We start from the raw sequence: 144179 nt of genomic DNA, 5'->3' as shown, positions 1-144179 counted from the left end.
GGCAGCAAGCTCCAGAACTTGATGTACCGCAGCCTGGGAGCAGAGCTAGATCAGCCCCTCCACAAAGATGAAGTTTCAGCAAGGCAAAGCCGGCTCTACCTGCTGTCCTCATCTTTGAGCATGAACCCCTCTTACTCCTCACCCTCGTGGACAAAAATTGACAGAAAATGTGCCCCACTAGATGCCCCCAGGGGCAGTGTCCAGTCTGCTAATGACAGTCCCCATTTCCATCAAGGCTCATCACTGCCACTGGATTCCAAAGAGCATGCTTGGATGGTGAAGGCAGCTGCTGGCACATGGACAAACATATACGCTCTGTTTCGCGAGGAGCCAAGTCTCTTGGATAAGAGAGATTTCATCTCTGGGTATACAGTGCTGCACTGGATTGCCAAGCATGGCGACCACCGTGTGCTCAACACGCTGTGGTATGGGGTCAACAAGGCCGGGATGACGCTGGACGTCAATGTCAAGACAACCTGCGGGTACACGCCCTTACACCTAGCTGCCATGCACAGCCACAAGACGCTGATCTGTCTCCTAGTGCACAAGTATAAAGCCAATGTGGACATAAGAGACAGCAGTGGCAAGAAGCCGTGGCAATACCTTGACAAGAGTGGTCCCCGAGACCTTCTGGAGCTGCTTGGCGCCCCCCAGTGGAAGGAGGCAGACGGTACACTACGGCAGTGTGCCTCAGAGAGGCTGCCAGCACGGGCAGCCATTATTCCTCCTGCAGAGAAGAGGCGAATGTCTATTACAGCCTTCCTCAAGCACTGAACCGACAGGAAATCTATAAAGAATGTGTATCATTGCAGTGGAAGCCAAAAACATCCCAGAAATGTGCAAAACAGGTTTGTGGAAATCAGTGGTGCCTGAAGAAGTGGAAAAATCCAGTTCAAAGTTGCAGAAAAGACAGGTTTTAAAACAAACAGGTTTTCTTAGATAGGGTTGCAGAAAATAAACATTTTAAAATTCCTTCACAAACAAATTTTGTAATGAAGAGGGCAATATTTGTTCCTGCTTACATTCTGAATGACCATACAAAAGAATTTTATCATATTTTACATAAATTCACTTAAGATAAATTTTTGTGTGAAACGATGTTTTTCAAAGAAACAAGCTACTTAAACCACATTAACATAACTGGATTCATTTGTATTTTGAAGTCAGTAGACCTCACAGAGGTTTTATATTATTTAGCCCTCTCACCTGTGCCAAATGATGTGCAAGTGCAATACATCTTGGGTGAAGCTCTCACTCCAGGTAGATAAATATGTTCCTCTCTATTTGCACTGTATTTATGTCTGATATTTGTTGTGAGAATAGAGCTGATGTTGTAGTGTCTGATTAAGGATAGAAGACAAGGTGCTGCAGTGATTGCATTGTCATGTAGTTGGTTTCAGTATTTTTTTTAATGCTAAATGGAATATGAAGGACATACAATAGTTTACACACAAACCACAGCCTTCATGTCCACACCACTTCCTGTTTGATAAAGGAAATCATTATCTAAAGAGTAGCTGGTAAATGAACTGCCTTGTGCCAGAGCATGCCAACACCACAGGGTTGCTCCTAAAAGGACGTTTTTCTTATCTTAAAAAGGAGCACTTTATATGGTGAAAAACTACAGTATTAAAATGATCATTTGCCTTAGGTTTCCTCTAAAATTGTTTCTGGAATATTTTGGCATTGTGAATTTTCACAAATAAATAGAGATGAACTAACAGCTATACTGTCTGAAAATCAGCTATTTAAACCGCCCTATGGATTCCAAAATTCAGAAAAGGTGTGAGAGTGACGTGGGTGCTGGGTACAGCAGAGCCAGCAGTGGGTGATCCTCATCCCGCCTCTCTTGCAGGCTGGCGGAGATCCATGACCTGGCATTGCCACTGTGTCAGGCTCACCCTGGGGATGAATGCCCTGTTGTTCACTTTGCAGGCTTGCACCGAGAGCAGAGGAGTGGAACCTGATGAAGCATGTCAGAGAGAACGTGTCCTTTTGTTCTTCAGGGCTGCAGCCAGGGGGGGGGGGGGGGGGGGGGGGGAGGGTCAAGGAGGATTATGCTGGGAAAGTGGATCCAAACGTAGAATTTACATGTTAATATGTATCTGTAAGGGCTATTCATATATATTTTGTATGACGCTGTGTGTTAAACACTTTGTCTCTGTTTTCAGTGCAGGATGATTTCCTAGAATGTACATGGTTGCATTTGTTTTGGAACAAAGAATGCATATGTGGTCTTCATTAAGTGAGCACAGAATTCTGTGATGAAGGAAGATAAGAGTAACTTAAATTGCGGTTTGGTTCTAGTATTTTTTGAATGTGTTCAATATTACTTTGATCCAGCCGTCAATGATTGTGAATAAAATCATACTTAACACGTTATTTATTCCTCATGAAAAAGGAATTTTGCCAAGCAAATACGGTATGAAATAAAAAAAAGTTAATGAAGGTGCCTGTTCCCAGGCTTCAAAAGTACTAAATCTGTTTTGTTTTTTTAAAATCAGCATAATGGATTTACTATAGTTAAACATGTCATCAGCTACAGTATGAGATAGCAAATGTTCCTCTCTCCAACTGGATAAGGTCACTGAAACGCATTCTCTGCATTTAATTGTACTGTTAAATGCAGTGTACAATATTGGGAGCATGTGTTATGGTGCCAAATCCACCATAAGCATCACATTAATCCACCATCCTCTAAGCAGTGAACAAGTATATTTGCATTTGAATTTTGGTTTTCCAACATCAATATCATGCAGCAGATATTTAAGTATTCTTAAGTATTCTTTTTACAATAATAATTACAATTACAATTAACAATTGACCTGCCTGCCCACTGAGGGATACACAACTGTTAAATTCCAATGTCCAAAAATACACTAACATTATGCAATAAATACACAATAATAACATTACATGGCATGCATGGTTATTATAAAGCTAGATTTCACAGTAGCATTTCATATAAACTAGTCCACATCAGACTAAACCATTCACCTGGCAAACTGGCTTTCTGTAGTAATTAAGGATAATACCTCAACAGGAACACTCTGTTGAACCTGATTAATGCTGTAGCAGTGTACCTTGTGAAATTATTCCGAACATACAGCCACTTCATTTGTCTGAGCAGGCAAAACAACACCTCTTTGTATTTTACAAAAGGAGTATGAAAGCTGCTAAACTTCATGTTAAGCTGCAGATATTGTTTTTCTTGTTGTTGTTGAACCACCGTATATATGGATGGCAAGGTAACAACAAACTTTCATATTCACATAGACAATTAGTAGTAGGGTAGTAGTGAGTTCCAATGCTACTAAACTAATTCCTTTCAACAGTCTCAGTACTTCCTTTTTCAGCCTTGCTGAGGTCTACGTCATGACATCAAGACCATCCACCTTATGAACCGACCAACCATTAGAATGAATGGACAAGTTATTTCCCTTAAGCATCATACAAAATGTTTTGTCCACTTTTTTTAAAAAAAATCAAAAGACCACTTGTATTGCCACATCTTTCATGTGAATATGAAAGTATAAACTATGTGCTTGTGACTCACCTCTATCACAATCCACCAGTATGTTGCGACCCAAATTTTGGGAAGTTGTCTCGGTAAAATAAACACTAGTGGCTGTGCTTGCCTGAAGTAGGTCTCATAAAGCCTTGATGAAAACCTGTCACATTGATATTGAGGATATTAGAAATATTGTAGATAGCTAGATAACTAGAAAAGATGGAGAAATTGGGTAAAGTGACACTGCAAAGCAGTTTCCTTGTCAGTGTTCTGTGACTGATACAGCAAAGTGCTGCTTATAGGATTCAGTAGGCTGATCTATGCAGCTAAACAAAGGCATTCTGCAGCTATGATATGTATACACTAGGCCAAGCACTGGATAATGTCTTTAGAAATAATATTAAGAAGGCTAGCTTGTGTAAATATGGGATTATGAGGGACAAAGCATTATGTAAGTGACATTACACACATGCCCCCCCCCTCCCCCGACCTTTGTATTACATGAGAAAAAAACAAGTTGTTGAAGTCTCCCTTTAAAAATAGATATATTTAATATACCAATGTTTTTCATTATTATATGATTTTTCCTTCAGACATGAATATATAAAAGACATTTTCAACCATTATTATTGGTTACACAAGTCAACAGCTGTCATAAAAGCTGTTGGGAACATATGCCTTTGTGAAGCAATGGAGTAAAATATCGGCAACACCACTTGCCATTAATTCGTAAAACAATTAATGTGGAAATATGCATGCCCTTTAAATAATGTATTTGACTGGGATTGAGATAATGATTTTTTTTTTATGTATAAAAGATGCTCTAAGTAAAACATGAAATTGTCAAATATTAATTGGCCGGTTCATTACGACTAGTTCATAAATTCAGGATTCATTCCACATCATACAGTACAGCACACTGTGGCTCTAGTTACAATTAGATCTGCGCTACAATGTCATATATTGCGCCATTGATACGTTGTGGAATGGCTGACAGGTAGAACCTTCCTGGCACAAGCCATTGAATATTCTGATATTAAATTCTACACACAATGAGCATGGCCAATAAGGGGCTGGTGTTCTTTTTAGGGCAAACAAATCTCTGGAATTCGGGGGGCCCTCTAGGAATTCTTCACATTCCTTTGGCTACCCAGAAAGACAACACATTCTCACAGAGAAACACATATCTTGACATATCTCATTGTTGCAACAAGAGTTTTTTCTTCAATATAATAAACAATTGTATTTAACCTAAATTATGTGGGGCTGACGGTTGTTTCTGAGGTAGTTGAAGCAACTCCTTAACTCATGTGTATGTACTCGTCGCAGGAAAAACTTCAACACGACTCCATGTGAAAGAGATAAAATAAAGGTGTTTATTCCAAACTATGCATGTCACAGAATGTCGAAACATAACTTCTCTAACAAGACAAGGCTAAGGCTAAGTTGTTCCTAATACGAAATGCGACTACGGTAAGAAAACTGTTGCTCTGCAGTCGAAAAATCCCCAAATTCCTCCTTAAAGCCAAACTCAATGAATGTATAAGCGCCAAGCCAAGCTGTCTTAAAGTTACAGTATTCAAAAAATGTTACAAGCATAAATCTAAATGTAAAGAAAGGCATCCTAAGGATATCAATTGTACATTAACGATACAGCTTTTACCTGAGTCGTCTATATGAATATTATGTATTAACAATAACTAATACACCCTTTACTGTTTATGATAATGCTACTGTTCCCTATAAACTCTATACATAATATCACCAACAACACTTAGATATACAATTATCACACACATGTCTAAAGTGCTTTGGCTCCAACATAAATGTTAGAAATGAAAAAAGTTTAGCATACAGTATTTATAACATTTTACACATAAAATATATAATGTGATAATCATCAGGCAATAACACTAGATTGAAAAAAAATACATGAAGCAAAAACAGCCAAGCGAGACACTTTTTTCTAGAATACAGGTGTGAAATGAACTGGTTGTTTTCTTCTCTAATCTGTGTAGATTTTCAAGACATATGACAAAGAAATAACAGGACACAGTGCTGAGAGGCCAATCAGAACAATGACTGACTCTTCCAAATACAACTGTCTGCTGCTCACTCTTGCTGTTAAGAATGATTACAGAAATCATGCCTAAGATGCTAGGGGGATTATCTTTCATGTGATGGTCTTCCATTCAAATATGGGCACATAACCAATTAGTGAAGAGATGTTACTGCACTGAGAAGCAGTATCAATTTTTTTCCAGCAGGTTGCAGAACAACCAGGCCTGTATATTCACAAACAATGCAAAATATGTTGCCTAAAAAATTTGTACAATGTTTGACTGATGTTTGCCACCAAATCACACTTAGTCCTGTAAATCTACAATAAGAAACCTGTAAACCACCTCTTCAGGATGAGCGCTGCTTTTTTTATGCATGGAAGAATATCAAACCTGCTGACAACCAAGACTAATGCAGGTAAAATGAGGTTAAGGCACTTGCCATACAGCCAGCTATCAATGTGTCCTATTAAGAGCAATAACACAGCGACATTCATCATCCATCAGAATAACAAATATCACCATTTTAGAAAAAGCATGCTTGTCCAATGGGTCCAATGGCGAGGTGACAGCTGTGGAGCAAGGAATGGTAGAGGGGATGGAGGAGGGGCTTGTTTTGGAGAAGGGGCCCTTCATATGGGGGCGGTACTTGGGTGGGAGGTTTTTGGCCAGCCAGTGCAGTTGCTCTTCCCCCTGCTTTATGAGTTCATCCAGGAGTCGCTGTCGGATGAGCAGAGCAGGCTTCATGCGCACAAATTGCTGGTACTTGCACAGCTGTCACTCGCTCAGGTACCCGCCTAGGATGTCCAGTACCACGTGCTCTCAATGGTCCACGTTCTCCTTCAGCTCCCGGGCATCCTCCTGCTGGCCGCAGAGCTGCCTCCGCTTCTGCTGCAGGGACTCCTGAAAATGCCACACACACACACACAAACGCACACGTAAACACACACAGGAGTATTAGTCCACTAACTATCTCTCATAACACCACCTTTAAATAAGCTTAACAATGGTGCCTCATACTATCACTTTTGCATACAGCATCTGTACACTTTTACTGTCAGCACCTGTACACACTACATATAACATCATATGAAGTAGATGGCCACCATTTTCCCATTCATATCAATAAATATAACACTGCATAAATCATAAATCTATTCACACCTTTAGGCCGGAAAGTGATGTCAAGCCTACAAATGTGTTCTTGGTGCCACCTAGTGGCTGATAATGTCATTAGGGGCCAAGCACCGAAGGATTGTAATTTTTTTTTTTTTTTTTTTTATTATTATACTTTCTGCCATGTGAGTCTATGGCAGCCCATAGAACCCCTTGGTGGATTTTGATGAAATCTGGCACATTGACAGAGGACAGTCCAAAGTATCCAGGCCTGAAATGTGGGGTCAATGCATCCATCTCTGTAGCGTCAACAACAGGCCAAATTTCAAGGTACATTTTTGCTTATAACTTTAGAACCATTTGTCCTAGGGTTGTGATCTTTTCCCCCTTGAATCCTTGGGTCATCTCAATTCAAATGCATCCATTGGTGTTAAAGTCCGCCATATTGGATTTTCCGTCCTTTTGGATTTTTCAAAAAACCTAGTTTTGCAAACTAGTCCCTTTATTGTTGACCCTATCACCGCCAAATTTGGTAAGTATCATTTACAGAGGGTTCTGACCAAAAATTATTCATAGAATTTTGCTAGGACAAACACTATGGCCGCTGTCATCCAATGAAATTCCATGGTGAAGACACCAAAACAGGAAGTGAGCCATATGTCAGCAATGCTTGGTTGGAGTCATGCCAAACTTGGTATACTTTATTACTTTAACTTTGGTAAACTTGGTATAGAATATTGGGTATCTGGCACCCTGATAGAGCACAGTCCAAGGTATCCAGGCACCAGATTTGGGGTAAATCCATCATTCCCTGTAGCACCACCTACAGGTCAAATTTCAGAGTACATTTTTGCTTATAACTTTTGAACTGTTTGTCCTAAAGTTGTGATCCTTATTTCACCTGAATCCCTGGGTCACCATGAATTGAACAGACTCACTGTATTGGATTGTATTGGATTTTCAAAAAAATAATAATATTTTGAATTTTTCGAAAAACCTACTTTTGCGAACTAGTCCTAGACCGTTGACCGTATAACCATCAAATCTGGCATGACTCATCAAGGGAGGGTTCTGACCAAAAGTTGTCAAAAGAATTGTGATGGGTCAACTGATATAGCCACAGTCATCAAATGAAATCTGATGGTAAGAGATGCCAAAACAGGAAGTGAGTCATATCTCAGCAGTGCTTGCGCTTGCTTCCCCCTGTGTTTTTTTCTATGCTTCCTCGGAGACGTGCCTCCATTGTTGTTGTTTTGGCCAGCATTCCTGAGGATCTCCTCAGGACACATAGGGGTATCCAAACTGAATTGCCAGGTGGGTAAAACTTAATCCAATGTTGGGAAGGGTATCCCGATCGTAAGTAATCAGTGCTGTAAAAGGCGCATAAGAAATTGCAAAAACTATGACAAAAATCAAATAAATGCACAGTCAGACTACAGTGATGGTGACCAAACACAGCAGCGCCATCTTGTTGTGAACCATTTCCTCCTAGAGTTATGGCACAATCCCACTGCTAACACCATTTGTAGCGAAGGGCAAGAGCAGCCACCCCACCTGGCCTTGAACCCAGATCTACAGGGTACCAATCATGCGACTTTGACCGCGACGCCAAAGATCCAGGCTCATTGGTACGGCACTCAGAGTGCATACTCAACCATAGTGACAGAACTCCGTCACACTGCCCTCCCCTTCGGGAAGCATGCCCATGCACCTCACGCACCGAGGCGTCCGGACAAGAGACCACTTGTCGTTTATGTATTTTGTGATTGTTAGTTGTACATCGTTGTGCGTATGCTTAGGTTCTCGTCCATGTGTATTTGTGAGTATTGCTTTTGGTCTTCGTGACACTTCGGTTGGGTGTGGGAAGTAGGGAGTCGATGCCATTTTCTTTTCCATCTCTTTTTTCACGTTGGTTTCGTTAGGAAGGGAGAAAGGGAAGTTTTACTGTATCTTTTGTTTTGAGATTTATTTTGTTAGGTCAGTTAGTTTCCTTCTCTCGTTAGTTAGAGTGTGTTTTGTTTGTTATTTTGGCTTGTCGACTTCTGAGTTTGTGTTCCCTGCTACCCACTTTATTTATGTTATATGTTTTTTTTTGTCTTTAAATGTTAGTGTAATAAATTCTGTTACACGTTTCCCAGTGTTTGCGACTGTGGTCTCCCCTTTTTTCCCTTTTACAGTCTGACCCTAGACCGGGCCGTAACATGTGTAAAGCAAGGACTATAAAGACATGGTTTGATGAGTTTGGTGTGGAAGAACTTGACTGACCCGCACAGAGCCCTGACCTCAACCCCATCCAGCACCTTTGGGATGAACTGGAACGGAGATTGCGAGCCAGGCCTTCTCGTCCAACATCAGTGCCTGACCTCATAAATGCTCTACAGAATGAATGGGCACAAATTCCCACAGAAACACTCCAAAATTTTGTGGAAAGCCTTCCAAGAAGAGTGGAAGCTGTTATAGCTGCAAAAGGGGGACCACCTCCATAATAAAGTATATGTATTTGAATACAATGTCATTACAATGTAATGGTCAGGCGTCCAAATACTTTTGTCCATATAGTGTAGCTATCATGTTCATTTGCTAGGGATACCTAGTTAACATCAGCAATGAGTTGGGTATAACAGGTCAAACAACTTAGCAGGTAACGTTAGTCATAGCTTACCTCCATCTACATAGAGTTCTTCTCGGAATATTTTCTTCGGGGTGGAGGAGATATCTTTTATAAGCAATGCCATTGCCACTCATTTTTGGGCTTTGGCGCTTCATTTTTTTCCCGCAAACTGTGTGAGGTAACGTAATGTGTCATTCAACCAACATTGTTTACAGTATAGTTCCGCGCAAGGTCAACTCAGTGGCAGTTCCAACGATCAATAAATTGGAAAGGTAATGTTACTTGTAATCCTTGTTTTGCATGTAATGTACTCTTCACACGTGAACATAAAGATGGGAATGTTATAGCTGAGTTATTTTGAAGATATATAAAGCCACTGAGATTGAAATCCTTAAAAAAATAAAAAAATAAAAAAATGTTATCAACAACAGCAACAAGTTTCAACAGGTAATAAGTATTGATAACATAATTGCTTAAAGCAACAGCATGAAACAATTTGCCATATTTTGAGGAGGTTTCTATAGGCAAGTAGTTTTGGTATCACCTTCAAATTCATTTTGGTCATGTAAGGGAGATATAAACACCTGTCGTTCCACTAGCCACTCAGGCTATGCACCATGTAGTTCTGTGGTCCGGGACAGACCAGCCCACAAAAAGTAAGAAAAACTTTCACAGCATTACATGGTCAACTATATCGTCAGAAGACACCAGTTAGTGTGCTAGCAGTCTTTTATCAGTGCCAACTGTACTGTTGTGTTAATGACATGAATGTCTGTTTGTGTTTTAGATCCAATCTTTCATGGATCAATTATGGGAGACCAGGAAGTTCGAGCAACTGCAGAGGAATTAAAGCAGGAGAATGACAGACTTCGAAAAGAAAATTACAGACTAAAAGACATGGTCATAAATAGTGTGGTGGAGAATGTGAGACCTAAAGCACTAGTATGCACTAAAGCACTGTTATTAATGAAAGGCATTATATTAAGTACTACAATAATAAGCATTACATGATATTGTTGATTTACTACATAAGCACTACAATTAATAAGCATTTAATGATAGTATTGATTAAAGTGCCGCTATTGGAAAAGCATTAAGTACTATTATTAATATGTTGTGATTCTGTATGATTATGGGTTTGGGTAAGGCCAGGGGTTATTCTAGGTTATAAGTATTTGAAAGCTATTGCAGGACAGTTGATGTCAGGATATGCAACCTTGAAGAAGGAACACTGCCTTCAGCATTGCCCCTCCTTGGACGTCACCCCAGAACCTTTGTGCGCTATGTTGTTGTTTCATAGTCATGCCAGCCTCTCCTATTGGTTCATAGTTTACGCTTATTGTATCTTCTCTCCCTTCACTTCTATTGGTTCCTAGTCTACGCTTATTGTATCTTCTCTCCCTTCTCTATTCCTATTGGTTCACAGTCTACGCTTATTGTATCTTCTCTCCCTTCTCTTCTCCTATTGTTTCATAGTCTATACTTATTGCATCTTCTCTCCCTTCACGTCTATTGGTTCATAGTCTACGCTTATTGTATCTTCTCTCCCTTCACATCTATTGGTTCATAGTTTACGCTTATTGTATCTTCTCTCCCTTCACGTCTATTGGTTCATAGTCTACGCTTATTGTATCTTCTCTCCCTTCTCTTCTCCTATTGGTTCATGGTCTACGCTTATTGTATCTTCTCTCCCTTCTCTTCTCCTATTGGTTCATAGTCTACGCTTATTGTATCTTCTCTCCCTTCACGTCTATTGGTTCATAGTCTACGCTTATTGTATCTTCTCTCCCTTCTCTTCTCCTATTGGTTTACGGTCTACGCTTATTGTATCTTTTTCCTCTGACTCATAGTCATGCCACCTTCGCTTATTGTATCTCCTCCCTTTGACATGCCCCTACAGCATGTCAGCCTGTTTTTGCCCCTTTTAACATATGCAACCCATTTTAGTTTTATATTTTCTTTTATGGGTTATACAGCTAGAAAATAACAGCTGATTGCCTGCATTGGCATAGCTGACATCTACTGACAAATGCTTGCAAACTGTATGTAGATTTACTGCAATTTGTCATAGTTGCCCATCATAGTAGTGCTGAGCTAATGGCCCCCCTTTGCAGGGTTTAGTTCTTCTGGCCCATCTCCTGGGCCGTGTCCAGATGGGGCCTAGTTCTTACATTAACCCTTTGTTTTAAGGCCTAACCTTGTAGCTTATGGCACATAGATATCTGTGTGCCTTCTTACAGTCTGCAGCACCGCTGTCTGGCTAATTGAGTTATTTGACCCTTTTTATTATTTAAACGTGGGCCTGGAAATAATGGTGATATTCCAGGCATATATGCTTAAAAATAAAATGAACTCTGTATTATTTAATTATGTTTAAAAATCATATAGTTGTGGAGTGGAATTAATGGGAAATTTCAGAAGTGTTATGTTTAAGAATAATATACAATTGATGACTATGGTGTTTATGGGATTTTCTAGGCGGGGTAAATGTAACAGTTTAAAAATTAAATAATGGTGTATCAAATGGAAGATGGGATGATCTTGAAGGAGGAGCCTGGGAGGAGTTGGAAGTTGGGGTCTGAGATAGGAGGAGTGAGAAAAGGCATAAAGGATGGATGCAGGAGGAGGGGAGGGCAGAATGCTTGAGGATATGCTTGCGAATGCATTGTAACCTGTTGCTCTGCGGACCAACCTGGTTTGCTGTATATGACTGATCACCATATGAAATAAACCAAAAGCTTAATTACATCAGACTCGGTAAGAACTCTTATTTATTTCCAGAAGGCACCGAAGTGTGGAGGAAGGCCCTTGGTCCCTCTGGCCCAAGCCCGGAGGATAGGCACCACAATAGTAAGCATTACATCTATAAAAATTACAAATACAGTAATAAATCACCATAAGGATGATCTCTGAAATGTGTGTGCATGTATATTTAAAAAACAGTTCTGAAAGTGTTTTTCATTTTTTTTCCAGCCATTCCCCATATTTCTGAAATGCTGCAAAAATTGATAGCTGAACCCAGAGCACCCCAAATGAAGTGAGTATATTCATTGGTTCTTAATTTAGCGGAACATTCATGTGAAATTACGTTCAGTTTTTAAAACTCTGGGTTCATTTAGGTCAATTAAGTCAGTAATTGCATCTTATCTCATCTTTGCGTCTTATAGTGTGTAGTTTACTGATTACATTTTCAATTTAGACCTCTGGGCCATGGGGCGACACAGGAAGAGGCAAGTCAGTGGCAACTAAGGTAGGTGGTCAAACTATTCTTTTGTACAATTTCTTAACACAATAACTGCCAGACGGTTCTGGAACACTGACCCCCTATAGTGCCAAGCCAATATGGCCGCCAACATTCTGAGAAAATGAACCTTAGAAATAAGACAACTTCTGATAAAACAATGTATTTATCTTTTTGCAAAGTCTAACAACTTCAATATGCAAAAGCACATGTATGAAGAGACGTGTGCTTCCAATTCTAGCCACATTATTCCAGTATTATGTGATGTAAAATAGCTGAAAAAGGATATCTCATTTATAAAAGGTATTTTGAACAATGACTAACAGGATGAAGAAGGGGACTACACATAAGTCAAATCATTACAAATATTTGTTTACTGTGCTTGAAAGTATTATTCTTTTATTACAGATGGCTTAAAAAGCACTGGCAGAATGATTAACTTATCAGATAGAAAATATAAGTACTGTCCAAGTGCTAGTAAGTTAGCATGGAGTGAACATTCAGATAATTGTCAGTTATAAAAAGTGACAATGGTATGAATGTAAACATAATAACGTAAATAACATAAATACACTGCAAGTAAACAAAAGTACATATAAATGCAAATTCAGTAGTTATATATTGAAAGAGTAAGTGCAATATACAGTAGTGCATAAATAACTTATGTAAACATCTACAGTTTGTATAATTGTTTGTATAGATTTGTCGAAAAATGAACAATAACTGGAATTAATACTCACAGAGTAAGTGGACTGGGAAATCCGAGAAATTAGATTAGATTGTAAAAATTAAAAATAAATATGACCTATGATCATATGTATAGATTTGTAAAAACAAACAATAGATATAGCTTCTGGCCATTTGTGTAAATTTGTAAAAGTGAACAATAAACAACATCTCATCACTTGTACAGATTTGTAAAAATGAACAACAACCATCCTCTGGTCATTTGTATAGATTTGTAAAAACTATTGTTACAATAATGGCTGAAAAAAACACATTTGATTGAAAAATTTGGTATTATAAACATCATCAACAACATCACCAGTCAACCTATTTTGTGTGTGTGTGAGAGACAGAGAGAGAGATTGAGAATGAGAGTGCGTGTGTGTGTGTGTGTACGCGCACGCATGTGCCTGTATGATGCACACGCGTATGCCTGCAGACTTCATGCTTTCCCTTGCAGGTGATTGAATAGGCCAGCATACAGTTGGAGAAGCCAGGGACAGCAATCTAAAGAGGGAGGATGGACAAAGAAAATGTCATTCTTACTGCAGAGATTACCTTACTATTCAATATATCATCATCCAATACAGAAAACATTACAAACTTTCAAACCAAAATAATTGGAAAAAGTGAAAAACTCACCAATCACTGTTTGTAGACCATCTTGGTGTGGTACAGCTCAAAGCATGTGGTGGGCCACAGGGCAGGTTTGTCTGGGCAGGTTTTGCAGAAGAAAGACGTCTGTTTCCTTCCATTCTTCCAATCACTGGTCCTCTTCCTAGAAGAGCAGACTTTGCAGTCTGGCTTAGATGCCGAGTTCTGCCCCATGAAGTGTCACCCCACCAGACGTTCAGGTACTGCTGCCATGTCAAGTGATGGCACCTGCACATCCCTGGACCTCCCTCTCTGCAAAAGCCCCTCCACCACTTTTTTCCTGAAATCCACAGCATCCAATGCATTGCCACACTCCTGGTACACAATATAAGCATTCACTAATTCCACTTCTTTCACATGGTGATAGAACCGGTGGTACCACTTCACACTGCGGTGTCCATATTCATAGTAGGCGCAGAGTTGGTCTGCTCTGTCCACACCACCCATGTAAATATTATAATCTTACACACAAAGTGGCTTTCTCACAGTCCTAAAAACATTGGGCCCCTTACACTTTGCTTTTGCTTTATGTTCGGTTAAAACCCATGTCTGTATCTACATAAGAAGCTATGCTACGCTCCTAATTTTCATTTATAATTACATATTTTATGTTGATAATTAACACACACTATGATATAATTATTGGCACAAATTATTGATTCATCAGTTCATTCCATTACAAAGTAAAACTGTATTTTTATTGGATAAAATGACTGATCTTTCGTTGCTGATGCATTTATGTCGACTAAAGTCACCCTCGGCACTCTAGAACGTTCATTGTTTGGGCGACTTTAGTCGACAATGGCACTGAGTGGGTTAACCCGTGGATTACTTTTCAACCCCCAAAAGATCAACATTTACGCAAATGGTGATGTGAAATTAAATTTTCCAGACATGTGGACCTCAGCAGGCACAGGGCCTATCTGAGTCAGACCAGTCAAGTTAAGTGTCATTCAAGTGTTTTCAGATTAAAAAATATATTCTGTGTTATTTCAAGAATAAAATGTAAGCATTAACACTAATCCTGAATTTTGATTGACAGCATGACATTCTCATCCAGAATTTGCTGTTATGTAGTGGAATCCATTCTTCCCTCTTTCTGTCTCCTGTGCCACTGGCTGCTAGAAAATCAGACAAAAGCGTCTGCCAAATACCTAACTATAACCATAACCATAGAAAATCCGAAAGCGCATAATGACATAATTACTGTTTTTTCCTATTTTTAAGTTTATGAAATGAAGAGTAACAGTGCATAAACATTTAAAGAAATTCTCATTTTTAAATGTCTGTTTCACTTCAGAAATGAACAAAATACATATTTTGCACAGGGGTTCCCAAACTTTTGCATACAACAGTTTTGTAATAAATTCTACTTTCATGAAGGTTACAATTTTCATTTTTTGATTCAGAGAGGTGTTGATTCAACTGTATGGTCATTTTTAATACAGTCTGTGGTGCTGATGAATTGTATTGTGTTGTACTCAGAAGTGTTTCAATTTTTTTTGTCCACCGCATTTATATCAATGAGGATAGGCTAAATAACAGAAACACCTCTGTATAATGCAGTACAGTTCAACGGCACCACAAACTACAGTCTCCAAAAAGGCCATAGTCAATAATAACTCAAGATTTTACTGTGCAAAAAATGCAAAACAAATTATGCAATTATCTTAAAGGAATTGATCTTACACAAACGAAATGAATTATACAAAAACAACAACTAAATACTGTATTAAAAGAAACCATTTCTTTTGTTAGGTAGTGAGTTACAGCATCAGTATACTGCTTCCATCTTTCACTGTCACGCTTGTACTTTGTACTTTTTGCAAAAGCCCTAGATATGGTTGGTTGGTTGCAGCTAGCTGTTTTCGTAGGGCCAGTTGCCATGAAGATTCGTCGTCTGTCCATCGTTTGCGTGGATTACATAAGAACAAAGCCTGCACACTACTTCAGAAGTGTCTCTTGGCTGTCCTCTTTCGTAAGGCCAAAACCCAAAGTACTGCCAGATGGGCAAAGTGGTACCTTTTTTAGCGCCCATGTTTGTCAACGCCATTATTACATCAGGAAAGACCGGGTGAGTAGGGGCTGTCAATGGGCTCAAATGTGCAAAAAATAGAAATAGCCCCTCCAACCCCTCGATGTCATCATCCATTGCGATGTTTCACTGTATACATCGTCATATGCCAATTTGGTAGACATCGCCCAACTCTACTTAGAAGAGTGTTTCGGGTCTCCAGAGGTTATCGAAAAGTCCCTCTTTGACAGACTGGAGAACTTCCCAAAGGTCAGCAATAAAGACCTTGTGAAGCTAAGATGGCTCAGCGACCTCTTCCAGGATCTTGAATCTGCAAATTTTGAAGGTAATCTGCCCGGTTTGAGCTGTCTGGATACCGCACGTGGTATTACTCCTATTGTGGATAAGCTGCCATAAAACATCCAAGAGAAGTGGATTGCACAGGGCTCCAGATATAAGGAACATCAAGTAACTTTTCCGCCATTCTCATTCTACGATTTCTGCCCATAGGACAGAAGTCTCTCAACAGAAGGACCAGCAAGGCAGTTCAGGCTACAAAATAAAGGATGTGAACAAGCAGTGTCCTCTGCATAAGAAACCACATGCTCTAACACGCTGTATGCAAAGCCTTCCTCAGAGACAACGGTATCTGCTTTAGATGTTGTTGTGCAACTACTCAGGGACGTGCACAGGGGGGTTGCTCAGGTTGCCCGGGCAACTGCCCATATGCCCTTCTCGACTGATGTTGCCCTTCCGAGGGAAAAAAAAAAAATAAAAATAATTAATCCTTCAATGGATACAGAATTTCATGTAGGCCTAGGCCTAGATTTGAAAATGAAAACAAAAAAAATCGCCACTCAAAACATTTTTCATAAAATAAAAGTAGACTCATTCACTTCCATTCGGGCACCGAGTGTGAAAGTCAGAAGGGGGAGGGGGCTCTGTTTACATAGCTGCAGCGCTGCACGCGACCGGCACCTGAGCTTGCATGTCCAAAGAGATTGTCGCGGTTGTCTTGTTAGACGACTGCCTTGACGTTGTCGGAAAAGGTGAGATTGAGATGTATAACAAATTATCACCATCAAGTTTTATGAATTGAATAAATATGTTCATAAATCCAGGTTCAGTTTGCCACATTTAGCCTAAATAATCAGACAGCTAGCTAGCTTGCAGACAAGCAGCCCGTTATTTACATAGGCTGCTAATTTTGTGGTAGGCAAACTAAGCTACATGTCTGCTGATAGTTAGTTTCTAACATTTCGTTTTAGCAAGCAGAATGAATGATGGAAGTAATCCATCACATGAATTCTTTCATTCAAAATGGTTAAATGACTAAATCTTATCACTATTTTGGGTAATGTGTGTTATGTTAAGTGAAGCCGAAATGCCCACTGAAAAGAGGCGGATTCAGGAGAGAGAGAGACAACTCAAGGAGGCAGCAAAGGGGAGCACATCACTGCAGGGTTGGCTACGAAAAAGCCAACCAGCAGGTGAGACAGAGACTTTGCATTGTGATAAAGATGACACTGTGTAGGCTAATTGATTAATTAATCAGCCTCATATTTTAGCCTACTAATGGCAATTTTTCATAATTACATTACATTTAAGACGAGGAGCAGCCACAAGCCTCCAGACATGAGGAAAATGTGGACCAGGAGGAGGCACTTAGGGCAGGTAGGCCTAAGTGCTGATCACCAAATATGAGATGAAAGTACAGGGTTAAAGAGCAGCAAGCTTAATAATTGTAATATATATATATATATATATATATATATATATATATATATATATATATATATATATATATATATATAGGGCATTAAAATAATAATGACAATGGTAATAACAATAATATGTAATTGGACAGATGATGAGCCCAGTGCATCAGCTGCATTCAGAGAGCCAGAGCAAGAGCCAATCCCAGATTAAATCAGGACAGACTGGCAAAACAGAGAAAGGAGAGATGAGCAAGAGGATGAGATGAGGGAGAGGAGAGCATCAGCAAGGGAGGATGTTGAGATGACAAGTTTGGCAGAATCCACAGATTTTGATTTTTTGCTGAGGTTGGCTAATCCCACAGATCCAGCTCATGTACAGAGCAGCAATCTTAAATATGATCAGACCTTCATCACATTTTGCAATTCAGTCGGGCCTATGGTAAAGTTCCCTAAAAATTCAGTTGGGCGCTCTTTTCAAGCTCAGTGGTATAACGATGACCCCTGGCTGGAATATTCTCCGCTGAATGATGCCATGCATTGCTTTAGCTGCAGGAATTTTATGAATGAGGAAAAGTTTCAGAGCAGGACAGGATGGAAGTCTGTAGGGATAAACTTGTGGAGGCAGGCCAAAGCGAAGATCAAGGAGCACCACAGCAGTGAATCACATATGCAAAGCATGATTAGGTGGAATGCCTTTAAAAAAGATACACTGCAGAGGGCTTTTGCAGTAGCTGATTCTCAGATGGAAGCAGCCAAAGAAAGAGAGAGGCAGAAAAACAGAGAGATTATCTTCCGTTTAATGGACATCACATTATATCTGGTAAAACAAGCTTTGGCCTTTAGGGGTAATGAAGAAGGCTTGTCAAGTTCAAACAAAGGAAATTTCCTGAACCTGGTGGATTTGCTTGGCCAATATGACAGAGTACTCGGGCTTCATCTTGACGTAGTCAAGGAAAAACAAGCATCAAACAAAAGGTGCCAGGTGTCTCTCCTATCCAATAGGACTCAGAATGACCTCATAAAAGCACTTAGTGTTTATGTCAAATGAGTCATACAAAAGGAAGTGATAGAAGCATCACAATTTTCTATTTTGCTGGATGTGACCACTGATGTGTCACATATTGAGCAGGTGTCCTTTGTTGTGCAATATGTCCACAACATGACTATGAAGGAACGCTTTGTCCAATTATGTGATGTGGCATCAACAACTGCAGAGGCACTGGAGAATGTAGTGACGAAGTTACCTGAGGAAAACAACTTCAACATTCAAGATGTCTGTGGACAGGGATATGATGGAGCAGCCAATATGAGTGGACGCTACAATGGGCTACAGTCCCGGATTCAGAGACTAAATGAGAGAGCATTGTATGTGCACTGCCATGCACATTGTTTAAATCTGGTTTTAGTTGAGAGTGCAAAATCCAACAAGCACTTTGTGGATTTCTTTACAGTTGTTGAGAGGCTGTACACATTCATTGCCAACTCTACAAAGCGCCATGCTGCATTTGTGGATACTCAAAAAGCCATGAATCCAGACCAACGTGTCCTTGAACTACAGAGGCTTTCAGACACCCGGTGGAGCTGCAGGGAAGATGCTTTAAAGACAATTAGGAAGGTCCTCCCTGCTATCCCACAGTACTTGAGAGGTCTAAGAGAGTGTGACCCCCCCCGATCTGGCTGCAGGAGAGGCTGAAATGCTGTTGAGCAGCATAGATTTTGAATTTCTGCTCTGTCTTGAAATACCAACGCCAGTGTTCATGGAGACATCAGTTGCTTCAAAAGTACTCCAGCAGGATGACCTGGACTTGGCTGCTGCTTACTCTGTGTTGGATGGTGTCCTGAAGCGAGTAGTGGAACTGAGGAGAGACAGCCAGTTCTCACAAATATACAACACTGCCACAACAATTGCAGAGGAAAATGACATAAACATTCCGACAAACATTCCAGGTAGACAAAGAAAAGTCACCGCAAAGCTAAAATACACTTTCAAATCAGCAAGAGAAGATGATGAAGTCCAGACCTTGGAGGAATACTACAGGGGAAGGACATACTATACCTTTCTGGACAGACTGAGACAGGAACTTGAGGGAAGATTTTACGGAGAAGGGAAGACTCAGGACATTGTGATGTCACTGCAGAGACTCACTGACCCAGAGCAGTGGAAGGATAGCACTAGCAGCCAAGGTCTTGATACAGCACATACACTATGTGAATTTTATGGACTTCAGGGGGAAGACACCAACCTTCAAACAGAGTTGAGAGTCTTCCATGCATCGTACAAGTGTCCCAAGAAGACAGTCAAGGCTATGCTTGAAATATTCAAGGAAAACAATGCTCACATCATATTCCCCACACTGTTCAAACTCATTAAAATATATGCCACTCTACCCGTCTCCACTGCCACTCCACTGCACTCTACCCGTCTCCAGTGCTGAAAGGGGCAAGGACTGCCCCTTTCAGCACTTCAGCACTCAGATGGGTCATCATAGGAGAAGTCTGCTTAGAGGCAGCCCACAGGCCCTGTACCATTCATACTTACTGCACCAATGTCCTTCAGAACAAGTGCCCTTCTTTCTTTAGCCCATGTTCCAAACGAGTCAATGTCAAAGAACAATATGGTTTTAAGCCAGTACATCAAGTTTTCCCTTCAACCAACACCCTAGGTCCCCATGAATGCACCTTAGGAAGCACCATCTTTGACACATCAAAGGACGACAAAAAGATTGGACTTCCAGTTGAAGACAGACTGTCTTTGGAAGTCATGGACGAAGAAATGTATATGGATGACAGCAACAGCTGGGTAGCACTGCTGCCATTTAGAGCACCATGCCAACACCTACCTTACAACAGAGACCAGGCCCTTTCATAATTTACCTCCCTTCAACATACATTGGAAAAAAAGGCCTGACATGAAGAACTACTTTATCACCTTCATGCAAATCATCTTCGACTGCAATCACAATGAGCTAGTTCCTCCACTGAAAGATGGACAGGAATGTCGGCATTTATCTACCTTTGGTTTTTACCATTCCCAGAAGACAGGCCAGGTTAGGGTAGTCTTTGACTCCAGTGTGAAGTGGCAAGGTATGTCATTGAATAACATTCTCTTTTGTGGCCCTCACTTAAATAATAGCCTCTTGGGGGTTTTACTGTGAATCAGACGAGAGCTCGTTGCTGTCACTGCAGACATTGAACAAATGTTCCATAGCTTCATCGTAAGAGAGGACCACAGAGATTTCCTCTGTTTCCTCTGGTATAAGGAAATGACCCGAATAAAGACATATGCAAATACTGCATGAAGGTCCATGAATTTGGAAATAGCCCATCCCCTGCGGTGGCCATCTTTGGTCTTAATCGTGCAGCAGCTCATGCTGAAAATGAATATGAGTCTGATGTTAAACAGTTTGTTGAAAGAGAATTCTACGTGGACAATGGACTCCTGTCGAGGCCCACAGCGCATGAAGCCATCAACCTGCTAAAGCGGACACAGGAAATGCTCACCACGTCAAACTTGCAACTGCTCTCTGCACTTTCTCTCCTATCTCTGAGTCTGATGTCTCTAAGCTGCTACTCTCCAACTGACCCACCACCTGCCCCCTAGATCCTATCCCCTCCCATCTCCTACAGGCTCTCTCTCCCACACTCTTGCCTGCACTCACTCACATTATCAACACATCACTCACCACTGGCACCTTCCCCTCCCCATTTAAGCAGGCTAGGGTAACCCCACTACTCAAAAAATCTATGCTTCGCCTCTCCCAGAAAACAGAACAGAAAAGTACAGACCCGTCTCTCTCCTCCCGTTCCTATCTAAAACCCTTGAATGAGCTGTTTTCACCCAAGTCTCTGCTTTTCTCTTCCAGAACGACTTGTTGGACTCCAATGAGTCGGGATTCAAAACCGGCCACTCCACTGAAACAGCCCTCCTGTCTTTTGTCGACAACCTGTGGGTGACGAGAGCTGGCTCAATGTCACCAGCCCTCATCCTACTAGACCTGTGCACTGCATTTGACACTGTGAACCACCAGATCCTCCTGTCCACCCTCGCTGAACTGGGCATCACCGGCACTGCACTTCTCTGGTTCGAGTCCTACCTCAGAGACAGATCATTTCAGGTATCCTGGAGGGGAGGGGAGTCCAAGCCCCACTGCCTTACCACTGGGGTACCTCAGGGATCGGGGCTTGACCCCCTCCTCTTCTCTCTATATACAACTGCTCTGGGTCCAATCATCCAGGCGCATTACTTCTCCTACCACTGCTATGCTGCTGACACCCAGCTCTACCTCTCGTTGCAACCTGATCACCTCACTGTCTCTGCGCGGATCTCTGCCTGTCTTTCAGATATCTCAGCCTGGATGAGGGAGCGCCACCTTCAACTCAGTATATCCAAGACTGAGCTCCTAGTGATCCCAGCCAGCCCGTCGATCCAGCACATCACCGTTCATCTCGGCTCAATGATACTGACTTCATCCAGATCTGCAAGGAACCTGGGGGTAGTGATTGATGACCAGCTGAAATTTACATTGCTACGACTACCAGATCATGCAGATTTGCGCTGTACGATATCAGGAAAATTAGTCTCTACCTATCAGAGCATGCGGCGCAGCTCCTTGTCCAGGCAGTGGTCATTTCAAGACTGGACTACTGCAATGCTCTTTTGGCCAGCCTACCTGCATGCACTATTAAGCCTCTGCAGTTGATACAGAGTGCAGCTGCATGTCTGGTTTTCAACCAACCAAAAAGGGCTCATGTTACACCCCTCTTAGTCTCACTCCACTGGCTCCCTGTGGCTGCCTGCATCATGTTCAAGACCAACAAAACTGCACCTAAGTACTCGAACTCACTGCTGCAACCCTATGTTCCCTCCCGACTGCTACACTCTGCCACCGAATGGGACCTGGTGGTCCCATCACATCGTGGTGTTAAATCACTATCCAGGACTTTCTCCACCGTTGTCCCCCGGTGGTGGAATGAACTTACACGCCTCATCCGTTCTGCTGAGTCCCTCTCTGTCTTCAAGAAACGTGTGAAGACACAGCTCTTCTGCTCTCACCTGAGAACATGAAACACTTCCCCCTATCTCCTACTAAACTAACAAAAGTGTCATGCAGGATTTGTCCTTGGAAAGGCTAAATTACCTCCGCAGTCTGCTCACACTATTCCAAGATTAGAACTGGGGGCTACCGTTTTGGTTGTGGAAGTTGCCGAACTAGTCACAGGTAAACTAGACCTAGCCCTAGCTGATGTTGTGTCCTAAACAGATAGCGGAGTGGTCCTTGGATACATAAGCAACCAGATGAAAAGGTTCGATGTATACGTGAGCAACAGGGTACGTATCCGAAGGTCTATCAAATCATCACAATGGCATTACATCCCCACCAGTCATAACCCAGCTGACTGTGGAATGCGCTCTGTGCCTGCATCCACGTTGATGGACTCCACCTGGCTCAAAGGACCCAAGTTTCCCTCCAAAGCAGAGGCATTGCCAGCAGCTGAAGTCTTCTTTGATCCTGACTCTGACACAGAGGTACGAGCACACATTGCCTACCTTTCCACAGATGGAACTCATCTTGGATCTTGTCCAAGATGGAACTCACCCGGAGATGGTGCAGGTGTCCCCAGATGATGATGTCACTGTAGCGCGTCGAGTGCCGGTCATGGAGTAACCCACCTAACTTATCTCTCAAACTATCTATCTTGGATTAATGTTAACGGACGGACTAAAATTATAATACAACAAAACTGGATTCAAATTCAACTGCAACAATATCTGCTTTAACGTTTGACAACAACGAATCGTTGTTTGGATCATATCTTAACTTTCCCAATAACGAAGAAACTAACCGAGACATGAGCTCCCCGACTAAAACAAACACTGCTAGAGCACTCTGTAGCACACCAGCACACCACCAGCACTCTTAGCAAACCCGCAAGAGTAGAAAGCCGTCCACCGGCTGTAAAAAAGAAGCGTCTTTCTAGTCAAGAACTATTAGAATCCCCAGAGCTAACTGACACCGAACATAGCATTGTGTTGCTAATAGACTAAAACTTAAACTCAGAAAAACTTAGCAAACTGGACATCCTTGACACACTCCTAACCGAAGTTGCAGAGCCGAAAAACATGGTTATGATATTTAAAGTGGAAACCGATGAGCTCAAAACTGTTGTCTCAGATCTACAGTCCGAAATTACAAACATTAAAAAAGAAAACCACCGTCTGAAAGAATCTCTGCTGGACCTTCAAACGAGGTGAATGAGAGACAATCTAATATTTAATGGAATTCCAGAGACAAACAACAAAAATCCATAAAAACATTCATGAAAAACGAACTCAACATCCCAGAAGAGACCATGAACAAGGTCACTTTCGCCCGAGTCCACCGTATTGGGAAAAAGAGAACATACGCCAACGCACTCCAAACTTCAGCAGCACCCATCGGAACCAGGCCCATCGATGCCAAGCCTCAGCAAAACGCATCGGACCCAGGCCCATTGTTGCCCATCAGACCCAGGCCCATTGTGGCCAAGTTTAAACACTTCAAGCAGCGTGAATATGTCAGAAATCTCGCAAGAAGGCTTAAAGGTAAACCGTTCCACAATTCCCACCTCTGATTATGGAGCGACGCAGAGTTCTTCTTCCCATTTACTACAGCAACCGAAGGAACGGCAGCTGGGTGAGTCTGATCTCTGACAAACTCTACATAGACAATAACTTATTTAAGGACCCAAATATCACCCCTTGGCTAGAATGACTTTACCTCACACCAATTCTTGGCGCCAGTGACTGTCTGTGAACTAAGAGCTGCTGAAAACATAACTGTCTAACCCTAATAATATAATGGTAGGAATATGGAGTTATTGCAGGAAGGAGTGCTATGCTACAGTCATAATGCGAAATGATGTTTATGAGCAGGCAGGTTAATGGGTGACGTGCATGTATAGTGTATTTACTTTTTTTATTATTATTACTGTTATTATTATTATCATCACCATTATAAGTCCTTCATTATAATGATAAGTCCTATCATTATTAAGACCTTCCTGTTGCAAGTGAAACCAGCCTGCCCTTAGCATGTGTGTGTGTGTACGTGCATGGGTGTATGTATGTGTGGATGCGTGGGTGGCTGTGGGTGTGTATGTGTATGTGTATGCGTGTTAGCTCAGTAACACCTACAATTGGCAACCCCCTCTACCCCATCACCCCCACCTTATTCTCTTTTCTCCTTCCCTTCCTCCCGCCATTTATCTCTATCGCGCTACTGCACCGCAATTGCACTCCTCTCTGCCATCACTACCCTTTATTAGGATTCTTACTTCTATCTCCCAGTATCTACCCATTATCTCTCTCCTCGTCTTCCCTCTTATCTGTCTCGATCATTTTTTATAAAAAACAAATCCAAAGATATTATAAAAATGACTTTCCTGCTGTAATATTACAACCCTACTCCAGACCCGCTGTACACAGTTGAGTCTTCAAATGACCTCCCAACTCGACTACCTATCCCCAATTACGTCAATGTTCTTCACTCTGAGTGCTTGTATGTTTCTGTGTTTATGTTACATGTTTATTTTAGTTTTATTATATGCTTTCACATTCAAAACCTTCCCCAACATGCATCCTTACTGCACATTGTGTAATTCAATATCAATCACCACAATACCTATCCCATGGTACTGCCAGTGAAAATAACATCATGGAACATAAGAGGAATCAGCTCCCCAGCAAAAAGAAAAAAAATATTAAATCACCTAAATAAACTAAGATCTGATATCTGCTTTATACAGGAAACTCACCTTACAGAGGCAGAATCTCGGAAACTTACAGCTAGATGGATTGGCCAGACATACCACTCCACATACAGTTCCAAAAAACGAGGCATTTCCATTTTAATCAGTAAAAACATTTCATTTTCTCACAACTCAACTTTGATCGATCCAGAGGGACGTTATATCATTATCACTGGTACTATTGGAAAAGACACTCTAACCCTAGCAAATATCTATGGCCCCAATGCAGACTCTTCCTCCTTTTTACACTCATTATTCTCAGAACTGTCTAATTTTCCTGACTCACATATCATCTTAGGCGGTGATTTTAACATAGTATTGGACCCAAACATAGATCGCTCATCATCAACCTCCACTAATAAACCCAACCACTCCTCATCCTTGCTTAAACAGTACATGACAGATTATGGACTGATGGATATCTGGAGAATGAATAACCCCAGTAATACTGAATACTCATATTACTCACCTTACCATAAATCATATTCCCGTATAGACTACTTTTTGGTTAACAACTCTATCACACACAGAATAAGTGACTCAGCCATCCATAGCATTATCATCTCTGATCATGCCCCCATTAGTATTATCTTCTTAGCAGAACATCAGCCCCTCCCTCCTCCCAGATGGCGCTTCAATAACTCATTACTTAAGGACAAAGAATTTCACGACTACTTCAAACACGAATGGGCATCCTTTATAGAAATCAATAACACTCCTGGAATAACAGCATGTACACTATGGGAAACTGCAAAGACAGTCATGAGAGGGAAAATTATATCGTACTGTACATACAAAAAGAAAGAAGAAATTGCAAAAGAAAACAACCTGCAAAAAGAGGTGAAGAGATTAGACCTTCTGGCCTCTCATGCACCTACCGATTCAGTAATGAAGGAACTCCTGAAAACTAAATATGAGTTAAACAACATATTGAACAAGAAAACTGAAGGCACCCTCCTCAAACTCCGACAGCAACATTTTGAATTTGGAAATAAAACAGGCAAACTATTAGCAAATCAGTTAAAACAACAAACAGAGAAATCTATCATTACCTCAATAATAGACTCATCTGGAAATAAAACTCAAAACCCCTCCATAATTAATGAATCTTTTAGATCTTTTTACTCAAATCTTTACACTTCAGACCAGAACTCCTCGCCTAAAGACGCTGAAAGATTTCTCAGGAATGCCTCCCTACCTAAACTAACTCAAACCCAAGCAGAAGATCTAGAGGTACCTCTCTCCTTAGAAGAAATCACCAGAGCGCTTCATCTCATGCCTAATAATAAATCACCTGGACCAGATGGCTACCCTGTAGAATTTTATAAACAGTTTTGGCCTCTCCTTTCACCTCTGTTTTTTAAAGTGATATCTGAAATCCACCAAAATACCACTATTCCCCATCATATGAACACTGCCTATATTACACTCATCCCAAAACCAAACAAGGACCCCATTCAATGCTCCAACTATCGCCCCACATCATTAATCAACACAGACATGAAAATTATTAGCAAGGTTTTATCAGTCAGACTGGAATCTGTAATTTCATCATTAATACACATAGATCAAACCGGCTTCATCAAAGGGAGGCATTCCTCAGAAAACACACGAAGAGTATTCAACCTGATCAATTTCTATAAAAATAGCACCTTCTCTAACAATCCACCATTCATCATAGCAACCCTTGATGCCGAAAAGGCGTTCGACAGGGTAGATTGGTCCTTTCTCTTCACCTCCCTTAATCATTTTGGATTCCGGTCATATTTCACCAATTGGATTAAAACACTGTACAACTCACCCACTGCATCTGTTATAACCAATGGACTTATATCAAAACCATTTCAGTTACAAAGAGGTACTAGACAAGGATGCCCTCTATCCCCACTACTGTTTGCACTTTTCATTGAACCCCTGGCTGCTTCCATTAGGCAATGTGACCGTATCTCAGGCATCCAATCAAACTCACACTACCATAAAATCAGTCTGTATGCCGATGACATTCTGTTATACATTACAAACCCCTCATCCTCACTTCCAGCAGTCCATAATCTGATCAGTAATTATAGTAAGGTGTCTGGCTACTCCATCAACTGGACAAAATCAGAGATTCTGCCTATATCCAAATTCAACTGGGATGCTGAGGCTGGGGTCCCCCTCTTTAAACGAACAGCAAAATCTATTACATACCTTGGAATCCACATTTCTCCAAATTTAAACGAATTATTCAAACTTAACTATACCCCCCTACTACAAGAAATAAAAGACAATCTGGAAAGATGGAATAAATTACCACTATCTCTAATTGGCTGAATTTCAACCGTTAAAATGAACATCCTCCCAAAAATAAACTACCTCTTTGCCATGACCCCTGTCACCCCTCCCTGGGCTGGTTCTCCTCTCTCAATAGTGCAGTCACTAGATTTTACTGGAAACACCAAAAACCACGAATTAAACTATCCACCCTCCAAAAGCTCAAACAATACGGAGGACTCGGGGCCCCAAATTTCTTTTACTATTTCCTCTCACACCAATTACAGTATATCCGCCACTGGACAATTACCACCAATCCACCTTGGCTAGATATCGAAAACTTGAAGAACATCGAATTGAACACAAGAATTGAACATCAAAAATCTCCCATTTATAGAAAAATCCATAAAAACTCACACTTGTTACAAAAACAACAACACTATCAGCACCACCGTAACTGCTTGGTGGAAGTCAAATGAAATTCTCCTTTACAGCCTCTCAGCATCTATCCATACTCCATTATGGCATAACCCCATGTTTTTAATCAATAACAAATCCTTTTTTTTCTCAACCTGGAATGAGAGAGGAGTAACCAACCTGGGACAGTTACTGAATGATGGCTTGCTCATGACCTTCGACCACATCCAAAAAAAATATAACATACCGGACCACTGCTACTTCCAGTATATCCAGTTAAAAGAAGTCATAAAAAAACATCAACACTAGGAATTTTAATAATCACAGCCCTCCCCTCTATTTAAAGTTACAATCACTCAAACCTAAAAAAATGTTATCCCAAATATACAAACTCCTAGCATCTGAAGACAGCACTATATCAATCCCTATAGACCAGTGGACCACAGACATAAACAACCTACCAACAGATGTTAATTGGCAAAGCATATGCAATAACTCATTCTCTATGACATGTAATTCCAAAACCCAGCTTATACAGTATAAAGTCCTCCATAGAACACATGTTACTACCCACAAACTTTACCGCATGGGCTTTAGCCAAAGTAATACATGTTCATATTGTTCAGCCTCAATAGATGATTACTTCCATGCCCTCTGGCTTTGCCCACATGTCCAAAACTTTTGGTCGGAGGTCTTGAGCAGGCTATCTGAGATCCTTAGCCTCAGCATCCCTTTATGCCCCATCATAGCTTTACTTGCCGATGTCTCTACACTACATACACCAAAACATCTCAAATCATTCATATTAATATCACTAACCATTGCCAAAAAGACCATATCACTGAACTGGAAAGACAGAACCAAGATATCCATAGCTCACTGGCTCAATCTACTAATAGACCACTCAAATCTAGAAAAACTTACCGCATCTTTGAAAAACAACATTAAATCCTATGAAGATAACTGGTCCCCTTTTCTACAATACCTTCAACGCTGAATCCTCTCTCCACAAATGACCCTTAACATTACTATTCTTTTTAATTTTTATTTATTTGTATACTTTTTTCCTTTCTTATATATTTTTCTCTTTTCTTTCCATTCCAACAAACCTACATGAAAACAAAGTGTGCAGTTTGTCCCACCAGTCTGGTCTTGCCTGTCCTGCCCCATCACGTCTTGTCAGTCTTGTTTTGCTTTATGCCTCAACATTTAAACGTAAATACATCTATAGAAAGAATGATGTATTTATTTTATTTATGTATTTATTAAATGTTATTATGGGTTTTGTTTTTTTTTGTTGTTTTTTTGTTTGTTTTTTTTGTTTTTCCTTTTCCTTTTTTTTTCTTTTTCTTTTCTTTCTTTTTCTTCATTGCTTCCCTTTGCTCTTTGTTTTTTGTAGTTGTTGTTGCTGTTGTTGTTAAATAAAAAATTAAAATAAAAAAAAAATAAATAAATAAATAAAAAATCTTGGATCTTGTCAATCTGAGTGCTTCTCCACATGGAAAAGCCTTCTAAGAGCCTTCCCTCATACATATTGTTCAATCCTGTGAGAGTGGAGGCAAACAAAAGCAAACCTGCAGCTCATGGCATCACTGTAACCAGCCTCGCAGAGCTGAAGAATTAACAAAAGCTGAAATTGTCATCATCAGGTGTGTCCTGGGAGATGCTTATAAAGAAGAATTTGCTTGTACAGCCAGTGGAATGGACTTTCCAAGAAGTAGACCTCTGAGGAAGGCTGCTCGTGGATATTCAACCCGCCTCATTCGTACCACATGGGAGGCTCGTGGGAAAGGATGGAGGCGCATACTCGACTCCATGCTACTCCAGTCTGGCTACTTTTGTGTGACTCATGGAGTGCTCTCCACCCTGATGGCAGAAGTAACCGCTGTCATCAATACCAGACCTCTTGCCCCCATATCATCGGATCCACACTCACCTTTCCTCCTTACGCTGGCTATGCCTTACCTAGAAGGTGTGCACTCCACTTCCTCCTCCAGGGAGTTTCAGCAATGCAGATCTCTGCCAATAAGAGTGGAAGCAGGTTCAACACCTTGCAAATACCGTTTGGAGCAGATGGAGACATGAATATCTCACAACACTACAAAGCTGCAGTAAGTGGCCTAATGATTGTCCAAACCTCAAAGTGTGAGATTTGGTCTTACTCAAGGATGCTCAAGCAAAACGCAATGACTGGCTCATGGGAATTATCAGAAAGACGTTCCCTGGCAAGGATGGAAAGATTATGAGAATTGAAGTCAAAGTCACAAAGCATGGGACAGCCAAGACATTCTAATTCTTCATTCATCCCAATGAGTGACACAATTCTTCTTATATCATCCAAGGCCCGAGCGCTGCAAAGTTTATCATTAGACACTTACCTGTGTGTTAGTTTAGTTCATAGTGGTATGTCATCATACCAGACAGGGAGTGTCATGGTATCATTTATCTCTTCATATAATGGACTAAGGTTTCTGCAAAGTTGCACTTCAGCCTAGTTCCTGTTTTGTTAGTGTCACATGACCACATCACTGATCACATAACTCAGGGTCACAGGTTAATCCGGAAGTTCAACACTATTGCCTTTTCTACACGTGGCATTTCTCATGTGCTTTTCTCTATTCATCTATGTTGTGTCTTAAAGAGCTTGTAAGCTGTGCTCGTAAGTTTTTCTATAACAATTGTTCTTTCTATAGTACATGTAAGTTGTTGAAATGTATGCTGTTCCTGCAGGCTTTGGGTACCATGATAAATGCTGAGCTGGTTAAGTTAGTTAGCTAGCCTTATACTACTGGGTTAGTGAATGCATTAGATGCAAATGGCATGTAGCTAGCTTTATGCTAATGTTTGCTATTGTCATTGTATAAGTGAGTTATGTCACATGCATGCATTTTGTTAGCAAAAGTAAAAGTAAAAGTAACTTCTGCATCTGAAGTTTCTTTGAATTATCTTGTTCACTATCTGTCAAATTGTGCTAAGAAAACGCACAGTAGGGACAGAATACCCAGACAAGAGATTGCCTATCTGAGAAAACTTCAATATAGGTTTATGTGTTGTTTTGGGGTGTCCATTTGAAATCATACAACAGTACAACAAATAATGCTTACCTTGTAAGAAGCTCAAAAGTGACCCCAAATGTCTAAAGAGAACTAACACTAAGGCCAGCTCTGGGGCCTATAGAAATAACCACAATGATCCTTAGTTCTGACAAAATACAAATATTTACTTGTAGTAACACTTACTGTGCAATCTAGTCTATCCTCACTTAAATAAATATAATTTTGGAAACAGTCTCATACAGCTACAAAATAAATAACAATTTGACTAATCTCTTCATCACCTTAATTTTCCTTCACATATCCTCCTTCCACTTCATATTACATCAACAAAAATTTCCTGTACCCCAGTTCTGCTTTGCAGTATTGTCCTTTCTTCATATTCAGCCAATTACCACATCTGTTCATGGTAAACCCTTTCTGTCCTTGGCACAAAATAGATGACCATCCTGAGTTGATGAAAGTTGGTTGGCTAGATGCAAGCTTCTAAGCTTCTAAACAAAATATTAAAATATAAATACTACAGGCTACAAAACCATTTCATTCCACAATCATTTCCACTTTCACAACAATGTTGCCTTGTATGTCACCTCACAATGTGAAAAAAACAAGTCTTAACATTCTACATCTAGATTTACTATCCTTAACCTGCCACAGTCTACCGTCCTCCGGTTAAAATACAGTAGTCGCAAGCCAGTGAGCCAGCTAGCTAACTACCAATCTAGTTAGCTAGCTAAATAGCTACCCAGCAAGCTAACTAGTGGGTTACCAAGACTGCTAGGCAGCTGCTGTACTAAGTATATATTAGTGTAAATATTAGGGATGCACTGATTGTGAAATTCTGGGCCAATAACAATGTTAAAAATAACAATTTGGCCGATAGCCGATGCTGATACTGATTTTTTTTTTTTTTATTTCCCCTTTTGTGCCAGGGAAACAAAGAAATCTTCATTATAAAAAAATAACTGAACTGTTTTAAAGTCTTTCAGCCCTTCATCACACTATCTTTGAATAAGCACAAATTCAATCATACAAATTTATGAAACAACCATTAATATAACCTTCTTCCACATGACAAAGATCCTTTTTGTGAAAAATAACTTTCAAAAGCATTATTATCCTGCTACACAACTACCTACTCAATGAGAAGTTTTCAGTACTTAGCTAGCTCTTAGTAATATCACAGCTGAGCAAAGTGCATGAAAGCCAAATTACCTAGCAAGCTATCTAGCGTTCTACAATCTGTTTCTATTGTAGCTAGCTAGCTATGTGTTTGTTTGCAAGGTGATATTTGTATATGTCAGCAAAATGTGATTGTAACTAGCTAGTTACGTTTATTGTTTTGTTTGTATTGTAGCTGCTAGCTAATTTTGTCTTTGTAAGGTGGTATTTGTACTTTTCAGCTGAATGTGCAAGTAGCTAGCTAGCTAGCTAATTTGGCTTTCACACACTTTGCTAGCTATCAAACCAAAACAGCTTCATCCTGTCTCTTATTAACAAATAGTTAATTTTAACATTTGTACTGCAGGCCAAGGTACTGACTACTGATCTTAAGTACCGATTGCTAGCTAGCTAGCAACTTAATGTTAGTTAGCTAACTAACTAGTGTTACCTGCACCAATTCATTCATTCATTACTGGATATAACTTTAGATCCAGCAACTGTAACTCTTGAATTATTTCAGGGATATTTGCTGACCCATGTGGCTATTTTTGTTTTATTTCTTCAAAAGGTAGATACAGACACACGTCAAACTTTTTGGTCCACTTGCCATACATGCTGACTGAAGAGTTACCCTGGTCCCACCCTGAGCATGACCTAAGAGCAAAATGGCCGCGATGTGAGTAAGGCTAATTATAGTACCACCTATTGGATCTTCTCCGAATCTGCAGCTGGGTAGGCTGCTACTGTTGCCCAAGTCAGACCGCAAATAACCAACACAACATTTAGCCAGCACAAAATTGATGCAACACAACAGATAAACATCAGCCACTGCCAATGTCATCTTATTTGCCAATAGGCTGATAGCAGTCAGCAAGGCAAATATCGGCCAATACCGATGTACAGACGATAAATCAGTGCATCCCTAGTAAAAAACTAAGAAAAATCATTGCAGAGGATGGAGTTCTTATACCTATACTTGGTCACATGCTTGCCTATGGAAGAAATCACAGATGCAGCTTTCCTGAGGTCTCTCAGTTTTGTAAAATGCTGTACACACACTATAGCACATAAAACGACTTCACACCCAAGTTACTTCATCTGGTAATGGGGGTTATAATGCTGTTTACTTAAAACTGTGTCCTCTGCCACAGAAATGCTTTCCATTTACAAGCACTGCTTGGAATTTTGAGAGATGAAACCATTTCTCATGAGTATATGAACTTCAGAATGTAGGAATTCTAGCTTAACATTCCTCTGTAAGATAGGTGGTCACTGTAAATTGTGCCTTATTACAAAAATAGCCAAAATTAAATTTTTATTTTGGTTTTCGTCCAAGTATTGCTGACACACCCAAAGACATGGGTCTGGAGGAACAAGTTCTGAGACAATTTAGGAAACATTGGATTGTTTTATTTTGAAATAGTGCCTGGTGAATTTGTGAGAGGTAATGTTACCCAGGTTTTTTAGTATAGCTCAGCTTGACTTTTGACATCAAATGTGGGGATACAAATAAACTCCCCAAACATGAAATGCAAGCAATACAAGGGAACACAGGATGCAAAAGACAGTTAAATCTTTTGGGTGTACTGGAAGAAGCCTGGGTTAGTTCATTCAGCTCTGCACCTGAGGCAGACAGCATTAGGAAAAGAGACATCCTTTCCTTGTTGAACTAGTGAATGGCAACTGTAAAATGCTGACTAAATGCTAAGGACAGAAAACACCCTCTTGTTATTTCTGAAAGCAGAGGGATTTGTTTGTGATTGTGTACATTCTGTTCATTTTGGTGATTATTTTTCAGTCTATATTTAGTCTTTAGGTGCAGATTTACATATGACATTAACACACAAATGTCTATTCTGGTGAAATGATGAAATGAATCTGTGGGGCTGAAACTATAAAGAAATTATCTAAATGCAAAAAATCAGAGATAATCAGGTCTTGATTTAAATTTTTGTTTTTTAGAGTTGAAATCAAGAGAGTGCTAGTTCTTTTATCATAGGAAATGTTAGTCCTTTAAGTTGAAGTGCTGTGGTTAGCAGCTGACAAGAATTGTGACAGAAACTGAACTCTGAGACAACCATGGGAAATGGATTTATGGAGAAAGGGGTCAGGACCTCTGGTCACTAATTCCTGTTGTCATTTCTAGCAACACTCTGGTAAATTATGGAAACAAGAGGCCTGTAGATTATCAGACATACTTTTGTCAGCAATGTAGCAACGAGGTTTATCAAGGAAAGGATCACCATGAATGACCTCCTTCATTGAGAATTAGGGGGCAACCCTACAACCCTATAATGGCCATGTTCATTTGGTCACATTCAAATGCATTATACAAAAACACACTTCAAAATATAATGCTATTTTAAGTTTCATAAGTTTGAGTTTCCTGGCTGAAAGTTAATATCTACAGCTGTTTTCAAGCACTTTGTGGACAGGGATTTAGGAAAATTATTACTGGATTGAACTGGTGTAGTGGTCTCTGCATGCACTGATTCAAATGAGTCTCTGTGGTAACGTGGAGACACACTCTCTTTGGGACAACACAATCTCAACATCTACCCGCTTTTTACAATTTATTTTCAGACATTCACCAGGCAATACTAAAAAATAAGCCGCAACTACAATCTCACGGTTCAGCTTTCGTAAGCACACAAACTACAATCTGCGCAGTTTCGCGAGCATAATAATGATGATTCTAATTACGCAACTGGTGTCGCTTATTCTGTAAATTATTTGTTTTATTGTTAATCAAGGATGTTAAAGGGGAACAGGTTGAAAGTAATGATAGATTTAAAGGTAGTGTTCCGGATTTCCCTTGTTTCCAGCTCACCCGCCGCCACTGCTGTTGGGGGGAGGGGAGGGGGTCCAAGTCTTAATTAGGGGGGTCAGACTGCCACATCCCACCCGTAATTCGAACCCTGGTGGGACTACATAATTACGACGTCAGTTCTTTGAAAGTTACGATGCGCAGGGTTTCGCTGATCCCTTACCATGGAGATGATTAATGTTTCCCCGTGTTCAAGGCCACCTTTGAGAGTGAACCCCCATGGAACTCCACCCTGGAGACGTGCCTCCACATAGATGAGCTGCCCTTGCTGTAACACTGTGCTGTAGCTAGAGCAGCCCCTCTTCATCCTCTTCGAAGAGGAGTACTGAACTGCATTTCTTGCAGTCAACCAAAATCCACGCCGACCGCAATGAACAAAGGAAATGCTACCGTTTTTCCTTCTTCCAACTCCCCACAATGCAATAAAATATTGTACAAATCCGAACTCTTTACTGCCATGTGACAAATCATTTTCAAGCATTGGTCGACAAGCAATGGACAAATCCAACGTCAAATTTGCGTTACATTTACCAGCCAGCAAAAACACACATCTACGATTTGTTTAAACCTTTCTCATGCAGGTTTATCAAACAAAGAACAAGTGATTGTAACGGCGGAGGCTGAGACACAAACGCGGACCACGGGGGATTCAGGTTCCAAGCGATTTATTAGGAAAACGTCAGGCAACTCGTAAACTAGAAGCAGGCAGGGTCCAAAAACAGAAAGGCAGTCCGGGGACGAAACCAAGGTCGGGAACTGGAGCAGGCAGGGTCAGGAACCGGGCAGGCAGACGATCAGGCAATCGAGTTCAGGCGGCAGGCAGGAACGAGGTCGGAGCGCAGGCAAGGTCGGTGAAGTGTTTCTGACAAGAGATGTCCGAGAGAAAGTTGGTGATCATTGATCTTAGTTTTGGAACATTAAGCCATGTTAAGCGTTTTAAAATGTCCCTATCTAGTATAGTAATGTTGCATCATTCAAAGTAGCTAGCTATCACAATGGCATAGAAACGAATTTCGGATTTCTTTGGTAAACCACCAGCTTCTAAAAAGAGCACAACGGAAGACCAACGGATCCAGGAAAGCATCCCGACGTCGACCAGTGTTGTTATGCTGTTAAAATAGTGTGCTTATGTGGATATGTTCTTGTCCGCTGTGCGCGACAGCCTTTTGGACCTGTTGAACTACGTCTTGGCTATTTGTATGTTCTTGTCTACTGCGTGCAACGGGGTCCGGTAGTTGCAAGACTGTCATACGTTTTATTCATATTATAGTAGTGTATAGTAGCATATTATAGTAGCGTAACCTTCCCCCTATAATAAAACGGCCATAGAGAGGAATAGGTAGGCTGGGTTTGATGTGGGGCGTGGGTGTCTTGTATGCGGGTTGGTGATTCTGCGGCTATTAGGTTGTGCCGAATCTGTAGCCTATGTATTTTTTAGGTCCTGTGAATAAACGTAAGTAAATTTTGTATGCATGCGTGTTAATTTTCCTCCGATAAATAGCCTAAGTATTACAGTATTCTTTTTGTGACACATTTTAAATTTTAATGTAGACTGAAAAAAATCCTAATTGGCCTTATGGATATAACCTGTAACAGTCAGAGGTTGTGTCATATCACAAACTGGGAACATATAACAGACCAAAATGGTATAAGACGGTATGGTTTATGGATATGATCTGTGATGTCCAGACGAAGGAGGTGCTGCCTGTTGGCTAAGACACAATGCATAATAAACCTGCTGTTTTACAAAACACTCGTTGGTAATCAGATTTTATTTTATGTTTAATGACATTTCCAAGAGTAGTTGATACAATAGTGTCTTATAGCACACCTTAATGTATAGCACACATCTTCATAAGTCTTTCCATATGTAATTGCTTCTCTTTCAAAAGCATGATAAATATAGTTGGGCTGAATTAAAAATAAACCGATTCTTGAATGGTGCGCAAAAGATATAGGCCAGATATAGATATAGAAAACCACAATGCCCATAATGCCTTGGGAACAATGACGGCGTTAGCGCGTTTGAAAGCCGCAGCTTTAGCGGTAACGGCACGGCATGGCACAGGTGTCCTGTCCTACCTTATTTATTTCAATGGATTTGTATTTCAGGCCTCAAAACCTTGCTCATGGGAAGCATTAAACGGAATATGGAATCGAGTGGAGCTAGTCAGCTAGTTTGCTATTTCACAGTACGCGTTTGCTGCACTTAATAATCAAAGCTATGTTTTTTCAACAAGCTGGCGGTTGCCTTGGTGATGTAGCAAGCGCGCTAGCTAGCCGGGTAACTTGGCTAGCTAGCTAACTGGCTAACTAATAGTCTCTTAGCGCAAAAAAGACAGTATTTAAGCCGACGCGATTTTAAAAGTTTACTTTGGACTGATTTCTTATTGTTATCTATATTTAGTTGTCGTCAGGATGTTACCAGGAGGTAAAAACAGTGACAATAATGAAACTAACAATTCTGTTACAAGTAATGCTGTGACAGCACCGCCTGGTGTTCCAGCGCAGAGCAGTTATGCGGCTGAAAGTAAGTAGCGCTGAACTAACCTTACTTGACGAATTGTTTTGATAAAAAATAAGTAAGTCCACAAAAGAGTAAATCAGCTAGCTAAACGTAAAGCATCGGCATGGGGTCGGACGTTGGCTATGCGATGTTACTATCGTTATGGCTAACTTACAAGGCTGTCTAAAGGAAGCTAGCTTGTTTACCGTTTTACTGGGAAAGGCCAACTAGTCTAGTAATCGTTATTACTGCAGGTCGTTTGATAGAAGTCGGCATTCTCATAACTTCATTCATTTTATTTAACGTTACAGTATGAGCCTATGAAATCTGAATGCTGCGTGCTTTCTTACAGTTGTATTTGATGCATCTCCTAAAAGAAACTCAAATCTGAAGATGCTAAGGTATGATCAACGGGAATCTTTGTGTAAGACAAGTGCAGAATTATGCGCAGTGGTTTCTAGCATGGCATCCACATGAAAGATTTCTTGCTATCAATAACATCTTGTATCATGTACTAGTTGTTACGGTGTGTAGCTAACGATGTAAGAATACTGTGAAGTGTATATGGTAGCTTGCACAGTTATGTTATTATTTTCGTCTATGTTGATGTTGAATGTACGCCTGTTATCTCTGCAGTGAGGAACTGGAAAGGCAGACAAAGGTAACACAGAAGCTGCAAGAGCAGGTGGAACAGGCAACCAAACTCACTATGGAGAGGATGGGGCGCACCCTGGGAAGAGTGACCCCTAGAACATCCACCAGCTTGAGGCTGCACCCCAGTGGTGAGGACAACTGGAAAGCATGGACCGACATACACGTTCATACACAGAAATTATAATGAGCAGCCTCCACTGTGCACAATTTGTTTAACAATAGGAAACAAAGTTTTGGTCATGGGAAGAGGATCATCAGCCTTGCTAAGTAACCAGAGTAATTTCTGTTCTTCTGCTAATTCGCCTTGTGGAAATAGTTGTTTTAATTTAAGGGTGCCTGTCCCTGATGGTCAGGGTCTTATGTATTAATTAACTTATTTATTTTGAGGGGAGCACGCCTTGTTATTTCAGTTATGGACATGTAAAAGTCAAAATCTGTTTTAAGCTTGAAGATAGGGGGGATATGTGGGTTACCAGAAGAAAGATGTTGCTTATAAGAGGTCAAAGGTGAGGTGAATTAAAAGGCATTAGATGGGGAATGAACAAGTGTGTATCATGTGCAGAAGGCATGTTTGAAGTTTCACATCCTTGTGCTGAGACAGAATTGTCTCTGTGTCACCCTGTCTCACAGATATTCCATCGGAGCTGAAGGTTCCTGAAGCACATTCCCTCAGCCAGGACTCTGGTGTCCTGCCAGTCAGCTGTGACTTGGACATACTTTTTCACAATATGAACCACACTGGGAAGGATACGGTAGAAGAGTACTCTCAGAAGGTCTCAGAGCTGCAGAGACAGCTGAGCGAGGTTAGACAGAGCAATACTGTGTTCTCTTTGGTGAACACAGGCTATTGTGATTGGAAGATCTCTATTTATCAGTGAATGCCGATTAATGGGAGCACAATGTTCATGCATTAAGGTTTAGTAAGATAACGGCCATGCAGCTCTGTATCATTGACTTCTATGAACAGGTTAGCATTTGAAGTGTATTGAACTATAGAGTGTTGCCTGTAATCTGAATTAATGTTTTGCAGACACATGAACATCACGGGAAGCAAAACGCTTACCTTTGCCAATGCATAATGAAGCTACAGACCAAGCTACATGAGAGTCAGATTGAGATGGATGCCCTATTAGAACTGAGGTGATGGTGGTCAAAATTTTAAAACTTAATGCTGCCAGTCCGGCATGTCAAGGTTAGAGTTCAAGAGAAAAGATGATACAGTGTCCTAGTCAGGCACTACATCTGTTAATGTGCATTTTCCTTTGAGCATATGGCCATCTGTGCAAAAACAGAGGTGAAGGAAAAAGTTGTGTTGGTTTCTGTTGATTTGGGCTCTGCAGAATGAAGGAGTCCCAGGGGCAGGCAGACTTGGTGGGGAAACTTCAACAGACAATTGGGGAGCTACAGGCTAGCAGGCAAGCTGGAGACCAGAGGCTTCTGGATGCTGAAGAAAGGGCACAGTCGGTTTGCAGAAAGAAGGAGGCCTTGGAGCAGAGTCTACAGGAAGTGATTTCCGTGCTGTTGGTCTATGAAAAGGGAAACGGCAGGAACGCTTACGTAGTCCAGCATGCTGCTAGCCCAGACCAGCTGTCCCTGGGGGTCATGGTGGGGAGTGTGCTAAAGGACCTGGAGGAAGAGAATGCCAGCCTGCGTGGGAGAATCCTGCCTGTGAGTTGCTTGCTGAAGTTCTCAGCTAGCCCTAAGGTTGTGCATTGATCAGGAGTGGACGCTGTCATGAGATAAGTAGGTAATGTGTATTAATATGCAATGAGGAGGGGTGGAATCATATACCCATTTTCAACTTCTTTTTTTCAGAAAAATCGTACATCTGAAATGTACATAGCTAGTTATTTGCTAGCTAGTTATTTTATGTGTGGGTGTGTCAGCAGGGTGTTGTCCTGGTGTAAGAAAGCAGGCCATTTCCCCACTAGTGAGGAAAAAAATAAGATTTAGCAAGAGAGCAGTGAAGATGTGAGCTGGTGTGTGATCTCAGGTAACAAAGGGGAGTGTTTGAATGAAACACAGATTGGAGAAAATGAGCAGATTAGTGAATACAGCAGTTAGCAAGAGCAAGGTTTAGAGGTTAATCTGAGGAGACATGGTGGATGGGGGTTTTTATATTCCATTGCATTATCGTCATTTAGCAGGTGCTCTTATCCGGAGAAACTTACGCAGTGCAAACTAGTGCATCTGATAAAGTGGCATGAAAAGTTGTATGAACGGGACACTGTTAGCAATGTTCAAATATGCATCAATGACAAACACTCTGCTAAGGTCACAATTCAATCCTGGAGTAGTGTCATGTAAGCAATTAAGAGGGGGAACGGCTGTATAATTTTGTGGAGTGTAAAAAGGAAGACTTGGCAAATATAGAATTAAAGTAATCAATGTGTCAGATTACCACAGGCTAGAAAATTGGAGACAAAGAAGAGTGAAGAGTCCTCGGTTTTTAGCTGAGAAGGAAAAGAATGAGTTATACCAGAAATACAGAAAAGAGAACGATGCAGTGTTGATGTCATGGTGGTGTTGTGGGATCTCAGGGCAACCGTAGAGCACAGCAGGACATAGTAAGGTTCGCAAAGGAATAGATGCAGGGCCATGTGTACTGCCCTGAGCAGCCATTCATAAAGCAAGGTTCTGTATGGGACTCTGCCCAAAGTGACCCTTTTAAGTCAACACGTTTGCATCCTCTTCTGTGACAACCATAGCCAGATGGTTTAGTTCAGCTATTGACACTTAGATGTTCATAACTGTCACACTCTTGCAGCCATTGTTTTCTGTTGCAGAATCTGGTGAATTCCACAAGATAGTGTTTATGGTCATTGTGTAATCTCACATTACCACCTTTTGTCTGTTAGATGGAAGAGCAGCTGGAGGCTCTGAAGTTGGAGTGCCAGGAAAAAATATTCCTTATGATGAAGGAGCAAACAGAAAGGTAACAACTTCCTTGTGAGCTTTACAGCTGCACAGTAATGTTAACATTGAGCCTTTGCAGTAAATGAAGGTCAGAGTGTCACTACTCTGCAGAATATGAAGAAAAGCTCGAAGAAGAGTCCAATTCCCAATGTTAACAATGGTGATTTTATGTGCTAAAAACTGGAAAATCATATTGGCATTAGTAAATATTTCCTGGTGAATATGAATATCTAAGTTATGCCTTTTGTTGCTTACAGTAAGCTTCTTATACCTGTTAAGTGTCTCCTGGTTTTACATGCATATGGAAAATTCATCATATTATGAAGGGGCTGAACAAGTGACACGTGTAGAAAATGAACACAAAATCTTTTAAATTAAACATGAAGTAAAAAGAACAAACATCTCAAACTTAAAATGTAGTGGAGTTTGATTTTTTTCTTCACAGGTTAATGTGAATGATCATTAAAATTAGTATTGAGCATTGTACTAGTACTAAACTATACTAACTAAAATTTCTTTAAAATCACTAACTTTTTGGTGCTGCCCCCACCACAGTGATCACTGTGTAACATCACAGGAAGTGATCACTTGCTGAGGACAGTAGGAAAGTATTTTGGAATTAGTGATAAGACTGAATATTAGCTCATTCAAAAATGTGTTCTCACCAATCGATTACTTGAATTGGTATTTGAATGCTTTTAAATTTGTAATTAATGAAAAAATTCAGTTGTTATTTTTATTGTTTTTTCTTTCTCAACCATACTCATGTATAAGGACCATGCTTAACACTGCTGCAACTGCTGCAACAATGCTTAAAAAATAGATAATTGATAATATAAATTTCCCTGCCTGAAAGTGGGTGACTGTAGATCTCTGTATTCAGTCTTATTCATTATTCACATCATTCTTTTTCCAGTTCAGTTTCACAAAGAGGAAGAGGTTAGATTATTTTAGTATTTGATTTTCGAGGGCACTCGTTCCGAGTGTAGACTGAACGCTGCGATCCCCACCGTGTCACTAAGCCAAGAGTGACCGGGAGCTCACAGACAGAACACATTGGCTTCGTTCCACCGGGGATAGGGGTGGGTACGTCGGCAGGGGCTTCGGTCTATATATATATATATATATATATATATATATATATATATATATATATATATTTATATATATATATATATATATATATTTGATTTTGGGAGTCATAGAACATCCAAATATCAACATGCTTATTTGAAAGATGGTGTCTGCCATACAGCTGAGATAGATGTTGTCTTCCTAGAATGAATCAGATTCTTACCAGCCATGACCAGGAGGTGGCAGTATTGACAGAAAAACTAAGCAGTTCCCAGGGCAGTGCCACTAATTTGCTTGCTCAGGTGGAACAGCTACAGTAAGAAGCATCTTTTAAAAACATTACCAGTTTCTATCAAAATCAGGCTTGCAGAATGCAGATAGGGTAATTCTTCTTTTTAGTAGCATTTTACTCAACAGGAATTACTAAAGACTCAAACATATTGAACACATGATCTTTAGAGTTTAGAATCAAGGTTTTGTTTATGTCCAGTTTGTGGAAATTTACTGGATGTTGTACGCTGCTAGACTTCTCTTACATATTCAGTAGGAACAACCAAGTATGAATTACAAAATTAGAAAACCTCCTATGTACAGTACCTTGCTGATCTTAGATTATTTTAATAGAATTGGTGCAACTCTGACTACTACAAAATAAATAATAATAAACAAGGCTGAACATCTCTATTTCTGTCTTCATCAGAAGACAAGCTGAAGAGCAGACCTCAGTGTACCAGAGTCAGATGACTGATCTGGAGTCAGCGCTCTCCAGTCTGCGCTCTGAATTACTGGAGGCTCAGCAGACACATAAAGACAAGGTGACATATTTGATGCATTTATATATATATATATGCATTATATTATATATATATATATATAATGCATATATAATGCATATATATATATGTGCATATATATATATGTGCATATATATATGTATATATATATATATATATATATATATATAACATCCTGTGCGGGAGCAAAGAGGAGATTTGATAGTTCTGTCTCACAAAACTGTCTAGCCCCATTTCTTTATGTTCCCTCAGCCCTGTTGCAGTAATCCAGTGTCATGGTCAGGCGGTTTCACTGTGCTGCCATTCAGACATAGTGCCACCTGAACTGCTCAGTCATTTGTAATCTCTCCTTTGGCAGAGCCAGAGGCCTGGATTTGGCAAAAAGTTCTGCAGCTGCTGTGCAGGTCTTTCAGTCTACTTTGTGTTATTTCTTACATTTCTGGTTTGGCTCCAACAAGTCATCAGAAAACATAGAAGGATCAGCCACCAGTGTGAATTATTAGTGGTGGAATCAAGTTCACTGCAGTGCTGGCTGACCAAAGCTGCTGAAAGCCCAAGGCTGGTATCTGATTGGCTGAAGAGAAAGGGTACCGTCACTATGCAGGTCCACCCACCTGGCCTGATAGTGTTATCTGCTGACAAAGTGACTTCACTGCAATGTCTGATGGAAAAGGTTAAAGCTGGCAGATGCTTTTGGTAGGGTTTAAATACCTTTTTAAATTCATGGCATTATGAATGCCATGAATTCATAATGCCATGATTTTAAACAGGTATTTAAACCCGGGGCAGTTAGCATAGTGGCTAATGAGCAGGACTCGTAACCGAGAGGTTGCCAGTTTGATCCCTGCTGGGACACTGCTACTGTACCCTTGGGCAAGGTACTTAACCCACAATTGCCTCAGTAAATATCCAGCTGTATAAATTGATAACATTGTAAATACCTGTAACCTGTGTAAGTCACTATGGAAAAGAGCGTCTGTTAAATCCTAATAATGTAATGTAATTATCTGATGTATCACAACATTATCTAATTATGCATTATACCCAGTAAAATGAATGATAACCAGGTTGAGCTCTTTTGCAGGCTGTAGTCAGTGGCTTTTTGAGGTATTAAAAGCTTGAGAGTGGCTAGTGGAGATAAAGAGTTGAGACTTGTTATTGAGAGAGTTTGAGTTGAGAATGTGGCTGTAGATAGAGACTAAAATATCGAGAATGTAGATGGGTGTTCAATGTGTAGAAAACCTACCAAGCATAGGTGACGCGTGATGTGCTGTGTCCTGGGCCCAGAAGGTGAGTGATATTTATGTGGAGATTGAAAGTAGGTTATAGTTCTGAATGTTCACTTGGCGAGGGTGTAGATGGGAGATAGTGTGAGGGACATCTATGCCCTCTCTCAGGTGGTGACTCTGGAAAATCTGCTGGCTGAGGTGGCCTCAAGGCTGGAAGACGCCCAGAGGGAGAGCGATCTGGGAATCCAGAAGGCCAAGGATATGGACTCTCGTCTCTGTCAGGCCACGGTACTACACCATCCTCCTACCAGCTTTTTCTGTTCACTGAGTCATTCCACTTTCCACTAGAAAAATTGCAATAGGAGTCTCTGTCACAGTACTGTTGAATTACCCTTGGCCATCACTCAAAGAAAAAGCATTTGTACATGAGAAAATATCTTTGTGAGTTGCTGAAATCTCCATGTATAGTTTGGTAAGGAATCAAGGAAGACAGAAAACAGATTGTGACTTCTCTAAGAAGACTGGTGGCAGGATTGTTGAAGACGGGGTGCATTCAGTCAGTGGTGCATATATTCACTGTGCAGGCAGAGCTGCAGCAGGCCCGAGAGGAGCTGGCCCTGGAGAAGGAGCAGAACAGGCGACTCAGGGAGCGGGACAGGAGCCACAGCCTGGCCATCGAGGGGCTGCACAAGAAACTGGAGGCCCAGAGCCAGGGGGCGTCAGAGCTGGAGAGCCTGGTGGCCTCCCTAAAGGAGGAGTGTCAATCACTGAAGGGGAAGCAGGTAAGAGGACTGTCTTCAAGAGCAGTGCTGTGGCATAGATCAACCCGTTTTCTCTAAGAGTCATGTTTCTTGCTGAGGAATGCAGGTCGACACATTGCATTGACGCTCCCATGTGCGCTTTGTACAAGTGAAATGTACTACTGTATGTCCACTGTTGATGCCTAAACTTGCAGCAAAATGCATAATTGCGTTTGTCAATACCCAAGGCATTCCCCAGTGGGGCACTGCTGTTGTAAGGTTGAGCAAGGTGCTTAACCCAGAATAGACTCAGTAAATATACAGCTGTATAAAAGGGTAATGTAGAAATTGTAAGCTATATAAGTCAATCTGGTTAAGAGCGTAAGGAAATGTAATGTAATGCAGGACATCTCCTAAGCTGTTGCATCTCATTACGCAGCCACATGCTCATCAGTTCAGCCTCAAGAGAAAACCTTGCTGTAAATACAAACAAATATCCTTTAATGATACTCTGATTGTGCTTGATTTATGATATAGCATGGTATTAAGTCATAAAAATGTAAATGTAGGTATGTTCTCCATTACCTTAAATAGTTTGAAATATTTTGACAAAACGCAAAGCCCACTGTCACATGCAGACCCATCAAATTGTGTTCTGGCTACACAATGTTCTGTGACTCACTTGTCTGGTGAAACACAACACTGCACTTTGACTGCAAAGTGTGCTTTGAAGAAAAAGGTATGAAGATATTCAAATGTCAGTGGTCTGTCTAATGTATTAATCATGCCAGCATATCTTGCTTGTTCTTGTTAAAATACAAATGATAAACTAATCAAAGGCAGAAATCAGTGTGTTGCTGTTACCAGGTTATGTAGACCATTAGGTTTCATACTGGGGATCTAGGGGTCTGTGATGGGTGGCAGAGGGGTCCGTCAAACATATTAGAAGTTTAAGTGGTCTGCCAGTTAATTAGTCTGCTAGCTGAAAAAGTTTGAAAGGCACTAATGTAGACTATTAAAATATTTCCTTTCATCACCAGCGGAACACTGAACAGTGCTCTTAATATACCTTAGTTTAGTCACTACATCTTGCACTCTCAAAAGAAGTTGCACTTGCAAGTTGGGGGAAAAGGCAGTGCAGCTGATTTTAAGCTTTGATTAGCAGACAGCTTTGCTAGGCTAAGCTGTCAAGCGTGTCCCCTCTTTCCCATGCAGGTGGCAGTGGAGAAGCAGCAGAGTGAAATGCAGGAGGAAGCTGCCCATCTACACAACAAGCTGAAGGAGGCCCGTGGCCTGCTGGAGGAGCGGGAGCACGAGAAAGAGATGCTGCAGGCCCTGCTTAAGAATGAGGAGCGCGAGGGGAAGAGGCTGCGGGCTCAGCTGGAGGAGCATGTGCAGAAGGGGAAGAGACTAAAGGCTCTGCTGGAAGAGCAAAGGCACAAAGCCAAGAGGCTGCACGAGCTGCAGGTGGAGAAGGAGTGTGAGGGGAAGAGACTACAGGAGCTGCTACAGGAGAAGGAGCATGAGGAGAAGAGGCTGCAGAAGCTGCTAGAGGAGACGGGGCTGGAGCTGCAGGAGGGTCAGGCCCAGCTGGAGGCGGCACAGGAGCAGGCCCAGGCCCTCAGGGTGGAGGGAGAGTCCTTGCGGCTCAAGCTGGAGGATAGGGAGCAGACAGTGGACCTACTGCAGCTGCAGATGGAAGGCATGACCCAGTTATCTCTGCAACACAGCCAGAGCATCAACACGCTTCAGGAAGAGAGGGAGTGGTTTGTGAGCGAGATCGACAAACACAAGCTGGAGGTCCAGCAACTTAAGGTGTGATTGGCCTACAACTGTCGCCTTTATTTGATGTAATCAGGATGTGAAAATGTTACTTTTTTTTTCACTCTTACACAAAATTGTGAGCCACTGAAATTTAGAGAAATTTAAGGTGGTCCCTTATATGAAAGAACAGTCTAAACAACATTCATAAAAATAAAAAGTGGGGGAAATTTGCAGTCAGTGGGGGAAATGTGCTGCAACATTTGTTAAAAGGTGTTGTGCATCATGCCATTGTGTCACATGTTATCACTCATGCCGTTGTGTCACATTATTTCTGATGACATAATTCTGTGGCAACATGGCAGTTGCTAGATGTCTCTGTTTCATTATCTCCCATTGTCTTTAACATTGATCCTGTTTGCCACCAGCATCCTGGGATTTGTGACTTTTATTGCTAAAGTTGTTTATGGAAGTATGAAAAAATCACATTTTGTTGTTTGGTAGAAAAATACTGCTGCTTTGCCATCTGCAATTCCATTTCAGTGAAGGCAAGGAATAAAAGTTACATTTATGAAATTGCTCCCTCTCAAACTCTTTGATTCCAAGTTGTCAACATTGCTATGCATGAGACACACATGGCCACTTTCAGTGTGCTTGTGCCAGATTTCAACAAGAATCACTGCAAAATGGTAAAGGCTTGTGCTAGAGTTTTGTCATGGCCAAAATCATAATGTGTGCAGTGTGCACTCTCCTTCACTGAGCATTACTAGTAGTTACTTGTGTGAAAGTACAGCCCCAAATTTTAGAGTTAGATAAAAAAAATTGAGATAAAATAACATAAAAATGTTTAGATAAAAATTGCATATTTTTAGTCCTTTTCAGCTGGTGCTGAAGAGAATCTTGGGATGCTTTCTGAAGAATTACCAAGACACACTTTTACCAGGGTTCTGCTGTGTAATACAGCAAACAAGCAATACATAATTGACCTCATACATACCCGTATACTTAAATGTCGTATACGTAAAATGTAATGGGTGTGTTGAAAGGCTGTCAGCTCCGCCCTTCTCAGTGCATGTTAGTGGGCATGTTTGAAAGTGGAACGGTGCGGACCGTGTACTGGTATGTTGAAAAGGGGTGGCGGTGCTATGGTCTTACTGAGGTGTTTGCTGCAGATTTATCTCTGTCCTGCCCTGGGTTACAATTAGGCAGGTTTGGAGCAGCGGGACCACATGCTGAGGGCTTTGGAGCAGGAACAGCTTCAGCAGAAAGCCGCAATGTCAGAGAAGACCCGCAACTTGAAGGAGCTGATGCTGGAGAAAAAGCAACTGACGGGAAAGCTGGAGGTACAACACGCACAGCTGGTCAGCCTAACAGGTACCCATCCACACTTTCATTCATTCACACTCAGCTTTCTAAGCCCCCACCTTTGATTAGATTAGGTTGACTTTATTATCCATTTTTGTGGAAATTTGCTTCTCTTAGGTCAGTACAAATACAGTCACAAAATTACACATGACTTCAGTCATGTAACATAGTGTTCAGGGCATACACGGTCATTTTAGGCAACAGACACAAATACATTTCTTGTGAAGCTACTAAAGCTACTAAAAAGGTCAATTAATATGTTAATACCTTACAATATGGAATAACGATCAATATATGTTTTCATGGGTAGAAATAGCATTGTACAAAAACACACATGTGCTAGTGACTTGGTATGGTGACAGTTTGTATCCTGAAGATACAGCTGCTGCCTTTGGATTTGTTTCCTGCTTGTTTCACAGCCCCTGATGGAAAGAAATGCTTTCATTCACTTTCTTGAAGGGTTGCCACTGTATTAGTAAACTTAAAATTCCTAACACGGGAAAGTGATTAAACTTTTTGTGAATTATTTTGCAACTATCCACCTGTTTGTGGAGGCCAGTGATCATTTACCTGTAGTCACCGGCGAGCTCTCTGACCATAACGAAGATAATGTATGCAATTGATGAATGTCCTCTGTGAGACCTCCTTTTATACCCCAGGGAAACAGGAAGCATTTTTTTTGTTCCAATTTAATTAGAGTGTATGAATACATATGGCAATAGATATAGAAACTGAGTGAAAAGTCTTTCAGGAGATCATCCTACAATGAAAAATTTTTGAAAGTCATCCCTAGTCTTGATCTGGTTTCACTTTATTTGTTTAGCTTTTCCATGAGTGTGTTTTGTAAGTGTCATTCAGTAGTGTTTCTTCAAATGAATTTTGTTTGTTCTGGCTGTACCGCAGAGGAGCTGGAAAGCTTAAAGAAGACCCACAGCAGTAAGATTGAGGAGCTGGAGGGCATCGCTGCCAAGCTGAGGGCCCAGCTGCATACTGTCCGTGCTGATCTCTACCAGGCAAAGAGCACCCTGAGGACCCTGGAGGGGGCAGATGAGCATGGTATGCCCCCATTACCAAACCTCTGTAATCACTCATTTCATTGGAGTGTAGGGGACATGCCTATCTTCACATGGGGCACTGATGTGAAGCTGTCATACCGATGCTGATACCAATATATATATATATATATATATATATATATATATATATATATATATACATACCTATATATATATATACATACCTTTATATATACATGCTGCGTAATTTAAAAGTGGTCTGTCTTATTTCCCATCGCATTCTCTTCTTATGGAGCCGCGATATTTATTTTGAATGAGCAGAGACACAATAAAGTTACAGAAAATGTTATTCGCTGTCCAGTGTTGTTGTGTAAGTGTACAAACACAAAAATTACGCGGCGCCCTCTGTTCGAGTCCCAAAGCAGGAACTAGGCGATGGCAGGTTGTCTTGTTTTATTTCCCATTTAAATTTTTTCTCACGCACCCTCCAGAAGCAGAGAAAAGCTTAGCGGCACACAGCTAGCATCCTCCCAGGGTGAGAAACTTAGCTAGGGGTCGGTCGAAACCATTAGGACTTCCATTTGAGTCTCAAAGCACGAGCTTGGCGATCGCAGGCTGTCATGTTTTAATTCCCGTCACATTCTCTACTTTCTGATCCACGATATTAAACAATGGTCTCATGCCCCTCCGGAAGCAAATAGAAGCTTAACAGCACACAGCTAGCTTCCTCCCAGGGTGAGAAACCTAGCAAGGGGGTTGGTCAAAACCATTAGGACCTCCATTTGAGTCCCAATAGCACAAGCTCGGTGATCGCGGCTGTCTTGTTTAATTTCAAATCGCATTCTTTCCTTACATTTACATTTACATTTATTTATTTAGCAGACGCTTTTATCCAAAGCGATAAAAGTGGTCTGTCTTATTTCCCATCGCATTCTCTTCTTATGGAGCCGCGATATTTATTTTGAATGAGCAGAGACACAATAAAGTTACAGAAAATGTTATTCGCTGTCCAGTGTTGTTGTGTAAGTGTACAAACACAAAAATTACGCGGCGCCCTCTGTTCGAGTCCCAAAGCAGGAACTAGGCGATGGCAGGTTGTCTTGTTTTATTTCCCATTTAAATTTTTTCTCACGCACCCTCCAGAAGCAGAGAAAAGCTTAGCGGCACACAGCTAGCATCCTCCCAGGGTGAGAAACTTAGCTAGGGGTCGGTCGAAACCATTAGGACTTCCATTTGAGTCTCAAAGCACGAGCTTGGCGATCGCAGGCTGTCATGTTTTAATTCCCGTCACATTCTCTACTTTCTGATCCACGATATTAAACAATGGTCTCATGCCCCTCCGGAAGCAAATAGAAGCTTAACAGCACACAGCTAGCTTCCTCCCAGGGTGAGAAACCTAGCAAGGGGGTTGGTCAAAACCATTAGGACCTCCATTTGAGTCCCAATAGCACAAGCTCGGTGATCGCGGCTGTCTTGTTTAATTTCAAATCGCATTCTTTCCTTACATTTACATTTACATTTATTTATTTAGCAGACGCTTTTATCCAAAGCGACTTACAAAAGTGCATACAGCAAGTATAGCGACAGTACGGGGACAGGATGTGTACAGTTCCACAATGAGACAGTTCTCAGCTGAGAGCAGCGTCTGATTGAGGACACAGTACTATCAGATTTGTACAATTACAGCCTATAGGGCAACTAATACGATACACTTTCAAACGACGGACTTCGACAACTTCAAACGGCGCAATGAGCGTCAGGGTAAAGGTGGCAACAAGAGAATTTAAAAGCACAATTTAAAAAGCACAGCAATTTACGATGGGCGGGGGGGGCAGCAATTGTGTGCTGGGTCAGTCCAGGTAGAGTCTGAAGAGGTGTGTCTTCAGGCCCCGTCTGAAGGAATGGGGTGAAGGAGCTGTCCATAGCGAGACCGGGAGTTCGTTCCACCACTGGGGAGCGATGTAGGTGAAACGCCGATGTTTGGCAGAACGAGCACCTCCTGCCTTGACCATGCAGGGAGCAAGGCGTCCAGTTGCTGCTGAGCGCAGGGGTCGGGCTGGTGTGTAGGGCTGGATGAGTTCTTGGAGGTAGGCAGGGGCTGTCCTGTTGATTGCAGAGAAGGCGAGGGTCAGGGTCTTGAATCTGATCCTGGCAGCGACAGGAAGCCAGTGGAGGGATTTTAGCAGGGGAGTAACATGGGAGAATTTGGGGAGGTTGAAGATCAGTCGGGCAGCTGCATTCTGGATGAGCTGGAGAGGCTGGGTGGTGCATGCTGGGAGGCCTGCGAGGAGAGCGTTGCAGTAGTCCAGTCGAGGGAGAACTGTGGCCTGGATAAGGAGCTGCGTCGCATATGTTGTCAGGAAGGGACGAATCCTCCTGATGTTGTGGAGGAGGAATCGGCAGGCCCGTGACGTGCGAGCAATGTACTCCTTGAAGTCCAGGTTACTGTCGAGAATGATGCCCAAGCTCTTTGCTGACTGAGAGGATGGTATTGTGGTGCCATCGACGGTGATGGAGAGGTCATGCAGGGGGGAAGGGCCGGCTGGGATGAAGAGCAGTTCCGTTTTACTGAGGTTCAGCTTCAGGTGGTGGGATGTCATCCATTTGGAGATGTCAGCCAGGCATGCAGAGATTCTTTCGTTGACCTGGGGGGTAGAGGGAGGGAAAGAGAAAAAGAGTTGGATGTCGTCAGCATAGCAGTGATAGGAGAAGCCATGTGATTTGATAACTGAGCCAAGAGAGTTAGTATAAATTGAGAAGAGTAGGGGTCCCAGTACTGAACCCTGTGGAACTCCTGTAGTGAGGGGGGTGGGTGCAGAGGTGGAGCCTTTCCAGTAGATCTGGGAGGATCTACCAGTCAGGTAGGACGTGAACCAGGAGAGGGCAGTTCCAGAGATGCCCATCTCTGACAGCCTTGATAATAGTGTTATTTAAAAATGGTCTCACGCCCCTCCAGAAGCAGAGAAAAATTTAGCAGCACACAGCTAGAATCCTCCCAGGGTGAGAAGCTTAGCTATATATTGTACCCCTCCTCGCATCACTGGTGCTTTACAAACATTGCAAATAGCAATTTTGTTATCTGTTTCAGATACTTTGAAATACTTCCATACAGCTGACATGTTGAAGCTTGTTGCTGGCACTCATAAGAAACATTTAGCGTCATCACGTGCGCATAGTTAATGCGTCAGCTTATCGGCCAGGCACATCAGTAGACATTTTCGTATCTACCAATGTTGATAATTAACTTCTTAAGTTTTTATCGGCCGATACCGATGTCGTGCCGATATCATCATGCATCCCCAGGCACCAGTTATGTGGGGAATATCACTGTCCCCTGAGAGGCACCGGTCTCTTAGGTCTGGTAGAGCCTGGTTTGTTGTTACAAAATGCAGACAACGCTACAGTGTAATTCATGAAATGAGTTTATTAATTAACTAAAAAAGTGCATTTCCTGAAGAAAATGCAGAGTGTGATTGCGACACGGCAGCGAAAACGTGCTAACGCATATGAGATGATCGCTAGGATGTGGCTAAGTGGTTGCTAGGGTGTTGCTAGGTGGTTGTTAGGGCGTTGCTAGATGTTTACTAACTTATATGAGATGGTTACTAGGGCATTGTTGGGTAGTTGCCAGGGTGTTGCTAAGTGGTTGCTAGGTGGTTGCTAGGGTGTTGCTGGGTGGCTACTAGGGTTTGCTAAGTGGTTGCTAGGGTAAACAGTATGGTCGCTGAGCATTGCTAGGGCGTTGCTGTGTGGTTGCCAAAGTGTTGCTAATTGGTTGCTAGGGTGTTACTAGGTGGTTGCCAGGGTATTACTAAGTAGTTGCTGGGGTAAACAATATGGTTGTTAGGCGTTGCTAGGGCGCTGCTGGGTGGTTGCTAGGGTGTTGCTAAATGGTTGCTAGGTGGTTGCTAGGGTAAACAATATAGTTGCTAGGGACACACTCACCTTTGGTCCCGTGGCTATTGGTCAAATGGTGACCAAGTGGAAAGACTTTGAAAAATCAATTGAAGTCAGTGGGAGGATGGAGGGATGAGTGAACGACAAAAAGACAAGTACGGGTCAGTGTGGCTTTCAGTGAGTGTTGGGTGATTTGACCTGAGCCAGCATATGTGTTACGGTGGCTGTCAGGCCAAAGGTGACCAAGCGGTAAGACCTTAAAAATAAACTGAAGTGAATGGGAGGATGGAGGAATGAGTGAACAACAAAAAGACGAGTGTGGGTCAGTATGGCTTTCAGTGAGTGTCGAGTGGCATGACCTGAGGCAGCATATGAGGTACTATGACCGTAGGCCGAAAGGTGCCGAGCGGTAAGACTTGAATTGAATGAATTGAAGTCAATGAGAGGATGGAGGGATGAGTGAATGACAAAAAGACGAGTGCGGGTCAAGACGGTCTTGGATGAATGTTGGGTGATTTGTCCCAAGGCAATATGTGAAGTATGGTGGCTATGGGGTGAGAAGTGACCGAGTAGGAAGACCATGAAGTGTGAGGGGGGTGATTTTGAAAATGGATGGGAGCCTATGGGAAAAAAGGGATGAAAAACGACAAAAAACAGAGAACGAGTGCAGGTACGGCTTAGCTGTATACAAGCACACCGATCGGGGTCAGACCGGACAGGTTACAGTTGGTTTGGGGTCGATATCTCTGTGGGAGGAAAACTGTGGGAGGAGAAGCGGTCCAAAATTTGGTGTAATAAAAAGAAGAAGAATAAAACTATTTTTGCTTTGCAATCACACTAATAAAACTATTGCATAACAATAATTATCAAAGACAAACGAATGGAATGAATTTTTGAATAAATGATGAATACGGTTGAAGCAGACAATCAGTGACATGAAAAGGGGAGTGTAAAGTAGGGATGCAACGGTACAGTGGGCCCACGGTTTGGTATGTATCGCGGTTTTTGGGCCACGGTAACGGTATGGTTTTGGTTTCTTTGTATTTAAGAAAAAAATAAAAACACATCACCTTTTAAACAATGAACTCTTTATTTAGCCTATAGACAAATAAAATTTTCCATGCAGAAAATTGGCAGCATGACTGACTAGTAGGGCTGCTCGATTATGGCAGAAATCATATTCATGAGTATTTTGGTCAATATTGAGATCACGATTATTTAACACGATTACTCATTGGAAACATCATGCATTTGTTGAACTTTTAACCCTTTCGCATAGTAACTTATTTTTATGCTATGTAGCACGCGTGTTATGTTACATGGTTTGTTATGTTTTCATTAGCGTTATTAATCCTATGGTTTTCAATTAGCATTTGCTATATTTTTTAACACTGAATCGCTGTTCCCACAAAGCTAAAATTAGCTAGTATTTTTCCAATCTAGTGTTCTAATCACACTAGAGATGAAACAGTATGAAAATTTATACCGTTCTAAAATCTCCGGAGTGCTGTCACTGCCTTCCGTCATGTTTTCACTGACGCAAAACAAACCCACGCATGCTGCGCCTGTGCACCTGCGTCTGGGAGACTGTTGCTAACTTTGGTTGATGCTAGGCAGTATTTAACGTGAGTTTTTCAAAGCACGGTAATCAACCACGGTTTTAATGATAATTAAAATTTGAAATGGTAATACTAACCATCAGGAATTTTACCATGGTTTACGTGAAACCGGTAACCGTTTCATCCCTAAATCGCACCGGTTTTAGCATACGCGCTAAATGGCAAATCACACCGGTGTGACCTTACGTGAGAATATTTGTTTTTGGAGCCTATCAGCGCTCTGTCCTCCAGCTCGTATTTGCATACAGAGCGCTGATAGGCTCCAGGGAAATTCTGACAGGCTCCAGAGATGTTCTGTGGATCTGAATGTACAACGTGTGTGTAGTCTGCAGCACAATAAGCAAGTTTTGGAAATTATAGGAAAATGACAGGCATATCGTATACACGTGTGTGTATTGAACCCTAGGGGGTGTAGTGAACGGTTCGACAACATACCATGTACCATTGCATCCCTAGTGTAAAGATTTGTGTGTGAGTGTGAGTGTTTTGGAGTGAGCTTTTCAGCAGCCGGGAGTCAAACTGCAGTTCACTGTCAAAACATTAATTACATGTATGTCTAACCGTACAGGTTAACGTATTAGACACAAGCTTAACTTGACTATACATCGCTTAGTCTGTTTAATAAAAATAACTGTAATGAGGAAAAAAGTATCAATATACAAATGACGGATACGTCTAACTCATAGTGTACATACACTATATGGACAAAAGTATTCGGACGCCTGACCATTACACCAACAGGGACTGTAATGACATTGTATTCAAATACATATACTTTAAAGTGGACATGAAACACTCAATGTAGTTAGCACAATTTACAAGATGGATTCCCACTCTAAAAATCCTTATAGATTTAACACTGTCAGGGAAACTGGATTAAAAATAATAAGTAATCTAAGTTACATTTTTGAAACAAGTGTAGCGCCATCTTGTTTTAGCGTAGAATGTGACGTCATGAGGTTGGTTGTCTTGGACATTCTACATTAGTTCACATTAACTAACTAGTGACAGCACTGACAATCACTGACTCAGTGGAAAATAAGAAAAGCCAAACTAAAAAGTGATGCAAGGGGGTCACTTTTGTATTATCCCTGGATGCAGCAATGAATTTTATAGAGTCAAAAACCAAAGAAAGATTGTCCACTTTCATAATTTGCCTCTTAAGCGGCAAGTGGTTCTTTATCGTTGGCTAGCTGCACTGAAACGAAAGAATCCTCCAGTTAGCCGTGATGCTAGGAGTTGTAGCGATCACTTTGTAAACAAGGACGATGTGGACGAGAGTCAGGCGTACTGGTGGTTTGCTGGACCAACAAGCTGAAGTCTGAGGCCGCTCCCTGTGTTTGACTTTTCCTTGTATAAGATTGGGTGTACACTACAGACCGTCCGACCCAGTCTAATAGCAAAGAAGTAGCTGTGCGCCTTAAGGAAAGGGCCCAACAGCACGCCCATCTGGCAGAGCAGAAAGAGGTACGACCATGATTGCGTTACGTCTTTTCCCGTCAAAGCACAGCCATCTAGTTTACAAGATAATGATTAGATAATATGTAAGGGATAATGTGCAGCGAGCTGGTCATTATTGCAAAATAAACCCAGACGGGGTGATGCAGGACCCCGACGCAAAGCTGTACATTATCAGCTTATTACACGGCTACTTACTAAAGAAATCAATAATTTTACACAAAATATTGATTTAAAAATTATTTTATTGATTTTTATTACTTTTCTCTCGAACAACAAGCAAGATTCTCTCGAAAATTCTACGTACCACCGCCACAACTGCTGTCTTCCTTGGTCGACTTTCCAACTAACCAACCTCATGACGTAGTCAGTGACGCAACGGCAATATGGTTGTGAGCCAGAGCGAAAGCATAAGTTAGTACCAAACATAAATCTATTATAATTTAACGTGTAATCGTTTTATATCTAAAATTTTCCTCAAAATAAATTCCAACACACTTAATTCTGTACAAAACTCGTCAAAATTAGGCTGTTTCATGTCCACTTTAATATGGAGTTGGTCCCCCTTTTGCAGCTATAACAGCTTCCACTCTTCTTGGAAGGCTTTCCACAAGATTTTGGAGTGTTTCTGAGGGAATTTGTGCCCATTCATTCTGTAGAGAATCAGGCACTGATGTTGGACGAGAAGGCCTGGCTCGCAATTTCCGTTCCAGTTCATCCCAAAGGTACGTGATGGGGTTGAGGTGAGGGCTCTGTGCGGGCCAGTCAAGTTCTTCCACACCGAACTCATCAAACCATGTCTTTATAGTCCTTGCTTTGTGCACTGGGGCATAGTCATGTCGGAATAGAAAAGGGCCTTCCCCAAACTGTGGCCACAAAGTTGGAAGCATGGCATTGTCCAAAATGTCTTGGTATGCTGAAGCATTAAGATTGCCCTTCACTGGAGATAAGGGGCCTAGCCCAAACCCTGAAAAACAGCCCCATACCATTATCCCTCCTCCAACAAACTTCACAGTTGGCACAATGCAGTCAGGCAGGTAACGTTCTCCCGGCATCCGCCAAACCCAGACTCGCCCATCTGACTGCCAAACAGAGACGCGCGATTCGTCACTCCACAGAACATGTTTCCACTGCTCCACAGTCCAGTGTCGGTGTGCTTCACACCACTCCATCCGATGCTTGGCATTGGACTTGGTGATGTGAGGCTTGCATGCAGCTGCTCGGCCATGGAAACCCATTCCATGAAGCTCCCGCCGCACAGTTTTTGTACTTACATTAATGCCAGTGGAAATTCGGAACTCTTCAGCTATGGAATCAGAAGAGCGTTGGCGACTTTTATGCACCATGCGCCTTAGCAGTCGTTGACCCCACTCTGTGATTTTATATGGTCTTCCGCTTCGTGGCTGAGTTGCTGTTGTTCCTAAACGCTTCCACTTTCTAGTAATATCACTTACAGTTGACCGTGGAATATCCAGCAGGGATGAAATTTCAAGAACCGTCTTATTGCAAAGGTGGCATCCTATCACAGTACCACGCTTGAAGTCACTGAGCTCTTCAGAACGACCCATTTTGTATCACAAATGTTTGCAAATGGAGATTGCATGGCTAGGTGCTTGATTTTATACACCTGTGGCAACGGGTCTGATTGAAACACCTGAATTCAATAATTAACAGGTGTGGCCAAATACTTTTGTCCATATAGTGTAATTATATTAGCTAAGCTAGTCACGATTCCGCCATTGAACAACAATGTAATATTCAAGTAGCATAAGAATTACTGATGAGGTCCGGTCCATTAGATTTGAGGAGATAGCAGCTCATTTGTTGTAGGCCTACTGGGGAGGCCACAGTCTGTTTTCCACCAGAGGCTTCTGGGCTTGTCACAGGATCCAGAAAGAAGCACACTGGAGAGATCCATTGTCTTCACTGCCAGCCTCCAGCTTCTTGTTGAGTCACACTCATGCTAAAGGAAAAGCAGCTAGGACTTCTGGCTTCCTTGCCAGGTAGAAATGTCGTCACACGAGACAGCTGCCTCCAACTTCGCGTTGGGTCATTTTGGCCTCCAAGGGCGCGTCGTTTATTGTTGAGGGTCTTGCTTCCAGAGCAGGTTGTGAATTCAGAACAGAGTGTGTTGGAAAGAGCTTGGCCGCCTAGAGCTGGAGATGAGTTCAGGATGTGGGATGCATCTGTGGTTGAGGACTCTTCCCTTACCTGAGTTAGCTGAGGTAAAGACTTAGGTGCATCTACTTTGGGAGGAGTTGGCCATTAACTCCTAGAACCCTAAAGCTGCACATTGGGGCCAAATGAGTTTACCTGTACAGGAGGCTTGTCACGTTCAACATGTTGAATATATCATTAATAAATTGGCTCAGTAGTAGCAGTGCAAAGTCTTCCTACATTTTTGCATCACCAGTGGTTATCTTGTTTCCTGCAAAAAGAGCCGCAATTCACCTCCATTCAATGTCTTCATCTTTTCATGGCATAGAAACATTTTCTTTATCTGTTTTTTACAAAAAGATGTGGGTATTATATGGTGTTCAATCAGATGTCAGTAAAAAACAGGATTATATACAATCAACACTTAATCTCCACCTTTTGATAGCTGAAATGTATTGAGATGCTTTTTGAAAGCAGTTTTTATCAGTAATATAAATGAAATATGGCCTGATTCATTATTATATCTATTTGACTGCAATCACTTAAACGTGTTGTTTTGTATTGATTTTATATCTTTTTTTGCAAATATTTATTATTACGATGTATTGTTTTGCATTTATTTTAGGTCAGTATTTATAGAAACACTTATTACTGAATATAAATCACGCAAGCCTTTCATCTAACCTTCACACTTCTGAACTCAGTCTCACCTAGCACTCAACTGGTACTTTTTGACATTACAAAGCAATGGAATATGCCTTTTTGGAGGGGCATTCAAGTAAATACATATTTTTTAATAAACAAAATGTTTTATTGTTATTTTTTTAACAGGGCATATCAAATTTGACATGTCATGATCATGGACATTTTCCATTAGACAAATTAGTCCTGAACCACATGATATAAGGCATGTGTAGATAGCTATTACAGATCCAGAGTAATCAGCCTTAAACTGAAGAGAGTATAAAACCTTAAACAGCATCAAACATAGGGCAGGGCTCATATGGTTAAATAGCAAAATGCCAGTGTGAACATGAGGTTGATGAATTGGCTATGTCTGCAGTGCTGGAATAACTTGGCAAGATAGAACAGTGCAAGAGGAGGCACTGCTAGGGTAGAGTGGTAACATGAAAAGCAATTTTGAAAGAATTTCTTTCTTTTGAACATTTGTTTTGAAATCATAGAGTATCTTGCTCAGTGTTTCGAGTTTGCACAAAGAAAGCTGGCAACCTTGTACTTTCAGTGTAGACCCAGGCCCGTCATTGCGTTGCCAGCTGCAGCTCGTTCTCCGGGCTGTCCTGTGCCTCACACCCCGATCTGGCCTTTTATAGCTGAGGTTACCACCATAACTTTCCCCAGCTAAAGGTCAGTGGTGCTTGTGGTGATATGTTAGTACAGACAGAGGTATTCTTTTTATTAATAGACCCAAGTGCACAAGTGCACTTTGTGGTCCTGAGCTGCAGTGTACTGAAAATGGATCAGGTCAGCAGGCATGATCAATATTACCTGAGTGAACTCTGACATTCTGTGGCTTGTTAAGCGTAAGATAATTAATGTATTTGGCATTCAGTCTCTCAGATGACCTTCTCTGCTACCTTGTCCTACTCAGTCATTGCCCATAGAATGCTTGTATTGGGAATATCAAGTTTTGTTTTTACCAGAAATGATGATGATGTGACATTGACTATGTTACCTCTCAAGGCATAGGTGTGGTGTCAGTTATTTCATTGTTTTCTAGATTGGGTTTGAGTTTGTGTTCCTGTGGGTACTTGGACTAATTTTATTCAATACATTCATCTGCTGAATGTGTTTTGCCCCTAATATGCTCTCTAATATTGTAGTATTTACATAAATAAATGTGAAATTAGCCAACAAGAGAAATTTTTAAAGCCTTCACATGCAAATACCAGAGAACATGTCTATTCACCATACTGATGGTGCTGCTGCTATGCCCTGCACATGACAGCTGCAAGAAGGAGAATTTTGAACAATAAGTGTAAAAAAAAAAAAAAAAAAAAAACTTGTGTAAAATAAACCAGGGAAAATAAGCCTTGACACTGCCACAGCCATGGCAAACTGCTCAACCCAAGATTGCTCTCCAGGCACACGCGCACACGCACACCCACACCCACAAACGCACACACATACCCACCCACCAGAATTTAATAGGCCTCTAATTAGGCAGGTAGAACTCTTTAGCCAAACGCTACTCTAACAGAATTACGCAGACACACACACAATTGCAATTACAGTTAACCTGTTTCAAATTAAGCTGTTGGGATACTGGTCTATTATTTGAAAACTGGTGAATTGGTGAAAAAGACAGGCACCCCATTACTCACATACTTATATAAACATTCAGCAGTTTAAAATGCTATTATAGTCCTGATGAATTGTCACCATTTTTGTGTGTTTGTTTCTTTTGTTGTGGGGGCAGATGAAGGCCATCATATAGGCATTTGCATTGATTATAGAACAAGGGGAACACAGTATGTTTGTAAATTTGGGCACAATAAAAATTGGGAACCATTGAGTTATACTGTTCCAGGGACAGTGTCATGTAACCCAACATCAAGAGAGGATCTCAGTACCGGAGGGCCACCACCAGGTTCACCCTCAGGGAAGTTAGCATATGCGAGACTCCCGACAGACACTTTGCCAAGCAAACAAATGCTTTCTCCAGCACTCAGATACACACCTACTCTAACTACCCAGTCACTGTGGAAATTATGTATGCAAGAGAAGAGGAAGTGTCTTAAGGAAGTCATCTTACACACTGTATGGTAATTCAAAAGGATCATTTGTCACAATCCTTATTCCTTACTAAATACTAAAGATGCTTTTTGATTCCCTTATCAGTCCTTTGCAACTGGTTTAATTGGGCAAATATATGTATCAGTGATTTCATTATCATTTGCATCCATCACTTGACAGGAATGAAAGTTGCCATGGGGATGCAGAGACGGATCACTGCCAAGCGGGAACAGATCGACACCCTCCAGGGGAGGATCCAGCTGCTGGAGGAGACCACAGACAAACTGACCCAGGCAAGGCCTATCGCGGTACTTCCTGGTGTTATCCCAGTTTCTATCACTTTATCTTAGGTTACCATGCCTGTAACCATGCCTGAAACAAGAGATATTCACTATCTGATATTTTATCGTTGACCAGAGAACAGAGTCTTGTGCATGAAGCAGAATTAGAATCAGACTTTATTGGCCAAGTATGCTTTTATACACACAAGGAATTTGACTCTGGTTCCGATGTCTCTCATAGTGCATTCATACAATGATTTTCAAGGTGACAGCAACGAATACCATCTACTCGTAGTGGTACAACAAACAATAAGAGTAATGCAGGACACATACATGGGATGGTGTGAGGATGGAATGAATGAAGTAAGTATATATACTGTATAATAAGTTAACAGCTACTGCATAATAAGTTAAAGTGTACAGGAGTGCAGGCTGTGGGTCTGTACAACGAATTGTTATGGACAGCTATTGCACTGTTATATACAACTATTGCACAATGAGCATAAGATACCTGAGTGCAGGCTGTGGATATTTACAACTCAGGTTGGACAACTATTGCACTGTGAGTTGCTAGTCTAACAGTTCAAGAGTGTGATGGCGTGTGGGAAGAAGCTATTCCGGTGTCGGCTTGTTTTGGTGGGTATTGATCTGAAGCGCCTGCCAGAGGGAAGGAGTCAGTGATGATTTTGCCTGCCCGTTTCTTGGCTCTGGTATTTAAAAGATCTCGGAGTGTGGGCAGGTTAACTCCAATGATCTTTTCTGCAGTCCTGATGGTGCACTGTAGTTGTGTTGATGTCTTGTTTGGTGGCAGAGTCAAACCAGACTGTTACAGAGGTGGTGAGTACAGACTCGATGATTGCTGTGTAGAACTTTACCAGGAATTCCTGTGGCAGGTTGAACTTCTTCAGCTGGCGTAGGAAGTATATCCTCTGCTTGGCCTTTTTGGCAGTGGAGATGGTGTTGGTCTCAGATCTTTGGAATTGTAGTTCCCAAAAACCTGAAGGTCTCCACAGCCGAGACAGTGCTGCCTAGTATGGTGAGGGGAGTCAGGGGTGTGGAATTCCTCCTGAAGTCCACCATCATCTCCACTGTTTTGAGCATGTTCAGCTCTAAGTTGTTGTGGCTGCACCAGAGGGCCAGCTGTTCAACCTCCTGTCTGTATGCAGACTCATCACTGTCTCAGATGAGAGCGATGACTGTTGTGTTGTCCACACAACACACACCGGGTGGTGGATGTGAGTTTCCCCAGCCTCGTTTACTGCTTCCTGTCTGTGAGGAAGTTGGAAATCCATTGACAGGTGGGGGCAGGCACAGTGTGGAGTGCAGTAGTTCTGGTTTGATGGTGCTGAATGCCGAGCTGAATTCCACAAACGAGATCCTTGCATAGGTCCCTGGGCAGTCAAGGTGTTTGAGGATGTAGTGTAAACCCATGTTGACTGCGTCATCTAAGGATCTATTGGCCCGGTACTCAGATTGTAGGGGGTCCAGCAGGGGGTCTGTGATCTCCTTCAAGTGGGCCAGCACCAACCTCTCAAAGGATTTCACGACTCCAGAGATGAGTGCAACAGGTCTGTGGTCATTAAGTCCTGTGATACAAGGTTTTTTGGGGACCGGTATAATTGTGGAGCATTTGAAGCAGGAGGGAACTTGACCTAACTCCAATGACCTGTATAATTGAATAAATAAAACTGCCTCTGAAAGGATAGCTCAGTCGTAAGCGATCAGTGTGTCCCTTCTTGTGAAAAGTGATGGTGCATTTCGTTTGGCTGTGGCTGCACAGGAGAAGCAGCAGCAGGCCGCAGAACGTAGGCGGCAGAGCCAGGAGCTCAGCACCATGAGCACTGAGAAGAAGCAACTGGAAGCCGAAGTGGAGACTCTGCACTGCCATGAAAAACAGCTGAGGGACAAGGTCAGCAAGCTGGAGGCAGCCCTCGACAAGGTACTCATATGCTTTGATGTGTCTGTTGTTGTTATTATTATTGTTATAATAGTGTAACATAGTGGTAAGGGGAAAGGCCCGTAACTAAAAGGTTGCTGGTTCCTTTCCCTATCAATAATAATAATAATAATAATAATAATAATATTCATACGTGTATGTTTTTTTCTATCCATTTATTCAGTTTGTTTGCTTGTTTGTTTGACCTCATCCCCTTATTCAGCCAGGCTTACAGTGCATTGGGAGACAGAATAGGACAGTGTGCGGATACAGTTTAAGGTCTTTTATGTATAATTAATATAATCACAAATATAATCATGTGATTCTTCATGAAAACTCAAATTATTGCAGGTAATACCTAAACTGACACAGTTGTGCTAAATATATGCATATATGCTAACTGCAAAATAGAAATTTGAAGGTACTAGTTCAATGCTGCCTGTAATACCCAAATGCTAAATAGTGACCAGTTGCCAGCAAGTTCTGCTGAAAAGCACTGAATCAGAGGTACAGTTTCATCCAATTTCAGATCCACTCCTCTTTGTGTTCTCGTTCTGCGGTATGTGCCCAGATGGCTGAGAGGTTTACTGAGTGCCAGGACTTCATGCAGCAGCAGGAGCAGGAATACATGCGCCTCAAACTGCAGCACGCCCTTGACGTGAAGGTAGGAGGCCATGTTTTCAAAAATGTTTTGGATTCAAAAAGTTCAAAATCCAAAGTCCATTAGATTTTAGTAGAATCCGTTCTCTGCTGTGGAAAACAGATACAATATAACAGAGGCAAAAGTATCAGTTTGTCTTCCATCAGAAACTAGAGAGAAAATGCATATGTGGCCACCAACTTCCCTTGCAGTTATGTAGCCAATATAGGCAGACATAGGCAGTACTTAAAAAGTTAAAATCTAAACATACTCCTTGGCCACTAGAACTTGAGTAGTTGGCGAGACTCCATCAGAATGCCATCAGAATGCAGTGCACCAGGGTTGCATTTGGACAGCACTGTGACGGAGTGCCGTCACTACGGTTGAGTATGCGCTCTGACTGCCATACCAACGAGCCTGGCTCTTTGGCGTCGCGGTCAAAGTTGCATGTTTGGTACCCTGTAGACCCGGGTTCGATGCTGGGTGGGGTGACTGCTCTCGCCCTTCGCTACAAGCCCGCATACATTTAAGATGGGTCAGTAGAAATATCCCTTTACAACATTTCCTGATGGCTGCAGTGCATGCTTATCTTTATCCACCAACTGCGCATGGACCGTGTCCTTCAGGTTGGTTTCTTTTGGTCTCAGTTAGTCTTTCTTCTAAAGGAACTACAAGGAGAGAAGTTGCGAGCCAATGGGAACCTGCGGCAGACAACGTTGTGTAACCCACCCCTTCCCACCCAGCTGCTCCGCTCGCAGATCTTTTCTGGGCAGGTGTGTGACGTCAGCCTAGCACTCAAGATTAGTCCCCATCACTTAAGCCTTCATGTCTCTCCATTCTCTCCAACAGTCCTTAAAATGCTGACATTTTACAGTTTGACAGACATTTCACATGTTTGAACTTAATGACTGAAAGGAAGAATATGCCTGCTCTGTAGAAGTGATTTTGCTCAAATGTAAGATTCCTCTTTTCGGGTACAGATATACAGTATTTCTCTAAGTGTAATATGCTGCGCCCTGGAATCCTAGACAAATTTTCATTATAACGATAATGGTAATGTAGAAGCATCATACATTTTGATGCAACGCTGTTGTTTAGATGTAGCTTGGTGAGTTCCTTATGTAAGTGTTTCTCACTCTCCTTACAAAACCCTAGTGCCAGCAGAATAACCCCACCAGGGAGCTGAGGTCCCTCGTCAAGGAGCTGCGCAGCGTAATCGATGAGGATGACAGATCAAGCCCCATCATCAGCAAGCCTCCAAAAGACAGACCCTACAGATCAGATCTGTAAGTAATCCCCTTAGATAGCATACATTGGAGTCACTGAACCGTGGACAAGAAAACCATAACTACAGTATTTGCTGGCTTAAATTTCAGTACCTGCTGAATTACATGGTTTAGCTAATCATTGTCTTGACTTAAAACACATCTTTGTGTGATATGGCAGTGGTAAACTGGCATCCCTGACTAGAGGTGTCTAGCCCTCTCATAGTTCTTGAAACCAAGGTGATGACATTAAACTCACTGTCTGCTGTTCAATTCATTTTCCATAGCAAATGTTAAATTATTCAGTTGTGAACACTAAATGTTATTTACCCAAACATTTCCTTGAGAGTGCAATATCAGATTTTTCAATTACTGCTTAATTTCCATTATCAGACGAAACTGTTTTAAAGCAGAAATTTATTACTAATTAGGCAGGTAAAATGGGACAGCTTTAAAACTGCTCCAGTATTAAATATGATGAATAAATACAACATGAAACTAAGTAGGGAGGTTTTTGGCGTTGTGTGTCCTCCAGAATCAGGTGATAAAGGACAGTATAGGCAATATGGCAGGTACCAAGAAGAACAACAGTAGTAGGTAAGAATGCAGATGTGTAGTGAAAGTTTCCTATCTCCACAATGTCTAAAGTCATATTAGTAATATAGTGTTCAAACTGTATCACAATGTTTGTGAGTACAGTAATGTTTCTCTATAAATCTGAAAAGGTACCAGCTGCTAGAATGTGGCCTTAAGTCTGTGTAACTGTTCACTAAGCCTGTGCCCTAATGCAAGTGAACAAGTCTGTACTTGACAGGACATCACATAAGTATATGCCTGAGGATGGAGAGGAAGGGTGCTATGTGGAAGAAAATTTGGGTCACTGCACTGTCATCATTCCAGAGCTCCTGACAGAGCAGGAGAAAAAAAACACGGAAGTGTAGAAAAAGTAGAAACAGTCCTCTGGAAATCATGCAGGAATCATACTGGTCATTGTGTCCTCTCCTGTGATGATCTTTCCCATTATTTACAATCACAGTTCCACTGTTTGGAAAATGAGGATTGGGGTTAGCATGGAGGAAATGTTAAAGCTGTGTGCATGAAGTAACATTACATGTGAAGCTAAAAACAATATTATTTCAGTACTTCCAATTTCCCGTTAATATTCCAGTTTTAGCAATTTAAGAGTAAAAATGTTATGTTTAGAATTGAAGAATTGTTTACATTGTAGCAAATAGTGATCCAGCTTGGCAATGGGAATTTTTTTAACTCTTGACAAATTCCACTTGATAATCAGATGGAATTTACATTGATTCAAATTAGTGTGAGCCTTTGAAATTCAGGTAAAATCATTCATCACAATTTCTGTTGACGTCTATCAGCACAGACTAACAGACACCTTTGACCTTGTTACTCGGCACCATTTTGGGGGGAAGCACTCAGGGCAGTGAGCAAAAATTCCATTTTGGTTGCAGCTTAGGCATGATTGCATATGAGTATTCTCTGAGCATAACCATTTGTGGCTTTACTATCCCTCATCTGGACTGCAGATCCCTGCTCTGTGCATGTACTTCTGCTGCTTCAGTTTGTATGTGTGTGCATGGGCATGTATGTGTGCTGTCTGCAGGGAACCACTAACCCTACACACCGCTGATCTGGATGAGGGGATCATGAACAACACCTTCTTCAGCGACGGTGGGTCTCTGCACTGTTGCACTCTAGTAAAATCGATCCTGCATGCTGTGTTGCTGTTTTCTCCTTTTTGCCTCAGCTGACCTTCTGCATTCAGCTGTATATAGAATCTGGCCCTTGTTTTGTCTTTACAGCTATCATGTTCAATATATACACTACTCACAAAAAGTTAGGGATATTTGTCTTTCGGGTGAAATTTATGGAAAATGTACAAACTTCACGCTACAGTGATATTATATCATGAAAGTAGGGCATTTAAGTAGAAGCATGCAATGGTGATTTCCTCATCTCAAACAATTTATTGAAACAAAAGCCCACAACAGTGGTGGGTATACCACAACAAAAAATGTCAATGTCTCAATAACTTGTCATGTGCCCTTGAGCATCAATTACAGCTTGACAACGACGTCTCATGCTGTTCACAAGTCGACTTATTGTCTGCTGAGGCATGGCATCCCGCTCTTCTTGAAGGGCGGCCCTCAGGTCATTGAGGTTCTGGGGTACAGAGTTACGAGCCTCTACACGGCAACTCAGCTGATCCCATCGGTTTTCTATGGGATTCAGGTCTGGAGAAAGTGCAGGCCACTCCATTTGAGGTATCCCAGTCTCCAGCAGCTGTTCCCTAATGATGCGACCTCGATGAGCTGGAGCATTGTCGTCCATGAAGATGAAATTAGGCCTGTGTTGTTCATGCAGGGGCACAATGACTGGATTAATGATGTTATTCAGGTAGTATGGGCTTGTCACTGTACCATTCACAAAGTGTAGGGCAGTTCTGTATTGACTAGACACACCTGCCCACACTGTAACACCACCACCACCAAAGGCTCGTCTGGTGACAACAGTGGCTGATGCATAGCGCTCTCCTTGACATCTCCAACATCGTTGCCGGCCATCATTTCTGCTCAACGTGAATCGACTTTCATCAGAGAACAGCACTGAGGCCCACTGGTCCCTCGTCCAGCGTAAATGCTCCCTGGCCCATGCAAAACGATGACGCCTGCGCCTGGTGGTGTGGTCAGGTACCCTTGCAGGTCGTCTAGCATGCAGACCACGCTGATGTAAACGGTTTCGAATGGTCTGACGTTACACTTGGGTGCCTCTCACCTCCCTTAAATGTGCCTGGAGTTGAGTGGCATTCATCATCCGGTTCCGCAGGGCACTGTTCACAATGAAGCGGTCATCAGTGTGGGATGTGGCCAAAGGACGTCCACTTCTATGCCTTTCTGTGACTCTTCCAGTCTCTCTGTATCTCTGTTGCAACCTGCTGATGACACTCTGTGACACTCTAAGCTTAGTGGCCACTTCCCTCTGAGAACATCCTGTTTGAAGCCTCGCAATGGCGTGGTACTGTTGATCAATTGCTAGGTGTCGTCTTGGTCTCATGATGTCAAAATGTGAACAGCATGATGTAGAGGACTGTTTAAATACCAATTCTAATTGAACCAGGAAATTTATTGGTCGATTCATGGATCAAACACCTGTTGTGAATTTTGCCGTTCAGCTCCTTGTTAGAGAACAGCAAGTTGTGCAAAAAGTACTGAAACATTGAACAGTTGGACATGTGCATTCAAAAGCTTAGAGAAGGTCAAATTAAGTTCACCTGTAAAGGTTATAGTGCATTTTAGGTTCATCCTGAAATTTCACCCGAAAGCCAAATATCCCTAACTTTTTGTGAGTAGTGTATGTTGCTCTTTTAAAAGCAGCTTCACCAAGAGAACTAAATTGACTGCCTAGGGTCAGAGTGCTGTAAAACGGCGCACAGGGCGATTTTTCCTGCCCTGCTCACCTTTCACAGCTGCTTAAGGGGTGTGTTGCTCAACCACTGGGTCATGATCCAAAGAAGTTTGTGACAGTTTTTTTTTTAATGTCATGAGAGTGGGACAAAAAGCTTTTTGTTAATTTTAATTGAGTAGCAATTAGTAAATGTTTTAATCAAGCAACTGTACAGCAGTGACACCTGCTTTTGCATTTTTAGGTTGATTAATGTAAAGAAAGTTACAGGTGTAACAAGTTGCCTTGATCATTTTATAGCTAGCTAATTGTTATATTACTAGGCAACTAGAAACAATAGCCAGGTAGCTAGCAAGCTGTGTATTATGGCAAGCTACACTTATCTTAGTGGCTATCATAGAAGATGACTTTCATTGAGAAGAGCTTAACAAATTGGATCCACATACAGCCAGAGACTGGACATGCTGACACTTCTCACTGAGGCACCTAATGTAGTTTCCAACAGCACACATCTGTGAAGTTGGATTTTCCACAGTTGTTTATGTGAAAACAAACATGTGGAGTGTCACTGCCTGATCCTAATTGACTGATTTCCCTGACCTGCCTTTGTTGTGTTGCAGTAAATTGGCATGGACAGTTTCTGCAAATCTGAAAATTGCTAGCAATATGTGTCTGAGGGAATAACTATCTACCTAGCAGATGAAGCCTCCATCACCACATGCCAGTAAATAAGTTTGCATGTAGCTAGTTAACACCTTGCTAACCTTCTTACCTTAGATAACTGGCTACCCTGGTGGTTAACCAGCCAATTCACAGCGGCTCAGTGTGGGCCCTGATATGGTCCTCACAGTAGAAGTGAGAAAAAAACCTGTTGAATCTTGCAATTCCTCATGGTTCTCCTTGGAATTATTCAGTTCATTACAGACGTTGAAGTGCCACAGTATAATCAAGCAGAGATCAGTAAAACTACACTGATTATATAACATAAAAGAATGTTGACAGAAAGGTTATATTATAATCAGAGAATCCTTTATTATAGCATCCCATTTTTTCATTTTGTGTGTTTTTTAGTTACTTTAGTTATAAGTTGTACTTATAAATAGAAAAAAAACCCAATAATTTACATGTATTAAGTAGATTTCAACAGTTGGATTTTCCTCATTTCAAACATGTTTTGAAATTTGACATAAATGACCTTGGTTTGGTAAAATCAATTTTCTGAGAATGTTCAGCCTCTAGGTCCAAACTTACCCATGTGTCCTAAAGTCATGTAGGTTTGGTTAATAAACTGGTGTTCTCTGAATCCACAGGCTGTGAGGTATCCTTTACTGTCGCACCGCGATACACATCCTCGCCACGAGGCTTGGCATCGGGCCGAAGGTCCCCTGTACACTCCCTGCTCACGTCGAGCCCCCACCCCGCAGCCCCACTGCAAGCCCATCTTGAGAAGGGTCCTTTCACAGACCTCCACACAAGTAAGTCTCTTCAGTCACAACTGAAAGATACAGTGATTACCCAGATGCTGTGTCTCTTGATCAGCGGCATCTTTTTTGCATAATGGTTGGGGTTAGGATTAGAAGGACCTGTTTCACATCCTGATTGATGGTGGCAGAAAGAAGGCAGAATTAGAGTTCTTGAGAGGAACACCCAGAGGCAGTCTCAGCCATACCTAAACAGGTCTTCAGGTCCGAAATCATCACGTGACTTGGAAGTTGGTCCAGGTGCTTTAAAATTTTTGTTCAACTTAGCAAGAAAGTTGACAGCACAAAGCAGACTTTACTTTACTAAGGAGCACAACACCATTGTTGTAGTACATAAGAAGTGGATTCAGACATCCCAAAAAAATCTGTCTAGTGATGGCTGAACTTACTAAAAAAACTTGTGACTTAGGTTGTCAGCAGTAAATCAGCTTTCAACATTGCTGGGGTCTAGGGATTGGCCTGTCTGCGGTATAAATAGGCATCACCTGTGTATCAGTAGATTCGCAGTTGTTTATCATAACTGGTGGTTAGATTAGGGATGAATTCTCAAGGAGTTTCCTGAGTTAGCTAATGACTGAAAAGAAAAAAACAAAAAATATGGAGATCATGATTTGGCTGCATTGTTCCTTGCTTCTAGAAAGGGAGTTTTTCCTCGCTGCTGTTGCCCATAGGCTTGCTCTTGGGGGTTCCAGCCCGGGATCTCTAAAAAGCCTCTCTGTGACAAATTTCACTACAAATAAAATTCAGTAAGTCTTCAATAAGTCTTTGTCTGCACTACCAAACTAGCTAGCCAGGTATATACTTTGTGTGTACAGGTAGCTCCCAATAATTTATTTTAGTATAGTTTTTGAGTACTGTCTTATTTCAGATGCCATGCCAGCATCATACTGAACCAAATGCCATAAAATTCACAAATTCCATGCTTTCTCTTTTATGTACAAAAATATGAAATGATTCATTAAAGTTTTCCAGAATTCCAGGCAACACTAAAATGCATAGGGCTGGCTTTGTTTTTGGAGTCCACTTAACTAGTTACATGGCTTCAGCATCTTTTCTATTTAATATGGGAGGTAGCTAGCTAGGTGATCAAATCCTTTTACCTGTGATCCAACTAGGAAGGGTTGTCTGTGTTTGTACTGCTATAACTTATGTCTTAAATATTTTTATATTGTAATTATTATTTATTTTATGAATTACTCTTGAGATAATAAAGATTGAGATAATTAAGAACATTGAGACAGTTAAGACATATATTTTGAGCTCAGTTAACCATTTCTTTGTAGATTTGGACGAATGCTTGGGTCATTGTCATGCTGGAATTTCGTGTTGGAGTTTATGCCTCCCTCTATCTTAGCAAGGGCTTCAGGACCTGTGGATGTAAAAACACCTCAAAATATAATAGACCACCAACTGTATTTCACAGTGGGCATGTTTGTTGGCTCAATGTAACCTTGGCTTTTTTAAGCTATACATAATGTTGAGTATGTCAAAAACCTGAATTTCATTTCATTTAACCAGTTCCAGTTGTCATTCAGTTGTTATTTGCCCAAATTTATGTGCCTCTTTTTGTGGTTTGCCCTCAGAAGAGGCTTCTTTGCAACCTGATAATGAATGCCACACTAATGCAAACAAATTTGAACTTTCTGACACCTTGTATCCTGAAGATTGAAGTTAAATTACCATTAACTTATGGTTGCCTCTAAGCCTGTGGTGGCCAGATAAACATGTCTTCATCCTGACAGGGAAGGGTGGCCATTGTGTCCGTCATCCAGTTAATTTCTTTGGACAGTAGAGTGCAAAAAATATAGATTCAGCCTTTTAATTCATTGTTTGTTACCTCCTTATACCCCAGACAAACAGGCAACCTTTGGGTACCTCTATACTCTCTGAAGCTTCCATTGCAATTGTAAAAGAGAGAATGTTGGTGTATATTTGTTTGTGGTGTCTTTTATTTACAAGATTCAAGGTGTACATAAATGTGACCTAACTGTTTCTGGAATAAATCCATTATTTGTGAAGAAAATGACTTTGCTCTCTACTATGTTATTAATATTAAAGTATAATTTTTTTAAATTCCGAAAGCAGAAAAAAATGATCCAGCCTGTACCTTTTTTCTGATATCACACTTTTTGTTTGTGTGGTTCAACTGTGTTGCAGTTATTTTGGAGATCTAATGGTGGTGTGAAATTTTCTACACTGCACCAAGCATACTTGGCACATTCTCAAGAATCGCCTGACTTCCTTGGACCCTCCCCAGTGTCACCAGTTTGCTATTTTTAACCAACAGCTTGTAAATATTCCTAGCTGAAGGTTGAGGACTTCTATCAAATGGCTAAATAGCCTCCCCTTGTTCTACATGTTTACTGAAGTTAATCGTTTCAATTGATATTCTTTTTTTGAAGTGACACTATCTATGCTGCACTGTGTGCATGCATTGTTTTAAATGTAGTACCCTCTCTTGTAAAGTACAGGTCACTTTTATTATATGGATATTATATACATTTTAATACATTTATAAATTACTCTTGACAAGCAGTGTCTGTATGGGTAATTTGAACTTCTTTTTGATTTCTCTATATGTGTGCAATCATGAATCTTTTGCCTGTTTTGAGTACCCAAAAACAAACTCAATTTACAGGAAAGGTGTGCAAGAGGCTGCAGGGCAAACTGGACAACTTGGAGAGCATAGTGGAGGACCTCCAGAGCAAGGCCCAAGGTGTGGCCCACTTTATCCATGTCCTTGGGGACCATGAGTCTTCCCAGTGTATATACAGCACTATCATGTTGCAATATATCTATTGTATGCTAATAGCTCAGGTTGAAAACTTGATGCAATACTTATCATTTATCAGTGTGACACATTCACCATTGTTGAATTGATTTTTTTATGTATCAGAAATGTGGAATCAACTCTATGTTGCAAACAGCTTTCAGTTTTTGATATTCTTTTTTACTTACAAAGCGCAATACTCCTACTGGAATGGAGGATGCCATTCTGTGTTTTACCTGCAGACAGTGGAGCAGTACCTGGACCAGATTTCCATTAGAGATTGGAAAATGAGTCTGCTCATTGTGATTTCTTCTTGTATGCACCAAGGTTTTTTTCAAGGTTAACATGAGTTCAATGAAAAGATGGAACATACAGATTAGATTTTATTTATTAGATCAGTTTGAACATTTTTACATATTTCCCAATTATACAGTACATGTATTAAAGCATTTCAGGTTCAGTACATTCATTGCTCAAAGGTACTACAGCAGTACTCCACCCAGGATTTAAAACCTGCACCTTGCTGGTTGCAAGCCCAGTGGCCTCTACACATTTGTAACTATTTAAGTTCACATGCCAGAAAATGTACATTTTATTATTGGTGAATTCCAAGTAATATGGAAACATTTTTGTTCTGTTTCTTTTCATAGAAATGTCCTCCATGATAAAGACTGAAGAAACAAAGATGGGGAGAGTAAAAGACAGAAGCAAGTTTTCGAATGGATTATCTTCTGTTTAAATGCATATGATTATATTACACTGTGTAAAACTTGGCCAAATAAAGCTGCTTTCAGATACCCTATGTGTAGTATTGTTTTAGTTAGTAGAATTATTTGTGACATTCCAGAATTCCATCATTAATTAAATGTGAATTCAAGTTGTCTGGTCTGTATTTAGGCTTAGTTTTATATCAGGAGTAACTATTTTATGCTTTTAATACAATATTCTACAGTTTCATTTTTAAAATAGACTTTTATAATATTTTAAAAGTGTCTTGTTTTTTTTCTTCTTCAATGGGCAACCACTGCCTTTAAGAGTTTACCTGCCATAACAGTAAATGTTTAAGAATAATCACGGTTCAGTACAGAGGTCTGTTCTTCTATAGTGGTAACGAGGGATTTTTGATACTGTGGGCAATGTTCCTAATGTGGCTAATGAACAACTTAGTGTTCACTATTTAGATGCCAACTAATTAGGGGGCATTGCCATCTTGGATGTGTTTCTCATTACAATAGTGGAGAGAAAAACACCTAGAAACTTAATTAAAACATATTAAATACTTAATTCAACTTTTAATTCAGTAGTTACTTTCCTAATAGTTGTGAAATGTAACTTCACATACTATAAATATGTATACTATACTATATACTATACTATAACCTTGCATACTACAAAAATAACCTCAGAAAAGAAATTATATCAAGGTAATTCTGGGCAGAGCAGAAAATAGGAACTAATATGATCAATCAATATAATAAAACTTCCTTCAAGTAAATCAGTTGCCTAAAATCACTAAAGCATCTCATTCACTGATCTCACACTGATCTGTGGTACTTAGGTAAACATACAGATTTCAGCTTCTAAAACTAAAAGGAAATTTATCATGTCACATCAAACCACAAAAACACAATGCTTTTAACTCATTGTTTGAACGTAGGCAGTACAGCTCAAAGGCAGTTTATTTCCATTTTTTCATATAGATGTTTTTTCTCAGCTACCCCATGTTTGATACATATCTATATTGAACTATATTGTAATTTTAAATTACAAAAATGTGTTATAAGTGGGTAACAGGTTCCTAATGTTAGCCCTTGTTTTGCGATATGTGTCACTGCAGTCACCACATTTGATGCTACATTATTCAGATGAAAACCATACTGTTGTGTGGCTTATGCTTAAATCTCCTCTGCTATTCAGAGGTAGCCCCATGATTTGTGAAGGTGAATGTCTCCATCACATCTTGTCTCCAGGTTATGGTTGTTGCATTCTTCCCAGCGTTCTATCTTGCCATGCTCCAACAAAACAAACTTCCACTCTACGTGACTGTTCACTGGGAGGGAGACGGAGCCAACCCAGAACCCATTGTTGGCCTGACTGAGTGGGAAGAAATTCTCCCAACCACCAAGCTCCTGCAGGTTCCCTGTCACAGCCAGGAGTTGAGAGGGTGAGCGGGTGAGGAAGTGTGTTTGGAAGCATACCATTACCGACTGGGGCATGGGGTGCACAGCCGCCACCTTCTTACTGCTGGTGCCCCCATCAACTGTGGTGGCTCTGGTGTCCTTCAAGATATCGACTTTAGAATGGCCCAAGCCATCTACTGGCACCTTGGGCTGCTCTTCCAACTCAGCAGTGTTCCACAAGGATTTGTCGAGACTTACCTCAGGCAAACCCTCAAAGATCTCTGTCTCACTTGAATTCAGCGATTTTTCATCATCATTGGTAGCCTCCATAATGTTTACCTCTGATTTCTCACAGTTATCATGTAACTGACCAGTCAAATTGCCTTCCAGGTCATCCACATTATTACTCAGATACATATGGTCACTTGATTCTTGGAGGTTGACCATAGTTGCCTCAGTTCCATTCCGATCATCCCCATCCTCCTCTGGCTTGTGATTCATGCTGCTGCTCAGTCCCTGCACCACATTCCTGGACTCTTCATCATCATTTCTCATCTCTAAAATCGGATGCTCTTGATGGTTGCTCACAGTGGCCTGTTGTATATTTATGTCTGCCTTCTTGAATTTCTCCTGCAGCTGTCCTTTCAAGTTGACACACTGATTCTCTGCCCTCTGTTCTATTTTGACATCAATATCTTTCACCTCTGATGGGTTACAAACATGTTCTTGGTGGTGACTTAGGTATTCCTGAGAGTCACTAGGACTTTGATTATGATAGCTGAAATCCTCCTCATCTTCATACATAAGTTGACCAGGGTGTTTGTTGTGATTTGCCACGTGATTTTCATGGTTGCCCACTTGTTGCTCATTATTACTCACTAGTTCACTCTGCTCATGGCAGTCACCAAGATGCCCAGTCAGATACTCAGTATGAATGCTAAAATCTTCCTCATGACTGACCAGATATTTGTTTTGATGCACAGGATGCTCAGACACAGGGTTAGAATAGCACTCATTAGCAACATGTTGGTCTAGCATATCTGCTGTTGCAGCATATGGATCAAAGCATTGGTCTTCACCTGGCACTGATAGTGCTGCCCTGGGTTCCTTGATATGACTTTCCGGGGAATGCTGTGCTTCTCTATTTTCCAGTGGTTTCTCTAAAACAAAACCCAACATATAAAATTTCATTCATTGATTGGTTCACTCATTTAATTTCATTTCAGTCAGAAAAAAATGATTAAGCGTGCACATTTTTGCACACTTTAAATATCACCAAGACTTTTCCTACATAGGAGACAACTAAAACTTACAAGGCTTTGCAGTCTTATTGTTGGGAGGCAGTTCATTACACATTTCTAAACCTTTTACAGCAATTAATTGAAATACTAGAAAACACACGAGTTGCCACTTCCAGTATCTTTACTGTAACAGTCAATTGTCTCTTTGGTGTCTATGTTCTTCTATGCATGTATTCTTGCATTAAGGTCAAGGCACCATCCAAAAAATACAGCAAGCCATGATTTGTTATTCTCAACATTTTCAATACTTTTATTGTGCCACAACTTTCCACAGACCTGAAATTGTATGGTTTAAATGTATGATCACTTGAAATAGTCTGTTGTATTCTTTATATGATTTTATATGGATTTACACTGTGGTAAAATTAGATTACTGCTTATGGAAAAAGTGCTGCACATAAACATTATTGCTTTTCAAGTATCGCTGTTCAGCTAAATCCAACTTCTATTGTTGTCTTTATTTTGTATACACATACTGGGTTTCCCTGAATGTCCTGCTTAAGCTTATATATTTATCAACTCTTTCAAGCACCTCATCATATATTTTAAGTTAAGGTTGGTAGTGTGTTGCTAGTGTGTTGCTGCGTGAACAATGTTCACATTTTCTCAGTGTTAATCTTTAAATCAACTTTCCTTCCTTAATATTTGCTGTATCTCCTCTCCTGATTTGCTAACAATAATGTCCATGCCTTTATAATTACCTTACTGATTGAGCATTATCAGCTCTTCAGGCTTGTTACTTGCTGTAAATAAAATGTATTGTGGTATTGTATTGTGGTTACTCCCTGTTTTCGGTGCATGTCTTTGTGTACATACTGTGCGTTTCCTCCACTCCATGTCTTTTTATCGCTATTATGATTTCAAGCAGTCCTACAGAACTGTCGTCGTCAATATCAGGTAAGTAAAGAAGATTGTTTAATTCAGTGGTTACTTGCCGATGAACGTGGCTAAGGACATGATGCATGTTCCTAAATAGCGACAAAGCTTTTCATTCGTTAAGCAACCACTGCTTAACACTGCTTAAAAACGCCAATAGTACTGAGACACCTGCCGCGTATTTTTCTCTTTTCACACTGAACACTAACATGTAAAGAAGGGCGGAGTGGGTTCACCTCTGCCGCAGGGAGTTCATTTGCAGTACGTAATAAATCAAGCAAGGGGATCTAATTTTGCCGTCATGCTCCAGAGGCATGCGCAGAACTTTTTGTTCTCCAAAATCAATTTTCCGTTGCAATGCTACCTTATTACTTCGCCAAATTCTGCTTCATTTCGATTGTCTCTGTAACATGAACAACTAATCCTTAGATTGAACACAACTTTGATTAAAACATGTTTCAAGCGTAAATAAAGCATTACCTGTAGATTTGTCACCGCACCTTTCTTCACTTGCAGCTTTCTCAGCCTGCGCTACCTGCGGCACATTTGATTTCCTTTGACCCCTCCTGATTCTGTATATGATGTATACAGCGCCCATAGACAAAGTTACAATAATCCCAAGTGCCACCGCTGGCCCGTATTTTCCCATTGTACAAAGATAATAATTTAGCCCGTGCTTGTCCATGGAAACGGGTTTACTCGTTTTATGGATCATTGCTGGGCTCACGGTCCCCTCTCTATTCTGACTCCGAGCGCGTTGTGACGGTTTCGTCTGAGTCCCGCTGCGGCGAGGAGTAACCAATACCCGCGATCAGGTGAGTATGCTAGCAAGTGGAGCACGAGCAATTTGCAGCCGCACCATAAATAGGAGAAGGTGGCGAGGTAGAAAACCGCACAGTTCAGCTAGATATTCTAACCACTGTTTTATTCATATTTAATAAGAACCATTGATTTATCTTACCAGAATGCTGTTGATTTTTTTCAACGACAGGTAGTGTTAATGCAAAGGATTCTTTTTATATTATTGGCATTTAGCAGATGCTCTTATCCAGAGCGACCTAGGCTACATCAATTACAGATTTTTACAATGTTATCCATTTATACAGCTAGATATTTACTGAGGCAATTGTGCGTTAAGTACCTTGCCCAAGGGTACAGCAGCAGTGCCCCAGTGGGGAATGAAACCGACAACCTTTCGGTTACAAGTCCTGTTGTTAACCACTATGCTACACTGCTGCCCCTTTTTCGCCTTTCACTGAAGAATTTTTTGTACAGTAAGTGAATTAAATTTTATGTTAGATGGGGAAATTTCTCTTTTTGGAAGGATCTTCCATGACTTCAAGAGGAAGGCATATGAGCTTAATGAAAAATCAAAGGTCAAAGTTAAGATAAAATGAATTACCATTTAAATTTACGATGTACCAAGACTGGATCCTACATGACAATTTAAGTACATTTTTTGGTTCCTTGAAATAGTAATGCAATGTATGTAATTTGTATCGTGTCCAGCTTTAGACAGAATACCTTTACCTTCTTTACCTGATTTAGTGAACAGAAAAAGGTTCATGTATTGGACTGATCCTACACCTACCACCCAATATTTGATCACTCCAACCTTGGTTAATGGTATAGAGCAATATAGAACATTCACATCATTATTAGTAACAATAAAGATAGGCAGTACACTAGTGTGATGCATGAGCTGCAACACCTCTTATGGATCATTGGTTTACACCATGAGAAAAATATTATTTAAGGCTACCTTGATCATTGATCATTGTTAAGTTTTATTAGGACTTTAGTATGATGTACATATGTTGCTCTTTAAAATAATTTTTAGGAACTCTGTTTTCTGCGTTATGTTTTCATTTCATAACTTTTCTAGCTATGTGTACTGTTTTTCTTGTTGTTCCTGTGACATATTTAGTGTGTCATGTCAAGTTACATTTCTATGAGAGTACATAATTCTTTTTATTTTATTCAACCCTTATTTAACCAGGTAAGTCCCAATGAGATCAAAAAATCTCTTTTTCAAAGGAGACCTGGCCAAGAAGGCACCATCACATAGAGTTACAGACAAAAAAGAGTCAATTTATAAAGCATCAACAGGCAATGACAATATACCAATAAAAGGCTCCAAGAGACAGAGCTTCCCAAGGGAGAGACAAGAACACACAAGAGATGGAATTAGAGAGAGAAAGACAGAAAAGATAAAGAGAAAGAGAACACTTCCAACAACCTCATCTTCCATAGCTCTAATAACAGATTTGACTCAGAGAGAAAAACCAGTTCCTTTAATTTTAAATCTTTTGCAGGCTATTCCACACAGCAAGTGCTAAGATCATACAAGATTTTACCCATCTCTGTCCTGACTTCAGGGACAGTCAGTAGAAAGGAATCTTGTAATCTCAGGTTATATAAATAAACATGTAGCACTACATATTTCTGCAACTGTGGCACTACTGGCTTTTTTTGGAGAATCTTAATGTTACCCAATGGCAATTAAATTGGTATAATGAGACACAAAACTGTCATATCTATGGACTTATATAAATAGGAAACATTTAACAACACCTGCTGTTACAATAAAACATAGAAATGTAATCTAGAGTCAATCTGGAGTCAAAACTGAAATTTTTGAGTTTTGTGAGTAAAAGCAGAGCCAGCTGGGTCTGTCTCATTTCTTATCCTCCTTTTCTCTCGTTCTTCATTGGAAAAGAGTGAGCGGAGAACCTGAAACAGATGAATCAGTCAATTAATGCTGATGTTCACTGTATCATCTTTCACTAGTGATGTAGCCCAAAAAATAAAATGGTCATGTTTTTGTAGTTTAATTGTGCTGCTCTGGCTGTACTAGCACTATTTATTGCATGTTTATTGGCCCACTGTACAAAGTATTCCATTACCTTCATGTATAACCAGAGTCATTAAATACAGAAGAGTTGAGCTGAGAATGAACCAGTTGGGAAAATATCTGTTTTCCTGTTACTACACAGCTCATCTGGTGCCTATAGTAATCAGTTGCTAGCCAGCTAAATGCCTGATAAAGAGAATGTCACTACATATGCACAACACATTTCAGCACTGACTTTATGTACTGTGAATAGGACTCGTAAAAATGTTGTAATCAACCCAGAGTTCAATGAAATTCACATTGTTAATGATTATAGGTAAGACGGTAATGCAGGAAGTCAGAGCATGTCCATTTCCAGTCTTACCGCAGGTTCCCTGAGTCCTTTACTGATAATGAATTTTTTGAAGGCCTGAGCTGCATAACTCTGCTTTAGCTCCTCATCCTATAAAACAACACACAGTCATGTCACGGCTGAGGAATGGATTTGCTTTAGGAAAACACATGAAGTACTTAAGGGGCCATTTGGTGTGCTCTGACAAATATTACCTTGCCATTATAATTGAAAAGGTATGTCTGAAATGTATTGTACATTTCCTGTAAAAATTCAGAGCGTATCTGAAAATGGAAAGTAGGATGTGCTATGTACAAACCAACTCAGTGGTCCAGCAAGGCTGAATTATAAATGAGTGTATGAACAGATGTCCCTGGATTTTCCTCAGAGATGCTCATGTTGGTTCTGTTGCTCCCCTAGTAATTCATTTTGCTGATAAATACACAAAGCAAAGCAAAACCTTTCAAAGCAATGTCAAAAGAAGTGCTGGAAATGATTTAGTCAGAAATATCAGAGAGACATACTTGTTTGCTTACAACAGCGGAAAACTCTTGGTCTTTATTGGTGGTGGTGGGGTCTTGCACTGATTCATCTGTGATTCTTTTCCTGCTTGTTTTTGGTTCTCGGGACCAGGCTCCATAATTGATCTTTGCTTTTATAGAATGTCTCTAGAACACACAGTCAAGAGTAAGATACAAGTACAATAATACATTGTATATAGTATATTACATTACTGAATACTGTGACTTCATATAATTGTCCTTAATTTGTGGAGTATCATACTTAAAGTGTGTTGCATGGCACTGATTTTCTGATCAGCTATGAGCAAAAAGTCTGTGCAATGCAAACTGATCGGGTAGCCATGCAGACACCTCACACATTTACATCAGGTATTAAAATGTGTCCCAAATGTAGCCCAGTTCTCCACAATGTAATGGGATTTCTCTTTTCCCTTGCAATATGTAAATCATTGTCTGATGGGTGGGACAGTGGGTGTAATTCACCTGACAATGTATGTTAACCTATTTAAAATAAAGTAAAATAACATGATAAAAAAATCTGTCAGTTAGCCTACATAGGCCAGTTTATTTATCTACTGATTTTAGCAAAGGTGGTGTACTGACACATGTCAGGTGCACAAAAGATTGCAGCACTGTTATGCGTGATGCCAGTTTCATCATTAGAGGAAGAGACCAGCTACAAAAATTTACAACATTCATACAACAAAGATGCAAACTACACAGGTGTAAGAAATTATACCATTCTGCCCCACAATGTGTATTCCAACAGACACAATCTAATTTGAATATCTGCGTCATCCCAAATGGCTCTATTATCATAGACACACTGACAGGATGGTCCACACCTCTGCCGACACCCTAACAATTGGGTCAAACACAATGATAATCAATTATAGCATGGGACCGGGAGTGGGCAATCAAGAACCTTCTCAAACAAATGGTATCCTGACTTACCCAAACAAATGATATCCTGACTTACTCAAACACGGCAATCTGATTTCATTATCATACAGACAATCAGTCTGGTTCATTTAAATCAAGAGCATAACATATATTAATATTGCAATGGGTTTGAACGATCAGGGTTCACTCCGACACTGCTGAACCCAAAGTCAGTGCTTTTCACGTGCTTCGATACTGACTTTTACATCAACAAAAATTCTAGTTCTCCATCCTTTTTTTTCTTATACAGGTATAGAGCTTCTTTTGAGAGTTTAAACTTGCCCATCAACATCTGATCTTGCCCAACATCCGATCAGGGACGCATTTTAATACTAGGTGTAAATGAGGCCTTAAAAGACCATTATCTTTTTTCTAATCTACCACAGAAATTTTACTAGACCTTTCCTCTGATAACCTTCTTGTTTAACCTATGTTTTTCACCATTGCTACTAAACGAATGCTCAGTTTATTCAGAGAAATGTATTGAATCCCATTGAAAATGCCTGAAATCCATTTGAAAAAAAACATCAACCATTATTTAACAACTAATGCAAAGTGGATCCCTTCTACTTGACCGCAGCACAATACCAAGAAGCTACTGATAGTTTAAAGCAACAAGTACTCTTCTTTTAGCACCTCTTAAATATTGTGCATGCTGTATTTTCATTAAATGAATAAGAAAAGCTGTAAATTACTAATACTTTTACAGTTTACTGGTTATTGATTTATATCTATTATTGATATAAAATAACATGATATATAGCTATGTTATTGCAAAACTGCAGATCATTCAAAATGCAGCAGCCAGGGTTCTGATAAGGACTATAAAATATGATCACATTACCCTGGTACTCAAATCCCTGCACTGGCTTCCACTTTCTTTTAGAAGTGATTTTAAAACTTTACTCTTGGTGAAACATGGGATGGCACCTGAATATATTCAAGACATGCTCATACTGTACCAACCAGAGAGAGCACTGCGATCATCTTCTGCTGGCCTACTCTGTGTCCCAAAAGTTTGTTTTAAAACTAGAGGCCAGGCTCCTTTTAGTTTTTATTCCCCAAAACTGTGGAACACACACACAGAATATCAAAGACTCCCCCTCAGTTTCAGCATTTAAAATATACCTTTTTAAAAAGGCCTTTTATTGAGTTTCGTTTTATTTCTTTTATTCCCGGCTTGTATTATTTTATTGTTTTATTGTACTCCTGGGTTGGGAGGGAGTGGGGAGGAGTTTTATAAGAATTTATATATGGTGTATCCCTGTCTTATCTTGTGTTATCATTTTATTTAGTTTTTTCTTTCTGTAAAGCACTTTGTGTTACAGACACTTGATTTAAATATAGTTGCAATAAACTGCAGTTTAATGGGTAATATTTCACAAACACAATCCATTTTGTTGTATGCCATACATAAATATTGCAATCAAAATTAATTGTAATGTAAATTATTGTCAGGGAAAGAAGCACATCATGTACCTGGCAGAATTTTACGATTCTAATGGAAATTTCTTTTGAATTCTAGTGTTACTGTATGAAGCAGAATCCTTCAGGTTAACATACTGTACTTCTTATTTCAGTGCAGAGCAAATTTTCTATCTTTGACACCTTAGAAAAACTTAATAGGTCTGTAGTGCCACCTAGTGGATGCATTAAGCACACCCAGTAATCTAAATTCATCCTAAAATATATGAGGATGATGATTATTATAAAGAGGAAGCCTAATGTATCATCACTGAATTGCCTTTCATGAGAATGTAAGTCCTTGGTGTCTGCATGCTCATGTGGTGTCATGATTGTAGCACCTCGGTGTTGCGTACCTTCATTGTTCCAGGGCCCTTCAGTAAAGTGTCAGGAGAGGCCACTTTATGCAGGTCCTCTGCAGAGCTGTACAGCTCTTCTGGCACACTGGAAGGGTCCACTAGCCGGATGGGGAAAGTCAAGGAGGGCTTCCTCTCAAAAGCACTCAGAAACAGGTTTGCAAGGGTGGACTCACTTAAGTCGTCACTCTCATCACCCTAAAGCAATCAGTCAAAGGAATTAACAGGAAACAGGGTGCAATATGACGATTCTAATCCGCTGCCTGTTCTATATCCAAATCAATACCATATATAGTGGATATGGATAACCATAATCCCATGTGACAATCCTAGGTCTCAACTCTATTAGGCCAAATACAAAAGTCTTTATAAAAAGGTTTTTCTCTTTTGTATGACCTTGCTAACAATAAGGTTTTTTGTACAACCTAATTTGAAATTTTGATGACCAACTGCCCCAAAGCAATCCCTCCTTTGAAAAATTGTGTAAATATAATTAAAAAGAGAAATGTTTTTATAATGTAACATGGCATGAGTAGAAGTAATATATTCCTCTTTTTCTCTGGTTATTTTTTCAGCAGGACATTTAATTTGGCCAAAATTCTAGCAAATATTTATAGCAGATTTGAGCACACATGAGTGTCTACATACATAATAAAACCCAGAGAGCTATTATGAGTTTCATATTTTACTTCCTAAAAGTGAATAAAAAAATCCCAACATGGCCATTTTATGAATGATTACTAAAAAGTTACCTCTCACAAACATTTTTATCAAATATTTTATTTGATACTTTTATCCTGACAGCACTAAGTGGAAGCAAGTTAACTATGCAAATGATCACAATAACAGGTAGTCATATAGATATGATCCAAGACATGGACACTCATATTTAGAACAGTGACTGGAGCAATTCAGTATACCACATAATTTGATTAACCACGTAACAAAACATATTTTTAAAAAGCCAGGGTTATGTTATCACACTTTCAATTCTGTCTTCAGCAAGACAGAATTGAAGTCAGGAATTAACTGAGAAGATTGTTCCAGGATATCAAAAGGGGTGTAGCCCTGGGACCAAGGTGTGTTAGTCATAATTACCTGATTTCCCCACCCCTTTCTTGTCTCTATGTATACACCTTCATTGGGGTAGGTCTGAGGTGGAACGATGGTCTGGTTGGATCCCTTTGAGTTTCTGGGTTTATTCCTGTGGGTTGTTTGCAGCCTGTAGCAGCATTACTAAGGTAGGTCATGTTTATTTGTATTGTGTTTACCCTAGGATTTATTATCTTGTATCTGGTGTCTGAAAGAGCATAACATACTATTATTTTGGTAAATTAAATGAGGCGACCAAGTACAACAAAACGCTGGGTAAAGTACATGTGTTTCTACCTGCATGCAACTTCGATGCCCAGGAGATGCGGTGAAAGCAAGCAAACGGCTTAGAAAACAAGCCTCTGCTACTGAGCAAGTGGTAAGGTGCTCTCCTTTTATTAGTTTTCTCTTTTTATTTTGTACACTTTGTTTGCACTTATGAGGGAATTTGCCACAGAGGGAATAAGAAATAAGTAATGTGATGTTTCTCATTTGAAATATTTATTTGTCTGCATCTTTGACTTTGTGTATTGTCAGCCAAGGTTCTATTTGTTTTTCTTTTTAGATTCATGTTTTAAATTTAGTGCCGCAAGTGTCTAATAGTCACTCGATCCTGCCACCTATGGGGGTGTTCACTGCTGCAGGTGACTCACGGGTTGTGAACCACTTCCTAATACTTCCGCCACGTGGGGTGGTGTAGGAAGTAGCTTCAGGAACTATCTGAATTACTGTTTCTTTCAGTTAACCCCCTGTAGGTTACTGCATTTTTTTCAAGGATACTAATAGCATGTGAAAGTTTGAAATGTCTGACAATTGTAGGCTGCACCAAGAAATAACTCACAGCTAAGAATTTAACAGTCACAGAGAATGGTAAGCAGGTACAGCAAGTTTGTAACAACATATGGAAACCAAATCCTTTAAATACATAAATTCAATGTTGAATGGTGAAATTTGTCATTTGAAAACATTAAAATACATATTAGTCACACCAGTTCGAAGACACCTAAGATTCTCCCCTGAACACACACATACAGGACTCTACACCAACCTTTCTTTAAGAGGCACATGTATCCCAAAAATGAAATTAAATCCATCCCACATTGATATATACATTTTTCATATTCAAAATGACACTTTCCCACAAAAATTCCTTTTGTAGTTATGATTGCAACTTTAAAAACTGATATGACTGATAATTTGATTGCCTAGAGTGCTGGAGTGACCATACAGGACAAACTGTTTTCAGTATAGCAACACCTAAATAAAAACTACAAAGAAAAGAGTGCTGATAATATTGGAATTGCAATCTATAATGAAACTTTGTCATATTAGCTGAGAACTTAGCTGCAGATTAGCACACAGAATAGTATACTGAACTGCGAATACTAAAATACTACTTTGGTTGGAGTAAGTAATTGTCAGTTTCTAATTGCATAATTTGACCAGCATTCTAAATATAAACAGGAACATGAGACTTGTACTTTTTCAAACCATTAAGTAATCTTTTACAGAAAATCAAACAAAAATAAATATATCTATATACAGATATGAATAGATCTCTATACAGAAATGAATATACACTTTCTGTTTTAAGGAAGTTAAGTGGAAGCTTCTGGAACTGCATTGTTTCATAGTTTTTCCAAAGAATATACAGATGACTGGATTTGGATTATTGTTTATTGTATTTGCAAATAAATAATATTAACTAGTTATCTAGTATCTGACTTTCAAGGAAAAATGCAATATGCAAAACAGATTAGAAAATGAAGAAAATAAACAGCTAACTTCACAGAAATGAAAGCAGTAAGTCAGCATTAATATAAAACATTCACCAGTATAGTAAGATCAGTATTCTAGCTAGCAATTTATAACTAATTCCTGACATAATATTATTAACAAAGGGGTAGAGTCTGTCGGCTGGAAAGTCACCTGATTTGCCTGCTTCTGGCAGGATCTCCTGGCTAATTATTTAGGAACACTGCTCACTCTTAATTTGAAGGTATTTGAACACTAGGTTCAGAGTAGACACTAAGATATCAATGATTGCATTTTCCCAGTTCTAACATTATCACATCATTTCTGCGACGCTGTTTGGATGTTAATTCAATGCTGTAATTACCACGCTACCCAAGGTTAACTTTCTGAAATATTTTAACACACCAGTTGATGACACAAGTAAAGACATTGCTCTATACTTAATATGCCCCTTATGATTAGCCAGACAATTTTGAAACACTATGGCAAAAAATAATTTTTCCATGTGAAAAATTAAATATTGGCCCAAGCTTAGCCTTTAGATAGATGTTTGATAAATGCTAACAGCAGCTTATCAAACTGTTTTGCTCTTTTTCAAAGAGATACTCTTGGCACACCCTGTGTGTTCTTTTGATTCAGTAGCACTTACCAAGGAGACTACCCAGTCATGGAGCTTCTTTGTTACTCTCTTAATCTCATCCTCCAAGGATGGTGACTGGACTCTTTTCACTTTACTGGCTTGGTCTTCCTTGGCACTATTCTCCCTTGTCAGCAGCCGTAGGTAAGGATTCTTTGGTCTGGAGTCATCAGTCCTTGGGTCAAAGGTATAGATAGTCAGCATAATATTTCCCATGCCTTTCTACTACACTTAATCAAAATTGCAAGCATTCTTTGATGCCGTTCATTTTATTTCATTATGTGTAAACATACATTACCTATGGGTCAAATGAATGCTAAGGTGACAATATTCTGATGCATACTGCCCTCAAAAAGTTATGTTTTATGTCTGTATATATTTAAATCTGAATAAAGATGTTTTTTTTTTTTTTTTTACCAAAAGCTGAGTTAGACATTAAGGTGGGTATTTATTGCATTTAATTTAAATAAAAGGAAATGTTTTTGAAAATGGATAATACACCCAGTTCAAGCATGCCCTCAAAGCTTAGAAGTATTACCTATATCTAAAATAATGGAACTAAATACAAGACAACATGCATGTGAATTTAGTTCCTTTACATGAGTTGCATGAGTGCTGGGGTGGCAGTGCAGTACCAGCAAAGAAGGGGGGCTCTGTCCTGCTACCACACCCCCAACCCAACGCTCATGCAACTTTTTGTGGGCAGTGCTTCTGTAAATCTACTTGCATGACATTAGGTGATGGTACTGTGTCCCTTCCCTCTCCAGACTCTGCAAGATCATGGAAACTGTTTTCACAGTGCTCAGGACAATCATGTGCATGCTCCTCATCTGTACTGATTGGGAACCATGCAGTGTCCCTGTCCATGCTCATCTCTGGGTCCAGGAGAGAGAGGATCTGATCAAACAACTGGTGGGGGAAAGGCAAAACAAAACCATCACACACATCTCACAAGCATCTCACACCAGACACATAGAATTTACAAGTGGCACAGTTGAATCTATTCATAATTAGTCACAACTGTTAATTCCACATCTTAAAAAACATACATTCCATCTCACTTAAACTCCTTTATGGAGATAAATCCATGTTAATTTAACTTCAAACATAAAATGCAATGTAGAGCTGTGACAACCACACACAAAATTAAGTTTCAGTTAAATTGCTGCTCTTAAGATGCTGAAATTCAGATTCAATCATTTATATAAGCAGTACAAATTTAAACCAATTGAATTGAACCAAACTCAAATTCAGTTCAGTCCACTGACTCAAACTGTCCCATAATGTCAACAATTTACATTTTGCATTTACATTTAGTCATTTAGCAAACATTCTTATCTAGAGCAACTTAAAAAAGTGCACAGGCCTACAACAAGATTAGGCTAAGAGCAGAAATGCCAAATAGTCAGTATTGCAGCCGATAGAAGAAGTCATTACATAACATACAACATTCTGTTGAGTGTCATAGTTGGTGCAAGAGGGAGTCTGGGGTTATAGTGACCTTACTTATAGCCAATATATATGGATACAATCTGAATGCTCAGTGTTCTGAGTGAGTTTAACCCAGTCCAAGATGCGGTTTAAACAAGTTTTCGATCTACAACATAAGGTGGACAGTGACTGTTGTGATTGTTGTGGAGAGCTCACTCCACCACTGCGGGGCCAAAGAAGATGGCTCACCTCGGGAGACACGCACTCGTGCAGGTGCGGGTAAAGTGCGAATGGGTGCTGAGTGAGGCTGTACTCCACCTCGGCCACATGCTTTCGGCGCAGCTGCTGCTGGGGATTCTTCCTGGAGAAGCACACCTGCTCCTTAGTGAGCTGCTTCCTCGGTTTCTGCTCAGTGCCGCCCACGTGGCCGGGGATCCCGGGGACGGTAGGAGAGGTGCCCTCCTTGGTCTGAGTAAAAATGTACTCTCCTACAGGAAGAGGGTAACCATCTCTGAAATCGTCAAGCCCAGGTTTTAAGAATCGCCAGCGGCGGGAGTCCAGGGCACCAGAAAGACGCTGCTTGTTGTTCTTTTCTTTCAGATACTTCGTGTGTAACCTTTCCTTGTACCTAAGAGGAAAGAAAGAAGTGCATACATGGTGAGATTGGCAGAACAGTTTGTCAGTAATGAAGTCTTCAATATTACTGATACATTTGTCAAAATTGTTCATCATAATAGCTCAGTGTTTGGTTCAACACTCCATTTTGAACTTATTTTGTTAGATGTGACTATTTATTTATTTTTACATGGCTGGTCTGCTAAAGAACAATATGGCTGTAAATAAATTGACAAATGCTACGTTGCTCTTTAAACTATCCATGCACTGTACTGACACAGCAAAGTTTAAGTCAAAGAACAGAAACTGAGAAAATATGTAGACTAGGTGGCCGCGACGTTATGCAGATTGAAAACTGCGAAATGACGGCTTCGCTGGTCGCTTTTTACGGAAGCATACCAGGGCAACAATGCTTTGTTTTTTAGACTTAAAGACATTAAAGACTTAAAAGACCCTTTAGACTTTAATGTAGAAATATTTTTTTCTCGAAATGTTTTGATTTTATTCTCGAAATAATTCTACTTTAATCTGGTTGAAAAAATAAGTGTACATATACATAAACACACAATGTTAGCTGGGGAAATTAGACTATATCGTAGCCTACAGGAGATTGAAATAATCGCACGCTTCCAATGTCTTCCGAGTAGCAAAAGCATTATTACTTATTACTACATTATTACTCGTTCTTGATTAACGAGTTACCAGACACCTAGTTAGCTATTTATCGGCCCTTTCTACTCACTGACTCTGTGTATTAAATGAGCCAAATGTGCTAGCTCGCTAGCCAATCTGAATCAGATCGATCCACTTGAAACTTCTTACCATGCATGTCGGGGAGCCTTTTCCGGCGGTGCAATGCCAGGCAACAACCCAGCCATTAAAATTCAGCTAGGTATGTAATATGTACTACAGGTGTTTAATATATTTTCATAAAGAGCCAGGTTCCTTAATTCTTCAGTACTCCAGCTGCTTGTATTGGAAAGCAACTTGCCAGTTGCTCTAAATTTGCTTTGTTAGAGAGGTGCAGAGTACACACACGCAGTGGTTACTAGGAAACAGACACTAGCCCAGAATCATGTATCTGAGTGTCTTGAGGCGACAAGTCCTGTCTGCCAAAATAAATTGGTCGAATGATCACCTATGGTAGGGGCTGTGAAAGCTCTGACTTAGCTCATCTATTTTAATACTCTACGTGAGTTTTTTCTATCCAGCATATCTTTATATTATTTATATCTGTATACAACCTACTATACTAAAAAGGCCTAAAGTTGACACACAGTACTGAATAGGTATTAGCAATTTCCCAGGTTGTAACGTGGTGGATGGCATAATTTCCATGACATATAGCAAAGTATAATAATTTCACGGGTTTATTAGAATAATCTACACTCAATAAAATAAATAAATAAATAAACTCAATAAATAAACTCAATAAAACTCAGTAATTTGCCATAATTAACCCATGTTTTAATTCTCGCAAATGAATCAGTTGTAATAACATGAAACACGAATCAAGCAGACAAGACAATGACTGATCGAATGGTGCCGAAGAAGCTGTGCTTTGGAATAACAGACTTCAACCTGGGAGGCGACAGCTGTACAGTCATGCTCCGCTTAACGTCCATGATACGTTCTGTGAAATAGGACGTTATGTGATTTGGACGTTGTGCGAACACCATACTAATATACTATATGGAGTAGGCTACTGTAGCCAAGATACTGTAAACATACAGTACCGTACTGTATTTCAACTAATGTATCTGGTAAAGTACACTGTAATATATGGGTTAAGTTGGTTAATACTGTACAATACTAAACATAATACACATTAATACACTGTACCATTATACGCCTGCCAGCGCAGTCGCTTTATTTCCATGAGACATGAGATACACGTGTTGCGTGCGGGAAGCGTTGCCTTCACTACATCCGGTTACGTCCGCAACGTCCCGTTCTGCGATCGGGATTTTTAAACTTTATTATAACCTTTATTATAACCTTATGGGACTACGGACGTTGTCCGAATGGACGTTACGCGGCGCATGACTGTATTTAGAAAAGTTCTGCATGAGTTATGACTTTCAATCACTAGAGGGCGCTTCAGGGTCACGTTACGGGACTGTGGCTAGTGAACATGACTGTGCCGATGTCAACCATTTCGTCACTCTAATACAGATTTATCTGACTGTAAGTGAATTGCTGTGCACTGTTGAGTCCATGTACCTTTCAGTCCACTGGTATGGAAAATTAGTTCGAGGTATAAGAATTATAGTACTGATATGAGCTAAACTGACAACTGTAACTTAAAAGGCAACAAGGACAAAAATTATAAACCCCAGAAAAGTGTTTCAACATTTAGGGCCACAGGACTGTGCTTGAAATGTCCAAATGTATACTTTCCTGTGGGTTCTTTCCAAAGACTTCATGGATTTTTTTTTTTTTTTTTTTTTTACTCAATAAAATTATTAAGCAAAAAACTATAAAAATGTGCAATCATCCCTGGGTGTCATGAACTCAAATGGAACCTTTTGTGTCTTATTTTGGGATTTTGGTGAAATGACTTTTTATCAGACAAAATATGAAACACAGTTCCTTGCTACTGGCTCTTTATACCATCGTCTGCAAGGTCGAGAATCACACTGCAAACAAATTAAAAAATCACTGAATACCTGATTCCCTGCAGATAATGGGGGCACACTCCATTTTATCTTTTGCAAAAACTGTAAGAAAAGAATCAGGCAAATCAAACATGAATTTCCTTTTTTTATTTTGTTACCAATCATTAACCCCTAAGTTCACAGTGGCTTAGAGGGTGTCTTGTAAATGTCACCTAATAGTCCAAGAATAATTGGAAAAAAAATATGGAAAACAACTCATAATAACATCCTCTCTCACTATTTAATTGGCTAGCTTCAGCTTGGTAGATACATACAGCATGAACATGAACACATGTTGAGATTTAGGCAATTATGTAGCTAAGATGAAGTTTTCATCCTAATAAAGGGACAGAATTGGTTTGTGAATAGCAGTGTTCCTCTCCTAACTGTTGTGCAGATTGATGCTTTACACCAACTTACACCTTCTGATTCAATAAACTTTTCTTGCCCAAATATTAAGAGCTTGAAATATGAGAATATGTTACACCTCTCCTGGTCTCACTCCACTGGCTCCCTGTAGCTGCCCACATCATGTTCAAGGACTTGATGCTTGCGTACAGGGTGACCAACAAAACTGCACCTACCTACCTGAACTCACTGCTGCAACCCTATGTTCCCTCCCGACCGCTACGTTCTGCTAACGAACAGCACTTGGTGGTCCCGTCGCATCATGGCATAAAATCACCATCCAGGACATTCCCCATCATTCTCCCCCGATGGTGGAATGAACTTCCACACCTCATCCATTCTGCTGAGTCCCTCTCTGTCTTCAAGAGACATCTGAAGACACAGCTCTTCCGCTCTTACCTGAGCACATGAAACACTACCCCCTAAAGGAACTTCTCATGTCTCAATCTGTCTCCTACTAAGCTATAGAAAAGTAAAGTAAGTAAAAAGTAATCTAATGGTTTAACACACTCGTTAGCTTTACCTGCTAGTTTATACCTTGCCTGGCCAACCTTGGAAACTTGGTCATGCAATGTTTCTAAATATCGTTGGCTCCTTATGGTTTTTAACTTGTGTTATATTGTACCTGACTTGTAAGTCGCTTTGAATAAAAGCATCTGCCAAATGAATAAATGTAAATGTAAATGGGAACTTCTTGACTTAGATACAGGAGATTGTAAGTATATGTTCTGTCAGACTTTTATCTAAAATCCAGTTAGTAATGAACTATAGGATATTAAAAGATTGGAGCATGGGGCTGCCCAAAGTAAGTATTCAAATTTGTTTTTAGTTGTAAATGAACACTGTTCAATAGAATGAATACTTGTTCCAGCTGAGAAGGGGGACATCAGGCAACATTATGAATATACATGATCTGAGTGTCCAGCTCATGCCATGCCTTCCCAGTGGATATACCTAACAGGCAATTGGGTTCGTCAACACCAGATAAAAAGGAGCTCTCTCTCGCCTGTGCAGAGTGGGGGAGTGAGCAGGATTTGCTGTTGTGAGCAGTGGAAGTAGCATGTAAAATTGAATCTGCATTAGTGTTTGACTTTGTTTGGAGGAGAACCTGGATTGTGTTTTGACCAGTGTTTGGACTGGACCTGCCTTTTGGATTCCCCCTGTTGAACTTGTATGCCTGATATTTTTCCTTTTTTCCCCCATTACATGCCCAGTGTTTGCACTGCAGGACCGTGTTTGTTGTGGTGTTGTGATATTATTGCACATGTGCTGGCACTTTGGCACAGGTAACATCAATTTGCACCCAAGCTGTCACCTGTCACCCAAGCTCCGAAAGGACAACATTTTTAAGTATTATTCCAACTTAAAAAGTCTGAGGATATGAATCAAAGGGGCATCTTCATAAAAATGATTTTTCACATTAGGTTTTTGTTTTTGTGTTTTTTAGCCTTTGTGCATGAAGTGATGGTGGGATACTCAGGAAAAACTGCACTACTGAAAGGGGTAAAGTAAGCCTTAGGTAACTAGTGCTTTCCATAACATTAAAACAGACAACAGACAGCAGAAGAGGCCCTCTAACTAATGATATCTAATTATGTTTTATGTACTAAGGTTTATAATCCCAAGGTTATGATAATCCCTTTATCTAAAATGTGTAACTCTGTCACTAGTTTACATTCTTCTAACAGCCAAATGACCCCCAGTGAATGCTGGTGTTGAGAAACTCCCTGCCTTCATGTGAGGTTGTGCTTGGAATGGTGACAGGAGGCCATACAACAGTCTTGCCACCTCCCTGGTATTTTATACCTGTGCATGTTGCCATATAATTTAAGTTCTTACTGGACAAAGTTTATTTGAGACAAAGGTGACCTTGAAGATGAAGGCCACTGACTTGCTTTTAAAGTTAATGTTTAAATAAAAATAGTCCACCTGCTGTCTCTGCACATGGAGATAGCCAGGGTGAGTAAATGGGATAATTTGTTTTACTCAAGGTTCCTTAGGCCTTCCTCTCTGATCAAGTCGTGCTAGGGAAAACCTTGGGAAAGAGGAAGTACTGTTTTTCGTATTAGAATACACAGAGCACAATGCAGAATGATACCCCTCTGAGGAACCTTAACATGATCCATCTATATTCCATCAATTCTAACACTTTCATTCACATGACTGTTCTATTCTATTGTATATTTCTATATGTTTTAGATATGGGAGTATGGTGATACGTTGTAAGTGTCTTTGTTCTTTGAGGGATGTGTCCCAAAAATGCAATTCTCATTAAATAAAACTTTGATAGTAAATTTCAAGCCTGATTTTGATCCTGCCAAGCACAGTAGATAAACACGCAAAGTGCAGTTGTTTTTTTTTATAATTTGATGTTGGTGTAGTCAGCAAAAATACCAACAACATCTGAGTTAAAAATTTTACCCAGAAAACACTACCACTTTGTCAGGTGTAAAAGAGTGATGGATGATGATGGTGAAAAAGAAAGAGAGACAGATAGAGAACTAAATTATCACAAATTCAACTACCCACATTGGACAGCCAAGAATCAAGTGTGAGTAATGAAATGGCTAAATATCAGACATTTTACCAAATGATATTTCCCTTAGCTGACCATTACTAGCTTAAACAGTAGGTTAATGAACGTAAAGTCTGATTCTGAGTTCCTCACAGAGGAGGAATGTCAGGAGCATTTCACTGTGGAGGTGTTTCCCAATCAGATGGCAGTTCTGATCTATGGTAGGTCACATCAACCTCTTGAGCTGTTGCAAGCACTGCCAGGAGGTCCATTAAAAGTCCTGGTGGTTTGGGGTACTAAAAATATAATTTTGCAAAAATAAATATTAACGAAAGCAAATCAGTTCCTTACTCCTTCCTCCTCACTGCGGCTTTGTGCCCACTACACGTTGCTTATTATAGACTTGTATAACTGAAGAAACATTCTGAATGCTAAGAATCTATTGGCATCAGTCATCTTCAAAGTACAGCTCCCATGCTTATATTGAAAGGATTGTCCAAGTTCTATACAGTGGCAGAGTGTCAGCAGAATACAGCATATGGCACAGTTATGATATATACTTTCTAATTACAGGATATATAAAAACTTTTGTGCTGTGAATTTATCATATTCAGTTTTTACAAACAGTAAAGTCAGAGGCCTGCATAAGTAAATCTGGCAAATTTGGCAACACCAGGTTCAAGCTAAAAAAAAGTGAGTGGGGAATTTCATGACAGTACACTTTCAGTACCATGCAACAGTGACAGCATGATAAGAGTATTTTTTATTTATATTTTTATTATTTTAACTAGGACTAGCTAGATGCATTGGCAGAGTGAATGTTTATCAGAGACAGGACATTTCACTTTTTCAGTATTCTTACCAATGATAGCTTCGCTTGTTTATCCATTTATTGCTTATTCCAGTTTTATTCTGGAAGTTTTCCATAGTTATCATACATCAATACCAATGTTCTGTGTGTGAGTTAGAGAGATTCACAGAGACCCTAATAGAGACCAAGCTGCATGTCATACTGGATTTTGTAATCTGTTATTTATTTAGTATTGTTGCAATGGGGAGAATAGCTGCTATCCTGTCAGCGAAAAAGGCTTTGCTTTTGAGTGCTCTCTGCAGAGTCATTTCCCTTGGCTTTGTGTCTCTGTTGCACCATCATTTCCAATTTATTCTCAGATATACTGGACCACTTCAGATTACATTTATCATGGCCTTGGGGCTTTGTTTGTGTTCAACTACAGGCTGGGAGCTTACTACAAGCCAAAATTTGCACTCCAAATGGCAAGGTCAAAGCTCCAAAGTACAATGTCAGAGATACTAGAGCCAATATTAAAATGTTAACATACATAAATCAGTGGTTGTCAAGCTTTTTTTCCATCCTACAGTAGGTACGCCAGGGCACTTTAAGGTGAGCTTCCAGTAATTTCCATGATTTAATTTTGCAGATGTTCCTCTCTCATTCCTGTCCTAAAGGTTTGTATGAATAAAGTCATTATGATTTTAATTGTAGTTAACAATGCCGTTACTATATGCTTTAACATATTATCAGAGTAGTTTCTGTTCTTAAGTCTTATTAAAAGTTATTTGCAAAAATGTTTGCAGCACATCTCAAAATGTCCTGAGATACAAGGCTGGTTACACATAAAACACTTTTTTTATCTGTATTGCTGTATATACGCAGTATGGACAAAAGTATTCGGACGCCTGACCATTACACCAACAGCTGTAATGACAGCACCAATGACTGTAATGACATTGTATTCAAATACATATACTTTAATATGGAGTTGGTCCCCCTTTTTGGAGTGTTTCTGTGGGAATTTGTGCCCATTCATTCTGTAGAGCATTTATGAGATCAGGCACTGATATTGGATGAGAAGGCCTGGCTCGCAATCTCCGTTCCAGTTCATCCCAAAGGTGCTCGATGGGGTTGAGGTCAGGGCTTTGTGCAGGCCAGTCAAGTTCCACACTGAACTCATCAAACCATGTCTTTATAGTCCTTGCTTTGTGCACTGGGGCACAGTCATGTTGGAATAGAAAAGGGCCTTCCCCAAACTGTTGCCACAAAGTTGGAAGCATAGCATTGTCCAAAATGTCTTGGTATGCTGAAGCATTAAGATTGCCCTTCACTGGAGATAAGGGGCCTAGTCCAAACCCTGAAAAACAGGTGTGGCCAAATACTTTTGTCCATATAGTGTATCTTGGGGTGAACAGAATTAGGACAACAGAGGCACAATTCTTGTGCTGTGTGATTTCATTCTTTAATCTGGGAGATCTACTTTTGCCCCAGAAGAGACCCCATACTCATATAACACATGTGACCAGCCCAAGGAGAATGGGTACAAAGACGCTTTATTTTTTATCTTGTAAGGAATGTCTTGAAGGCTGGAGGGGTTCAATGCATGGTTGTCCCCCAGTCAGCTCCTGGCTGTTTCTCGTGCTGCATAACCTGAAGGTCCCATTCACTGGGGTTGTACTTGAATAGAGCTATGTGTGTCTGTCAGAAGAGTACAGGTTCAGGAGACTTTCACCCAACGAGGGAGCACCACTGCACACTGCAGCCCTGACTTCTGAAGGGTGAAGGTAGCTGCAACCAACTCTTACAGAAAGTCAGCATTAGGAAGAGGGTCCCAAGGCTGTTGGTCTGCGGTCAAACCACAACCCCTCCCTTCCGGTCAGCCCATAATGAAGACAGAGCACTACAAACACACTTCACACCACATGCAAAAGCTGCTGTAGAAACTCTGTTTGTGGTTTGTGTTGTTGGCAGTACAGCAGGATGTGGATAGGTGTGTCTACAGCCTTTCTCCCAGTGTCACAGAAAGGCTAACAGCAACAGGGGTTTGCACTCTGTTTTGTCAACAGCCAGCAATGCTTGTTTTTCATCAAAGATCAAGCAAAATGGAAAGCCCCTCATTGAGCTCAGTAAATAATCTTAACTTGCAATTCCACTACCAAAGTCTGTTATGAAAAGAAGTACTGATTTGACTTTTGAGTAATTAATGGACTGGATTGGATTAACAACACTTAAAGCAAAGCACAAACTGACATAACAAAAGCTAATGGACATCTACTAAATCTCCTATGTGTGTCAACCTGTTATACAGTTAGGTCCATAAGTATTTGAAATGAAGCAATCAAGATGTGATTGAAGTGCAGACTTTCAGCTTTAATTCAAGGGGGTAAACAAAAATATATAAACCATTAAGAATTAAAGCAATGTTTATACATAATATGTATAAAAATTATTTATACATAATTTTTATACATAGCCCCCTCCCCCCCCCCCCCATTTTCAGGGGCTCAAAAGTAATTGGACAATTGACTGAGAAGCTGTTTCTTGGCCAGGTGTGGGCTGTTCCCTTGTTATTTCATTAACAAGTAAGCAGTTAAAAAGGTCTGGAGTTGATTCCACATGTGGAATTTTCATTTGGAAGCTGTTGCTGTGAGCTCTCAATATGAGGTCCAAAGAGCTGTCAATGCAAGTAAAGCAGGCAATTATTAGGCTGACAAAAAAACAAAATAAACCCATCAGGGAGATAGCAGAAACATTAGGAGTGGCCAAATCAACAATTTGGTACATTCTTAAAAAGAAGGAACGCACTGGTGAGCTCAGCAACACCAAAAAGCCTGGACGACCAAGGAAGTCAACTGTGGTGGATGATCACAAAATCCTTTCCTTAGTGAAGAAAAACCCCTTCACACATCTAGCCAAGTCAAGAACACTCTCCAGGAGGTAGGCTTATCATTGTCAAAGTCTACAATCAAGAGAAGACTTCATTAAAGTAAATACAGAAGGTTTACCACAAGGTGCAAACCACTGATATGCCTCAAGAACAGGAAGGCCAGATTAGACTTTGCCAGAAAACACATAAAAAGCCCGCCCAGTTCTGGAACAATATTCTTTGGACTTATGAAACTAAGATCAACCTGCACCAGAGTGACGGTAAAAGAAGAGTGTGGAGAAGGGAAGGAATGGCTCATGATCCAAAACATACCACATCATCTGTGAAACATGGTTGAGGCATTGTTATGACATGGGCATGTATGGCTGCCAATGGAACTAGATCACTAGTGTTTATTGATGATATGACTGCTGACAGAAGCAGCAGGATGAATTCTGAAGTGTATAGAACTATACTATCTGCTCAGACTCAGCCAAATGCTGCAAAACTGATAGGACGGCGCTTCAAAGTACAGATGGACAATGACCCAAAACATACTATGAAAGCAGCCAAAGACCTTTTCAAGGCAAAGAAGTGGAATATTCTTAAATGGCTGAGTCAGTAACCTGACCCCAATCCAATTGAACATGCATTTCACTTGCTGAAGACAAAACTAAAGGCAGAAAACCCCACAAACAAGCAACAACTTGCTGCTGTGAAGGCCTGGCAAAGCATCACTTGGGAGGAAACCCAGAATTTGGTCTTCTTCTTGGTGAGTCCACATACACAGCTAGATGTAATTCAACCAAAATTTAACAACAACATCATAGTATTCTGCGAGATCCTGTGTCATGCACTGATGCTCCAGTGATGGACATCTTAATAGGTGCTCCATGGTTTGCTGTTCTGTGCCACATACACAAGTGAGATCCCGGTTGTCTTGGAATCCCCATTTGTTTAGGCACACTTTGGAACATCCAGCGTCCACATCTTAATCTGTTGAGGCATTTCCACTTTGTCCAATGTAAATCAGAGCCTGGTGGAAGACCTTCTTGTATACTCAAGAACATTTTGGCTGCTGGTGAGAGGTGCTGTAGTCTTTCCTCCCTCTTTAGAACTCTCTAAAGTACTTAAGGTACTTTCTGGTGAGGCTTCAAGCAGGTTGACACTGTGCAAGAAGCTCTCTTGATTGTAGGTGACTCTGTGCTGGCACATGGCTAAACAGAGGGTGCCAATCATCTCCTACTTGGCACTGGCGCTCTTTCATGCTAGATACTCTGCGTCTGATCTCAGGAGGGGTGATGCCCACTAGGATGTAAAGACTGTCAGTCGGAGTTGGTCTTAGGCATCCAGTGATCAAGCAGCATGTCGCATTGAGAGCAGGATCCAGCTTCTTGGCATGGCGAGATCTTTCCCATATATATGGCTGGCATATTCAGCAGCTGAGTAGCAAAGAGCTAGAGCAGAAGATCTCAGAGTTCCTGGGCTTGCTCCCCAAGTTGTACCAGTCAGTTGACTAATGATGTTGTTTCTGGAGCTCACTTTGCTTTTAGTCTTCTCTACATGGTGTTTGAAGGAGATGCATCTGCCTAAGGTGATACCAAGGGAAACTGGGTGCTCGCAGTTCTCGAGGGTTGTTCTTGACCATGTAACTTCAAGCTTGCGCTTGGCTTCACGATTTCTGAGGCAGAAGGCACACATCTGTGTCTTGGATGGATTAGCACAAGGGTGGTTTTCTTCATAGTATGGTGACAGCTCATTGAGAGCACTGGAGAGTCTTTCTCTCAAACATCTTGGTTGCTTCATTTCAAATCCATTGTGGTGGCATACAGAGCCAAAATCATGAAAATTGTGTCACTGTTCAAATACTTATGGACCTAACTGTATGTCAATCATAACTTATTTCATTGTAGTTGTGAGTTAAAGAACATTGCAGAATGTACATGTTACATGTCATTATTTGTTGTGATGTTTATTTTACTATATGTTGTAGTGTGTCTTTTTCCCCTTCCGTGCAATTGTTCGCTATCTCACGTTAAGCATTTTCCTCTCCATTGACGCCCGTTATAAGGAAAAAAACTTAACGTGGATTAATGCCTCAAAACAGCGATCAGTGATCACCAAATTTGTCTGACATCTCACATGTCATAAACACTATCTCCTATCACAAAAGCAAAACTCTCCATTGACGCCCATTATAACGAAAACACTTCATAGCTTAATTTTCCAAACAGCCATCAACTAACAAAAAGCAAAACTGAGAGGACAGCGCTGAACATAACGTCGGCCTAACTACCATATTCCTTGGATTTTAGAGTTTCTGCCACTCAGTGGGTGGAACCCGCAGTGATTCCTCGTACTGTGAAGTCACGTGCATAACCCCAATCAAGTCAAGGCAGTAGCAGTAGATCCAATCGCACCGCTATAACCAATCTGGCTTTAGACTGATGTATAGGACCACCCACTCAATTAACATACGGACACAGAAATACAGAAATAAATAAATGTAGAAATGTAGAAATACAGAAATAAATAAATGTAGAAATGCATAAATAAATGAATGTAGAAATAAATAAATAAATAAATAAATGTAGAAATGGATAAATAAATAAATGTAAAAATACAGAAATAGCCTTTTCACTACCAGAATGTATTTATTTTTTATTTATTTATGCATTTATTTATTTATGCTTATGTCATTTTTTGTCCTCCATAAGAGGAGGACTTTGAAGTGTTTGGAAGTCCTCTCTTTAAAGTGAAAAACATTAGGTGAGTTAGGATGCTGAAATATTAATCCATCAATTGTTTTTTCCACATGGGTAAATGGTCGGAAATCAGGGACAGAACAAAGCCAGGATGTTTACAACAAAAGAACTGGAGTCTCCATTAATCCTCACCTGCACAGCTGTGTGACACCGAATGTCCTCCCCAGAGACTTTATCACAAACAGACTAAGGTCTGACCTCTGTGCACTACGTTGGCTATATGTCAAAAATCTGAAAGTTTGAAAAGTGTTGCAAGTAATTATAGAAGTCAAATAATTTCATGTGGGGAGAGAGAGATTTGGCGAAAGCTAGGAATACAGTCCTTGTCTAGCAGACTGAAGTCCACTGCTCTTCTATGCATGTATGTGTACGTTGGGGACCTGTAATAATACTGGTTTTCTGATTGACTAACTCTGGGCCATGCACGTCATCCAGAGAAGCTAACCGTCACACCAACACACCCACCCATCTGTCCATGCATCAGATTGTGTGGATCTGTGTCCTTGCTTGCCCACACATGGGTAACCCATTGCTATTCCTTTCTTTTATCACAACCTCAAGGGCACTATGGTGTTTATGTTATGTCATTTTGATATTGCTCAAGTCTGATGTCTCCTATATATAAATCTCCTGGAATGATTGTCTTAGAAATTTGTCAGACTCAGTCCAAAAACTCACTGATATCAGTATAAGAATTTGAAAGAAATGTCTCATTGTCAATGAAATCACATATATCAAGGCTTTTCAACATTTCTATGGACTTGGTTTGTCATTTAAGGGTATGAAATAAAAATATGATATGAAATATGCTATGCAAATGTTAGAGAGTGGGTGGTTCATTAACAAGGCGGGGCTTCTGGACAACAGACACAAAGCCAAGCATAACCATGCAAAACAGGAAGTTTAAAAATTAAGAATGAACTGTGGAATTACTGACCTGATGCATACCAAATAATACATAAAAAAAAAACAATGAACCATTGTACCTCTCAGTCTCACAAACAAAATCACAAAGAAAAGCAGTCAAACTTGGCAGTAGTACCAGAGGACTGTTGTATCTTGTAAAGTTCCAAATGCCATTTTATCATAAGTTGCCAAACTACTCCCTTGAATTGCACATACACGCACACACACACACACACACACACAAATATATATATATATATATATATATATATATATATACTATATGGACAAAAGTATTCGGATGCCTGACCATTACATTGTAATGACATAATGACATTGTATTCAAATACATATACTTTAATATAGAGTTGGTCCTCCTTTTGCAGCTATAACAGCTTCCGCTCTTCTTGGAAGGCTTTCCACAAGATTTTGGAGTGTTTCTGTGGGAATTTGTGCCCATTCATTCTGTAGAGCATTTATGAGGTCAGGCACTGATGTTGGATGAGAAGGCCTGGCTCACAATCTCCGTTCCAGTTCATCCCAAAGGTACTCGATGGGGTTGAGGTCAGGGCTCTGTGCGGGCCAGTCAAGTTCTTCCACACCGAACTCATCAAACCATGTCTTTATAGTCCTTGCTTTGTGCACTGGGGCATAGTCATGTTGGAATAGAAAAGGGCCTTCCCCAAACTGTTGCCACAAAGTTGGAAGCATGGCATTGTCCAAAATGTCTTGGTATGCTGAAGCATTAAGGTTGCCCTTCACTGGATATATACTGTATATGTGTGTGTGTGTGTGTGTGTGTGTGTGTGTGTGTGTGTGTGTAGAGACTTTACAGAGACTGTCACTCTGACACTTTTACAGCCCTTAGCATACCCATGAGAGTAAATATTAAGTCAGTGAAAATGAAAAGCTCTTTAGGATTATTTGTCCTTGGCTCTCCCAAGGCAAACACTGTGCTGATGTGTGTGGACTTCAAGATGGTGTGAAGTCAACACGCAGACTGAACCTGTTCTAAGGACAAGACTGCTGTTTCTGAAAACAAATAACATATGTAACATTAGCTGGTGGACTTTTTATAAAATGCTTTTTTAGCAACCAGTCAGAACTGGCCATTGCAAGTAATGAGGATAATTACTGCACAAGTGCAGTAAAATGAGCCTTAGACTGTTATACAAAAATATTCAGCAAAAAGACTTTTTCTCAGTTTTCTCTATTATTAAAATGCTACTAATTTTGTACACAAAACAGGCCTTAGCCATTGCTATTGACTACATTGTTAATGCCTTGACTGCAATTACCTCATGTCTGAGGACTGGAAATAAATATTTATTTACATTAGAACCAAATTAAATAGCGCAAAAAGAAACAACAACAACAAAATGCGATAATCCAAAATCAACATTACCTCCATTCATTTTGTTGTGTTGCACCTACATTACCCTCAGCAATTATATTGTTAAAATTTGGGGTTACCATTTCTCAAAGGTATTCATAGAACTATGAAAGAAGAACGGGGCTCATTTTCAACAGAAACCCTCTATGTGTGCTTGTGAAAAAATGCAATGTAAGGTGATATTCTACCACATAAGCAGTGCTAGTATATGAGGAAATCAATTTATTTACCTAAAGAAATCTAGATTAGCTGTGATTCCTGGTTAGCTGTGATAATGTAATGTAATGTATTGTAAATTCCATTTACATTCTGATAGCCAATATTTTATTGTCTTCTACTCCTCAGCTAAAGTAAAACCAGGAATTGGTCAACACTAAAAAACCACAAAGCTCCTGCAAATAAGGAATGGTTGGACACACTGTTACCATATGGCTATCACTTTCTTGCTGCCTTTGCTCTTTCACCGAAAACTAATTGATCAGTAGCATAACTCCCTTTGACCATACACTACAGCTTTTATCTTATAGTAACAATTCACATAGCCTCTCAGCTGCACCTTTTATCATCCAAATACAATGCCAATGGTTGTACGAGTACCTACTAGCCAGTGCCAGACAATATCTGCTGCCATGTGTCATACTGTACATTCACAAAAAAAAAAAAAAAAAAAAAAATTCTGCAATTAGCTATACAAACTACAGTTACATGATAAATGTTATGCTTATGTCTGCCTTCACTGTTTTGCTGTCACTTGCTAGCTGTCTGTTTTCATTTTATTAATTTTTGTTCTTTTGTTCAACTGCAAAGTTAGACAGTGAGTGCCTCATCATTCCACTTGTGGAATTGAATCCTTCAATATACTACAATATACTAGTAGGAGTATATGCTTTATCAAGTGTAGTCTGCTAACTCTGTGACCTGATGAGAGATTGGAATGGATTTTTTCACAGGGAGAAAGCAAAAAAGGTTCCTCCTCTAGCAAATTTGATCAGTCCTGGGTTTAAAACCTCCTGAAAATGTCTGGCATACCTCACTAGCCTCTACACCCACAGTGATATATGTACTGTGCATATCATTCCTTACAAGTACAAACCACCCCCAGTTTCACAATGTACCATACACAAGTCTGCTAGGCCTCACACCTCTCATAATTTTATCCCTAACTCTGTCTAGATAAGAACACTTGTTAGAGTTGTTAAACAGTGTTCCACATTCCCAGTATGAAAGTCAGTTGTATGTTGATTCAGAGTAAAGAAGTGAGTTTTGTACATGTATAGGGTTCATGAGCAATATTTTAGCAGTGACAGACCTGGCTAACAAAATGTGCTCTATAATATTGCTAAAGGGCAAGGTACCTGGGAGAGTCACTTTCTCTTCAACAATAAAGAGACTGGGCAGCACACTGGTAACCAAATTGACTGTTCCTGTCCTTGCAGTACATTTGTAGCAATAGTGGGAACTGAGCCTGTGACCTCCAGATTTCAAAAAGGTTCCCATAGGAATTTTCTGAGTCTCTAAATATTTGTTTTGCTACTAGAGTGGTGCCCGCCTTCCTTGAGTACTGCTCATGTAACATTTATTCAACTTTCATTCCTCATGATTCCCCTGCCTGTAGTTAATGCTCAATGTCCTCAGCGTGTACTCCTTATTTGACTAATCATTTGCAATTTAAATTCAGTCCTCATGAATTTACGTAGAGGAGCCAAATAGGTGACACTGCACTGTTAGCATTTACATATTATTGTTTTCATCTGTGAAATACAATTAGGCAGTGATATAACTCAGTGAGGTTTACTGCTATGTTAGCTCTTGCTTTGACGCCTGTGGTCTGGCTGCTTCTACCTATCACCACTAGATGCTGCTCCTCTAGTTCAGACACATTACTGCTCTTGTCATGCGCTCAGAGTGTACAGAACATTACATCTACACCCACATTTTTGATCAGGGTGGTCTGTGTCCATCAGGCCACCATGTCAGCCAACAGCAGGAGGCCAGTGTAATTGCCTCCCCTCCACACCCCACCCCACTCCACCCCATCGCACTAACCCAGCCATGTGGTGTGCCAACATTCCAAACAACACCTGTTTAGATGTGAGCAGCTCATCGCTAATAGGAGACATCGAAGCTCAACTGGAAAAAACAGCATCTTCTGTCAAAATCTGACTGTCCAAGGGATTTCTCTATGGTGGTGGTCTGGAAACCAGGATGTCTGGTCACAGATTTGAATCTTGCACAGGACACCATTGTAGTACCCTTGAGCACAGCACTTAACCCGAATTGCTCATGTAAAAGCAGCTGCATAAATAGAGAAGATTTGAAAGTATGCCGTGTGAGCCATTATGGACAAGGCTGTCTACAAAGCAAACTATCCAGTGGTGCCAAGAACTTTATTATCTCCTGTGTCACTTCCAATCAGATGCAGTCATGAGGAATCCAAATACATTTCAATCTCACTGATGTGGTCTGTTGTGGTACTGACATAAAACAAAAGATCTTACTGAGTAAAAGCAAGATTTTGCTTGAGAAAAACATAACATGGTATTTGCAAGGGGAGATTCTGTAAGAATAATCAAAGTTTCAGTTAAATGAACATGATTCGGTGGTACTTTGTAGGCCTTGTTTTCTTTATAAACCAAAGACATGATGTCACAGGCATGACTTGAAAGAGCATTGCAGCTATAATCTGCAGAGGCAACAGCTGTTTATCCGATTCCCTCCATGCATTGAGCTTGACAATGTGCAGGGTCAGCAGAACAGTCTGTTATTGCAGATAGCAGCTTAATGAAAAAGTCTCCTTGTTCTGTGTGTTCTGAATGTTTGCAACATTCACACACTAGATCCATTTTAGATGGCTTCCTTAAAATTGTTTTCACTGACTTAGCAGCGTCTTTGTTACTAGAATTGTATCATTCACAAAGATTCATTCTTTTTGAACTAATTAATTTGCCAAGCCTTGTGCATCAATTTTCTATCCTGTAAGAATCGGCTCTTTCAATTCCCTGTGGTCAACAGACACACATTTATCAAACTTACTGTAATCTTTGGATGAAGACAAGCTCTTAAACAGCATATATAATTTCAGAGCCAATGAAACTCATGGGATGGCAGATTTATAAAATATTGCTATTTCACTTCCATTTCAAAGAAGGGCAGAGAGCTGGGCTGCTTCATAGATTGCACCTTTACTCCACTCTCTGCCACTGAGGTCTGTAGCTCTTTCAAAGTGGCATTCTTGTTGGCCTCTTATTGGCCTCTGTGGCTTCTCTAACAAGTCTCCTTCTTGCTTGGACACTGAGTTTCAAGGGACAGCCATTTTATAGGCAGTGCCTGAGTGGAGTGATGCAGCTTCCACTTCCTGATAATTCATCCAACAGTGCTCACTGGGATATCGAAACACTTGGATATTATTTTGCATCCTTTTCCTAGTTTGCATTTGTATCACTATCTCTAGCTTCAAAAGAACAGTCTTTAGTCTTCATTTTCACACCTCTCCTTTAGATTCACAGCCAGACCATTGATCCTAAAACAGAGTTGGGGTTTTTTTCTTCAGAAATTGTGACAGTTCCTTTAATAGTTCACAGGTAGAAGCCAATGATAAGGCAACTGTGTCTTCTTTAGGGCAATTTTTTTCATTTTTGTAGACTTAGAGCCTCCAGAGCATAGGGGTTGAACACTTATGCAAACAGAATATTTCAATTTTTTGTTTTTCTTAAAATATTTTCTAAGATAAAACTAATGCCACCTTAAAATAATTCATTTTGTTTTAGAAGTGTTTCTAAACAAAATATCACCGCAAATGAAATGTCAATCATTTGTATCATTTGTAATGCAGCAAAATGTGAGAATTTGTCTAGGTTAGCCTGTCCACATACTGTACTGTACATTACAAACAGAAAATAAAAATGATAATAGAACAGAAAAATACAAATTAACAGGATGAATGAATCATGAATAGGCTTCTCAATATGTATGCACTTAAATTAATGACATCACCAAAATAAATCAGAAATGACAACCCTAACTGTCACCTCTGTACCATACACATGTATTAAATGGAGAACTAAGAGGCCAATGGATGAGTATAAATATGTCATTTTTTAATTCAAGAAAACCCTGACCTCTATTAAAAATAATTTCAATACACTTTGACCTCATGTAATAAAGTAAGAATTCCCACATGTTTCAACATACGGTGTATGTTGCTGTTATTCAAAACAAATATTTATATACACACCTCTTTCTCTTACAAACAATGCTGCAATGATACTTCATGGTTTGCTTTGCAAAACTAGACCATTGGTTTCAACTGTGTTTTTGCCTCTCTTGTTGAAACAGATTTGATCTGATGAAACAGTTTGGTCTACCCCCACCTCCCCACATGCCCACGTTTAACCCACACCCCTCCCAGGGGATCCTACCAGAATGTAGCATCCAGAGGCAGTACTCTTACCCCAACTTGTTGTGCAGTGAGTGGAAGTATATGTCTGGGCTGTTACAAGTTCAGTGACTAATGTTATGAGACTCACTGGTGAGTCTTTTCCCCAGGAAAGGGGTTTTATTGGATATAATGCCTTTTTGTCAGGCTTGTAAGGACACAGCTTGGTTGTCTAAACCCACCTGATGTCATGGTTTTTTTTCAGGCGGCAGACAGTTCAGGGAAGACAAAAATGTCAGAACTGTAAGGGCTCAGGCAGGGACTCAGTCGCAGACCAAGAGAGCTTCAGGTTGCAGGCGGGATTATAAATGACGGCAGGAAAGTAGCGAAACAAAAGCAGGCAGGGTCGAAAACCAGAAGGCAGTCCGTGGACAAAAACAGGGTCGAATAACCGAAGCAGGCAGGATCAGGAACCAGGCAGGCAAACGATCAGGCAAAGGGACAAAACGGCAGGCAGAAAACAAAGACGAAGGGCAGGCAGAGTCAGGCACGGAGAATACGAAAATCCAAAAAACTGCGGGAACGAAACAGGTATGAAAACGCTGAGACGAACTGGCAAACAAGACAGGAACAAGCAGGGTAGAAATAGGGCTGGGCTGATGAGGAGATGAGATGCAGGTGGGCAGGCAGGCAGGTGAAGGTAATGGGGCAATCAGGTGGGCGGGGACCAGGCGGGGAGCGGGGCGGGGCTGGAACACAAGGAAAAACAAAAAGCACATGGACAGGGAAAAACAAAAACACCACAGCTAGGGGAGCGGAGCCCTGACAGTACCCCCCCCCCCTACGGACGCCCCCAGGCGTCACAGCGGGTTCGCCAGGGTGCCGGCGGTGGAAGTCCCGGATGAGGGCGGGGTCCAAGATGTCCCTGGCAGGGACCCAGCACCTCTCTTCAGGACCGTAGCCCTCCCAGTCAACCAGGTACTGGAGTCCGCGCCCCCGTCGCCGAACTTTAAGCAGGCGGCGCACGGTGTACGCCTCCGATCCGTTGATCAGGCGGGGTGGCGGGGGCGCCTGGGGTGCAGGACAGAGCGGGCTGCGGAAGACGGGCTTGATCCTGGAGACGTGGAAGGTGGGATGTATGCGGCGGAGCGAGAGCGGCAGCTTCAACCGGACCGCTGCGGGACTGATCACCTTAGCAACGGGGAATGGCCCGATGAAGCGGGGGATGAGCTTGCGGGAGTCCGTTCTGAGGGGAAGGTCTCTGGTGGAGAGCCACACTCGCTGACCCTGGCGATAACGAGGGGCTTTGGAGCGGTGGCGGTCGGCGAAGCGCTTAGCCTGAGTGGAGGCTCGCAGCAGGGCGAACCGTGCACGCCTCCAGGTGCGGCGACATCGCCGGATGAACGCAGCTGCCGAGGGGACGCCGACTTCCTCCTCCTGGGCAGGAAACAGAGGGGGCTGGTAGCCCAGGCAAAAATGGAAAGGGGACAGCCCTGATGAAGAAGATGGCAGGGAATTTACGGCGTACTTCACCCAGGGCAGGTGCTGGCTCCACGCCGACGGCTCCTGGGAGGTCAGACATCGCAGCACCGTCTCCAGTTGTTGGTTCGCCCGCTCGGTCTGGCCGTTGGACTGGGGGTGGAACCCCGACGACAAGCTGACTGAAGCGCCCAGCAATCTGCAAAACACCCTCCAGAAGTGGGAGGTGAACTGGGGACCCCGGTCAGACACCACGTCGGAGGGCAGGCCGTGCAGCCGGAAAACGTGATGAATAAGCAACTGTGCTGTTTCTTTGGCGGAGGGAAGTTTAGGTAACGGAATGAAGTGGACAGACTTGGAAAAACGGTCGACGATGGTGAGAATGGTGGTGTTACCGTCTGACGAGGGCAAGCCAGTGACGAAGTCCAATGCGATGTGGGACCAGGGTCGTCGGGGAACTGGCAGGGGTTGCAGCAGACCGGCAGGTGGCTGGTTGGACGTCTTATTCTGGGCGCAGACCGAGCAGGCGGAAACGAAGCGGGGAATGTCCTCCCTCATGGTGGGTCACCAGAACCGCTGACCGATGAACGCCGCAGTACGTCGGGCACCAGGGTGGCAGGCAAGTCTAGACGAGTGCCCCCATTGCAGGACCTGTGAACGGATAGACTGAGGAACAAAGAGACGGTTAAGGGGGCAGGAGCTAGGGCCCGGCTCAGTCCGGAGGGCGGCGCGGACGGTGGTCTCGATGTCCCACTGCGCTGCCGCAACCACGCACCGGGTAGGCAGGATGGTGCTGGGTTCTGGGGTCTCGCCTGCTGGCGCGAACTGGCGAGAGAGAGCGTCAGGTTTCCCGTTCTTGGTACCCGGTCGGTAGGACAGGGCGAAGTCGAACCGGGAAAAGAACAGGGACCAGCGGGCCTGTCGGGGGTTCAGATGCTTAGCCGACCTGATATATTCCAGGTTTTTATGGTCGGTCCACACCAGGAACGGCGTCTTTGCCCCCTCCAGCCAATGCCTCCACTCCTCCAGTGCGAGCTTCACCGCCAGCAGCTCCCGGTCACCGATGTCGTAATTGCGCTCGGTGGGCGTGAGGCGGTGGGAGAAGAACGCACAGGGATGGAGTTTGTTGTCTGCAGCCAAACGCTGAGACAGGATGGCCCCCACTCCTATGTCCGAAGCATCCACCTTCACAATGAACTGACGGGCAGGATCAGGCTGTGTCAGGATGGGCGCAGAGGTGAAGCGGCCTTTCAGGTTGCGAAATGCTGCTTCGGCTGCCGGGGTCCAGGAGAATGCCCTGCTGGTAGATGTCAGAGCCGTGAGGGGAGCTGCTACAGCGCTGTAGTCCCGGATGAAGCGGCGGTAAAAATTGGCAAAACCAAGGAAACGCTGCAGCTCCCGACGAGAGGTGGGGCGGGGCCACTCCTCCACCGCACGGACCTTCCGCCGGTCCATTTGTATGCTGCCCGCAGAGATAATAAAACCCAGGAAGGAGATGGTGTCACGGTGGAACTCGCTCTTCTCAGCCTTGACATAGAGGTGGTTCTCCAGCAGGCGCTGGAGAACGCAACGGACATGCTGGACGTGTTCGGGCAGGGAGCGAGAAAAAATGAGTATGTCGTCTAGGTAGACGAAAACAAACCGGTTCAGCATATCCCGTAGGACATCGTTCACCAGTGACTGAAACACAGCAGGGGCATTAGTTAATCCGAATGGCATAACCAAATATTCGTAGTGACCGGTGGAGGTGTTGAAGGCTGTCTTCCACTCATCCCCCTCCCGGATGCGGACCAGGTGGTAGGCGTTGCGGAGATCGAGTTTGGTGAAGATGGTGGCCCCCTGCAGTGACTCAAAATCAGAGGACAGGAGCTGGAGGGGGTAGCGGTTCTTCACGGTAATGGCATTGAGACCCCGGTAATCAATACACGGACGAAGAGAGCCGTCCTTCTTTCCAACGAAGAAGAAGCCGGCCCCGGCAGGTGAGGAGGATGGGCGAATAATTCCAGCTGCTAGGGACTCCTGGATGTAGCGATTCATCGCCTCAGTCTCTGGCGGGGATAGGGAGTACAGACGCCCCCTAGGTGGTGAGGAGCCGGGCAGGAGGTCGATCGCACAGTCATACGGACGATGCGGGGGAAGCGAGGCTGCACGGGACTTGCTGAACACGGGCCTCATGTCCAGATACTCCGGCGGCACTGCCGAAAGGTCCAGAAACTCCTCTGGTGTGTGAACGACAGGTGACACAGGAGCTAGGGCCTCATGCAGACAGTGGGAGTGGCAGAACGGACTCCAGCCCAGGATCTTGTTGCCCTGCCAGTCGATGTGGGGGTTATGCCGCGCCAGCCAGGGATGACCCAGGACTATGGAAGCTTGCGGGGTATCAATGACGTGCAGTACTATCTCCTCGCGATGGTTGCCGGAGATGAGGAAGCTCACGGGGGGAGTGGCGTGGGTTATACGGACCAGCGGGGCCCCGGTGATGGCATGGGCCTCCAGAGGTGAGTGCAGCGGGACGCGGGGAAGATGCAGGCGGGCCGCCAGGTCGGCGTTGATGAAGCTCCCATCGGCCCCCGAGTCAATCAGGACGGAGACCGCGTGAGGTTGCTCCTCGACGAGTAAGGTGGCAGAAAATAGAGGACGGACTTCAGGGGACTGGCTTAAGGGGGTGACGCTCACCTGTAATCCCCTTGCTACAGGTGAGCGCTGGCCTTTTGCTGGGCAGGTTGCCACAAAATGCCCAGGCTGACCACAGTACAGGCACGCCCCGGCGCTGATCCTCCTCTGACGCTCAGCCGGGGACAGACGAGTCAGGCGAGTGCGGTCGACTTGCATTGGCTCCAGGGAAAGAGGCGGCGGTGTAGCAGGGCTATGCGTTGCTGGCATGGGCAGGGGTTCACGGGAGGGGATCCGCGGTCCACTGGCTCCTCTCTCCCGGTGCCGCTGTGACAGGCGCTGGTCAACACGGATGGCCAGATCCACCAAGGCGTCAAAGCTGGAGGCAGCGAGGGTGCGGAAGTCAATGGCATAATCAGACACCGACTGACGCCCCTGATGGATCAGGAGCATCTCCCTCGCGGCTTCGCGACCGTGTTTGGAGCGGTCGAAGACCTTCCTCATCTCCTCAGCGAAGGCGGAGAAGGAGTGGCAGAAAGAGGCGTCGGCATCCCAGACCGCAGTGCCCCACTCCCTGGCACGTCCCGTCAACAGGGTAATCACGTAGGCGATCCTCGCCCGGTCCGTGGGAAACGTGGAGGGTTGGAGTTCGAAAACCAGGGAGCACTGGGAGAGGAACGACCGACAGGTTCCCGGATTCCCCGCGTAACATTCAGGAGGTGGCAATCGGGGTTCCCGGCTCGGGAGAGCTGGTGGGGCAGACGGGGGAGCTGCCGCAGGCGGTGCGGGGCGGTTCTCCTGGCTCGGCTGCTGCAGCTGCAGCAGCTGGGACGTGACGCCGGCAAGGTTGGTGGCGAAACTCTCCAAGGACCGGCCTATGGCTTCCAGCTGGCTTTGATGGTCCCCCAGCAATGCGCCTTGCAGCTCCAGTGCAGTCTTCAGCTGGGGTAGGTCTGCTGAGTCCATCATGGCCAGTTCGTACTGTAAGGGCTCAGGCAGGGACTCAGTCGCAGACCAAGAGAGCTTCAGGTTGCAGGCGGGATTATAAATGACGGCAGGAAAGTAGCGAAACAAAAGCAGGCAGGGTCGAAAACCAGAAGGCAGTCCGTGGACAAAAACAGGGTCGAATAACCGAAGCAGGCAGGATCAGGAACCAGGCAGGCAAACGATCAGGCAAAGGGACAAAACGGCAGGCAGAAAACAAAGACGAAGGGCAGGCAGAGTCAGGCACGGAGAATACGAAAATCCAAAAAACTGCGGGAACGAAACAGGTATGAAAACGCTGAGACGAACTGGCAAACAAGACAGGAACAAGCAGGGTAGAAATAGGACTGGGCTGATGAGGAGATGAGATGCAGGTGGGCAGGCAGGCAGGTGAAGGTAATGGGGCAATCAGGTGGGCGGGGACCAGGCGGGGAACGGGGCGGGGCTGGAACACAAGGAAAAACAAAAAGCACATGGACAGGGAAAAACAAAAACACCACAGCTAGGGGGGCGGAGCCCTGACAAGAACTTTGATTTCATCCTTGATGCTGAGACTTGTATTTCAATGTGGATACAATAATCTGGATTAGCCACCAGATTCAGACAGCACAAATCGAGTGGGGGAGGCTAGTGAAAAGCAGTAGAAAACAGGGAGAGAAGGTGGAGTACCTCCTCAGGTCTGACTCAGCAGCTCCATGAGCTTTTACTGGTATCATCAAGCACTGATAAGATATAATGCAAATATTTAATTGATTGGTTTTACCTGCTGCATACTGACCTGAAATATTCCTCTTGGTGTGAGCTGGTCTCTAGATATGGCCATGTGGGGATACAATACTGTTTAACACTGGCTCTTTGTATTCCATTAAAGCGCAAGGTAAAAAATTACTTTCCCCCAGAAAGTACCAAAAATACTTTCCCCCAATTACCTCATTTCCTTTTCCTTTCTGTGAGCAAGCTGAAGAAGAAATGAAGCAAAAGTTTCAGTTATAAAACCACAACTTACCATGCAAAGTGACACACACTCTCTGGAGCCTGCATGTCACCCTTGAGTTTGTCCAGTCAACCCTATGTAAATCCAAATCTACAGATGTAGATAAAGTGACAGTTTGAGTGACACATCATTGTCATGTTTAGTAATAGTGTTGCAGATCTGATCTGTTTCATGTCATTTCTTAGTCTGCATATCCTTGAGTTGAGCTTTTTGTGTTGTCTGTATGTATATTTCACACCATCCTCTAGCCAGGACCAGCGCTATGGGGGTGCTTAGGGGCACCTCCAGACAGACCTCAGTGCACCCCAGTTGTCTCCTTATATTCCATAGTATTTACTGCATTTTTTAAGATATAATGTTTTGTCATTGCTAACATGGAGGGGACATAACTACTTTAGTACTGTAATAATGTATTAATTTGAAAGGGGGACTTTTGGAGGAAGTTTGTTCTACAGCTGGACATTTACTGAAGCAATTTAGGTTAAACAGCTTCTCTAAAGATACAACACCGGTGTACAACCTAGGGGTAAGACTTTATGCTTTCTGGTTTCAGGGCCAGCTTCCCAGTCAAAACCATAATTCATATATGCCGTTTTAAGAAACTTTTGGGAACTCTTGTAACATAAAAAATTGGAGAGAAAGCATATTGTAATAGTCATTGTCTTATTATTCCTTATAACCAACTTTTGTTGGTTGCTGTCATTGATGTATAGCCAGTACTCAGATATTTGCAAAGTGTATTATCCTATGGTGTTACATCACAGTTGTATCATATAATGGTGGAATTTGCTGTTGAAATTTGCTAGTTGGTCCTCTGGACAATGACATCACTGACACTGTGCTGAAAAATCAGTGGTGCTGGTGTTTTTAGTCCCCCTGAGTCTTAGAACTGGCCTGTAAGTTAGTTAACTAAGCCAGGGACAAGTTGCCTGCGAGATTATTGTATCAAGGTACACTGTTAGAGATTGTGATGTAATTTTAATGATTGTAATTTAATTTTTTAATGATTGGCTCATGGACTTCTGTCAGGTCGCAAAGATTCAGTGTGTTGCATATTTCACGACTCTCCAATACATGGAATTTCACCTTGCAATCAATCACAGCGGACAGCATGTTTCTTTCTTAACCTGCCACCGTAGATTCACTTCAGCAAGATCAACATTCTTCTTTCAAATTGCATGATGAAAGTAAGTCCATGAATAGTGGTACCAGATAGGATGTATTGTTCAGGTTATGTTTGTATTGAAAATAATCAATAGAAATGTGTTCCTGGTCCAGAGTGTGAAGAATCTTGCAACAGTTTACATGGCGCCCCTCTGGTCATAACAGTTTATTAAGGCAATCTGTTATAATAATTGAATTGCAGGATCTTTTATCATTTCATCATTTTCCTACAAGGCAGTTCAAACAGTGATTAGGCGGGCTGCCTAGTATTTAGATAGACTGAAAAACCCATGTATACCTACTGTGTATTTTCTCAAATATATATCTCAATTGCCTTTTGCAAGAGCTCAAGGAATATTTTCTCAGTTTTCCCCTTTAGTCTCACTTGGGTTTCATTCCCTCTTTAAATAGCATATAGTAAAGCACCCTTTACATCTAAAGCATGCTTTAATTCTAAAGTAATTACAGTTGTGGAGATCCTAAATGATTATCATAATATAATATAAATTTATCAAAAAAGACATTTGAATCTAATATATTATAGAATTTCTAAATACTACAGAATTACTACTATGGCTACTAATAATGCCTCTGATCATGTAAAAATCCTTAATAATAATAATTCCTTAATATGATCTATTTCCTGACTGAGATCTACGACTCAAAGATCTGTAAAAAGAACTCTTTTCATCTTTTGTTTCCTTAGGAGCTTACCTGAGGTATTGACATCTCAGTGTCTGCTGTAAATTCCTACCAAAAAAAATCTTCAACATTTGTATGGATTGCAGTCTCTCCTTAAATGACAGATCAGCAAGTGTGTGTGCCAAGTTCCCAGAGTGCCTGACAGAGAGCACCTAATGCAAAAATGCTGGCTGCACAAGACAAGCTCATAGATATATTTTCACAACCACTGTACAAAATGGACCCTGAAATTGCAGTGGTGTCTTATGTCTCTTTCATACCCTCATGTGATGGCAAATGTCTTAAGAGACATGTAGCCTGATCGCATTTCAGAAAGATGCATACTATTAGAAAGTAATGTCTGAGTAAAACTTTATAGAACTTTATAGAAAACATCAACTTCATGCTTCATTCCATGCTTGTGGAATACAAAAATATGCAGTAAAGGCTTCACATTCAGGATTATACCAAGACAGAAAGCATACGATAAATATTAGGTTTCATATATCATGTAGGAGATATTGATTCACACTGACATACTGTCACATATCTAAGTCACATTCCAAAGGGTCATTTTAAAGTGTGTGGGGGATGGGTCTTTCCAAAACAATGCAAAGCAGAATGAAGAATGACTGCACAAATGTTTTTTTCATGGATTGTTTCTTCATTGCTTACTTTCTCCTATTCACTGAAAACCCTGTCTCAGGACTGCTCTGTCATGCTGGACAAACAGATGTAGGTTTTTCTGCCACCCCAGCTTAAGCAGCAGCCATAGGTGATTGACAAAATAGGCATCCCCAGTCACCACTGCTTGCTCAGACAAGCCACTGCAGCAATAGCAAAGAGCTATGCTTCACAGTAAGCTTTTGTGTTGAGGGGGGATGTTGACTGGTATTATGCAATGAGGCTTCGCACAGAAGCGGCAGAAGTATTTTGCCTTGCTTGAGCACATTTACAAAGAAGTGTAAAACTGGCTTGCTTTACGGTACTACAGCCTTTTATTCTCCTGACAATGGTTACACGTTACATGGGAGAGGAAAATGTTCATAGTTAGTGGAGGTTTTTCTTTAGTGAATCAGTGACTTATCAGCAAACTATTAAATAAGTTAAATTTAATAGTTTGTTGATTAAATAAATTACATTAAGTAAATTAAATTAATATTTCCATTCCCGTGTTTCTATTTGGATGGCTTGCAGACGCAGTTATTCGGTGTTTTCCCCAGCCACACCTATACGCTGAACGCCGGTACTGCGTTGTACTTAAATTGAACGTCTCGTCTTTGACTATTCATAGGACCACGCTTTCAATACGCTTTTTAATAAACCCGCCCCAAAATCAGTCGATCAATTTCGGCATCATATTCAACCAATCAAATTGAAATGGAGGTGGTCTTAAGACGGTGGTCCGGGGATCCGAGAGCCAATAGGATTACTTCTTGCCTGAACAAAAGGTTTGCGAACGCCTCGGCCGGTGTCTCCGCAAGCACATGATTCGTGCACTGAAATATAGCTGTTTTAAATGGCTCAAGGAGCGAGATAACGGCATGGAGCAAAAGTAGAAAAAAATGTAACGGTTTGCGATAGTGTTGGTTTGCTGCATTACATGTGGGGTCAACAAAATAATTACTTAGTCATAGATGTCCCTGAAAGTATGTGTTCTATGGAGTTCTTGATTAGTAAATTCCCATACGTTACTTGCAAGCATGAGGTTTCGTTGGATTGATAACTAACTCACTAGATTTATATTTATATTGTTAGCTAAATTGATAATGCCTAAACTTTGTGTCTAGCAGGCAAGGATTACCCATCTATAAAACAAAGGTAGTGTTATTTTTTTCAGTTAACCGGAGCGCATGCTAGCTCCTTAGTAACGAACAGATTGTGTTTAAGTAGATGCAGCCGCCAGGATAGAAGAGTTATGTTAGGAAGCTGACGAATTATGTTATTGTAAATTAAACCCTGCATTTCCTTGTTGGAAACGTCTTAATTTCTGCAATAAGTGAGTCTACAGTTCATATCCGGTAGCTAACATAAGTATATGCAAAATATGTGTAGCTAAATAGCTATTGGCTTTTGGACACGTAGGAAGGAGCTACTCAACGTTAGCTAGTTTAAAAAAAGGTGTGGCTTGTATTTGGAGGTATATTTCGTTAGCGTCTTCAGTATTATAAAGGGCTAAAGAAAACTTGCTGGCGAACTACATATGTCTTGTCCAATCCAAATAGGTGTGCACACACTCATAGTAAAAGAGTGACCTCAGCCACAAATAAGCAGTTGAATGCATTTTAACACACCCACTGCCTGAGACATCAAAAGCACGTCTCTCGGATGGCAGAGCTCATTTGAATCTGATGGTAGCGGAAAGGCAGTGGGTTCCTCCTCTTGTGCCTTGCGCCGTCAGACGGGTTTTGCTGCTGCCTCTCTACAACAGTCATTTTCCGTTAAACGCTGATGTGGATTTGTACTAAAGTCTGGCGCTTATTCAGTGAGAGTACTTGAAGAAAACACAAACGACGACTTTAAACCGTAACGAAGAAACCACAAGAGGTCAGCGTTTGTAATTTCGATATTGGGACACCGCTTGAATCAGAATGACGATATAGATGCTTGTGAAAAACGCTAGCTTAAGTATTTCTTTAAATATATATATATAACTAAGCGGACTGTTACAATCATCGCGTTTTCAGACAGGCGCAGCGTTTGCCTTAATATTGAAACTTCACATACACCGGCATCATGACGAGGAGGTCCTGTGCCATTTACGCTACCGGGATTGCCTGTGCCCATCTGCTCATAGTTGGAATCGCCTTGGTTGTGGCTCAAGTCTTCCAAACACTGATTCATAACCGTTTAAAAAAGGTAAGTTTGACATAACAAGTAACATGTTTGTTAAAATTATTTCAGTGTAGGGCTGGTTATTCTCGACAATTTGAATTCAGTCTATGAAAGCGCTTGCTTTCCGGTACATTCCCCAATCTAACGAGCTAATTTCCAGTTTGTTTTTCACAATTGAATGGTCTGAAAAATGAACATGTATATTGCAAGCACACTTTGTTAATGTTACCAGAGTCATTAGCTGGCTAGACTAAACAGTTAATTTCCTCTTAAAATGATACGTTAAATGAAGTTAAGGTATTTTACGTCTGAAAAGTACTGAAATTGATTTAAAGCGCCACTAGCTGTAAACAACGAGCGACATACAGACGTCGTTTTCATGTAATTTAGATCATTCTTAAGATTATACTTGTTAGACTTGGATAGCAGTGACTAGCTGCATATGTCGACTCCTTAAAAAGCTGAACACATTTAAACTTATAATTCGTAACCACGCCTTTCCACAGCTGTCTATTTTAAGGAGTGCTGTAAGGACTGATAAATGCATATCGTTCTTGTGTGCTACAGTGCATTTTTGTCACCACTTGGGTTTATATCAGATCTCAAGAGAATGAAAACGTCACCCCTCTACCGAAATGCGCAGGGCAAAAATTAAGAATAATTTGCATTTGAAATCAGTGAATGGGTCATTTTAGAATTAAGGCACTGTGGGACATTTCGGAAGCTACCCAAGTTCTGCCTCTGTGTCATTTAGTTCTTACATTTGTAATCATGATGCATAGCCAAGGATACCTTAAAGTTAAACGCATTTGTTCCATCTATAGCAGGTCCTCTTTTGTGTTGGCAGTTCTGGATTGTAGCCTCTTTACCAGCGGTAATGCCGGGAATTGCGTGGATCCGCATGGATGGGGGAGGGGTTCGGAAAGCAGAAAAAGGACAGGGGAGTCCCTTTCCTTCTGAAATGCATGCGGTTCCAATAGCAGATCGCATTTTTAAAACACGGATGCGATCCTTATTAATGATATTTCACTACTTAAGATCAATGTTTCCCCCTTTCATGCACATCGTATTCTCTCATTAATAGGTAATGGGGCTTGTCTCAGCTCAAGGAAAAACTGAATGAAAATGAAAACTCGGTCATAAAGCGTACTTCTCCACTGGCAGACATTAGAACTCAGAGGGGCATGTAGTAATGCCCAGCTTTACCCTGCGGCATTAAACCGATGTTAATTTTCTTAGGGGTACTGTTGGTAACGAGAATTAATGTGTCATACTTTTCTCAAAGCTTCGTCAGAGGTCTAGGAAAAATGTCTTCTCTAATTATTTAGGTTGAAATATCTTGTGGTAATATCCAGTTGGGATATTTGCGGACTACGTTAGTTTTTTATGGGCGGCATTGTCAGTGCTGACATTAGCATATTTGAAGTAGGTTGTTCAGCCCAATTAGTCAGTTTCTCTGTTTTTAAGGTTCAGTTCTGTGTACAGCCAACTGAAATGCACTTCGTCCTTTAACTTCGGGTAACAGAAGTCTGTAACTGTTGCACAATATTTCTGATAGATTTCAGCAACTGCAGAACTCATTTACGAAAGGGGAGGGATGGGAATTTGTTACAATACCTTATTTCTGAATAAGGTTTATTAGATAGAGCACTACTAAGCTATGTAAATGATTTCATTGTATATTTATATACTTTGTCTTGTATGATACGATTGATGGCCTTGAGCTCTTTTGTAATGTAGAATGTTAGTTTCCAAAATATATGAATACATTGTCATTGTATTGGTCTTTTTTTCATCATGATTGCTGGTCTGACTGTGGGGCTGTTTGTTAACTTGCGGAGATGCAGTACAGTGGTGAAACCATATGATTTACAGAGACAATGGGTTCTTCTTGGCTGGCTCTTTTCAGGGTTATGTGGCATGTTTGAAAGGACTTCTTCATAAACTTTGTATGACCAAGAGCAATATGCACAAAGCTTTCTGGATGCCATGACATGTTAAGTGGTAGTCAATATGCAGTTGGGGAGGTTTTGAGAAAATGTGTGCAGAAAACCTTATGAAACCAAAGAAAGCCAAAGTACCCACAAGTTTTAAGGCAATACATGTTGCTCTGAAAATGTATTAAGGCCCCATATGTATATTCACAATCTAATCTGTTTAAAAAAAAAAAAAAAAAACGGTTATCACCTTGTAATGCATCACTCAATTTGCACTTAGAGTTGAAATAGTGAAATAGGTTTTGAATATTGTGTCTAATAAGGATGTTCAGATGCCCGGTAAAATGGCTAATTCATAAAATACGGAAGTTTTTGAAATGAAACTAGGGCCATGGCAACAAAGTTGTGTTGAAGCTTGGCAACAGAAAAATGACAGACAGACAACAACAAAAGTTAACTTCTGCATTTAAAAAAAAAAAAAAAAAAAAAAAAATTATGGGCGATAGGCAAAGAACCTTATTGCAGATTACTGTACCTCTAGGGACAAACAGTCATAACTGTAACCTTGGTGTCATATGAGGATAATGTGCTTTTCTTGCACCTCCAGTACCTTTGTGTTGTGGCTGTGGTTACAGCGTACTTGAATTCTTTAGTTCATGTTATGGAACCGGTTGCTTGTTGCCTAGAGGCAGGATTTTTGGTCGTCTGTCAGTATAGCCTCCTGTCTCCCTGTCATGGATTCAGCCCTAAACTAAGAACACTAATTGGAGGTCTGTTCTTTCCAGCCGTGACAAGATTATTGAAGGTCAGTTGCCAAAACGAGGGTGGATATGTTGTGTGTGTTGTGGAACAGTTTTAAAACAGTGTGCGCCTAAATAACTGACAAGTAAAATCTCTTAACTGAATGGATTAATATGTTCTTTCTCTCTTGCAATGAGCTCTGTCATTTTGACGTAATTCTAGAATGTCTAATAAGGAAGTGAAAGTCCCAAAACTGAGAAGAAAAGTTATAACCATTTAACAGCTGTGCACAGGGATGAATTCCTTCCATGAAACAGCTCACAAATAATTGGCAAAACTGCGGTGGAAGGCTGGCTAAATGGCAATAGATGATGTAAGGCCAGCTGAATGATTGAATCCAGATCGTGTGTCAATATAACAAGATAAGGAGATGCATGTGATTGATAGAGATTCCTCAGAGCTTCGAGAGTGTTGGAGCAGGTGGTCATGCTGGGACATGTGATATGCTGGGACATTGTAAGCCTAGAGTTCCTCTGCAATTCACTCTTAGCCTCTGTTAAATGCTTCTATTGCTTTCACACTGCTTTGCAGAGACATTGATCATTTTTGTTTGTCTTTTTTCTGGAATTCAGATATTTTGTCCCCTTTATTTTTGCCATCATCCTCTGTTGGCTTTTCATGCTAAAAAAGTACATTGTTTCGATTCATATACTGTCTGTCTGTGACAATTGACTCCCTTTTCTGATTTTGATAGCTGAAACCCCACCACATTGTTGCAAGTTGACTGCAGCAGACAAGATAAGCACTCCTGTACTGTGACTGCAGTGACACAAAAGTCTCAAATCTTCACGTGAGAAGCATTTCTCAAAAGTTAATGGCAAAAAATAATGTTGCAGTCCAGCTCACAGTTGTCTGACCAACGCTAATCTGATGCATGATCAGTCATTTTTCTGTTATACAGACATATCTGCCAGAGCTCAAGACTTCTGGTTCAGGTGGCTCTGTTGTCCTGTGTGAGCCCAGCAGTCTGAACTTTACGCCCCTGACCTTCTGCCCCCCTACACCTCTCTCTCATTTCTCTCAATGCTGGCAAAGATCAAGGTTTTGGAAAGATATGGGTGATATGTGGTAAACATAATGTCCTTGGAGTACTTCCAGAGGCCTTCATTTTTCAAGGTTGGTAAATGTACAAACAAGGTCCCTGTCCCTGTCTGAAAGGGTTTCTTTGCATATGCTCATATCAGTATTTCAAAATCATCTTAAAATAATATCTTAAAAATTATCTTAACTTAATTTTAATTAAGATTATGAGACAAATCTGGGAATTTATTTTTTTTATGGAACTCTTGTTCTGTGGTTTTAGAGTTTCTGTTGGCTGTTAAAGGTAGAGATGAATCATTTCAGTAGTTTGCAGTATTATATAGTAATATATTGTGTCTGAGGTGAACGTGTCTCTCTTAAAATCTGTCTGTCAATGGGACTCGGGCAAAATCTAAATGAACGCTCTTCTAGATAATGTGCTAGGCTTGTGTAGATGACAGTCTTGTTTAAATTCAAAGTTCAAGTTAACTTCATAAGACCTAACATTGTAAACATGTCTGAAATCCAGTTGTCCGTAATTACTTTAAGTCATGTCCTGCACACAATTGCAATTGTCACTTTCATTACAACAGTTAGTTAAAGATGCACTGAAGATGAAGTTTCACTTGATTTATCACACAACCCAGAGCTGACATTTACTGAATACATTACTCTCTTGCTACATGATAACATTAAAACAAGTGGTACCCTACAGGTGTTTCTTTTTCTCCAAAAGAACTTCAAACACCAGGCCAGAGCGTACTTTGTATAGATTGACATGTCTGTTTGCGATGAACTGAAATGCTCTTCTGTGTGCACAAGCGTTTTCTTTGAATTCTGAAGTTAAACATGTCAAATGACCTTCAGAAGCCCATGTTGACTCGTTTTGAAGTTATCAATTGTCAAATGCACAACCTGCACATTTTTGGCAATTCAGTTTGAAGCACCTATGTATGCAATGGGAAGTTTTTTCTAAATTGTCATCCCAACAGAAACACAGAGACTGAGTAGATCTGTGCATGGGTAAAACAATGATGGCAGTTTCTGACTTTATGTTCCACCTATTTCTGTGTTCTCTGTCTGCACTGCCCCATTATCTGTTTGCTGAAAGGTGTGTAATCCTTACTGAGTTCACAAATCTGTTCAGATTTGTTGTGTAAGCATTGGTTGTGCGTTTGTATGCAACAAGTAAATGTATAAATATAGTGTGTAAATTTTCCATGCAACCTTTGGCATAGTTATATGCACTACTGATATTTAACTGTTGTCTGGCTGAGCCAAAGTAACACACCCTCCTACAGTCTATTGGCTTAATGCTTCCTGTGGCAATGAGTCAACAGCATGTTTAGACTGGGCCAGACTGGAACCATTATTTGCTTCACAGTACCACAGCAATGCCCCATCTGGCCCCATTTCAGGTCTGGTTCTATGAATGCTATAAGTGTCTCTAGCAACAGATAATGGTTCTTTGACAGAACCCAAGGAATCCTGATTTGTTCTCTTTTTGCCAGAATTCCTGAATGAATTGTAACTAAGTATTTAATTCCAGTTTTAATTTTGCTGAATTGGGTTGCTACTCTCGCTGTCATTGTTACCACAGGTGTATGAAGGGCTGAATCATAGTAGCCAACAAAATGCAACCTCATAGTTCTCTTCCACTCAGACATATTTTCACTTTGAATGGAAGAACTCTGTGAACAGGCATGAGTTTTCTCAAGCTAGTATGACTTTGCACATGGTACAAAAAAGCCCTCTGGACCTGTCCTTTAAAGGGGCTTGGTCCTTTGGACACAACTGAGGAATTTCTCACTCTGGGTTCAGATAAGACTTCTGCTATTGCATGTGTAAAACTGTTTTTGTAATAGCTTATGATGTCAAAATGTCAAAATCTTTTTCAAGGACAGGATATCATTATAAACTAATTTACTTTGTCTGATGCTGACACACAGCACACAGGAAAAATGAGATTTAAATTGTTGGTTTCACAAATTTAAAGTGACCTAGTGCCCTCACTTCAGCTCACTCATCACACACATTCCTGTAAGTAACCAGTAACATAAATGAACTGAGTTCATACAGGAGGAAGGGAGTGAGCAGCTGTGTTTGTCAAGGCAACAGTCACATTGGCAATTTATGTTGAAATGATGATGGTGCCAAAATGCCGGTTCATATCACCACCACAAACACACCAAAGATTTGGGAAGACACTGTCAAGAACACAGGTCAGGTAAAACATTTCATAGAAGCTGGCTTCAGGGATATTTGCATGAATATTTCATCCCCTTCTTACTCATTTTAAGTGTGGGCCTTACTTCAGCTCAAAGTCCTTTTAGACTCTCAAGATGTAAGGGTTGAAATTAAGCAAGTTGCCAAACTGGTATGAAGGCAGGTTTGAACTATAAGAAAGTTCATTTAGAAGTCTCAATTTACATAAGGCTGGATTTTTACAAAACAAAGCTGTATCCACTACTTTGTAGGCTTAAAATATTCAGGGCTATAGCCTTGAATGATCGGACCTAACGACACCACTGCTCTGAAGTGGCTGATAATTGGCAGTCGTATTCTGTGTTCATATTGACTCTTCTCAGTGTAGGTCTGCCATAGACTGCCCCACGTAGCAAAGGCCACTGATTTGTCTTTCACACATTTACAGACCATGTGCAAAGCAGAATCTCCATATTTGAGGTTGTGCTGTTTTTGCTGAGAGCACCCATGCAGTCACAAAGGGGTGTGCATTTCAGAGGAGTCATTACATGGTTTCACTTCTGACTGGATCTCAACAGTGTGGTACACTTGACCTGTTGAGGTCAGGCTGGAGAAAAAGTAGTAGTCCAGAGTGTTATTAATGAGACCTGAAAGGCTTGAACAAGGGGAGTGCCTGCCTCATGCTTCCCTCCTGTGTGTGCTGGAAGCTGGTGGATTTCATAGCAGATGGACAAACTCCAATGATCCCATCCTCTTGCTGTTCCTAGCAAGAGCCATCTCTTTCTCGGTTATACTGCAGTGCTGAGACCGGTTTCTTGCCTGCCCTGTTAACAGCCTGTGACCCGTGAAGAATGTTGGGAGTGAAGGGAGAGGCCCAGCTTTTACTGTTGCTTTTTGTCCTCTTTCTGATGTTGGACACAGCAGGGTTCACATGTTTGTGGTCAGTCAATACAACCATCACAAATAAATGCAACCGATTGTCTGTCAGCAAATTGCGTATGTTACTTGAGGGTCAAGTCCCAGCCTGGGTGCTGCTGTTGCATACCTGTTCATTGCTTAATTAAGGGTTCAGTAGGAGAGCAAAACTGTGGGAAAACATTTGGATCCATGCACTAAGGGTTTATGAATCAGAACCATTATAAGAACCATTGACCTGAACACATGCACAACTAATGCACACACTCCCTGGTATTCACTTCCCCATATTTGTCCCTTACGTCGAGGATGTGTACTTAATGTTAAAACTTTTTCACCTCAATGCATTTTTCTTGATTTTCAGGAGATGACTTTAACAGAGGGGAGCCGGGTATTTGATTCATGGAAGAACCCCCCTCCTCCGGTCTACATGCAGTACTTTTTCTTCAATGTCACCAATCCTGAAGTCTTTCTAGCGGGAGGCAAGGCTGCTGTCACTCAGATTGGCCCATACACTTACAGGTAGGGTGATCTTCTAAGTGGGATTACTGTAAAAAGTTGAGGAACAATAAAATGGTGTAGGGGTATAATGATGGTTGAAAAGGGTTGTGGCATTGTACGGCAGTGTTGACTGTACTGCTGTTTGACGTAGATTGTAGAAAGTAGTAAAATCAAACTGAAATTAAACATTTTATCAAAGTTGTAGGTTCTACATTTGGTTTCACATGTTATGTTTGATATTGCAGTTCTACATTAGCACTTTACACCTCATACAATACAGCACTGAGTAAATACATACACTGTACGTAGTTTTCAAAATATTAAGTCAACAACCTCTGTTTGATAGGGCCCGGTTCCACATCCTTTTAATTGTTGTGAGCAGTGAAGTGTTTTTCCTGTTTTCTCTTAATTCTGAACCTCCATAGCACAACTGAAACTAGGGCTGGGCGATATGGCCTATAAATAATACCGCAATATTTTTTAGGCTGTATCGCGATGCATGTTGTATATCTCAATATTTTGAAATCTCCTCTAAAGCACTTCATAAATGCTCGATTTAACCCTTTGATATATACAATCACACCAGTATGATGATTCTAGTAGTCCCTGCAACATATGCCTGCATTAAAACATCAGGGTTCCAGACTAACTTTTCCACTGGTAGCACTGGTGCTACCAGCTTTCTCAGCTGAATTCGACCACGTGAAATTTTAACTCACACACTCAAAAAATAGTCCCATATGCGTGCATATTTGCAAGTCGCACTGGTGCGTCTAGTTACAAAATTTAGTCGCACTGTCTCCAAAAATGGTCGCAAAATGCGCCTAAATGGTTGCAGTCTGGAGCCCTGAAACATTCTTGTTTAAATTCATTAGTGGTTTCTATTGGAACAATTTTAAACTTGCTTACAAAAAGGGGGAAATCACAACCAAGTTAAATTAAACAAAACAGTATTTATTCAAACCAGGCAATGGTTTTGCTGCATATTTTGCAGATAACCGTTGTTTGTTCAACATCTTTCTTGCGATACCCAAACCACACACCAATTCATCAGCCTCCATCTTCTATTACCATTTCAGAGCTCAACATGTATAAACTCGTTTTGGCGCTTCACTTCTTTTGCTCTCTCCAGGCTCTTTCCTTGTTCCCTCCAGATACAAAAACACACATCTCACCTACATACGTCACACACACTTGCCCAGGAGAGTGGTCTGGATGGGCAGGCGAGTGTGTGTGAAGTATGTATGTGAGTTTTTTTTCTTTTTGTGTCTGTGAGGGAGAGAGCCATAGGAGAGAGCGAGAAAAGCGAAATGCCAAAGTGAGTCTCATGCCGGCGGCTTAAAAAAAATTGTGACAGTTTGTACTCTATGTCCGCGATATAGTCATTTAGTACATCCCACATAGAACAAGCCGCGATACATTGAGTATATTCGATATATCCCCCACCCCTATCTTCCTGATCTTCATTTCTGGGCCTGAAGTGCTACAGTGCTAGCAGGGTTGTGTGTCGTCCCCCCCAGCCAATTTTGTTGCATTTATTCAGTTATTTGTATTAATTTCCATACAGTAACAGCCCTCACTGGTTCTAAGAATGTTTTTTGTTTGGAGTTTGAAAATCTGCAGAACAGTGGTGGTGCTACCACTGCTCATGGAGAGGAGGAGTCATTTAGTAGTAGTCATGTTAATATTTCCTGCTACCCCCTCCATCATTTTCAACTGTTTGATCTCTTTTTATAAAGCCAGGGTGTGAAATTAAGTCTTTGTTAATGAAATTCTTACCCATTCCCTTGACATAGTGCTGTAGGTACAATGAGTTAATTATCCATTTAAATGTACAGAGAACCATTTATCTATGCAGTAAAGTTGCACTGTAGTATGCAGTGCAATATTTCTTGAGTGTAGAACACCAAGTATGAACTTGCATTTATCATTTGTATAATTGTTTAATCCAGAATGGAAAACAAGTTCAATTTGCAGGCGAGTATACAATCACTGACGACTTTAATAGTATTAAGAAGAGCACACCTTAAGGCCATGCCTAAAATGGGTGAAATATGTACGAAATGTGATTTTTTAAAAAAATACTTTTCTGTTTATTTTTTGTTGTAAAATTCATTATCTTGAATACTCTCTAGAACCTGAAAGTTAATATTTGTAAGAGAACAAGGCTTGGCCTCAACTGCTTTGAAAATATTGAAACTCATAAATAAAGAAGCACTGCTTAGCCAGAAATAGCTTTCAGAATAGTCTTCCGGAATGTGGAAAAAAGCCAGAGTGAGAGCTAGCAAGGTTGAAATGACAATAGAAAAGTTCAACAAAAAAGATCAACAGTCCTTGAACACCTGTTTTCAAGAATAAACTCCTTTTGTCTGAGTTTTCAGTTGTTTGAAAAAAGTTTCTAACTAGATGAACTGCCTTGGCATATACAGTCCAGACAAATGAAACACAGATTCTGTGGATTCTTAGAATTATAATTCTAAGAATTAGAATTTGTATGGTGTAGTCATGATGGGGGAACCTCAGTGTTTTTGATAATAGGATGGAATAATGTTTTTACAGCTCCTAATATGACATTGAAGACTTTTATGCACCAACCGTACACCAGATCATTACACTAGTGATTGTGCTTATGAAAAAGTAAATGGAATTGCTCACTGGGAGTGATAACTGTAATTGACTGCAGCATTTCTTATTTTTTTGTAGGGATATTGTGTTGGTATACATTACAAATTCAGGCTTTTATTGTTGTAGCATACATCCATTGAGTTAAATACTGCTCTGCATGTAGTTTCAAGTCAATACAACAATGGTTAATTGTGCTTTCAAATTCACTTATCAAGTCTGGTGAGTAATTATAAAGGTCAAAGCTGGAGTTATTTCTAGCTTTACAACAACCTTTTTACACTTTTGCTGGGAGAGGAGCAAAATTTGCTGACATGCATTGTAAAAAAGAATTGTCCCTTTGTGTAAGTTTTCAGTGTTTCTCACATTTCTAAACGTGGGAACCTCGTGTGAACTTTGAATCCTTTTCTTCCCCTTTTCTTCACCAGGGAGTACAGGCCCAGGGAAAATGTGACCTTTTTAGAGAACGGGACGAAGCTCTCAGCCTTAAATCCCAAGAGTTTTGTGTTCGTTCCAGAGATGTCGGTGGGGGATCCTGAGGTGGACCTCATAAGGACCGTCAACATCCCTGTCGTAGTAAGTAGAGTGTGTGGGTAGGGGAGAGAGCAGGCCAAAGAGCATGTCAGAAGCTACAGGCTGACCTCCAAGGAGCCACTGCCTGATTTAAAGTCGTTTTCTCAAAAGCAGTCAAGGCATATACAGGCCAGCTGGAGCCACCCCTGGGTTTCCCCATAGACCTTTTTGAGCTGTAAATAAGGGCATTCATGTTCAGATTGTCCTTGCTGCTTCAGCTTTTGTTTGGAGAAGTTTTGTACAATAAATACAGATGGTGTGAAGCACTTAAATCTTATTTTTGTCAATAATTGAATCAAACACATCTAAATCAGCTAAAAGACACTAAATCAACTAGCTTTTGATTCACAAGTTTCAGTAAAATGTGACACTAAGCAAGCTCAAGAGGGGCATTTCATTTGTGAGTGGCAGGCATGATACAAAAATGCATTTCATTTTCCACATGTAATTGCATTTGACAGATGTCCTGTAATGCACCAAGCTACTCCAGAAAATGGAGAATACATTCATTGGGGGAACTAAGTTTAAGACAAGAATGTGTGGTACCAACATGTTAAAATGGTGTGACACCTTCCAGTTTTAGCACTCAGTCCAAGGCTAATAGAAGCTCAAGGGAGGAAAAATACATTCACAGCTTTAACAGCTAACCCTCAGCCCTCCTTTTGTCAGGCAGTGATGGACCAGATGAAGAACTCCTTCATAATGAGCACTTTGGTGTCCATGTGGATGAACTCAATTGGTGTGGACTTGTTCATGACTCGCACCGTTCACGAGACACTATGGGGTTTCAAAGACCCCCTGCTCTCCCGCATTCACGCCATGAAGCCTGAGATTGAGGAGTACTTCGGCCTCATGTACAAGGTAGCCCCTACAATCACCACCAACCATGCACCTAGCCCAGGTGCAATGGTGCCTGTGAGCTGTGAAGTATGAGGAGAAGTGTCTTTATGAATTGCATATGAATCACACTGCTAAATCTTCATTCCAGATTAGAGCTTGTATTCAAATACATTTTTTTCAGGCATAACAAGTTTTCCTATTGAATAAATGGTTGTTTATTGTAGATCAGCTCGTGAAGCCTAAATAGTTGTCAAATTATACTAAATTCCTAAATGGACAATAAAAAATTGGTAGGTTTTGAGAATTGACACTAAATGCCTGATGCCAGTATGTCAGTATGGACATGCTGTTAATGTGAATTGAAAAAAGAACTGAAATGGTTATGCAACGTTCAGAGTAGCATGAACTGCTCCAGCCAATGGAAATGGCAAAGAGTGGTACCCTCACATACAATGGATGAAAATTACATTTTGCGGTAGAGCCCTTTTGTGAGAGAAACAACTTCCTTCCTCGTAGATGCTCAATATTAACTAAATGAGTCCTTTCTTTCAGTAGACAGGCGTTGCTGATGTTAGTAAATCCCATTCAGCGGTAAAAAGGAGTCCTTTCTGGAGGGTCGAAACACAATGCTGGACAATTTGACACTCTGCAGTGAATCACAGTGATAATGATGAAAATCGTGATGGTTATGACAGTGAAGTCAAATGGTAATGGTGATTTATCAGTCTTGGTGGAACTTAGAATAGGTTAAGGCTTGTTGAATGCCTACTAAGAATGTAGCTTTGTTCAGGGATATTACAAAAAGATTTATTTACAGCTGATGATTTGTGGTTTCATTAATTTTTGCAAATATATCTTGCCAGAAAAATGGAACCCATGAAGGCGAATTTGTTTTTCTCACGGGTGAGCAGGACTACATGGACTATGGAAGAATAGACACATGGAAGGGTCTAAGGTAATAAAACTTCCACAGCACGTAAACCCAAGCCATCAAAACTAATTTAAACAGCATGTTTTGAATCACAATGTTCTGTCTTGATGTCGTATACTCCTCTGAAATCTGCTTCCATACATTGAGTTGTATTTTGTTTTGTTTGAAAGAGCCTGTACATAAATAATATATTGAACATATATATTTTAATCAAAGCAGTATTGAGAATATGTACATTATTGCCATTTGGTATGTTGTAATATATTTCTGCTTTGCATGAATGTATTAATGTATTGATATAATATGTATTTGAAATATATTCTCGGAATAAGCAGAATATTAGAATATATACAGTACATTTCATTTTCGTATGGGAGGACAGTATTGCTGTGTCAGTCCAGCGCTCAGCCTGGCAGCCCCTGTCCCCCCAATCAGAACAGCACTAGGAGCTCTGTAAACATCCTGACATTTCTCTCTCACAAAGGGGCGATAAGGCCCACTCTCTGTCTGTGTTGCCATAACGCTGAAGAAAATAAGATGAGTAGGTGTGGCAACTCATCTTCCCTCTTTCTTTTTCTTAAACACTCTCCCTGTCCGTATCCTCTCTACTCTCTGTTCTCTCTTGACTCCTCCTTGTTACCATTGGGAACAGAAATGGTTTTCAATGATTTCGTAATTCTTTGGATCTTTCGTTTACCCAACTGGCCTTCAGTCGCGCTGTATTGTTTCAGCATCAGGTAATATCTTGCTCACAGGCAGGCTTGCAATCTTGGCTTCTTCTCCCCCACCTCCACTCGACTCCCTGACTTCTTCCCCTCCCATGTTCCCTCTGTCCTTCCTCATGCATTCGCTGCTCCTAGCCTGCTTCTCAGGGAACAACATGGCCTCTCCACAATCGGTCCACACATTAGCCACTTTTCAGTGTCCTCTGTTGTTTGACCACAGTTAATCATTATCGAAGAATGTGACTGTCAATTTATTTGTGAGTGTTTCACAGATTCTGTTGGGGTTTCTTTATCATTTGTGAATGAATGTGAATCCAGCAATGCCAATGCAAACAGACAGCCAAATTCATGTGAACAGTGTGAAGTCCAAGGACATAGACTTTAGCATTTGGCAAAACACTAAATATGGCTAAATATGTTGATGTTGGTTGACAAATTATCTGTTATTACACTGACTGTTATCATTTAACCTATATATCTATTCTTAACCTCAAGTGTACTTTAAGTTCAGAGGCACTGGTGTGGTTAAGACCTTTTTCTGGGGAAACAACCCATGTACTCTTCCAGAGAATGGCTTGCATCTGACCAAAAACATAATACTGTATTACAGCTACCCAAGGTACATTCCTGGTCCTTTGAAAAAGAAAATGTATAGATACTTAGTGACTTAAGGAAATCTTTATTTTTGTTTCAAATGATTGCATTTTTGTGAATGATATTGAACAATTATGAGATTATTTTGTTGTGGATGGCATTTCATATGATCACGTTCTCTTGCAGTAAAATGTCATGGTGGTCTTCCAACCAGAGCAACATGATCAATGGAACAGATGGCAGTGCATTCCATCCCCTCCTGTCCAAGAATGAGCTGCTCTACATCTTTGCTGCAGACCTCTGCAGGTACACGCCTTTAAAATTCACCCTTGTTCTGTCCCCATTCAAGCTTGGATTCACAAGTTGTGTTCAACCTTTTAATGCTTCATGTGATCCACTGGTCTGTCTTGTCTTGTCTGTTCCTGCTGTGGAATGTTTCTCTGCTTTGAAGATGAACATTTTTGTTTTAACATGGAGGATGACCCACACTTAAACTCATAAATCTAAAGGAAAATACTCTTGTGATGTCCAAACCCTGCCTTACCAGGAGAATCCATTTCATTTACCTTTATTTTACTTATCCAGAGCGACTTCCAAAGTGCAAGTATACGCTGCATTTAACAAAACATCATGAAATATTCTACAAAACAAGGAGGCAACCAGGCATATTCAAAGATGTATCGATGCCAAATGCGGTGCTGAGATCACAAAAAATAATTTCCAGGGAATTGTGTTACATCTGATACTTACATTTTGGATGGAAGTCCTCTGATATGAGCATACCATGGATATAAGTATTGATTAAATCAGGAGTCTATTCAAGGCCATTTTCTGATTTTATTGAATAATAGCAAAAGAACAAGGCTGCTGAATGGATTAAGTCTTCTCAGTAGAACGCAAAATCAAAAAGACTATGTCAATAAAGCAGTGTGTAAAGGTATGCGTCCCCCTTCATTAACAAAAAGAGACCTTTTTCTAGAAATCATATTATACCAACAGCACATATGATGGGTCTAGCCCAGGCTGGTACAGAGAGGGTGATAGTTGGGGTGTAGTGTCACTTACACTGCAGTGGAACATCTTAAGATGAAAATAAACTGAAGTTCTCTGATGTGTATATGACTATTTTGGATGCTGTTTGAAGTCACATTTTCTAGTAATATCAAATTTGCTCCTGACAGAAAAGTTGCTCTAGAAAAGACTAATTGCTAAAATGATCAATGCTCAGTCAAGTAGAAAGTGGTAACTTGGTTTCTGGGTAAATGACATGTTCTATAAAATATATAAACATACTGAAGTGCTGTGAGTGTGGTGGGAAGGGGATTCACTCTCTGTTCTGTCACTGATTCTGCTCAGATCCATCCATCTGGCCTATGTGGAGGACGTGGAGGTAAAAGGAATCCCTGCCTACCGCTTTGCCCCCCCGGAGGATGTGCTGGCGAGTCCTGAGGACAACCCTGCCAACGCTGGCTTCTGCGTGCCAGCAGGCGAGTGCCTTGGCAAGGGTGTCCTGAAAGTCAGCGTGTGCCGAGAAGGTAAGGACCACTCGGGGTCTCTCACTCCAGGTGCCTCAGTCCTCCTTTCTACGTGTGGCTGGGTGGTATGCGACTGTGTCAATTCTCTGCTTGCAGCAGTTAAACATTTTATCAAACACTGATAAGATAACTTCATGCACACTCAGTTGACCCACAGTAACTGTTCACCTGAAGTGGATTTCCCTGTTATGGCATGTTCTTTGTCCTTCGTAAACTTCAGTCTGTCTGATGTCTGATCTTCAGCTGTCACGCATTGCAGAAGGCAAGCAGTTCATCCAGGGTCCTTTGCCTTTCCATTAGAATATAGTAATAATCTAAATAGTACATTTAATATTGAGGGAGATGTCAAAGACCTTTCTCACACCTAATTCAGTCTACAACCAAGCTAATGCATCATAAAAGCACCTTCTTTGATGCGTTTGAAATCCTGTGGAATCAAAACTACTCAGAACAATTAGTTGTCACAACTGCTTTGCTGCAGAATGGAGGTTTTCTGATAGGTTGCTGTCTTTAATTTTTATTCCAAAATTCCATTTCCAGTTCTAAAATGCAAGTAAGCACATGCTGTAATTTAGATTTTCTTTCTTCTTTCTAATGTGGGACCCCAAAGAGGAAGGCATTGATGTCTTATGACCTCTGCCATGTCTCCAGTTTTATGATTCTGCCAATGATTGCAGTAGCACACATGACCATGCGCCAGTATATGAAGGATTTTGTAGATGACCTAATGTGCTTCACAGATTTGGCAAGCATGGTGCACAAATTAAATAATTTTGGGAAATGCTGATTGGAACACCCATTCAAAAAATTGGATGTCATTGAGAACATCTTATGAATCATTCCAAAACTTTGTTTAGTTATCAAATGTAGTGTGTCTTTTGTATGGAGCTATATTGTTTTTTGGGTACAAGAAGTCATATGACAGAAATTTAGATTATTACATTAGATCACCTCTTTGCTCTCCCATTCAGTTGGAGGGTCTGTAAAACCTGTTTGTGAACTGGACATTTATGGTGCCCAAGGTATTGCAAGAAGCGTTTTTGCAATGTCCTCTTGGATTTTACTGTCAGCTGGGCTAGTTCTAAAACTAAAAAGGCAGATAAGAACAAAATAAAATAAGAATATTTTTAATTCAACCAAGGCCAAGGCTCTCCTTCAGCACATCCTAAGTGTCTGAATACAGCAGTTGAAATGTGTCATAAGTGTTCTTGAAACAGGTGTTGATGGACTAAAATGTGACTCTATATGGCTTTTAAATGTGCAGTGTTTAAATGTGCAACACATACCCATGTTTACAGTTACGGCTTCAAAAGGAAGCTCCCATGAACAAATTTTCTTTAATGCAAATGATAGTGAATGGAAATAGATGACTTTCCCCCCCATACACAAATAAAGAACATGCTGGCAGTCAGTGGAAATTCTCATAGCGAGCAATGTGTCTTGCCTCTTTCCAAGACTTGAAACTGTGTATACTGTAGGTTTGTATGTGAGGAATGATGCTACAACCCAACATATTATTCTTGGGAAGTAGTATTTTGCTTGGGTTTCAGCTTACCATGCATATTTTTTTTCCACTTTTATTGTCTAGGAAGTTGTTTTTCACGTGTGCCATAAAGCTGACACATCTAGGTTAAAGTGGAAACCACATTCACATGTTTGTCTCTACTTTTTTTTTTAATCCTTCTCCTGTATCTATAGGTGCTCCTATTGTGGTCTCCTTTCCACATTTCTACCAGGCAGACCAGAAGTACATAGATGCCATTGAAGGATTGTCGCCAAACAAAGAAGACCATGAAACATACCTGGACCTTAATCCGGTACGGGGTGACTGGTGCTCATGAGCAGCCCCGAAGGCAGTGGGTGTGTGGAGTTTGAAAGGGACGCCAAATCAAACATTCTCTCCTCATTCAGTTGCCCAGTGTAAAAAATGTATTTACAAGCAGTACACACTGACCATTCTGTGGATATGTATTCTACCTTAAGGCCTTTACAGGACATGGATATGAGGATGGTGTGATAATGTATCTCATTTTATTCAGTTGTTTATCTCCAGAGTATACACACTGATAGTATGTTAAGATTTTTTAAAATGCTCACTTACACCATCTAGTGTGGTTTCCTAGAAATGCTTTATGGACACTTTTCTCTCAGAAATACTGACTGTGTGTAATCGTTGTGATTAGACAATAAGACAATTGAATTTAGTGGTGGATTTTTTTAACCTGCCACCCAACTGGAAGTATATTATCCATCCAAGGAAAATGGAGACTTGGTCTGCCTTGTCAGTCCCTTTATATCAGTGTTTCTCAATCCTGCTCCTGGAGGCCCACTGTCCTGCATATCTTCTACCTATCCTTGCTCCAAACACACCTGATTAGTGTGATTAACATGCTCTTGATTAAATCAGGTGTGCTCAGCTAATCAAAAGTGCCACTGATGAGTTCAGTCAGGAAGGTAGAGCAGGGAAAGATGGAAAACACGCAGAGCAGGGGGCCCTCAGGAGCAGTATTGAGAATCAGGGCTTTAAATGGTCTGTGATATCCATCAGCTAGGATAGGTTGTTTGAACACTTAATCCTTTTCATTTACAGATTACTGGTATCCCCATCCGTGCCTGCAAAAGGGCCCAGCTGAATGTCCTACTAAAAAGAGTCGCTGGTTTCCCGTGAGTGAGCTGCTTCTTCCTCTAGTGTCTGAGTTCTGATATCTCCCCTCTATATGAAAACAGTGGCACTATCTTCTGAATTGTGCAAATTGCTGAACTATTGTTAAATGTCTGATAGACACACAGTAGTGTTTCTTAGAATCTTTAATTGATGTCAGTCTCAGCTACCTGTTTTCATTGCACTGTTTTCAAAACATCTTTTATTTTTTACTTCCTCAGCAAAACCAAATACCTGAGTGAGACGATCTTTCCAATTATGTTTGTAAATGAGGTAAGATGCCTCTTTCTCATGCACCAAATAAATATTATGTATCTTTCTTGAAGTAATTTGTATTTCATTTATATATGTAGTTGCATTTCTTTCTGTTATAAAGTAGCATCCAAATCTGTGTTTATTATATGGGTGAATTGATGGTGAAATGACTTGTGTAACACACGGAACCAAAGAGCTGATTGGCTGATGACCCATTTCCTCCTCTCCCTGCAGACCGTGGTGATTGATGACAATTCAGCGGCGGAGATGAGGACACTGCTGCTCATAGTGACACTGGTTTCAAACTTCCCCCTCCTCATAGTGGGCATGGGCGCCATCCTGCTGGTTGTCTTGGTCATTCTCGTCTGCAGGTCTCGCCAGAAGAAGGTGAGTCACTCACCCAGTGCTCCACATCCTTTTTTCTTTTTTTTGCCAGAGAAAAAACACCTTTCACGCATAAAAAAAAATTCTGGAAAAAAAAAAATCAGTTTTTTAATCCATGTTGTCTTCAGAATGACCTGCTCAGATGACATAACCTTTAGATTACCATACACATTTACATTATTCATGTATTGTTCATGAATACAGCTATTTATTGTAGCTCATGTTAAGAACCTTCCAAAGTATACATTAACAACTGATATAGGACTCAAATCAAATCTCCTTAAAACTGCACCACACTAAAGCTCCTATAATGTACTACAAGTCATACAGTACATTTTGAAACTAGCAATAAATGCTCACATAGTAAATCTGGCCACAGCAATTGAAGAAAAGGGCTGCCTTAGAGTTTGTTCTGGGATAAATGTAATTGTGTAGCTGTGCAGTTGAAAGAATGTCTTTCTGCGGATTTCCTCCCTGGGTATTTTCTGTGCTTAGCAAACAATTACCTATGAAATACTGGTTACATCAACTGAAATATATACTTTCTCAGGTCCTAGTGCCTGCAGGATTTTGTGTGTTTCCATATGTAAATGACATTTGCCATTGTGAATGTTTTGCATATCTAGTACATCCTAAATACATCCTAGGTAGGTTAATTTTAGGTATATACAGGCTTTGGTGTGTAACACTGAGCATATCTTTGGTCATAATGGTTCCAAACAGGAGGTTGTGCTGAGTCAGTTGTAGCTGGCCTGTGATAGAATGGAATAGATACAGAGGTCAGTCCAATAATTCAGCAGTTAGGAGGTAGAGGCAGCTGAAACAGGAAAATGTGCAACTGCTGTAAATTAAACTAATTTAATTCTGAATTAAACATTCATGGTCATGTGTGTGCTGGGACTTTCTCAGGGAACGTCCTTTATAGACCAAACTCAGCCACAGTTTACAAGTGGACAGCCAGTTATTTTACACAAAAAGAAGAATGGTACCCCACAGTGAATCTTTTCCCTTTGAGTCATTTGTTAGTGTTTATGTCTGTTGGGGGAGGTGGATGGCAAGAGTTAGCCACACCTTTCCTTTAGTTTACTGTGGAGCATTCACTGGTTTCAAGTGTTGCCATGCGTTGATGCTCTAACCACTATTTAATTATTAGTAAAAATTGCAGCAGTGGATTTCATCACTCAGATTTAGCTTTTAGTTTTATTTATTTGCTTAGGTATGGCTCTGAGGCTGTCTGTGGGAGGACACAGAAAAAGGCCATAGTTTCTTTGAAGAATTGTGGTATTTTTATTTTTGCATCATACAAATATTAATATGTCATTCTAGATAAGCATACCTGCTAATATATCACATGTGATCTTAAAATATTTCCACTAGTCATGGATTGTCATTTGAATTGTAAGAATATTGCTGAAGTCATCATTCCATTAAATGTAATATGGATCCTGCAAGCCCTCAGTATTGCATGCTTCCATTCCTGCATGTTGACCAAATGCATGAAATGAATGTCAATGCATGTCTTATTTTCTGAATCTGGTATCCTCAAAATAGAATTCACTTGATGCAGATTTTTGCTATTTAATATGTATTACTTACTCTCTTGGTTTTACTAATGATGACTGCCTCATACTAGTGCCTGACATGATTTATCATGGACAGACATCTGTCATAAATGTAACCTGCAGTTTTTATAGTCTTGATATAGTCTTAAACCAAAATGCTGTAATTTTATATTACCAGTGAGCTGTTGTCCACTTAGCTGGGTACATCTTACACAGTGCTCCTGTGTTTTTCAGCAGAGGCTATGACCTGTCGAATATTTACAATTTGCCACTTGCCTCTTAGCTAAACTAATTTTCTAAAGTGAAAACAAAGTACAACAGTGTTTACAAGTTTTTCTGTGCCCCCCAGTTTAAGGGATTCAGTATAAAGCTGGTCAAAATCCATGCTCTCATTCTGTGCATCTGTGGAAACTTCTAGGCAGTCAATAAATGCATACATAATGGGTAAAAGGCAATAACAGCGATAGTGCATTCTCTCTCAGAGGACTAATGTTCATCCTGGACAATTTAATAGTTTATAAACAGTTGATTCTCAAGAGCAGTGTTCCAAATAAAGGGTTAAAAGGGACATTTATGCTTTTATCAATTCATGAAAAGAAACATGCTTAATGTCCCACTTCATCAAACATGGAACAAAATGTTTGTGTTCAGTTTTTTTTAACCCCACTTTTTGAATAACATATCTCATGTTAAATTGATGTGCCAGTTGCTGGCCTGTTTGCCCTTTTTTGGTCTTCAGAATACTGTAAAATGTATTCAGTGTAGCCTAGTCAGCAAGCTAACAAATGTATTGTTTCTATCATAGTGTAAATTATTGTTAAAATGACGATTGAGTGGGGATGTTGCTGTCCACCCTCAAACATGACAACAATAAAATGTAATAAAATGAATACCTTTTGTAGCCAGGTCATTTTTGCATTTTTGCAAAATGTTAGATACATATTAAATGAAATATTTTAAATTTGGCTGTCTTGTCCTGTTGTGATCTTTAGTGTATTATAAAATGTATTCAGCTTATCTTAGCTAGTAAGCTAACAAATGTATGATTTCCATTATAGTGTAGGTTATTGCTAAAATGATGTGCCCTGTAATATGATAATTTAACATCATATACAGTAAGATCTGATATATCATTGCTGTACAGTTTCAACCAATGAACCTTGCTTACGTTTTTCCTGTTTTCAGTAATACTGAGTTTTTGTTTCTGTTTCTGTTCAGAATGAAGTTAAACGTATTGATTTTACTGAAGCTTTTCATTCTTTTACTGTAAGTGTTAATTTTCCCTTTTTTACTATTTTCTTTAATTTACAGTTCATCATTCTAATTTCATTTAATTTTTTTAACAAAAGGATCAACATTTATTCAGTATCTCCCAGCTTATTTTGATATTATGATTATTTTTAAATATCATCTGTATTAATATTATTCATATTCATGTTATGTTATTCATGTTATTCATTGACTTTGTTGCTGTGACACATAGCCTGTAGCTTGTTTTTTTTTCTATAGATATGAGTTGTTAACAATTGTTGATAAAGACAATTGTTGATAAGAATTCTTGTATTTTAGTTCAAAACCACATCAAAGGGGAAAATATTACTGGCACTAAAATAATCCTCAAAACTGGGAGCTAGCCAACATTAATATACACATAAAAAATAGGTTTTTTTTGTTATGTGAAATGTTTTCACATTTCTAACATAGACTTTCTTCCCTACAGACAACTGCAAAGGAAGACACAGCATACACTCAAGTCAGTGACAAACCAGAAGAGCACTCAGAGAACCACACAAGCCAGCAGTTGAGAAATGGATCATATATCGCAATGTCTCCAGTGCAAGCTCAGAAGTGTTGATTGAGACTGGAGTCAGTTTGGTCAGTGGCGGGGGTTGGTTGGCTTTTTTTTTTTTTTTTTTTTTTTTCCTCCCCTTCCGTGATGCTTGGAGGCAGGGCACTGCTCCAATAAATTTTGTCAATCAAGATGCTGCTGGTTTCCATGACATTCTTGATCATCCTTCTCCTGCTGGGTTCTGTGCATGGCCTCTTTTCCTGCAGCATTGCAAGATCATTTCCTCTTCCTGTTCAGGTGATCTCAGCATTAGGCCCACAAGTGTGGACTGGATCTTGCTCTCAGGAGCTGCTCTAGTTTGCCCTAGGGCAGCTCCTGCTCTGTTGAGAAGATTAGAAGAGTAGTATGAGCAGGACACAGTGGTGCCTGGGATGCAGACAGTGATAGCCTGATATAGGTTTAGGGTGAGCAAATGTACAAGTGGAAACAGAAGGGTGGCTTCACAGCACAGGTTTTAAGTCGTTCAACCCAGCATTTGGTTAGTCCAAATTTTTGTTTTTATTCAGAGTCTTTGAGGTGACTCCCAGGTGAATTTGTAGTATTTCTAGTATTAAAACCTTAACATTTCAAGAATATTTCAACACTACTGTAACTAAATGAGCACTTGAGACAAAGGCTCTTTAAAATCGTAATCCCACATGTCCATTTTATACCCTTCTCTTTTGTGCAGTAATATTATAACAATGTTCCAAGTTAGCTGTAGCGACACTCTCATTCTGACAGTGGAGGTCCATGTAATTCTTATGTTACAGGAATTGCAGTTCTCTTTACACCTGCTTATCTTGATCCTCCTACAGTCTTGTCTTGCAGTGCATTTTGTTTGTATACTGATATTGATGAATAATTTTGTGGGGTTGTTTTTAAGAAGCACATTCCACAACCTAGCCTTATTCTGTTGATATCATAAGATGTTAAACAATTCTTCACATTGTCATTGTCCAATTCCATACAGAGAAATGCTTTTCATATATGTCAGTAAATCGGAATATGGTTTACATGGGTGGAAAAATTGCTTGTAATGCAGTGGTGTCTATTGGTGATCCACAGGTTTTTGTTCCAACTCTGGTCTTAATTGGTTGTTGGTTGAGAAGCATCTCTGAAAACCCTCAGGTCCTTGGATCCCCAGGCCCAGAAGTGAATACCCATGCATCTAATCTAAAATTGTTACCTTGTCACATTTGTACATGAAGTTAATATCCATTAGAAATGGCTTTAGAGTTTCTCATGACCCAATATGCATGTTGAATTCTGTGAAACTCACACATGGGAGGCTGGAAAGTATTTTCTGCCTTAATTTCTTGTGTAATCTAAAGCGTGGTGCACAAAGAAAATTCTTCAAGGAATTCTGGTCATTTTAAATAATGGGAAATGTGTCAGCTTTGAGCTTTCCTCTGGCCAAATCCATCACAGATTTTGCTTTTGAAGTGTTTTGAAACATTCACCATCTAAAGCAGATTTTTTTTTTTTTGTTTAAAATTTAGCCATCCCACATGAATGCATTGCAATTTTTAGAAAAGCACAATAAGAGTAAAATGAAAACATGAAGCTTGAGCATTTTTTGGGGACAGCGATTAATGTTACATTGTGCAAAGTGCAGTTATAGTTATCAGTAGGACACACTGTGCTATTGTACCACAGTTCGTGGTACATATTTTTCAGTACAGTAATTTTAGATCATATCTGGAGTGAGAAAGACATGACAGTAGAAACACTGCCCTGTCTTTTGTTTTGTAGCAGTTGTGTTGTATGTGGCCGGGTTGACATTTAAAACCTTAAATGTCAACCCGACTCTCTGAACTGCTCTCTGAACTGACTGAACAAAGGCCACAAAACTGTTAACTTGAAGACATAATTCCTGCACTTTCCAAGAAATGCTTGAAGATGAACTGTTTGTTCTCTGCAGTTTATTTTTTCAAATTTGATAAATTAGATCAGTGTGATCAGTATAATAATGTGTTTTGAGTCCTTTGTGCATTTCAGTGTCATGCCCAGATTTCACTTTGCTGAAGTTTCTTTCTGGGAGATGAATAGATATTTTGCCTTTTTGTGGTTTGCTTTGCATTACATGTCATTTTATCTATGTCTATATATGTACTACTGCTGCTAATGAAAGCCATAACCTCTGGACTTGCAGTTTTGTAGTGGTAACCACTTGGGGTTTAATTGCCTAGATTTGTTCAGCAGAAACTAATTTCATATGCTTTGAAGTGACATCTGAGGAGCTGAAGGTCTTGTCCCTGAGGGACAAGTGTATCTACCTATTTTGTGTCCAAAAACAGAACAATGAGCACAAAAAGACTATTGTTGCCATTAAAGGCCATCTCGGGCTGTTGTCTGAAAGATGAAAATTACTGGAAAAAGTCAAAATGTGTCGAAGATTGACCTGCAGGAAGGTGTTTGGTTGGGTTTGCTTAGCATAGCCTAAGTCAGTCTCTTAGTGTTTATAAGCGTTTGGTTACATCCAACCAAACACTGCCTGTGTTTATCTTTCTCCTAGAAAAAAATCCATTTGCCTTTTCAACTGGAATGTGAAGGTGATTGATTCATGTAAATGTGGCAAAAATATGTTACCTGTTGAATTTTTGTCTCTGTTTAGCATACCACCTCTTAACATTTCTAGCTTGTGAAAAGACCCAAAAACTTGAAGCATGTCCAGTATTCGGGTCATTGTGTGTGTTATATTATTTTTGCTGTGATGTGGAAAGTTGCAACTTGAACCAAAAAAAAGGCTTTTCCTCCACCAGGGAACCAAGGAAGGAGTATGTCATCAAGTTGGTTCTGACTTAATGTATAAATTTGCTGAACTGAATAGCTGTCTGAGTCAAAATGGCTTTTACACTCTGACCAAGATTCAATCTGCTGACAGCATCCTTTATCCTCTACTTCAATGGAATTTCCAAGAAGTCTTAAGTTTTTTTTTTTTGTTTTTTTTTTTTTTTTTTTTTATAATTCTTGTGCATTTTTTAATTCAGTTGCTGTCAAACTCATATGTGGTTTTTAAAATACAAAGTGCATTGTGGTTAGATTGCATCTAGCCTGTGTGCATGGCCCTGACTGGCTTTTGATTTGTTGATTTTGATATTACATTGATCTTGACTGTGAGGATCACTTTTTCAAAAAACCTTTGCAAGGCTCAGAGCCTAACTACAGCCAATCATGGCCTTGTGTAACTACTTATCCTCAGCGGGTCGCTACAGTCATTCATGACTTAAATGAGGGAGACCACCTGAGAGCTGTGTCATAGTTTATATCAGAGCCATCACTCAGATACTAGCTTTCCATCGGATCATTAATTTGCATTTTCAGTCAGTTCATATTGCTATGCTTGACCAAAGATAACATACAGTAGATCAGTGTCAGCCCGTTGTTACTTCACAATAACAGAAATATTACCACAATGCCACCCTTTCCTGTGCTCTATTAAGTAGCGCAAACAACTGAGTGTAGCACAGTACTTGCTGAAGTGTTAATGATGAATATGGCTGCCAAGTGAAAGGGATAAGAATTCAGTCGTTTTTTTTTTTTTCCTAATTCAAAGCTTATAATGTTTCCACAGTGCATTTATTGCACAAAATTAAGTATTTAATACTAAACTAATAAGTTGCCATAATATTTGCTAAAACAACTCAGTATTATAAATTGACTAATGCAGCAAT

The 144179-nt window shown here is 40.7% G+C and overlaps 4 protein-coding genes across 5 annotated transcripts; 2 read left to right on the top strand and 2 right to left on the bottom strand.

Moving 5' to 3' along the window:
- The first annotated feature begins 37649 nt into the window (after positions 1 to 37649).
- LOC118776505 (coiled-coil domain-containing protein 158-like) lies at positions 37650 to 73166 on the top strand. The gene is made up of 23 exons (XM_036526867.1): positions 37650 to 37683; positions 38012 to 38060; positions 38296 to 38441; positions 38944 to 39116; positions 39344 to 39453; positions 39654 to 39981; positions 41172 to 41248; positions 42509 to 42619; positions 43004 to 43118; positions 44495 to 44614; positions 44911 to 45108; positions 46282 to 46881; positions 48033 to 48201; positions 49096 to 49248; positions 61274 to 61386; positions 63155 to 63313; positions 63882 to 63974; positions 64616 to 64723; positions 65106 to 65236; positions 66840 to 66907; positions 69949 to 70113; positions 72758 to 72835; positions 73132 to 73166. The coding sequence occupies exons 2-23, from the start codon at positions 38053 to 38055 to the stop codon at positions 73164 to 73166; spliced, it is 3258 nt and encodes a 1085-aa protein (XP_036382760.1). The 5' UTR covers positions 37650 to 37683; positions 38012 to 38052.
- Positions 73167 to 74551: 1385 nt separating this feature from the next.
- On the bottom strand, positions 74552 to 77997 carry LOC118777205. The gene is made up of 2 exons (XM_036527972.1): positions 77667 to 77997; positions 74552 to 76169 (listed from the first exon to the last, which is right to left on the bottom strand). Exons 1-2 carry the CDS (start codon positions 77899 to 77901, stop codon positions 74803 to 74805), a joined length of 1602 nt encoding a protein of 533 aa, XP_036383865.1. The 5' UTR covers positions 77902 to 77997; the 3' UTR covers positions 74552 to 74802.
- Positions 77924 to 90142, bottom strand: zgc:158260 (uncharacterized protein LOC571389 homolog). Its single transcript, XM_036526865.1, has 8 exons — positions 90007 to 90142; positions 88819 to 89197; positions 87848 to 88047; positions 87151 to 87313; positions 83655 to 83852; positions 80896 to 81039; positions 80405 to 80482; positions 77924 to 78010 (listed from the first exon to the last, which is right to left on the bottom strand). Exons 1-8 carry the CDS (start codon positions 90060 to 90062, stop codon positions 77924 to 77926), a joined length of 1305 nt encoding a protein of 434 aa, XP_036382758.1. The 5' UTR covers positions 90063 to 90142.
- Positions 90143 to 118119: 27977 nt separating this feature from the next.
- On the top strand, positions 118120 to 143400 carry scarb2a (scavenger receptor class B, member 2a). Of its 2 annotated transcripts, XM_036527212.1 has the most exons (15): positions 118120 to 118324; positions 118465 to 118636; positions 125855 to 126012; positions 129042 to 129189; positions 129856 to 130047; positions 130890 to 130981; positions 132463 to 132582; positions 133633 to 133811; positions 135510 to 135628; positions 136402 to 136475; positions 136695 to 136746; positions 136963 to 137115; positions 139893 to 139940; positions 140395 to 140549; positions 141571 to 143400. In XM_036527212.1, the coding sequence occupies exons 2-14, from the start codon at positions 118514 to 118516 to the stop codon at positions 140527 to 140529; spliced, it is 1593 nt and encodes a 530-aa protein (XP_036383105.1). In that variant the 5' UTR covers positions 118120 to 118324; positions 118465 to 118513; the 3' UTR covers positions 140530 to 140549; positions 141571 to 143400. The 2 variants fall into 2 exon arrangements, with proteins under 2 accessions (XP_036383105.1, XP_036383104.1); XM_036527211.1 differs by lacking the exon at positions 141571 to 143400 and having other exon boundaries at positions 140395 to 140613.
- Positions 143401 to 144179: the final 779 nt, after the last annotated feature.

The sequence above is a fragment of the Megalops cyprinoides genome, chromosome 4, assembly GCF_013368585.1.
Source record: "Megalops cyprinoides isolate fMegCyp1 chromosome 4, fMegCyp1.pri, whole genome shotgun sequence".
Taxonomy (NCBI): Eukaryota; Metazoa; Chordata; class Actinopteri; order Elopiformes; family Megalopidae; genus Megalops; species Megalops cyprinoides.
Note: the sequence above shows the minus strand (reverse complement) of the source record. Positions and strands in the feature narration are given on the sequence as shown.

Excerpts from the sequence above, each read along its gene's own strand:
- LOC118776505 (XM_036526867.1), top strand. Across the intron at positions 49,249-61,273 it reads GGAGGGGGCAGATGAGCATG|GAATGAAAGTTGCCATGGGG; the intron begins GTATGCCCCCAT and ends ATCACTTGACAG. Across the intron at positions 70,114-72,757 it reads TTTCACAGACCTCCACACAA|GAAAGGTGTGCAAGAGGCTG; the intron begins GTAAGTCTCTTC and ends CTCAATTTACAG.
- LOC118777205 (XM_036527972.1), bottom strand. The coding sequence starts at position 77,901 with ATGATCCATAAAACGAGTAAACCCGTTTCCATGGACAAGCACGGGCTA. Across the intron at positions 76,170-77,666 it reads GTGCGGTGACAAATCTACAG|AGAAACCACTGGAAAATAGA; the intron begins GTAATGCTTTAT and ends GTTTTGTTTTAG.
- zgc:158260 (XM_036526865.1), bottom strand. The coding sequence starts at position 90,062 with ATGGCTGGGTTGTTGCCTGGCATTGCACCGCCGGAAAAGGCTCCCCGA. Across the intron at positions 80,483-80,895 it reads CCGCTGTTGTAAGCAAACAA|GATGAGGAGCTAAAGCAGAG; the intron begins GTATGTCTCTCT and ends GTTGTTTTATAG. Across the intron at positions 78,011-80,404 it reads AAGGACTCAGGGAACCTGCG|CATACTCACCTGATCGCGGG; the intron begins GTAAGACTGGAA and ends TCCACTTGCTAG.
- scarb2a (XM_036527212.1), top strand. The coding sequence starts at position 118,514 with ATGACGAGGAGGTCCTGTGCCATTTACGCTACCGGGATTGCCTGTGCC. Across the intron at positions 130,048-130,889 it reads ACTTCGGCCTCATGTACAAG|AAAAATGGAACCCATGAAGG; the intron begins GTAGCCCCTACA and ends ATATCTTGCCAG. Across the intron at positions 137,116-139,892 it reads GCAGGTCTCGCCAGAAGAAG|AATGAAGTTAAACGTATTGA; the intron begins GTGAGTCACTCA and ends GTTTCTGTTCAG.